Here is a 143,485-nt window from a genome sequence, read left to right as displayed (position 1 = left end):
GACACAAAGCTGTGGGGGCGGGGGTTGCAAACACTTTGGAAGATAGAGCAAAACTTCAAAGGGATCATGATTAATTGGTGAACTGGGCTATAGGCAACAATGAAATTCAGCAAAGACAAGTATAAAACCCAATGTACAAATACAGAATGGGGGATAACTGGCATGGCAGGGGCACCGCTGAGAAGGATCTGGAAGTTGTGGAGGATCACAACCTCAACATGAGGTCAACAGTGTGGTGATGATGCAAAAAGAAGCAAATGCATTAAGAGAAGCATAGCATGCAAATCACAGGTGATGATAGTACTGCTGTACTCAGCACTGGTTAGGCCTCAGGGGGAGTCCTAGGTCCAGTTTTGGTCCCCAGTGACTAGATAGGATGTAGAAAAACTGGACAGAATCCAGAGGCAAGTGACAAATATGATCAAAGGGATGGAACGCAAGCCAGTGAATAAAGGCTGATGGAACTGGGTATGTTTAGTTTGGAAAAAAGAGTTAATGGGAGGATATGACCGCGATCTTCAAATACTCGAAAGGCTGTGTAATCGTGCATGGCCATCCCCCCTGGTCTGTCTCTGAGGGAGGCCACACCTCCTTGCTGTTGGGCTCTTAGTACTGCAATCAATTAAGGGGGAATTAGGAGTCTTCAAAGCTCAGGGCACTTGATCCAGGCTGAGCAATAGTGAGTCTATGATGCCCGTCCCTCAGGCTGGACTGGGCACTGACAGTCAGTGCTCTGGCCTGAAATCAGGGCAGATTTGCAAAGTCTCCAATCCCAGGCCCTCAGTCAGGGTGGGACAGCAAACAATTAGGTGCTTTGCCCAGGGTGAGCACCAACAGTCTAGAGTTCAGGCAGGTGTGGGCACCAAACAGCCTAGCGTCCTAGCTCGGTGGAGGGTAGACCAACACAGGCCTCCTGGCCGAAACTGAGGAGGCTACCCCCCCACGGGCGGGGTGGCAGGAAGTAGGGGGACCCAGGCCCATCTGACTCCACCAGGTCCCAGCCCAGTGCCCTAACAGTGGCAGTGTAGTACGCCACTGGATCAGTGGGGATCCACCCACAACACACTGACTTAGTGTCAGGTGAACCCTCAACCAGATGATGGTCTAGTTTCCCTGAGCTACTTCCAACAATTCCCAGGTACCTCTGACCTCCGTCGGTGGTCTGTGGCAGCCCGATCATCGGCTCATTTGCCCCTCGACTGGCTGGTGACGCTGGGAGCTCTGGCCATTCCTCTGGCAGCAGCCCCTCAGTGTCCCACTCTGGCAGCTTGTGATAAGCATTTGTCTCCCTCAGCAGCTCCAGCCCAACTGAGCTGCAAGTCCCTCCTTTTGTATTTCTGCTTCCTTTCCCGCCCCTCATTCCGGAGGGGTGGAGGTGGCTTTCCTGACTCTGTAGCCCAATGGGCGGGTTGTGGTCCTTGCTGGTCTTCCTCATTACAGGCTGCTATACAAAGGATGGAGAACCTTTCTTCTCTCTTGCCACAGAGGGCAGGACAAGAATCAGTGGGTTCAAACTACAGCACAGCAGTTTTAGATTAAATCTCAGGAAAAACTTCCTAACTGGAAGAACAGTAGGACAATGGAACAGATGCCTAGGGAGGTGGTGGAAGATTATTCACTGGAGGTTTTCAAAAGGAGGCTGGAGCCATCTGTCTTGGGTGGTTTAGTTGCAGCAAATCCTGCACCTTGGCAGGGGGTTAGACTAGATGATCTTTGTGGTCCCTTTTAACTCTATGGTTCTAAGGGGAACAGGGGGTCAGCCTTGGAAAAAGCTAAACCTAGCGTGTCGCCCATTAAGGGTATGTCTGCACAGTGTCTGGAAACTGCCTCCCAGCCAGAGTCCATGCCTACTCACTACAAATAACGGTGTAGGCACTGTTGGTTGGGCTGTAGCTTGGGTTCTAAAGCCAGGACTTGAGGGGAGTGGGTGGGCTGGACGGTCTGAGCTCCAAGAAGAGACCTAACATCAAAGCAATGTCTCCACAGCCATTTTTAATGCACTAGTGTGAGACTCAGCCTGGAAGGCAGCTGACTCCCTGATGCACTGTAGACATACCCTAAAGAGAGGTTACCAAGGGAGACTGTATGAAGGTTGGGTCACCGAACTCCCTGTAAATACATGACCCAGCCCCCTCCCTTGGCACTCTGTCACCACGCCTTAGTGGGTCACAACTGAGGATGCCAAATTCAGGACAAATTGCTGAGAAATAGGGAAAAAACAACCCAAAACTTGTGGTTATTCTTTTATAAGATGGACCAAACCACCCACAAAAGTAAACTCCTGTTTCACCACTCTGGCTAACAAGAAAACATAAAGGCAGTTTTCTCAGGCATTCCAGTTCTTATAACACCAGCAAAAACACTGGATTCAGAGATGAGTGGTTCTTTACAACCAGTGTCATTAAATAATAGGTTCTTCTGATCCCAAAGGGCCAGCCACTCCCGGGTCAAAATACAACTTAGATCTTACCCAAAAATCAGGCTGGTGCCAATCCTTTAGTATCTAAAATCTAAAGTTTTATTCAGAAAAAGAAAGAAAGGTGAGAGTTAAAAACAGCTAAGGAAATCAATTACATACAGTAATAGCAAAGTTCTTGGTTCAGGCTTGTAACAGTGATGGAATAAACTGCTGGTTTAAGTCAAGTCTCTGGAGTACATCTACAGCTTGGATGGGTCACAGTCCTTTGTTCAGAGCTTCACTCTGTAGCAAAGTTCCTCCAGAGGTAAGAAGCAGGATTGAAGAGAAAATGGAGGTGTTTCCAGGGCCTTTTATAGCTTTTGTCATGTGGAGGGCATTTCATTGTTCTTACTGTGAAAAATTATAACAACAAACTGGAGTTTGGAGTCTTATGAGCATGTCACATGTTCATGGCCCAATTTCCCTCAGTCATTGCAGAAAGCCATTACCTAGATTCCAGACAACATACTTGCATGACAGTCCACTCAGTGTAGATGGGCTTCTCCCATGGTCCATTGTCAACCAAATGTTTCTTGATGAACTGCTTAGTTTGAACAGTCTCTCCAAATGTGCTAGCTAGCTACCTTGTGGGTGTTACCCTGTTATGCTTATAAGAAGCACACGGAATCTTTTTCAGGGGGAAAGGCAATATGCCGCATTGATTGAAGATACAGTTAGCATATGCATTGAATCACACACCACACACACACACTGTCCCGCCAGTCAATGTTATAGTTACCAATACAGAGTCCGGATCAACCTAGTGGCCAGCTAGGTTGATCATGGGTAGGAGGAGCCGGGTTCCTTCGGTCATGACATAATGCTCCGGGGAAGTCTTGGCAGGATGAACCCAAAGTTTCATGACAAAGCACCCTCTTTATATAGTGATTTTCCTTCATTGGGACCAATCAGTTTTGCACCGTCATGCTGTAATCAATTGTTGTTTGATGAGTGCTTGTTTTCTTAAATTGTCCTTCTCATCCTTTATCTTGTTCTTTCATCAAGTTCCTCAGGGAGTTATCACATTTTGGTTTTGATCAGAGCTATCTTGTCCCCACTGATAGGTGCCTATCTCATCTTTAGAGTCCTCAGTCTGCCCACCTCTGACATTTCAATAGGGGCGTGTTGCAGCCTCCTGGCACCCTTGCATCTGTCTCCAGTTCCTCCCTTGTACATCTCATTCAGCGATGGCCTTCACACTTATCTCTTAACACATACATTCCTCATTCACACACAAAACAGAACTAATTTACAAAGAACATTTTGAACAGGAACATCAAATTTCAATGCAAAAGAAAACAATCATGGCATTCTTTTACTTATTTAAAAATGCTAAACCTAGAACAGGGGTAGGCAACCTATGACACGCGTGCCGAAGGCAGATCACGAGATGATTTTCAGTGGCACTCACTTGCCCGGGTCCTGGCCACCAATCTGAGGAGCTCTGCGTTTTAATTTAATTTGAAATGAAGTTTCTTAAACATTTTAAAAACCTTATTTACTTTACATATAACAATAGTTTAGTTATATATTATAGATTTATAGAAGAAGACCTTCTAAAACATTAAAATGTATTACTGGCACACATTAAATTAGAGTGAATAAATGAAGACTCGGCACACCACTTCTGAAAGGTTGCTGACCCCTGACCTACAACAAATTGGTGACCCTAAAAAGGTCTGTTACTGCCTTGAAATCAGTCCAGACACAGATTCTGGCTGATGTATCTCTACCCATTGGCCCATTAGGCGATTCCTTTCTGTTATTCTAAAAGGGTGGCTGGCAGGATGTGATCAGATCATACACCAATACATTTAATACATGCTACATTCTTATTCTTTATCCTTCATTCTAAATTATATAAAATACCAACATAAAATCCTCCTACTACATTTGAGGGAAGAGTTTGGGGGAGTTCAGTTCCTGATTAGTATTTGACCTCTCTCCGGCACTTGGTTTGGTTTGGTTTGGCCTTCCCCTTTCCATCCCTGTTTGAAGTTTCTGTCTCTATCACAGCAGGTGATGCAACAGTATGTGACAAAGAGGAGCAGAATTCTCAGAAGGAAAACATTGAGCAAGTGGATAAACACAGAGCATCATTGCATAGATCAAAAAGGAATGTGTCCAGGAGTCATGAGCAGGGTAACTCCTGTGAGATTCAGCACAGACCAGAAAGAGAGCAGGGAAACCATCCAGGGGAGAAAATGGGTAAATGTATTTCCTGCCAGGGAACTCAGAAGGACCAGAAGGAAACCACAACACAGCAGAAAATTCTCAGGGAAAAGAGAAAAATGCGTGCACTGAGCATGGGAAAAATTTATGTGACTACTCAGTCCTTATAAAGCATCAGAGGCCCTATGAATGCCGTGAGTGTGGGAAATGCTTCACTAAGAGCTCAACCCTTTCTGAACTCAGCACTTTCTGAATATCAGAGAATCCACACGGGGCGAGGCCCTATGAATGCAGTGAGTGTGGAAAAAACTTCACTCACTGATCAGCCCTTTTTCACCATCAGAAAATCCACACAGGGGAGAGGCCCTATGAATGCAGTGAGAGTGGGAAAAGGTGCACTCAAAAATCAGCTCTTTTTCACCATCAGAGAATCCACACAGGTGAGAGGCCCTATGAATGCAGTGAGTGTGGAAAAAGCTTCAATCGCATCTCGAACCTTATTAGGCATCAGAGAATCCACACAGGGAGAGGACCTATGAATACCGTGAGTGTGGGAAATGCTTCACTAAGAGCTCAGCCCTTTCTAAACATCAGAGAATCCACTCAGGAGAGAGGCCCTATGAATGCTGCAAGTGTGGAAATACCTACTCTTGGCATTTAGCCCATGTTAGCCATCAGAGATGAACACCATAAAAACCTCTAGGGCTATCCATCCTTTTCCTTCCTTAGTACTTTTCCTGATTCCCACATAGTAACTTTTAAAGCTCTTTGAACTGTTTGCAGCACCGTTATCCCTCAGATTGTCCGATGAGGGGCCCATTTTTGCCTTTTGCCATTCACTGTGTTTTGAAGTTGACCTATTTGTTCTTTCTATCAATTCCATTGTCCCATGACTATTTCAAGTGTGCCTTTCCTATCCGGAACCAGGGAGCATCACATGTATACCATTCTTCCTATTCCAAAGTTATTGTTAGAGTCACCAGTGATACAGTTTGTATCATTGCCAGTTGTTCTCATGTTGCACTGGGTTTTGCTGAAGAGCAGTTATATTGGGAACTTTTCAAATTATATTTAAATGAAGAGGAGGAGGGGCAGGGGGAAAAGTGTCATTTCAGCCTCTGTGACACTGGATGGAGATGGGGAGACTCAGAGATTCCCTCCTTCCCCATCACTGCAGAACTGTTACCTTTTGTCTGAGCCATGCAGAGTTTATCTTCGTCACATTCTACCCATCCACTTCTCAAAGTGTCATGTGAGGAAGAGTTCTCAGCTATCTGTGCTTGGAGATGATGCTTTGACTTCTTTAATCCTATATCAGAGTCGCTATGACTAGAGATGAAAGTGTCAAAGACCTGGAAGGGGAATTCAAATGGATCCCAAAGACAGTGTGATCATTGGGAGTTTAAATCCAAGGTTTCATCTATTGGTAAAGGCTTTCCTGGCAACAGGGCTGTTCTGCCCTCCCCCGGCCCCCATTATGGGGATGCTAGAATACTAAAAATGTTGTAAATAACATAAATGACTATTGAGACAGTGCTGAGTGAATCAGGTTTGAATGGATCAAAGGAGAATGTGATGGGAGAATCTCTTGTCCTGATTCTGAATAATCAGATGTAACCTGCTCTGGAATTTTACTTGAGACGTCCATTGTCATGTATTCTATCTCTCTTTGATGTGGATTTCTATCTTTCCTGAAGACTGTTTGGTCACCCAGTTGGATATTAGTTCAATTTGATAGGATGTACCTCAGATTTATTGGAGAACTTAAGACATATGACCATTTGCTAAAGTCATCATTCCTCACTTCAGCTTTACTTTTCCCCAACCCTCCATGATGACATGGAGAAAGTTGAAATGCAGTTCTGTCAACAGGAGAGAACTCTCCAATTTACTGGACATGCTAACAAAGAAACAGCAGTGATTTAAAATCTCCATTCAGAAATGGTGAACAACAGCAGAACCCCAACTAACTGAAGGAAGTGCATATGATCACAGTGTAGTTCAATTGTTGAATTCAATATCGTCTCACATGATCTGGGGAGGGAATTCCATGATAAATGATTTTGAAGTAGGCAAAATGCCCATGTATTTGGTTCCCAAAAGATCTCTCCTAGCTAATCCTATGTTATGGGGAATGCTGCCCTTCATGATGCAGATGTTGAGGAAATAGAAGTGGTTTTTTTGTTGAATTAATCCATTGTAGGTGTTAAAAAATGTGTATAAAATTAAGTTGGAAATATAATAGCTGCAGAAAATAGGTATTTTTGAATAGAATCTTCAGCTCTGATAACAAAGCTGCAATCGTCAACCATCAATAAGAAGAAAAAGTTTGAAGTCCATTACCTTTCAGGTCAATAAGACATCTAAAGGCTGGTCTATGCTGAAAAGCTATGCTGGCATAGCCACATCTCTCAGGGGTGTGAAAAGTCCACTCCACTGAGAGAAGTAGTTAATGTGACCTGAGCCCCAGTGTAGACAGTGTTATGTTGTCAGAAGTATATTTCCAGTGTTTGAAGTGTAGACATAGCCTTAGACAGATTGATTCCCTATGGGAAGCGAGTCATGACATCAATTCCAAATTTGACCCATCTCCCTGTATGTGAGAAAGGTGCTAGTATGGAGGGCTGAGCCAGCTGTCCTATCGCCTGGTTCCTCAACTGTACCTACAGCTTTTAGTACCCATGAATGCAAAGACTGAGAGAAATGGAGAGTTCCAACCATTGTTATTTTGGTATCTTATTGTTCCTTTTTCTATTTTTTGTGCTGACCTTTCTATTATATCAGGGTGTGACTGTATAGCTCATTGCATGCGTGACAAAAGCTTATGGGTGCCAATTGTCAAAGGGGTCACTGTTATTCACAAGCAACTCCTGTCTCAGACCTGACAAATTCGCCACACCTAATTCAGTGCTTTTATATTATTTATCCAGGAAGCATAGCAGTGAGATCTCTACTGAATACTTGTAAATTATTGATAGTCCTACGCACTACGAGAGGTGTGTACATGTCATATTTAAGGAGTAATGTAAGTACATAGAAAATTATGTCTATGTGGTATTGTCATGAGAGTGAGTCACCTCAGTCATAGGTCTTGGTGGGGATGGTCCATTCAAATGGGAGGGAATGGTCTTCCGTCCCTTGCTAACCAGTTATGCGATGTATTGCTAAATTGTCAACCTTTGCACCAACCCAGAAAAACCAATGGAAAACCATCAAAGACAAACTATAGACATTGAAACCCTGTGGAAGTTAAAAGGACAATATGACAATGAGGAGAAAGTCCTTTCTGTGAATAAAGACAAAAGACTGATTCAGTTTATAACAGGGTGGAGAAAAACACTCCGGGTCCATTCACCAAGGAGATCCCTACTGACCAGTGGTGCTTCATGAAAGGCAGGGCCCTGGCTTCTAGGACTGACGTGTGAGGTGAGAATCTACTTAGATAGGAAAGGTAACTATTAAAAAGTGTAGGTTGCATTTTATGATTTTGTTTTGTTGGTTATGGTTCGTTTCCATCGCTCACATTTGTTTCTGTTTAAATCTCTATCCCTTGTTAAATACATTTCCATTTTTTCGATGACTGTACTCAAGTGCTGTGTGTGATACAATAGCCATGGTCTATAGTAAAACTGGTAACCTGAGATATACCATTGTTTCGGAAAGGGAGGATCTGTGATTTATCTGAGTATCTGGTGATTGGGGCTGGACCCCAGAGGGGGACACATTGAAGGAAGTCAGGACTAGGGTGCCTCTAAAGTCAACTGGCAGGGTTGCTGTAGCTCAGAGGCGGGTGCTTGAGTGCCTGACAGGCTGGTTGAGTTTGGTCACTAACATCCAGCTGCCAAATGCAAAAGTCCCTCTTCCTAATGGCAGGTGGCAACAAGGAAACTCACAGCCCTCAGCTCCTTGAGAAGGGTCACAATGTGCATCTATGTTGATCCACCTGTCAAATTCACACCGGGAAGGCATCCTATAGTATGGCTACCTGAATCACAATAGCCCTAAAACTCTCCCCTATAAAAAAGCACAAAGTCCTGTACTTAGGATGGAAGAATCCCGTGCACTGCTACAGGTTGCAGACCGACTGGCTAAGCAGTAGTTCTTCAGAAAAGGACCTGGATGAGAAGCTGGATATGAGTCAACAGTGTGCGCTTGTTGCTAGAAGAAGCCTAATGGCAAATTGGCTGCATTAGTAGGAGCATTGCCAGCAGATCGAGGGAAGTGATTATTCCCCTCTATTCGGCACTGGTGAGGTCACATCTGGAGTACTGCATTAAGTTTTGGGCCCTCGACTACAGAAAGGATGTGAACAAATTAGAACGAGTCCAGTGGAGGGCAATGAAAATGATTAGGGGACTGGGGTACATGGCTTATGAGGAGAGGCTGAGAGAACTGGGGTTATTTAGTCTGCAGAAGAGAAGAGTGGGGGCTTTAAACTACCTGAACAGGAGTTCCAAAGAGGATGGGTCTCAGATGGTTCTCAGTGGTGGCATTTGACAGAACAAGGAGCAATGGTCTCAAGTTGCAGTGGGGGAGAACTTAATTAACTCCACTCACCTGGGTTAGAAACATTTGTTTCTTTCAAGTAGATAGTGGGAAATGAGACATTAATTCAGACCCAAGAGGCAAGGAAGAGGCTTCATGACTTTGATCCCCAGGAAGGGAAAGAGGAAAAGCCCACAGCTGCCTTTAGTCCCAAGCTGAGGTCTCCTGGAAGGTGGAAAAGTCTCTTGATCACTGAGGATTCCATGGGATCTTCCTGCTCCAGATTCTCCGAAGTCCTGGGTGCAGGGAGGGCGCCACTGCAGAATGTGAAATGCAAGGGAGGACCATGGAAGGGAAGGGAGGAACAGAAAATGGAGAGGAATGAAACAGGGGGGAAATGCCTCTTCTCTCTCCTGTTCCCCTCCCAGCAAGAAATGTGATCAGTGGGGAAACTCCATGATGTGCAGAAATCACAGAGATATTCGCCACACTGAGCAGTGATAGACTTGTTGCCTCCTATCCCAGGGAGAGCAAAGAGCCACCAGAGCTGGAGCTGTGGGCTGCTGTGCTTTCCTTCCCAGATGCTGGAACAATTTGCAGCACGGAGGCCTGGCTCAGGGCTGATGAGGTGGAAGATCTGCTTACCACAGTGGCGGGTGGGTGTCCTCAGGGGAAGAGGCTGAGCGGAGGCAGGACATGGGGGAAGAGCGGAGGCAGGGCCATGGTGAGAGTACCGGTGGTTTCCCCACTCCTCAGGAGGTTCTTTTGGTGGCATTCCAAAGGCGGTGGCCCAGTACTCCTCCAAAGAGAGGTGTGTCACATCCAGCATTTCTTGAATGTTTGGGGATTCTCAGCCTCCCCGAGCCCCTTATAGCCGCCGCCCACGCGCAGTGTCACTGGTAAATTCAGTCAAATGAGACTCTGGGGGCCTAGGGGGTGAAACACCTGGATGAAACTGGCTGCCTGAGCACAGCCCCTCTGCACTCAGGGGAGCGGTAAGAGGGGGAGGGGACTCAGTGAGTAAATCCTCAGAAATCTCACACCTGGGTTTGTAATGTCAGGCTCCAGCAAACAAGTACCTTTATGTGTGAAGGGAGGGGCTCTGAAGGGGAGGGTCCATGGGGGAGTAAGTGTGAAGAGGAGGGGCTGTGAGGGGGAGAGTCTGTGGGGGTGTCAGTGTGAGGCGGAGAATCCATGTGGGTGTCAGTGTGAGGTGGAAGGGCTGTAAGGGGGAGAGTCCATGTGGGTTTCAGTATGAGGTGGAGGGGCTGTGAGAATATGGTCACCTCCGGGCAGCAGGAGCCTGTTGACATAGGAGATGAACTGCCCCCTCTCCCCAGGTGGCCTAGAGACGAGCTGCGGCCCCTGCAGTGTCCTTGGGAGTCACAAAGGGGTGATGTGAGGTTACTGCCCCATCAATCCTGGGGTGGGGGACTGGAGCCCCTGGAACAGCCCTGTGGGGAATTCACTGTCTGTGGAAAAGCAAGTCTAGGAATTGGGATTCCCAGCTGCATTAAAGTGCCATGAAGGAGAAGAAAGAGTTAATGCTTTAGAAAAGTCTGGGTGCGCTGGATGTGAAGGAGAGTACCCAGCTCTCAGTCTGCAAAATGGCCAACCCCAAAGGTTCAAAATCCCTGAGTCATGCTCACCAAAAATCATGAGATTGGCTTTAAAATAATGACATTATGTAATATTAATAGATTTGGGGATCTTTTTATTTGCCTTCTGCTTGATGAGCCTTTGGGGTGACATTTTGAATCTTTCTCCACAGCCACAAGGGCTAGAAAGGTACTTGTTCTTTAGGAGCAAAGGCTGAAATCATCACATCTCCACTTGACTCCAGGAGCTGGGGCTTTAAGGAAAACAATAACTCTCATGAGACTCAAGGCAAAACCATTGGAGTTGGCTGCACTGAGTCGGATTGAGTTTTTATTCTCTGGGATTCCCTGGAGCAGGGATTCCCAACCTTTTTCTTTCTGTAGCTCCTGCCCAACGTGGTATAAAACCTCCACAGCCTACCCGTGGATCTTGATGGCCCACTTAATGATCTTTTCAAAAATTGTAAAAGAAACATTGGGATGCAGGGTCTGGCCAGGAGCTAGGGTGGGGGAAGGGTCTCAGGGTTGGTGCACGAGGTTGGCTTGTGGAGCGCTTACCTGGGGCATCTCCTCTTTGGTAAGAGAGGTGCAGGTGGGAATGAGTGGCGGTGCAGAAGCTCCCGTTTGGTGCTCTGGATGGGGGTGGGGATGTGGGGAGGTGCAGGAGTCAGGGCAGGAGTCTGGGGAGGTGTAAGGGGGAGTAGGGGTCAGGGCTGGAGACTGGGGAGGTGTGAGGGGGTGCATGGGTCAGGGCACGGGGCTGGGGAGGTGTGGCGGGTGCAGAGGTCAGGGCAGGGGGCTGGTAGTGTGTGAGGTGGGTTCAGGGGTCAGGGTGGGCACAGAGCTGGGGGTGTGGGCTGTTGTTGTCGGGGTGTTTTCAGCAGGGGGCTGGAGGGCCTATGCCCTGATTCCAGCCCCTTCCCCAAGACTCTGCCCCCACCTTGTCTCCTCCTCCTCCCTGGAGTGGGGAGTGCACTGAGGCTCCACTCTTCCCCTTCCCTCCTGCCGGCAAACAGCTGATCGGTGGCAGGGAGAGGGGCAAGAACGGAGCACACTGGGAGAAGAGGCGAGAGAGGAGCCTGGCTGCTGGCGGAGGTTGCCCTGCTGCAGCAGGAGCCAGCAGCATCAAGCTTCTGCCCCCACAGGAGAGAGCGGGTGTGGAGAAGAGTGGGCTGGGGCCCCTTTGGACCATGGGCCTGGTGCCATGGTGCCAGTTGAACCATGGTAAATCCGGTACTGGTGGGAGGGGAGGCAGCTCTGTGCACTGCCCCTACCACAGGCAGTGCATGGAGACCCTCTGCTCCCCTCCCCAATGGGTGTGCAGAGATGTGCCAGCAGCATTAAGGGGGCTCCCTGCCCACTCTACCTCTGTCCCTCCGTGCTGCTCCCAGAAGTTGCTGACATGTCCCGGCATCCCCTGGGGCGGGGATGTCTCCATGCGCTGCCCCTGCCCCGAGTACCAACGCCTCAGCTCCCATTGGCCAGGAACTTTAGCCAATGGGAGCTCTGGGGGCAGTGCCTGCAGGCAGCGGCACATGGAAACCCCCTGACCCCGCCCACCTAGGAGCTGCTGCCAAAGGACTGTGTGTACCGGTCACTTCGGGAGCTGCACTGCCCGGGGTAAGTGCCACCCCTCCTGCACCCCAACCCCCTCCCCCAGTACGGAATCTGTACCCCACACCCAAATTTCCTTCCATAGCTTTGCTTGTCTTCCTTTCACCCAGAACCATCCTTCAACTCCTGGTGTGCAAGTAGCCATCCCTGGGATGCAAAGAGAGAGTCACAGGATTCACACGACTCAAAGAATACTTTCATGATAACACTGAACAGCGCACTGATACACAGATACCCTCCCACCAACAACACAGGAAGAAGAACTCCACATGGACTCCTCCTGAGGGTCGAAATGACAGTCTGGACCTATACATAGAATGCTTCCGCCGACGTGCACAGGCAGAAATTGTGGAAAAACAACATTGCTTGCCTCATAACCTAAGTCGTGCAGAACGCAATGCCATCCACAGCCTCAGAAACCACCCTGACATTATCATCAAAGAGGCTGATAAAGGAGGTGCTGTTGTCATCATGAACAGGTCTGACTACTAGAAGGAGGCTGCCAGACAACTCTACAATACCAAATTCTACAGGCCGCTTTCCTCAGATCCCACTGAGGAATACACTAAGAAACTGCACCATTTACTCAGTACACTCCCTACACTAACACAGGAACAAATCAACATACCCTTAGAGCCCCAACCGGGGTTATTCTATCTACTACCTAAGATCCACAAACCTGGAAATCCTGGATGCCCCATCATTTCGGGCATTGGCACTCTCACTGAAGGACTGTCTGGATATGTCGACTCCCTACTCAGACCCTACGCCACCAGCACTCCCAGCTATCTCCGTGACACCACAGATTTCCTGAGAAAACTACAATGCATTGGTGACCTCCCAGAAAACACCATCCTAGCCACCATGGATGTAGAGGCTCTCTACACAAACATCCCACATACAGATGGAATACAAGCTGTCAGGAACAGTATCCCTGATGATGACACAGCACAACTTATTGCTGAGCTCTGTGACTTTATCTTCACGCACAATTATTTCAAATTTGGTGACAATATATACCTTCAGACCAGTGGCACCGCTATAGGCACCCACATGGCCCCACAATATGCCAACATTTTTATGGCTGACATGGAACAACGCTTCCTCAGCTCTCATCCACTCATGCCCCTTCTCTACCTACACTACATTGATGACATCTTCATCATCTGGACCCATGGGAAGGAGACCCTGGAAGAATTCCACCATGATTTCAACAGCTTCCACCCCACCATCAACCTCAGCCTGGACCAATCTACATGGGAGGTCCATTTCCTAGACACCACCGTACAAATAAGCGAAGGCCACATTAACACCACCCTATACCGAAAACCCACCGACCGCTATGCCTACCTTCATGCCTCCAGCTTCCAACCCGGTCACACCACACGATCCATCATCTACAGCCAAGCACTGAAGTACAATCGCATCTGCTTCAACCCCTCAGACAGAGACCAACACCTACAACATCTTCACCAAGCATTCTCAAAACTACGATACCCACACAAGGAAATAAAGAAACAAATCAAGAGAGCCAGACATGTACCCAGAAGCCTCCTGCTACACGACAGGCCCAAAAAAGAAACCAGCAGAACTCCACTGGCCATCACCTACAGTCCTCAGCTTAAACCTCTCCAATGAATCATCAGTGATCTACAAGACATCCTGGACAATGATCCCTCACTTTCACAGACCTTGGGAGGCAGGCCAGTCCTCACCCACAGACAACCCGCCAACCTTAAGCATATTCTCACCAGCAACCACGCACCGCACCATAACAACTCTAACTCAGGAACCAACCCATGCAACAAACCTCGATGCCATCTCTGCCCACATATCTACACCAGCAACACCATCACTGGACCTAACCAGATCAGCTACAACATCACCGGCTCATTCACCTGCATGTCCACCAATGTTATATATGCCATCATATGCCAGCAATGCCCCTCTGCTATGTACACTGGCCAAACTGGACAGTCACTACGCAAGAGGATAAATGGACACAAGTCAGATATCAGGAATGGCAATATACAAAAACCTGTAGGAGAACATTTCAACCTCCTTGGCCACACAATAGCAGATGTTAAGGTAGCCATCTTGCAGCAAAAAAACTTCAGGACTAGACTCCAAAGAGAAACTGCTGAGCTCCAGTTCATTTGCAAATTTGACACCATCAGATCAGGATTAAACAAAGACTGTGAATGGCTTTCCAACTACAGAAGCAGTTTCTCCTCCCTTGGTGTTCACACCTCAACTGCTAGCAGAGCACCTCACCGTCCATGATTGAACTAACCTCGTTATCTCAAAATTAAATAGAAGGGTTAAATCAAAAAGCAGATACTTGTTTGGAATACAAAGTGTTTGGATAAATCAGGAAAATGTGATATACTAAAGTCTAATACATTTGCTTAAGTAAGAAAAAGAAACTTCATTGGCCAGATTTTTTTTAATTGTAAAATTATTGTTAAAATTTGCATACCAACAGTCTTTGGAAGCAAGGATATGGAAGGTTAACCCACTCCCCATATTGCACATGGGATCCTTCTGGCTACCTCAGATTTCTAGCCAGGGGGCTGGGGAGGGAGGAAAGCTATTGGACACCATAGGTTGTACCAAGTGGACTCCTTAAAAGTGGGTGTGCTTGTCCTGGTTTGTTGCTCCAAAGCTCTGTATAGAACTTATTTTACTGGAAGGGTGTATATGGCATACATTGAATAATAAGACTAATGTACTGTATAATGGCAATGTGTATGTGTTCATTGTTGGGAAAAGGTGTATGAGTGAAGAGTGGAAGTTTCCTTTGTAGGTTAAAAGAAGCCAAACAGGGGAGAAGGAAAAAGAACAGAATGAGTTAATTGAAAAAAATAGCTAGCAAGCTCAGTCTAAAGATAAGACGCTGGCCTCATTCAAGGACACTGCTACAGCTAAGACTTGGCTGACAACCAAGAAAAGGGGGGGCCTGAATGTGCCCAAGCAACTATGAGATCTGCAAAACACTGCCAGGCATTAATAAAATGTGTTAGGTTTATTTTCTCACAGATAAAAGAAGTGCTACCCAAAAACCCTAGTAGCCCTGCCATTCATTGAAACAAGAAGACTGAGTCTACGTAAAGTCCATCAACGAAAGACTGCTTTGGGTCCACACTGCAAAGGCCCTGTTCAAGTCCTGTTAACCACCAACACCGCTGTGAAGTGCCAAGGACTACCTGTCTGGACCCATGTTTCTCACTGGAAAAAGACCCCTCCACCTAGGGAGGACTCTCGGACTGATAAGCCTATTTCTCCTTCTAGCTCTGCTGTGCCTTCCGGACAGCAGGAAAATGGAAAAAAAGACAAGTTGAAGTGCTAGTAACCTCTCCCTTGTCCACTGAAGAAGCAAAACCATTACAGGGTGATGTGCTAGTAACCTCTCCTCTGAATGATGCTGAACCAGATTGTTTCAGGAAAAGAGAAGAAGGAACACTTGCTTCATTGAAACCACGAAGTCCAGGGATTCCTGACTACAAAAGACATTAAGAACTGACCCTAGTGAAGAAACAAAGCATTATACACTGGCAGGAAGAAACGTGTTGGACCCATGCTTGGGAACGTGGTATTGATTGGATTTTGGGGTTTATTCTACAGGCTGCGCCCTGTTTTTTTGGATAAGTCTTTCAGCATTTATAGCCCTCCCTAATTGGATTTTAAATTATGAGTACCAAAGGCACCTTGTTGCCATTGCCCCTGCCATCTCCTCCATTACACTATTACCCCTGTAACACATCCAAATATAGACAATGCCATATATTTGATAAAACCAATGGCCAAGGCCTTCACACTTTAGTGATTCATTTAAATAGTGTTTGAAAATTTTTTTTAAGGTTCAGGATATCCCATATAAACGCATAATTGAATGGAAAAGAATGGATCAGTGGAGATGAAAGTATATGATATCACTACTAGTGAATCCCAAGAATCTGTAATTGCAATTGATGGGTTCTATAGCGAAGTAGATATGATGGCTGTTCCTGGAATTTGCACTGTGTTAAATGAGAGAGGCCCTTATTGTTATTTGGTCACCCAATTAGTGAACAATTAAATTAATACCCAAAGAGTTTGTTTTGCCACTGGAAATTTTACCTGCATAGAAATTATTCCAGTGACTAATAATGTTACTTCCGCCCTTAGTTCTATGACCCAGAAGTTGCTGACAGAGATGGTATTGAATATCGCTGAGGCTGGGAAGGCATTGAAGTGGGATCTAGCATGTTCAGAAATTCAGGATTTCCTGAATGACCAGCTAATGGCCATTCAGAATGATCTAGAGCATAAGGCTTGGCCCACTGCCCTTACAGACACATCAGGAATACCATCTGATCTGTGGCCATGGAGACATACTTGGAGACTTTGTGGATGGAAGTGCAGATGTTCTCAGTGCTCCTTCCAAGCATATGGACCGGTTGGGGGGGTTGTGGGCTCCCACATACCGAATCCTGCCGGGTCCATGGGGAGGATGCATGTGGGATTGGGTAATTCACCGAGACATCTGGGAAATTAGACCTCCTGATATGCCCAATCGATTTTTAGTTCAGTGCTCCTGGGATTACATCTGACATTTGGATGAGGTTAGGGAGACAATGGACATTTTGGCCGTTAGAACCCCCACAGCTTCAGTGTATCCGTAAACTGAAGCCAGGAGCAGTTGTTACTTTTCATGACTACATTTGCTGGGAGGATAGGGGACAAGGAACTACCGTGACATGATCAAGCTAATGATAGCTGTGTGTATGTTAAAGCCACCACATTGCAAGACATACATTTTAATCTCATTACCACTGCAGGCAATCATATTATTTACTGGCCTGCAGATAGAATTTTGCAAGTAGCCCTTAGGTTCCAGATACCCTTTAATTGGACTAGTTTGGTATCTGATCGATTTCAAAATTTGCTTTCACTTTTACCAAAGGTTCAGAAAATCTCTGAAATACAAGGGCAAATTCACATGCTTCAATATATATATTAAGTTGAAAAGTATGCCTTTCATACAGCTTATAGAGTGTCCACTTTATGTACTAAGTATGATGTATTGTGTTTTATGACTAAGACTGTACAACAACCCCATCATATTATTGCTATGGGAATATTATTGTTTGTGTTGGTGTTAATTAGTGTAGGAATATGTTATTGTTGTTGTAAAGGATGTAATAATAGTAATACCTTTCATGTCCATGCTCATCATGCATTGTCATTACATCCAATCAAAACCCCTAAGGTTGAAGCATCTGAAGTAGAATCTGAATTCAAAGACTTAATGCAAATAGAGGTTTGAAAACGTTTGTTGTACTAATAGTATAAAAGGGGGGATTGTGGAAGCAGAGAAAGAACTGACAGGAAGGGGATGCAATATATGACAGTTCGTTAGCAAGAGTCAGGCTAACTGTAACCCTAATAACATGAGATTTGTAGAGCGAGGAATGTGTGAGGGAGAGAACTGTGTGAGAAGTTGTTGCGACCTTGTGTAGATAACGTGTAGATAATTTCGAATGTAGACTAAAAGTCTACATTGGTGAGCAAAACAAGATATCAGAATGACCTATGTATAAGCAAAATGCAGCTGTTGCTCATTATTGTCTATAACAAAAGGTATAAATGCTTGCTGTAATTGTTTACCTGTTGAGAGACCTGTTTAGCTCTCTCCCTCTACGCAATTGCTTGAGAAAATAAAGTATCTGACTTGCTGTCCCCAAACAAAAAGTGAGAACTCTGTTATTCTCCGACAGCCTGCTCCCCCCACCGCCAGCTCACCTTGTAGAACTGATGAATGAAATTGTTTTTAATTGTTCACTTTATTAATGTAACTTTATAAGTAAAGTTTTATGAATGAAACAATATTCATTCCTAAAACCGGTTACCCCAATAACTGGCTAATTAACCGTTAAGATGCTTGTTAAGAGCCATAGCTGTTCAGTCAGCTGCCTTTGTAAGTTTCACTATCAATCCAATTTCTGCTTAAATCACTGAGACTTGCACTGTTTCAGTATTGTAACTTCTGTTCACCATTTATTACACTTGCCTACAGTGTAACTTCTGTTCACTGTTTGCCATCCATTATACTTGTCTATATTGTAACTTCTGTTCACTGTTTGCCATATTGTAATTCAAACCCCATTTTAAAACGCTTACTCCATTTTGTAAGGGCTTGCTGCAACCTTCATTTTTGCAAACCCTGCTGTAATCTTATTAGTTTAGTTTAGATGTGTGAATGAGGTATGTATGGATGATGGAATCAACCTCCAGCCCCAGCCTGTCCTGATTAAATAGAGTTGAAACACCAACAGCTGAAGATGCAGACAAGAGCCCTAACAAAGTAAGAAGAATCCACCCTAAAAAGAAAAGGTACCCTGTTTCCCCGAAAATAAGACAGTGTCTTATATTAATTTTTGCTCCCAAAGATGTGCTAGGTCTTATTTTCAGGGGATGTCTTATTTTTCAGAAATGAAAACTGCCTTATTATCGGTGGATGCCTTATTATCGGGGAGGTCTTATTATCGGGGGGTGCCTTATATTACAACGAGAGGCAAAACTGTAAGTAGGCCTTATTTTCGGAGGATGTCTTATTTTTGGGGAAACAGGGTACTATAGAAGGAAGATCAAAGCCCGGTCCCAGGCTGAAAGTCACGTCTGCAATTGACGGGTGATCAATCACCAAACCCAGAGGCAGTGTGACACAGCAAGACCTATAGACTCTGGATTCAAACTAAAGCCTACAAAAAGGATGGGTGAGATGGAAAACTTTGGAGAAGGGTAACATTCTGCTGCCAACATGAAAGGGCATCGATGCATGCCCAACAGAGACCCAGCTCATCCTTGTGCCTGGCTTTCCTGGCCAGTTAGCCACCACAAGCTACGAACCCAAGCTGCAAACTCAAGCCACAGACTCAAGCAGGACTGGTAACTGCAGCAGCTGCAGAACATCTGATGGATGTGTGTGTGTGTGTGTGAATGTGTGTGTATGTATATAGGTATTAGGTATAATGTGTGTGTATTAGGATTAAGATATTAGTTATTGGTCATAAATCAAATTGTTATCATAATAAATGTGGCATCTTTATCTTGACCCCTAAAATGATCCTGTACAAGTTTGTGGGACAACAACCTACCTGCCCACCTTCTGCCACTGCCCCTATCCCCACCGCTGGCTCATCCTCACTCCCCAGCCTGCCCCTGGCCTCTTCACCATCCTGCCCAGCTGCCGGCTGGCCGGCCAGCCAGCCAGCCGTTGGCTTGTCCCATCCCGTCGCTTGTCTACTTACCCACCCCGGGCCGCACAGTGAGCCCATGTGGGCCACATGAGACCCGCGGTCCATATGTCGTGCAGGCCTGAGCTAGATCAAATCACTACAACTGTCCCTGCTCTAGGTGGGCAACTATTCTCCACACTTCTAGTGAATTCTCTTCTGACAAGAGAGAGGGCATGTGTTAGGACTATTAAGCATTACTGCTGGCTACGTAGGGAGAAGAGAAGACCCCCGAATGAAGAAAACAAATTCTGCAGACTATAGAATCTATGATGTGACTGGGCTGTGAGTGGGAATCTACAAATGCCTGTCTCGTTGCTCTGCCGGGGTTTTGGACAGAAGACAGAGCAGATGATAGGCAAATAGCCTGGAGGCCCTGCAGTGCACCTGTTAGTATACTAGAATTTAGCATCCCATTAATCAGTCACAAGGTGGGGCTGTGTGTAAAATACTCATTTAAACGAATTTCAGCCAGGCCTGGCAGAGCATTAAAAGACCTAATGCTGAACGCATCTGGTGTGTATAAGCAAGCTCTGTAGCCAGTCCCTGTCTAGTACAGAGGAACATCATTATCTTCAACTCAATGGCATTTCTCTTATTGTCCGTGGTTGGGTCAATCAGATGTGCTGATGCATTTGTTTTTGAATATGATAGTCTATAATTTTCATTCACAAACACAGTGCACAAAACAGAGATCAAATCTCATGGAGCATAAATGAAGGTACCTCACATTCAGCAGAATGTGCCATATTAGAGATGAGATTTGCACTTCCGAAGACAGACAATGTCAGCTGGGAGGGGAGTGTAACATTGACCAACCAGCTTTACACTCCCATACATTCTGGAACTTTGTCACTAGTGCTTGTGTAATTTAAACCATCCCACACCCGACTCCCTACCAGCCTCCACCTATGCCTGACAAGCTCAGCTTGTGTTAGGATTCTATCAAACAGAGCAGTGAGCTCCAGCAAGCATTTTTGACTTCTTGCAAGGATTTTCTTGAAAAGTGTGTGTTTGTGTGTGTGTGTGTGTGTGTGAGAGAGAAAGAGGATGTTTGTGAGTAACATGTTTGGTCACTAATATTACAGCACTAAAAACAAAAGTAACAGGAAGTTTCATAGCAGCATTTCCACCTGAGTGGAGACACCCCAATGAATATCTGTTCCATCGCATTAAGCACTCAGCCAAAATTACCTAACGTCCAACTTCTTCACAAACCTTCAGTTGAGTTCTCTATAGGAGGGAGCTTCTAGGAATTGGTATTCCTGGCTGCAGGTTAGGTCTGGCTTCCCCCAGCCTTCAGGTCCATGTAATACATGATCCCACGGGGAGCCATCTCCTAGAGCTTCCCCATGTCCCGTGGAACTCAGGACAGTGAGAAACATGTAAGTTATCTGTAAGGTGAAAATTTATGTAAACCATGAAAACATTTCTCGTTTAGTTGCAGTAGAGGGAAGACTCATAATTCCTATAAGGCCAAATGCTGATATTTCTGTGGATGTCTGCTTATAGAGGGAAATTGACAGTTTATATTGATATCAGCAATTTCTGGGTATCATTTATATAAAGATGTGCTCTTTAATAGTCTATCAAATTTATCATTCAGCAATGTACTATCTGCTCACTTTTATCAATGTGTATGTAGAGAGGATATCAATTATTCTCTGAATTCACACATGGGCATGGTCTTCCCCTCCTCTTGCCCTGCCCTCGGTTGCTCTGTGGCATTTAAGCCTTTCCTTAGAGCTGTAAGCAACAGCTGTCTCTGCTCTAGGGCCCAGAGGAGGAAAGATGTGCTGGCTCCAGCCTCGGACTCTCTCTCCCTCCTGCCTTTCCCTGACTATTAAGCCTGGCCCTGGTACTGCTTCCCTTAAGTGCCGTGTAGGGAAGAGGGAGAGCATGGCAGCTGCAGGTACAAGGACCAAATTGTGGGCATCAGGTGAAGCACCAAGAAACACAACCATCAGGTCAACCCGCAGGAATCTCACACCAGACTTAAATTCTAGGGCCCCAACCTATTGAACCAGCCAGACCAAAGACCTAGCTCTAGTGGGCATCAGTCACCCAGCAGGAAGGAAAAAAAACCTCACTTTGGTGCACCTAGGAACAGGGAAGTCAAGCATTTTGAGCTCGAAGGCTCATAGCACCAGAAGGTCCCACTGAGATTTGAACTCAGATTGCAGGATTTAGAGGCCTGAGTGATCATCATTACACCATGGGACCTATAGCCATTGTTTCTTCAGGACTCCTGTGACCCTCAGATGGTCAGTTTGCAATCTGCATTCATTGCTTCCCTCCACCTGCCTCCTCTCTTGGGACTCTTTCTCCTACCCTTGACATTGAATCCAGCCCTTGTTGCTGCTAACACCAACTGGCAGAAGGCCCTATAAGTGCCCTGCCTGAGGGGAGGCCAATGCATGTGGTGGGCCATAGGCACCACAGGTTTTAACGCTGTTTGCTTCCTTCCCCATGCCTCTTACTTAGCCTATATGGAAGTACACCTATGGCTGCGGATATGAATTTGTGGACACAGCATTGTGCAGTGGGCTTCCAAGACAGCCTGTAATTCAGCAAGGAGTTTGCAGCTGGGCCTGGCCTGGAGGCAATCTTCTCTTCACACAGCGGGTGGGGGATGCACTGGGACCAGCTCCTGGCTCTTTTTTGTGAACTGGTTCCCCATGAGGACACACCAGAGATCACTGCAATCTACATAGGGAACAACCACCTGGAAATATTCTCCAGGCCCCAGCTGATTTGGAAAGTTAAACATGATATTGCACGACACAGAACGATGGGGCCAGGTCCCATAAGAAACAAATGGGAGCAGGGGAAGAGAGCACAGAGAAGAGAAGGAGAGATGGGATAGAAAAAAGTCTCTAGAGAGGGAGCAGCTGGAGAGAACCAAGGAGTGCAGTGGACAACAGGGGCAGCAGGTTTGTAGAAATTTTGGTGGTGCCCAGAATGCACAGAGCCTGCCCCCCCAAACTCTACCCCACATGCCTAAGGCTCTGGGATGAATATTGGTTGGGGGGGTCATCTGGGGTGCAGGGGATTTGGGTGCAAGCACTGGGAGTTTGGGTGCAGAAGGGGTGAGAGGGTGGGCTCTGGGAGGGCGTTTGGGTGGGGGAAGGGGTCTGGGCTGCAGGCTCTGGGATGGAGATTGGGTGCTGGGTGCAGGGTTTGGGCTGGGACAGGGGGTGGGGGTACAGGGGGGTGGGGTTGCAGGCTCGAGCAGGGAGTGTGGATGCAGGCTCTGGGAGGGAATTTGGTGGCAGGAGGCAGTGTGTGGGAGGGGGTGGGGTGCAGGCTCTGGGCGTTGTTTGGGAGCTGGAGGAGGTGTGTGGGAAGGGGGTGAGAGTGAAGGCTCTGGGATGGAGTTTGGGTGCAGGCTTGGGGAGGGAGTTTGGGGACAGGAAGGGGTGCAGAGGGAGGAGGTGCAGGCTCTGGGAGGGAGTTTGGGTGCAGGCTTGGGGAGGGAGTTTGGGGACAGGAAGGGGTGCAGAGGGAGGAGGTGCAGGCTCTGGGAGGGAGTTTGGGTGCAGGCTCCAGGAGGGATTTTGGGTGAAGGCCCCTGGCTAAGGCAGGGGGTGCAGAAGGGGTGAGGAGCATGTAGTCAGTCATTTCATAGGGCAGAATTTTAAGGCTATTAAGATTTGGGGAACTATTCTTCCTAGCATCTTCCCTTTGTAGATTTCAGAGGCGTTCACACACTCACACCCACTGAGCCACCCTGTTACACCCCAATCTAATAGAAAGGCTGGGAGGTCTTGAAGTTCATAAAAAGAAACAGGGACAAAAAATAGAAAAAGGAACAAAACGTTTCTAAGATTATAAGGGGTTGGATCTCTGCACCTCTCGGTCTTTGGATTCACCTGGAGTAGGAACTGTAGCTGCAGTTGAGGAACCAGGTAATCGCAGAGATGGTCCAGCACTTCGGGCTAGCAGGCTTTTCAGGTACATGGAGACGACTGAAGGCTGCATAGTCTGTAGACACTGTGCTTCATTCCTCAGAGGGGATCAGTCCTGAGATCCTGGCAGTCAGTCTCTCTGAGGCTATGTCTACACTGGCAGAGGTACAGTGCCGGGAGATACAGTGCTGTTCAGAGAGCGCTGAAGGGAAACCGTTATTGTGTTCGCACTGTCAGCTGCCTGCGCAATAGCGTGTTCACACTTGTGGCTCTTGCAGCGGTGTTCAGAACGGTGCACTCGGGGCAGCCATCCCACTGAGCATCACTTCCTCTTCTGCCGCTAAATGTCGGGAGAGGGCAGAGGGGGTTACGGGGCATCCTGGGTCCTGTCCCAATGCCCCGAGATGCATTGCTTCGCATCCCAGAAATCCCTGTGCTTCCATCCGCATTTGGCCCCATCGTTCAATGGTTGGTGTACTGCGCATTCTACCTCTTCGTGCTGCAGGAATGGATCCAACACAGGTGACCAATATACTACGTGTCACGAGTGGCACTGGAGTTGTTCCTTAAAGTACAAAAGCGGAGGAGTTCAACATTGATCTCACCACATATAGTAGCTATGACATGAGATTGCTTGTGGCATTCACGGAGGTGCTGACCACAAGGGAACGCCGCTTTTGAGCTCGGGAAACAAGCACTGAATGGTGGGATCACATTGTCATGCACATCTGGGATGACGAGCAGTGACTGTAGAGCTTTCGGATGAGGAAAGCCACAGTCATCCATCTAGCACAGTGAGCTGCCTGAGAGTGACCAGTGCCAGATGCGTCAGAGGGAATGAACAAAACAGGCTTGTTGACCTGCAAGGTGAGAGTCTTTCACCCTTACCTTTAACTTTATTGTTGTCAATTCCTACTTATCCTATCTTACCACACCTCCCCCGAGATCTCTGGGCAAATCAGGTGTGAACCACTCCTTTGATACAGATGTATCCCAATCCAGCGGAATAGAGGCAGACTTTGGGCCAATGTCAGTTTGGAAAAGGCCCGCTTAACCCAGCAGGTTTCTCAAAGTAGCTGTTGCTGTGAACCGCATGTAGTGTGGATGTGTGAACCGCAAAGATATCAAACATGACAGAAACACAAGGCCAGTTCTGAGGAGATTTCCAGAGCCAGGCCTGGGGGTTAAACAGCTGTGCTCAAAAGAAAAAGGGGCCTCAGCACCTATAAAATTAACTGGTTGCAAAAACAAAACAAAAATTACATTAAAAAAACAAACAAACAAAAAACTCAGAAAAGCTACCATCACACATCCATCACCATTGCAGATTTTGACATCTGCCTGCCTGCTGAGAAATCTTTGCTTTGCAAACAAGAGACACGGAGAACTCTGTGGCTGTTACCCTCTAACTGGGTCACTCACTCACTCACGCCCATCACCCCAATCGGGGTATGGGCCGCCAACCACAGATCTCCAGAGTCCTCTATCCTGGGCCATTTGCTCTAGCTGGTTCCAGGTATAGCCCATTTTTATGTTATTAGCCTGAAGGTCACGTCGCCAGGAAGATCCAGACGTTCATAAAGAGTTGCCTTAGAAGGATTCTCCAGATCCGCTGGCAAGACACAATCAGCAGCAACAGCAGCAGCAGCAACATCTAACTGGGTAAAAGGTTCCAAATCTTGTCTCAAATAATTTTCCTCTTAACAGAAGATTTAAAATTTATCAAAATAAATTCCATTTGAAATAGAAATAATTACAATCTATACTAGGTCTCTATTCCCGTGCATGCTATTTCTCTCACATATTCCCCCACTCTAATTCCTTTTGGAGTGAGGTTTTAATTTCAGGATTAGCCACTATTTCCTATATAGTAGGAGGGGCAGGGAAAGAACTAGAAGAAAACCTGAATTATATTGTAACACTGAAAGTTATCACAGATCAGCCTCTTACGTTACACTAATTAACTTCATGTTTAATTTCATTGTCACTGGTACCAACTTATTCAAAGGTTACAAAATATAAATTCATAGGGTAGTTTTCTCTTAATTCCCATTTCCACCCAGTCAGCTTTGTGTGAAGTCACATTCTACAATAACCTAGAAGCCTTCCATTTCTGTGAGTTCATTTCATAGATTCATGGATTCTAGGAGTGGAAGGGACCTCGAGAGGTCATCGAGTCCAGTCCCCTGTCCACATGGCAGGACCAAATACTGTCTAGACTGTCTAATTTCTTCCTGGGTCTTCTCCCAGAAGTGTGGGTGGAAGGGGTCTCACACTACGTGGGAAAGCTGCATTATGAGAAAAACCACCTGTGCTCTATTTTCACATTTTCTAATTTTTCAGAGTAGCAGGAGGTGGAGAAGTGATACAAATGCATTAGACATAGTTTTGCTATTAAGAGAGCAAACCACAGACTCTGGACTCAGCACTCACATTTCCTGCAATCTGAACTTGGAATCTGATACAGTCCCTCACTGGCTACCACCATTTGCCCAGCATGGAAGTGCTTCTTGTCCAACAAGGAAGCCAGACTGGGACCCATAGGCATGGGATGGCTCTGAAGGAATCAATTGTTGCCTGGGAGTTTGCCTGTGGGGAGTTCCCACAGAGTGTTTTTGCCTTTCAGGCTTCTGTGAGAAGTAAATACAATATCTGAAGACACTTTTAGGCCTGGTCTACACTACGAGTTTAGGTCGAATTTAGCAGCGTTAAATCAAATTAAGCCTGGACATGTTCACACAATGAAGCCCTTTTTTTCGACTTAAAGGGCCCTTTAAACCAGTTTCTTTACTCCACCTCCAAATAGGGGATTAGCGCTAAAATCAGCCTTTGTGGGTCGGATTTGGGGTAGTGTGGACGGAATTCGATGGTATTGGCCTCCGGGAGCCGTCCCACAGTGCTTCATTGTGACCGCTCTGGACAGCACTCTAAACTCAGATGCACTGACCAGGTAGACAGGAAAAGCCCCGTGAACTTTTGAATTTCATTTCCTGTTTGCCCAGCGTGGAGAGTACAGGTGACCATGCAGAGCTCATCAGCACAGATAACCATGATGGAGTCCCAGGATCGCAAAAGAGCTCCAGCATGGACAGAACAGGAGGAATGGGATCTCCTCGCCATATGGGGAGACGAATCAATGCTAGCTGAACTCCGTAGCAATAAACGAAATGGCAAAATATTAGAAAAAGTCTCAAAGGCCATGAAGGACAGAGGCCATAACAGGGACGCACAGCAGTGCCGCGTGAAAATTAAGGAGCTAAGGCAAGCCTACCACAAAGCCAGAGAGGCAAACGGAAGGTCCGGGGCAGAGCCGCAAACATGCTGCTTCTACGCGGAGCTGCATGCCATCCTAGGGGGTGCAGCCACCACTACCCCAACCATGTGCTTTGACTCCATCAATGGAGAAACACACAACAGGGAAGAGGGTTCGGGGTAGGAGGAAGATGATAATGATGAAGACAATGAAGATAACTCACAGCAAGGAAGCGGAGAAACCGTTTTCCCCAACAGCCAGGATCTGTTTATCACTCTGGCCCTGGAACGAGTAACCCCCGAACTCACCCAAGGTGTGCTCCCAGACCCTGAAGGCACACAAGGGAACTCTGGTGAGTGTACCTTGGTAAAGATTACACATGATTTAAAAGCAAGTGTGTTTAATGATTAATTTACCCTGGCAATCGCGGCCAGTACAGCTACTGGAAAAGTCTGTTAACGGGTATGGGGGATGGAGCAGAAATCCTCCAGGGACATCTCCAGAAAGCTCTCTTTCATGTACTTCCAAAGCCTTTGCAAAATGTTTCTGGGGTGGGGGAGGCTGCCTTATCCCATCCGCCATGGTAGGACACTTTACCACACCAGGCCAGTAGCACATAGTCTGGAATCATTGCATAAGAAAACATGGCAGCGTATGATCCCAGTGTTTGCTGGCATACAGACAACATCCATTCCTTATCTCTCTTTGTTATCCTCAGGAGAGTGATATCATTCATGGTCACCTGGTTGAAATGGGGTGATTTTATTAAGGGGACATTTAGAGGTGCCCGTACCTGCTCGGCTGAACAGAAATGTTCCCCGCTGTTGGCCACGCAGTAGGGAGGAGGGATGAAGTGATCATCCCAGAGAATTGGGTACGTGTGTGTGTGTGTGGGGGGGGCAGGTAGTTGGGTTTGTGCTGCATGTTAACGTGGAAACCGCAGCCCCTCCTTTTACATTGCAAACCCATTTTAAATGGCTAACCCAATGGGTGTTCGGTATGAGAAATGAGGGCGCTACTGTTTGAAACCATTCCCACATGTTAAGAAGGTTAAAAAATCCAAAAGACTGTGGCCTACCCTGGCTGCCTGCAAGCCGAAATCTGTTGCCTGGCACTGCTTGAGTGATCTCTCACACCAAACCGGCAGGCCCTCAATATAAGAGGAAAAATGCGACCTTTTAACCAAAGCACATGTGCTGTGTAATGTGAACAACAAAACTTAACATGGAAGAGTGTACCCAGTGCTCTCTAAAATGTGTCTTTTTTAACCACCTCTCCCTTCTCCTCCACCAGCTGCAAATGTTTCTCCTTCACAGAGGCTAGTGAAGATTAGAAGGAGAAAACGGTGGACTCGGGATGATATGTTCCCAGAACTCCAGGTGTCCTCCCATGCTGACAGAGCACAGCAGAATGCATGGAGGCAGTCAATGTCAGAATGCAAAAAAGCACAATATGAACGGGAGGAGAAGTGGCGGACTGAATCGCGGGCTAAAGAGAGCAAGTGATGGGCTGAAGAGGATAGGTGGCGTCAGCTTGCTGACAGAAGGCAAGAGTCGGTGCTCCGGATGCTGGAGCATCAAACTGATATGCTCCAGCATATGGCTGAGCTGCAGGAAAGGCAGCAGGAGCAGAGACCGCCGCTACAGCCCATGTATAACCAACAGCCCTCCTCCCCAAGTTCCATAGCCTTCTCACCCAGACGCCCAAGAACACGGTGGGGGGGCCTCCAGCCACCCAGTCACTCCACCCCAGATGATTGCCTTCAATAAGTGTTAAAGTTTTAAACTGCAGTGTGTCCTTTTCCTTCCCTCCTCCCCCACCCCTTCCGGGCTACCTTGGCAGTTTTCCCCCTAGGAGTGTGACGAATTAATAAAGAATGCATGAATGTGAAGTAACAATGACTTTATTGCCTCTGCAAGCGGTGTTCGAAGGGGAAAGGGGAGGGTGGTTAGTTTACAGGGAAGTAGAGTAAACTGGGGGGGGGGGGGGCGCGTGGAGGGTTCATCAAGGAGAAACAAACAAAAGTTTCACACCGTAGCCTGACCAGTCACAAAACTGTTTTTCAAAGCTACTGGAGGAAGGGACTTTCTTCCCGGACCAGAAAATAACCATTGGCGATGTTGAAATGCCAATAGTTATCCTTGGGGACGCAGCCTACCCCTTAATGCCATGGCTCATGAAGCCATACACAGGCAGCATGATCAGGAGTCAGGAGCTGTTCCACTACAGGCTGAGCAAGTGCAGAATGGTGGTAGAATATTCATTTGGACCTTTAAAAGGTCGCTGGCGATCGTTACTGACTTGGTCAGATCTCAGCCAAACCAATATCTCCATTGTTGTTGCTGCTTGCTGTGTGCTCTACGATCTCTGTGAAAGTAAGAGGGAGACCTTTATGGCGGGGTGGGAGGCTGAGGCAAATTGCCTGGCTGCTGATTACGCGCAGCCAGACACCAGGGCGATTAGAAGAGCACACCAGGAAGCGCTGCGCATCAGAGAAACTTTGAAAACCAGTTTCATGACTGGCCAGGCTACAGTGTGAAATTTGTGTTTGTTTATCCTTGATGAAAACCTGCCTCCGCTGATCTTCCTGCCGCCACCTCTCATCTCGAGCGTCTCTCCTCTCCTCACGTTGGTCAATCATGTCCTCACGTTCACTGGCATCTTTCCAATACTTTGAAACCGTGTCCTTCCACTCATTCAGATGAGCTCTTTCACTGCGGGTGGATTCTATGATTTCCGCGAACATCTTGTCTCGCGTCCTCTTTTTCCAACACCTTATCTGAGATAGCCTTTGGGACGGAGGAGGGAGGCATTAAAAATTTGCAGCTTCTGGAGGGAGGGGAAAAAAGGAGAGAATTTTTTAAAAAGATACATTTTACAAAACAATGCTTATACTCTTCCATGGTGTACAACCCTATTCACATTACATAGCACATGTGATTTCTGTGCAAGGTCGCATTTTGCCTCTTAATATTGAGTGCCTGTGGCTTTGCTGCTAGAGATCACAGACGCAGGTCTGGGCAACAGAATTCAGCTTGCATGCGGCCATGGTAAGCCATTGTCTTCGGCTTCTGCGCCCTCCTTTCCCACATACCAAGCAAAGCCAGTTGACTGCTGTGGTTTTCCTGTTAACCTTCAGCAGCAGCAAAAAAAACTAACCCCCCCCGTCCAATTCTCTGGATGACAGCTTTACCCCTCCCGCCACCGAGTCGCTAGTATCACGGAAGATCCCTGCTAGCCAAAAGTGAAAAGCTCAGGGCCAATTCCCCCCCGCCCATGCTTGGCTAACTGCAGGGAAGGATTTCTTTTCAGCCACAGGCAAACAGCCCAGTAGGAACGGCCACCTCTGTCCCCTTAATTAAGTTCCCGTATTTCAACCAGGTTACCATGAGCGATATCACTCTCCTGAGGATTACACAGCAAGATAAAGAACAGATGTTGCTTGAATGCCAGCAAACACCTGGACCATACGCTGCCAGGCTTTGTCATGCAATGACACCAGATTACTTGCTACTAGCATGGCGTGGTCAAGTGTCCTACCATGGAGGACAGAATAAGGCTGCACTGCCCAGAAACCTTGTGGCAAGGCTTTTGGAGTACCTCCAGGAGAGCTTCATGGAGATGTCCCTGGAGGATTTCTGCTCCATCCCCAGACACGTTAACAGACTTTTCCAGTAGCTGTACTGGCCGCGAATGCATCCCAAGTCCTCAGGGAAAAGTAATCATTAAAAAACGCTTGCTTTTAAACCATGTTTTATATTTTAAAAGGTAAACTCACCTGAGGTCTCTTCCATGGGGTCATGGTCTTGGATACTGGGTTGGGAGGGTACTTCAGTCAGGCTGAGAAAAAGATCCTGGCTGTTGGGGAGAATGGAGTGCTGTGTCCGCTCCACAAGCTCGTCCTCCTCTTCCCCGTCCGCAGAATCCTCAGGTGAGGCTGATGAGATTACCCCCACCTCGGAATCCACGGTCAGAGGTGGGGTAGTGGTGGCAACCCCCCCCCCCCAGGAATTGCATGCAGCTCGGTGTAGAAGCGGCATTTCCGCGGCTCTGACCCGGAGTGACCGTTTGCCTCCTTTGTCTTTTGATAGGCTTCTCTGAGCTCCTTTACTTTCATGCAGCACCCATCCGAGTCCCTATTGTGGCCTCTCTCCATCATGCCCTTGGAGATTTTTTCAAAAGTTTTGGCATTTCGTCTTTTCGAACGAAGTTCTGCTAGCACTGAATCCTCTCCGCATATAGCCATCAGATCCAGTACCTCCCATATGGTCCATGCTGGTGCTCTTTTTCGATTATCAGGCTCCATGGTTATCTGTGCTGATGAGCTCTCTGTGGTCACCTGTGCTCTCCACGCTGGGCAAACAGGAAATAAAATTCAAATGTTCACGGGGCTTTTCCTGTCTACCTGGCTAGTGCATCCGAATTCAGATTGCTGTGCAGAGCGGTCACAATGGTGCACTGTGGGATAGCTCCCGGAGGTGAATACCATCGTATTGCGGCCACAGTAACCCTAATTCAAAATGGCAATATCGATTTCGGTGCTACTCTGCTCGTCGGGAAGGAGTACAGAAATCGATTTTAAGAGCCCTTTATTTCAGAAAAAATGGCTTCGTTGTGTGGATGGGTGCAGGGTGAATTCAATTTAACGCTTCTAAATTCGAATTAAACTCATAGTGTAGACCAGGCCAAAGTCAGCTCCCACACTGCTGTCCTGGGCAACAAAGTATGGGGAGGAGGTGAGCAGCCCTCAGCAGTGAAAGAACAGGTTAAGGACTATTTAGAAAAACTGGACATGCATAAGTCCATGGGTCCATATCTAATGCATCTGAGGATGCTGAGGGAATTGGCTGATGTGATTGCAGAGCCATTGGCCATTATCTTTGAAAACTCATGGCGATCGGAGGAGGTGCAGGATGACTGGAAAAAGGCAAATATAATGCCCATCTTTAAAAAAGGGAAGGAGAACCCAGGGAACTACAGACCAGTCAGCCTCACCTCAGTCCCTGGAAAAATCACGGAGCAGGTCCTCAAGGAAACCATTTTGAAGCCCTTGAAGTAGAGGAAGGTGATCAGGAACAGTCAACATGGATTCACCAAGGGCAAGTCATGCCTGACCAACCTCATTGCCTACTATGGTGAGATAACTGGCTCTGGGGATATAGGGAAAGCAGTGGATGTGATATATCTTGAGTTTAGCAAAGCTTCTGATATGGTCTCCCACAGCATTTTTGTCAGCAGGTTAAAGTACAGATTGGATGAATGGACTATAAGGTGGATAGAAAGCTGGCTAGATTGTCAGGCTTAACACGTAGCAATTAACAGCTCAATGTCTAGTTGGCAGCCAGTATTAAGCGGAGTGCCCCAGGAGTCAGTCCTGGGGCCAGTTTTGTTCAACATATTTATTAATGAATTGGATGATGGGATAGATTGCACCCTCAGCAAGTTCACAGATGACACTAAGCTCGGGTGAGAGGCAGATACGCAGAAGGGTAGGCATAGGGTCCAGAGTGAGCTAGACAAATTAGTGGAATGGGCCAAAAGAAATCTGATGAGGTTCAACAAGGACAAGTGCAGAGTCCTGCACTTAGGACGGAAGAATCCCATGCACTGCTACAGGATGGGGACCGACTGGCTAAGCAGCAGTTCTTCAGAAAAGGACCTGGGGATTATAGTGGATGAGAAGCTGGATATGAGTCAGCAGTGTGCCCTTGTTCCCAAGAAGGCTAAGAGCATATTGGGTTGCATTAGTAGGAGCATTGCTAGCAGATCGAGGGAAATTATTATTCCCCTTTATTCGGCACTAGTGAAGCCACATCTGGAGTATTGCATCCAGTTTTAGGCCCCCCATTAGAGAAAGGAGGGCCACAAAAATGATTAGGGGGCTGGCACATGACTGAGGAGGAGAGGCTGAAGGAACAGGGCTTGTTTAGTCTGCAGAAGAGAAGAGTGAGGGGGGATTTGATAGCAGCCCTCAACTGCCTGAAGGGGGGGGGATTCCAGAGAGGTTGGAGCTCAGCTGTTCTCAGTGGTGGCAGATGACAGAACAACGGACAATAGTCTCAAGTTGCAGGGGGGGAGGTCTAGGTTGGATATTAGGAAAAACTTTTTCATTAGGAGGGTGGTGATGCACTGGAATGGGTTCCCTAGGAAGGTTTGGAATCTCCATCCTCAGAGGTTTTTAAGGCCCAGCTTGACAAAGCCCTGGTTGGGATGATTTAGTTGGTGTTGGTCCTGCTTTGAGCAGGGGGTTGGACTAAATGACCTCCTGAGGTCTCTTCCAACACTAATCTTCTGATTCTCTCTGTGCTTCATGAAATTTTGGTAAAGACAGTTTTTCCCAATTTAATCATGGCATCCTTTAGGAGTGTGATCAATGCCACTTAACTAGGGAGCAGTGTTCTAAAAATACTTTACCTGGGCCACAGGTCACCATAGCTTCCATCTCTGGGATGAAAATCAACCACCAGTACCTGCAATTTCTACCTGAGTTCTTGTCAAATCTTTGACCTTCCTTGGAGTAATTTTACACTTCTCTGGTGTAGAATACTTCACCAACCACACAACATATCAGTAGTGATAGTGAGGTATATAATAAATAATAATAATATATGGAGATATCCGATCTCCTAGAACTGGAAGGGACCCTGAAAGGTCCTCGAGTCCAGCCCCCTGCCTTCACTAGCAGGACCAAGTACTGATTTTTACCCCAGATCCCTAAGTGGCCCCCTCAAGGATTGAACTCACAACCCTGGGTTTAGCAGGCCAATGCTCAAACCACTGAGCTATCCCTCCCCCGCAAAAAACCTGTCTGTAAGCAAAGACTGGCCTGCTTCCCAAGATTGGTGAGAGGCCTTGGCTACACTTGAGGATTCACAGCTCCGAGGGGAGTAGCTTGCAGCGCTGCAGGCGCTGATTACACTGGAGCTTTACAGCGCTGCACTCGCTGTGCTCAGGGGGGTGTTTTTTCACACCCCTGAGCGCAGCAAGTTGCAGCGCTGTACAGCACCAGTGTAGCCAAGGCCAGAGTGAGGGATCATTTTCCAGGATAGGTTGTAGATCGTTGATAATGCGCGGAAGAGGTTTTACTTGAGGGCTGTATGTGATGGCCAGTGGTGTTCTGTTATTGTCCTTGTTGGGCCTGTCCTGTAGTAGGTGATTTCTGGGTATCCGTCTTGCTCTGTCAATCTGTTTCCTCACTTCCCCAGGTGGGTATTGTAGTTTTACGAATGCTTGATAAAGATCTTGTAGGTGTTGGTCTCTGTCTGAGGGGTTGGAGCAAATTCGGTTGTATCTTAGGGCTTGGCTATAGACAATGGACAGTTTGATGTGTCCTGGATGGAAGCTGGAGGCATGTAGGTAAGTATAGTGGTCAGTAGGTTTCTGGTATAGGGTGGTGTTTATGTGACCATCACTTATTTTTACTGTAGTGTCCAGGAAGTGTCTCTCTTGTGTGGACTGGTCGAAGCTGAAGGTTGATGGTGGGGTGGAAATTGTTGAAATCCAGGTGGAATTCTTCAAGGGCTTCCTTTCTGTGGGTCCATATGATGATGTCATCAATGTAGCGCAAGTAGAGGAGGGGCACTAGGGGATAAGAGCTGAGGAAGCGTTGTTCTAAGTCAGCCATAAAAATGTTGGCAGACTGTGGGGCCATGCGGGTACCCATAGCAATGCCACTGACTTGAAGGTATAAGTTGTCCCCAAATCTGAAATGGTTGTGGGTGAGGACAAAGTCACAAAGCTCAGCCACCAGGCATGCTTTGGCCTCATCAGGGATACTGTTCCTGACAGCTTGTAGTCCATCCTCATGTGGAATATTGGCGTAAAGCGCTTCTACATCCATGGTGGCCCCGATGGTGTTTTCAGGAAGAACAGCAATGCATTGTAGTTTCCTCGGAAGTCGGTGGTGTCTCGAAGATAGCTGGGAGTCCTGGTGGCGTAGGGTCTGAGGAGAGAGTCCAAATAGCCAGATAATGCTGCTGTAAGAGTGCCAATGCCTGGGATGATGGAACGTCCAAGGTTTCCAGGTTTATGGATCTTGGGTAGCAGATAGAATAGCCCTGGTCGGGGCTCTGGGGATGTCCCCGTGTAGATTTGTTCCCATACCGTAGCCGGGAGTTTTTTGAGCAGATGGTGTAGTTTCTTTTAGTATTCCTCAGTGGGATCAGCGGATAGTGGCCTGTCGAATGTGGTCTTGGAGAGTTGCCTTGCAGCCTCCTGCTCATAATCTGACCTGTTCATTATGACTAGAGCACCTCCTTTGTCAGCCCCCTTGATTATAATGTCAGAGTTGTTTCTGAGGCTGTGGATGGCATTGCGTTCTGTATGGCTGAGGTTCTGGGGCAAGCGATGTTGTTTGTTCACAATTTCAGCCTGTGTACATCTGCGGAAGCACTCTATGTAGAGGTCCAGTCTGTCATTTCGACCGTCAGGAGGAGTCTACACAGAGTTCTTGTTCTTGTAGTGTTGGTAGGAGGGTTCCTGTGGGCTAGTACTCTGTTGAGTGGTGCATTGAAAATATTGGAGTCAAGAGACGACGAAAGTAGGCTTCCAGTTCACCGCAAAACTGTATCATGTTTGTGGGGATGGTGGGACAGAAAGAGTCCCCGAGATAGCCCGGTAGAAGACTCTGTCCTAAGTGTGTGGTTGGATGGACTAACAATATTGTTAGGTGAGTTGAGGGTGCCATTGTAGCCCCCTGTGGCAGGTAGGAGTTCAGTCTTACTTTTTCCTCTGTAGAGAAATGAAGTGTGCATTGTAAATGGCTTATCTCATTTTTGTCAAGTCCAGCCATGTGGAAGTTTGTGTGGAAGGTTGGATTTGTGTGAGAGTCTCCAGTTTTGAGAGCTCATGCTTGATCTTCTCCTGTCTGCTGTACAAGATGCTGATCAGGTGGTTCCTCAGGCCTCTCCCCTGTGTGGATTCTCTGATGTTTAGAAAGGCCTGAGCTGCTAATGAAGGTTTTCCCACACTCACTGCATTCATAGGGCTTCTCCCCTGTGTGAATTCTCTGATGGTAAGAAAGGGCTGAGCTGTGAGTGAAGCTTTTCCCACACTCACAGCATTCATAGGGCCTCTCCCCTGTGTGGATTCTCTGATGGCTGGAAAGGGCTGAGCTGGTAATGAAGTTTTTCCCACACTCATGGCATTCGTAGGGCCTCTCCCCTGTGTGGATTCTCTGATGTTTAGAAAGGCCTGATCTTTGAGTGAAGGTTTTCCCACACTCACGGCATTCATAGGGCTTCTCCCCTGTGTGCATTCTCTGATGCCCAATAAGATGAGAGCTGTGAGTGAAGCTTTTCCCACACGCACGGCATTCATAGGGCCTCTCCCCTGTGTGGATTCTCTGATGTTTAGAAAGGGCTGAGCTATGAGTGAAGCTTTTCCCACACTCACAGCATTCATAGGGCCTCTCCCCTGTGTGGATTCTCTGATGTGCAGAAAGGCCTGATCTTTGAGTGAAGGTTTTCCCACACTCATGGCATTCATACGGCCTCTCCCCTGTGTGGATTCTCTGATGTTTAGAAAGGGCTGAGCTGTGAGTGAAGCTTTTCCCACACTCACGGCATTCATAGGGCCTCTCCCCTGTGTGGATTCTCTGATGTTTAGAAAGGGCTGAGCTGTGAGTGAAGCTTTTCCCACATTCACTGCATACATAGGGCCTCTCTCCTGTGTGGATTCTCTGATGCCCAGTAAGGTGAGAGCTGCGAGTGAAGCTTTTCCCACACTCACAGCATTCATAGGGCCTCTCCCCTGTGTGGATTCTCTGATGGCTGGAAAGGGCTGAGCTGTGAGTGAAGCTTTTCCCACACTCACAGCATTCATAGGGCCTCTCCCCTGTGTGGATTCTCTGATGGTTAAAAAGGACTGATCTGTAAGTGAAGTTTTTCCCACACTCACGGCATTCATAGGGCCTCTCCCCTGTGTGGATTCTCTGATGTACAGAAAGGGCTGATCTTTGAGTGAAGCATTTTCCACACTCGCTGCATGTATTTTTCCTCTTTCCCATGAGGATTTCCTGCTGTGTTGTGGTTTCCTTGACACTCTTCTGAGTTCCCCAACAGGAAATAAATTTACCCATTTTCTCCCCTGGCTGGTGTCCTTGCTCTCTTTCTGGTCTGTGCTGTATCTCACAGGATTTTTCCTTCTCATAACTCCTGGACACATTCCTTTTTGATCTTTGCGACAATGCTCTGTGTTTATCCACTTGCTCAACATTTTCCTGCTGAGAATTCTGCTCCTCTTTCTCATATACCATTGCATCACCTGCTGTGATAGAGACAGAAACCTCAAACAGGGATGGAAAGGGGAAGGCCAAACCAAAACAAGTGCTGGAGAGAGGTTAAATAAAAACAGGAAATGAACTCTTCCAAATTCTTCCCCTAAATAGGAGAGAGGAGGGGATCATTTTGGCTTTCACATCCCATTCAACTTCACAGGGGGAAGGGAGGAAGCTTCCTGGTGTCTGCTAGGATCTACAGGAAGCCATGAGCTATATTTACCCTGAGGATACAATCCCGCTAGGGACAATAATGAACTGAGAGAAGTCCCAAAGGCTTTGTAGGACATCCCAGATGTTTCTTTCAGGCACTTACAGATTCTGAGTTGGTTTAATGTTTCCTCATCTGTGCAGGGAGCTCTCAGGATCTCTCTTTCCTCTGAACCCTGGAGGTCTGGGACCCAGGGCTCTTCCCCTTGTTCCAGCTGGGAGATCACATCAGATTTGGAAACTAGAAACCCTGCTCAGAAAGAAAACAAAGGAGTTCAGTTGATTTCATACGACTGTGTCATAAAAAACACTATTAATTTAACTCTAGTACTTAGTGTGACCTGGTGTGCCTGGGGCAGTCCTCACTGAAAATGCCAAGATCAGGGTAGGCTGAAAAAGGCAGAGCAGATGCTCCCAAAACTGGGGGTTAACACTGAAGTTAAATTCACCGACCACTCAAAAACTGTGCTTCTGATCCCCCACGCTGGTTATTGAGAAACTGAAAAAAAAAAAAATCAAAGCCCCCTTTATTGCATTGCACTTCTCTGACTCCCAATCAGCACCTAGGTCCAGTACAGTGAGAGGTTATTTAAAAACTCTGCTCATATAAACACAGTGTTCTTCTGACCTCAGAGTCAGCCACATTACCAGGTCACTATAGGTTTGGATCTTACCCAAAATACTATGATGCCAGCCAATCCTTTAGAATCTAAACTAAAGGTTTATAAGACAGAAAGCAAGAAAGCATCCAAACTAAAGGTTTATTATAAAAGAAAAGAAAAGAAAGAAAGAAAAAGGGAGTTGTTCAATGGGAAAGCAGTCAGATACATTCAGAAATCTACATATCTGGTTCTTAGCAGTATTGATAAGTTCCTGGCTTGAAAGCCTGTCTGGAACACATCCACATTATTCAGTTCTTTGTTCAAGGCTTCAGTTTGTAGAGAAGTTAAACCAGAGGTAGGAAGAGGGATTGAAGACAAAATGGAGATGATGCAACTGCCCTTTATATTCCTTTTGCCGTTTGGCTTCTACTTCCTTTGTCCCAAACACAAGCTTCACAGCACATGGCATGGAAAAGCCTTGGAGTTCTCACTACACAGGCATACCCCTGCATGTCTTGCTGACTCAATAGGTGTATCCTCTTAGTTCTTTCCAGGGGCTCATTGTACAGCTGATGACCCTGGATGGGCCATCGAACAGGCTAGGCAGCGCTGATGCCAATATGTCTGGGGATGTCACCCAGAAACACTGCACAAGTCTGGAAATACAGATATACCCTACATATCTATCTATAACTCACAGTACAAAGGTGATACAAAGATAGAAACAAAATTATCATACTTGGAAAATCATAATATTTTCATTGACACCTTACATGGCACATCTAGCTCTGATGTTATTGATATAATCTGGGACCATATAGATCATTGTTGCAACCAAGGTCCTGTAGTGGCACGCAAATCTTGCATAAAGGGGGTCAAATGGGGTGTCTAAGACAAGGTTATGGTTTACTGGTTATGATTATGCTGTCTATATGTGTGTATCAATTTTGTAGTTGAAGTTATGAATATTGGCTCTATACTGTCTGTATTTCAAACTTATGCTATGCTGCTGGGTGACATCCCAGACAAACTGGTGTTAGCTCTGCCTAGCCTCCTTGATGGCCCATTAAGGACCATCAGCTATACAATGGACCCATTGAGAGAAGACAAATATGCCTTGAGACTCAACAAAGTATGCAGGAACTTGCCCATGTGACTCCAGATTCCATTTTGCTGTAATTTTCCACAGTAAGAACAAAGAGGTGTTCTTACACCTGGAAAAGACTATATAAGGCTGATGCCTCATCTCCATCTGGTCTTCAATCCTGCTTCATACCGCTGGAGGAACTTTGCTACAAGCTGAAGCTTTGAACAAAGGACTGAGGATCCATCCCAGCAGGGGGATGTATTCTAGAGACTTGATTTGAATCTGCAGTTTATTCTATCGCTGCTGCAAGCCTGAACCAAGAACTTTGCCATTACTGTATGTAATTGATTCCATTTAACCGATTCTAACTCTCATCTCTATCTTTTTCCTTTTATGAATAAACCTTTAGATTTTAGATTCTAAAGGATTGGCAACAGCGTGATTTGTGGGTAAGATCTGATTTGTATATTGACCTGGGTCTGGGGCTCGGTCCTTTGGGATCAGGAGAACCTTTTTCTTTTACTGGGGTATTGGTTTTCATAACCATCTGTCCCCATAACGAGTGGCACTGGTGGTAATACTGAGAAACTGGAGTGTCTAAAGAGATTGCTTGTGAGACTTGCGGTTAGCCAGTGGGGTGAGACCGAAGTCCTCTTAGTCTGGCTGGTTTGGTTTGCCTTAGAGGTGGAAAAAACCCAGCCTTGGGCTGTAACTGCCCTGTTTCAGCAATTTGTCCTGAGTTGGCATTCTCAGTTGGGTTCTGCCAGAACCTCATTGTCACACTAGCAGAATTCATTGCAATTTTATCATATTGGTATTCATAATAAAATAATAATAATATAAAGTGTCTCTCAATTCCATACAGAGTCACTTAATAAACCAGTGAATTCCCAGGACAGGCTCCCCTGGTCTTTGAAGATGCCAAACACCTTGCTTGTGAGGGATTGAAATACCCACATATATGTTGGGAAAACACATAGACACTGTGCAAGTCTGGACCCCTATGTTCACTCTTCTACAAAATAATGATCAATTTTGTACATAGTATGTGTCAGGGCTGAATCCCCACTCTATCACAGAAAGTGGGGGCCCGCAAGGATTCTAAAATTAATTTGTGCCACTCTAGGCTTGTAGTAAACCTCCAAGGTTTCAGCTTTTCTCTGACCTTGGCTTGGTAAATGTTGCCACGACCCAAATGCAAAAAACCCCCTCTGGGGCACCCTCAAGCCCTTTCATCTCCCCTCCAGAAAAGAGGGGAGAAAGAAAACAAAGGAAATTAGCTGTGGCTACCAGATAATCAAACAACATGCAAAAACCTCTTAGGACACCAAAAATCCAATCCCATTCTTAAAAAGAGGTAAATTTTATTAAAATTAAAAAGGAAAGGAATACATCTGGAACTTAGGCTTTTGCTATCTCTTAAAAGAAAATTAATTTTTGTAAGCACCCCAAATAGCTTTCTTGGGGGTTCAGCTTAAAGCTTACAAGCAAACAAAAGCATCTAGGATAGCACAGAGGAAATCCAAAAGCCAAAATAAAAAATAAACCTGATTGTGTCTGTCTAAACATTCCCTACTCAAATAATTTATTCCAGGTAGGGAAGATGAATTTTCATACCTGGTTCAAGCCATGCACAGCATTGCTACTCCATGTCTCCTTCTAAGGAGAAGGACAGACAAAGGGAAAGTTACTTTCCCATTTAAAAAAGTTTAGCCTTTCCATTGGCTCTTTTGGTCAGGTGCCCACTCCTTTTCTTTTACCTGTGGCTTGTTAATCCTTTACAGGTAAAGCAAGCAGAGAACTCACACCAACAGGGATTTTACAGCAAACTGGCTGGCTAGGTGTTACAAAAGGGAGATCTCTCCCCTCCCCTTCAGTATGTTTGGATTAAAGTGTATTGGAAACTCCATTTGGGATAACAAGGCTGGGGCATATCATTTTCCACTGATGAAATAACAGACTTCATATGAGCTTGCATTGTTCAGTAGTGTTCTGGACAGGGCAAGATGCACATTTCTGGTGGAAAGTCTGGGACCAGAGATTTTTCTGCAGTTCTCCTGTGGTGTACTGCAATTCCTGAGTCGCTGACTAGCAGCACTCAAAACTGTGTAGCTGAGAGCGAGTTACATGCTGCAGACTGTGTGTTAACTGCCCAGGAGTGGCTGCTCTCGCAGTAAAGCAGTGTAAAAGGCACCCCAGCCTGGGGAACTGAGGGGACACAGCTGTTCAACAGTCCAGATTGCACTGTGGTGAGTGTCTGTGACATTAAATTTCAAAGAGGCTCTAAAACACCAAGAAACAAAATCCACGTCCCAGAAATCGAATTTAACACCATTAATCTGGGCTTGAATAGGGACTGGCTGGCTCATTACAGAAGCAGCTTTTCCACTCCTGGAATTGACACCTCCTCATCTATTATTGGGAGTGGACTACATCCACCCTGATTGAATTGGCCCTGTCAACACTGGTTCTCCACTTGCGAAGAAACTCCCTGCACTCCATATGTCAGTATATAATGCCTGCATCTGTAACTTTCACTCTCTGCATCTGAAGAAGTGAGGTTTTTACCCACGAAAGCTTATGCCCAAATAAATCTGTTAGTCTTTAAGGTGTGTGAAAGTGAAATGAATTATACTAAAGAAATAGAATGAATTAAAGAATGCTGTATGTAACTTTAAGTAGAAATGAGAAATGCTGCAAGCCAGGTGTGCAGGAAAGCAGACATTAACTGCTTAACTTGCCACTTAAGGGCAATTGGTGAAGCATTAGTCTTAGATCTATAAGAGTTAACAAGGAAGCAGGATATGCAGATTGTGCTCCATGCATATTTTACAATTTTGCTCTCTGTCCTTTTGTTTAGTTTGCACCCTTTTATCTGTATAAATAAGACTGTTTGAATCTTGCATGGAGGCTCACATTATCTGATTGAATTAGCAGAGCGCTGTGCTTATAAACAGAGTGGTCTTGACAAAATTGTGAGTCCTGATTCTAACTTTGACAGGTGCCACCAGACTCCTTGTTGTTTTTCCAGAAATCAAAGTCTCCAGAGAGAGGGCAAGTCTCCCTGGCATTGCTTCTTGCTGACAGACAGGTCCAGTGACAGAGAGAGAGTCCTGGGGAAGCTGGAAACAGTAAGCATGGGCTGGTGGGGTTCAGTGGAGAAAGGGAATAGGAAGGGCAGGGATATTACTGAATGCAGGATCTCCGCAGTACTAAATGTCAGGATAGCACATACTGCAGCCCATTGGAAAACATAATGCCAAATATACATATAAAATGAAGGGGTCTAAATTAGTTGTTTGCATTGATTTATATAAGGGCAATAAGATACTCTCTGTATTATTGTCTATCCCTTTTTAAATAATTCCTAACATCCTGTTTGCTTTTTTGACCTCTGCTGCACATTGCGTGGATGTCTTCAGAGAACTATCCACAATGACTCCAAGATCTTTTTCCCCCGATTAGTTGTAGCTAAATTTCCCCCCATCATATTGTACATATAGTTAGGGTTATTTTTTTCAATGTGCATTACTTTATATTTATCCACATTAAATTTCATTTGCCATTTTGTTGCCCATTCACTTAGTTTTGTGAGATCTTTTTGAAGTTCTTCACAGTCTGGTTTGGTCTTAACTATCTTGAGCAGTTTAGTATTATCTGCAAACTTTGCCATCTCACTGTTTACCCCTTTCTCCAGATCATTTATGAATAAGTTGAATAGGATTGATCCTAGGACTGACCCTTGGGGAACACCACTAGTTACTCCTGTCCATTCTGGAAATTTACCATTTATTACTACCCTTTGTTCCCTGTCTTTTAACTAGTTCTCAATCCATGAAAAGATCTTCCCTTTTATCCCATGACAGCTTAATTTATGTAAGAGACTTTGGTGAGGGACCTTGTCAAAGGCTTTCTGGACACTGTGTCCATTGGATCCCCATTGTCCACATGTTTGTTGACACCTTCAAAGAACTCTAATAGATTAGTAAGACATGATTTCCCTTTACAGAAACCATGTTGACTTTTGCCCAACAATTTTTGTTCTACTATGTGCCTAACAATTTTATTCTTTACTATTGTTTCAACTAATTTGCCCCAAGAGTACAGACGTTGGACTTCCTGGTCTGTAATTGCCAGCATCGCCTCTAGAGCCCTTTTTAAATATTGGTGTTACATTAGCATCTTCCAGTCATTTTGTACAGAAGATGATTTAAAGGACAGGATACAAACCATAGCTAATAGTTCCTCAATTTCACATTTGAGTTCTTTCAGAACTCTTGGGTAAATACCATCTGGTTCCATTGACTTGTTACAGTAAAGTTTATCAATTAGTTCCAAAACTTCCTCTAGTGACACTTCAATTTGTGCCAGTTCCTCAGACTTGTCACCCATAAAAGGTTTGGGAATCTCCCTAACATCCTCAGCCATGAAGACTGAAGCAAAGAATGCATTTAGTTTCTCTGCAATGACTTCATCGTCTTTAAGCATTCCTTTTGTATCTCGATCGTTCAGGGGCCCCACTGGTTGTTTAGCAGGCTTCCTGCTTCTGATGTACTTAAACATTTTGTGGTTACCTTCTGAATTTTTGGCTAGCTGTTCCTCAAACTCCTTTTTGGCTTTTCTTATTACATTTTTACACTTAATTTGGCAGTGCTTATGCTCCCTTCTATATACCTCACTAGGATTTGACTTCCACTTTTAAAAAGATGCCTTTTAATCTCTCACTGCTTCTTTTACATGGTTAAGCCAAGCCACAGTGGCTCTTTTTTAGTTCTTCTGCTGTGTTTTTTTAATTTGGGGTATACATTGAAGTTGGGCCTCTAATATTGTGTTTTTGAAAAGTGTCCATGCAGCTTGCAGAGATTTCACTCTAGTCATTGTACCTTTGAATTTCTGTTTAACTAACCCCCTCATTTTTGCATAGTTCCCCTTTCTGAAATTAAATGTCACAGTGTTGAGCTGTTGAGGTGTTCTTCCCACCACAGGGATTTTAAATGTTGTTATATTATGGTCACTAATTCCAAGCCGTCCTGTTATAGTTACCTCTTGGACCAGCTCCTGCGCTCCACTTAGGACTAAATCGAGAGTTGCTTCTCCCCTTGCGGGTTCTTGTACCAGCTGCTCCAAGAAGCAGTCATTTAAAGTATCAACAAATTTTGTCTCTGCATTTTGTCCTGAGGTGACATGTCAATATGGGGATAATTGAAATCCCCCACTATTATGGAGTTCTTTATTTTGATAGCCTCTCTAAACTCCCTTAGCATTTCATCGTCACGATCACTGTCTTTGACAGGTGGTCGATAATCGATCCCTATTGTTGTATTCTCATTAGAGCATGGAATTACTATCCATAGAGTCTCTATGGAACATGCAGTTTCATTTAAGATTTTTACATCATTTCAGTCTACATTTTCTTTAATATACAGTGCCATTCCCCCTCCGCCCCCCAAAAAAGTACGACCTGCTCTGTCCTTCCAATATATTTTGTACCCTGGAATGATTGTGTCCTATTGACTATCCTCACTCCACCAGGTTTCTGTGATGCCTATTATGTCAATATCCTCTTTTAACACGAGGCACTCTAATTCACACATATTATTTAGACTTCTAGCATTTGTGTACAAGCACTTTAAAAACTTATCACTGTTTATTTGTCTGGCTTTTTCTGATGTGTCAGATTCTTTTGTGTGTGAATGCTTCTCCTCTGATCTGGCCCCTACTTTATCCTCTTCCAGCCTCTCTTCCTGACTAAAACTATAAAATCTCTATCACTAGACTCTCCTCTAAGAGAAGTCTCTGTCCAATCCACCTGCTCCTCTGCAGCCATCGGCTTTCTCCCATCTCTTAGTTTAAAAACTGCTCTGCAACCTTTTTAATGTTAAGTGCCAGCAGTCTGGTTCCATTTTGGTTTAGGAGGAGCCCATCACTCCCGTATAGGCTCCCCCCCATCCCAAAAGTTTCCCCAGTTCCTAATAAATCTAAACCCTTCCTCTCTACACCATCATCTCATCCACTCATTGAGACTCTGAAGCTCTGCCTGCATACCTGGCCCTGCACGTGGAACTGGAAGCATTTCTGAGAATGCCACCATAGAGGTCCTGGATTTCAATCTCTTTCCTAGCAGCCTAAATTTGGCCTCCAGGACATCTTGCCTACCCTTCCTTATGTCATTGGTAACTACATGTACCACGACCACCGGCTCCTCCCCAGCACTATACATAAGTCTGTCTAGATGCCTCGAGAGATCCGCAATCTTTGCACCAGGCAGGCAAGTCACCATATGGTTCTCCCGGTCTTCACAAACCCAGCTATCCTTGTTTCTAATGATCAAATCTCCCATTACTAACAGCTGCCTTTTCTTAATGACTGGAGTTCCCTCCCCCCGGCGAGGTAACATCAGAGCAAGCGGTTACCCCAACACCATCTGGAAAGAGGGTCCCAACTACAGGAAGGTTTCCCTCTGCTCCCGTTGACTGCTCTGCTTCCCTGGGCCTTTCATCCTCCTCAAGAGTGCAAGGGCTGTCTGACCGGAGGTGGGAGAAATCTACAGTGTCCCGGAAAGCCTCATCAGCGTACTTCTCTGCCTCCCTTAGCGTCTCCAGTTCCACCACCCTGGCCTCCAAAGGCTCCACGCTGTCTCTGAGGGCCAGGAGCTCCTTGCACCCAACGCACACATACGCCACCCACCCACAGGGCAGGTAATCATACATGCTACATTGAGTGAAATAAACAGGATAGCCCCCACTCTACTGCTGGGCTTCTGGCTGCATTCTCTCTTACAGCTACCTAGGTAAACAATAGGGGTTTTGTTTAAATCAAGATGTTTGTATTATAGCTTAAATGTTTTAAAGAATGGCAAGAGTACCTTGCCCCCTTCCCACTCCCCTTCCAAACTCCCTCACGAAACTCCCTGTTAGCAGCCCTGATCGCAAAGCTCCCTGGTCGCTTGTTCACTGCTTTACTAAGGACTCCCCTATGACATAACCCCCCTCACCCCCAGCCCCTGTTGTGATCCACTCAGGGTAGGGTGCTGGGAGCACCCCCACGACCACAGCCCACACCCCCAGTCCTCAGACTGGACTCCTGCACCCCCCCACACACACCCAGCCAGCCCCCTGCTCTCCCCACACATACCCAGCCCTTGCACCCCATGCCCTGATTCCTGGACCTGACCCCACCCCCATCCTCACCCCAACCCTGAACACCAAATGGGAACTACTGCACCTCCTCCCACATTGCCATCTGCACCCCTCGCACCAAATGGGAGATGACCCAGGTAAGTACTCCACACCCCAACCTCCTGCCCCAACCCTGAGCCCCCTCCTGCATCCTAAAACGTGGCCAGACCCTGCACCCCAATCTCCAACCTGCTCCTGCACCCTAACTCCCTCCCAGACCCTGCACTCCCAGCCCTGACCCTTCACCTTGAACACCCTGGCCTCCTGCACCCCCTCACACCCCCCAGCCATGACTCCTTAACTCCTCTCACACACACCCCAGTCCCCTGCCTTCCCTGATTCCAGCAACCCCCCCATACCTCCTGCCGCCACACACCCCACCCGTCTGACTCCTGCACCCCTCACACATCCCCAGCCCATTCTGACTCCTGCACCCCCTCGCCCCCTAGCCCTTATTCCTTCACCCCCTCAAACACACCCCAGTTCCCTGCCCTCCCTGATTCCTGCAACCACCCATAACCCCTCCCCCACACTCAGCCCCAGCCCCTGCACCCCTCACACCTCCAGCCCCCTGACTTCTGCACCCCACTCATATACCCCCAGTCCCCTCTGACTTCTGTACCCCCTCACACACCCAGTCCTGACTCCTGTACCCCCCTACACACAGCCTCCTGCCCTCCCACAACTCCACCTACATTCCTCGCATGAAACGGGAGCTGCCCCAGGTAAGTGCTCCACACCCCAACCCCCTGCCCCAGCCCTGAGCCCCCTCCCACACCCTAACTCCTGGACAGACCCTGGACACCAACCTCCAGCCTGCTCCTGCACCCGAATTCCCTCCTAGACCCTGCACCCCCAGCCCCCTCACACCCCCTAAATCCTGGCCAGTCCACGCACCCCAATGTTTTTTACATTTTTTTTTTATAAAGGGCTCTTATCCAAAGTGCTTTACAATAGTTAGCTAATGGTACAAACAATATCTGGAAAGATCCTTAAGTGGTGCACCGAGACCCTCAGCGATTTTCAACTGGTCTGTGGAAAAATCAGTTGGACTACCAGAACATTCAAGGTACCTCACTTTATTTTCATTTACTTCCTATTACTTATAGGAGGAGGAGGAAAAAAAAAAAGAATGAAAAATCAGGGTGGGAGAATGTTCTTTTTTTTGCCTAGGTCCCAAGGAGGAGCCCCAAAAATGCAGCTGAGCACAGTGCCCCACTAACGCTAAAACCGCCACTGAGCTTCCCTCTCTGGATGCCCCAAGCCAGCATTCAAGGACACACAGAGCGTCTGTGTGATACTCAAGCCTAGACCAGCAGCTCTGACTCCAGCAGCCTGCTCGTTACACCCCAAGCACATTCAGGTTTGGGTGGAGAAGGGTTTGAGAGGTCAGGGGTAGGAAGCTTCTGTTGATTATGCCGCACCTAACGCTCAGTTTTACTTGAGCAAACAGGAGATATTTGACAGTGCGCGATACTGCTCCTGTGCTCTGTTCCCAAAGTGTTCTGCAGCAGGGGAGGGTCTCTGGTAGTGTGTGTGTCACTGGCATATTGGGGTGATGTTGAAACTGGGCAGAGTAGAAGTGGCATTGTGGGGCTGGCTTGAACCTTATCTCTTCTTTTCCCCTTCCAAGAACTGAGGGGACGGGAATCCTTACCCAGCAAGGTCACTTTCTCATAGTTCTCCTGCATGACATCCCAATAGAGGGCTCTCTGAGTGGGGTCCAGCAGAGCCCATTCTTCCCTGGTGAAATACACAGCCACCTCCTCGAAGGTTACCGGCCCCTGGAAGACCAAGAGTCCAACACTCAGTACCCTGCTGCCCCACTCACAGTCTGAGTGTTTGTGAGGGAGAGGAACCCATCAAAGGGAAGCCCTGGGTGGATTGCAGTCAGAGTCCCACTCCCACCCTGCTCAGAGCATCCAGGAAACACCAGGGTGAGGGAACCAAGAGAGAGCCCCTCAGCTCTCCCAGCAGATCAATCACACACCTACTACCCACAGACTGATAAAGGAGATGGAGCCACTAGCAGGGTCCAGGAAGAGCTCCCTGTTAGGGAGCCCAACACCCGCCCCATTCTGAAGAGCTGGATATGAAGGGAGGGGAATCTCCCCTAAGCCAGACTGGTGGGTGCCCCCTTCATATCTCACATCAGCCACTGGTTAGTCAGATCAGCCTTCAGTACTACAAGTCTGGTCAGTTTTCTAGCCCCATGTAGCTGGGTTATTTTCCACCACCAAAGCTCATGGGTCTGTTCCTAGAATCTAGGCCACTTATTAAACAACTCCCAGCAGGTTTGCCAGATGCACAGGGTGGAGAAATGGAGGAGGACAGCATTTCCTGCCCCACTCCAACTTCCAAACCAAACTGTGAAAACCTTCCCATCTCTGGTGTATTTGCTGCCCCTCTCCCTCCTGCAGGAACCCATCAGCAACCCCCTGATAATACCTACCTGGACTGACCCCTCTGCAGCCATTTCTCTCCCCTGTCCCATGGGAGGCTGGGATGAACTGGAGTGAAACATGGACATCATTCTGCAGCCTGGCAGGGTGAGAAGGCAGTTGTGGAGGTTTCAAAACAGACTGTGAAATTAATTAAAGCATGATTCCCCCAGGCTTTTCCCCTGCAGACAGACACCCTAGAGTCTGCCATGCTGAGAAAAGGCTTGATCTCTTTATACAATGTAGACCTAGCCCCTCCTGCTAGGCTAAGCCAAAAGAGACATTTTTATCCTCCCTTCTCCCTCCCCCCATCCCATAACAAAGTCTTTGAACCCAATGCTAGAAAAGAGGAGAACGAAAGGATTCACTGTGGGGGATTCCCTCAGACACTGACCCCAGCAGGAGGGAAATGGAGTCAGGAACTGGATTTTCCTCTGTCTGATTCTCATTTTCTCCACAGGAAAGTGACTCTATCCAGGGTGCAGTAATACATCAGTCTGGGCAGATTAGAGATCTGGAAATCTCTCTCAAAACTCTTCTCTCCCACAGCCCCTTTCAGTCTCTCTTTCTCCTTCTCTCTCTTTTTCCCTGTCCTCTCTCCCTGCCCGTCTGGTAGGAAAGTCCAATTCCTGGGTAGTTTGCTCCCCCATGGCTGGATTTGCTCCTGTAATTGCTAGTGGGATGAGAAATGAAGGGGGTCTGTTTGTGTAGAGTCATTTTAAGGCCAGACCCCCAGCATTTTCCCTTCCTTTCTTTCAGTTACTTGGAATGTTTGGCTCAGAATTTAGTATTAACAGGGCTCAGGGCTGCCCTATGGGGCTAGTACCAGCTGGAGAAAGTCATCCCCTGGGCCAGGCAGAGAAGAAGCTTTAATTAAGGTCACTTCCCAGCACAGAACCCCCACTGGGGGAGCAGCAGCTGCTAAGCCTGGTCTCCCAGATCACAATGGAGGCTGCAGCATGTGACCCAGGAAGCTGAACCCCAATATGCTGAGCAGAGAGGGACAGAGCATTTGAGCAGCTTCCCTCCTTTAGCTCTCTGGGGAGAGCAGCTAATGAGAGCCCCGCCTCACAGGGATCCCCTGATGCTTTACAGTGGGACCCCTCACACTGCTTGCCTAGCACTGAGGATTCTTCCCCTGCCCCACTGTGTGCACTGGGCATGACAGCGATCCCAGGAATCTGCAGGGGAAGCTCAGACAGAGTCGCTGGCACAGCACCAGGCAATTAACTCATCTCCCCCCCCCCCCCCCGGAATTTCCTGGCTGCACAGAGACAGTTCAACCCCCGCCCCCCATGACCGTCCCCTCCCTTCCTGACACCTCCCCCCAAACCAAAGGGGACACCCTCTGCCAGCGCCTCACTAGGAGCTTATTAATTATTATTATTATTTAATTAATGGAGATATCCCCATCTCCTAGAACTGGAAGGGACCTTGAAAGGTCATTGAGTCCAGCCCCCTGCCTTCACTAGCAGGACCAAGTACTGATTTAGCCTCAGATTCCCCAAGTGGCCCCCTCAAGGATTGAACTCACAACCTTGTGTTTAGCAGGCCAATGCTCAAACCACTGAGCTATCCCTCCCCCCCAAACTGAACTCCTGCTCCTCCCCCAGCCCTTTAGCCCCCTCCTAATCCTGTGTCCAACTGCTTGACCCCCCCCGACCACTCAATTTTCACCCCCTGATCAGACCCTGGCCACCCCCCTCCCCATGCCTCCCTTTTGCGCACGTTGCCATCTGCAAAGTCAGCAGAATGTTATGGCTAATAAGGGCAGTGGCTTCAGCAGAGGTACTGAGCATACTCAGGACAGGGTAAATTGCACATTCCAATTGGGAGCAATTTAATACACTACCCCCCCCCCCGCCGGGCCCCAGTCTCTCCCCCCCCCCAATCCCAGCGGTGCCGGGGGCAGATCCTGCTGCAGCTCCACTGGGGCTGAGGCAGCTCCGAGGCTTCTCCCAGGTTCCCCGGGTCAGAGAGTCACTTTCCTGCCCAGCCCCACGGCTCCCCCCACCGCCTCGGGGTCTCTCACTCACCGAGGAGGCTCCGGCGGGCAGAGGGTGACCTTTGAGGCTGGTCCCAGCTGGAGAAAGCCCCCCGGCCGGGCACGGAGGGGTTAATGCCGGGCTCTCCCCCCCCCGCACAGACCCGGGGGAGCAGCAGCAGCTTAGCCCGGGATCCCGGAGGCAGCAGCAGCGTCTGGTCTGTGCCAGAGCCCCGCCGCTTGCAGCAGCTCCAGCGTGTGTCGGGGGGCCGGCCCCAGCGGGAGCAGGGCGCGGGCCGGGCACGGGAGGTTAATGGGTCTCCCCGGCACAGACCCTCCTGCTCCGCCCGGCCCCGCAGCGCCAGGGAGCAGCAGCGGGTGAGCGCTGCCTCTGCGCATGCGGGACTCTCCCTCCCTCCCGATCTGCGCATGCCCAGAGCCGAGAGACACAAAACTCTTCTCCAGCTCCGGGGGAGGCTCCCAGGGCCCCGCACGAGCCGGGCAGAACCGCAGGGTCCCGTTCGTGTTCGCAGCCCAGCTCCTCCTCCCACCCCGAGCCGAACGTCACTTCCGCTCCCTGCAGAGTCAGGAACTACATCTTTCCGCCTGCTTCGGGGCGTCCTTCCGCCCTCTCCAGCCCAGGTGAGCTGAAATTGCGCATGCTCCGTGCGAGTCTACGTGGGGGCGGGAGAACAAAGCTGCTGCCTCCGTGTAACCCGGGGCTCCGAGCTGAGCAGGTGCTGCTCCCCGGGGTCCGTGCGGGGGGAGCCCGGCATTAACTCCTCCCTGCCCGGCCGGGGGGGGGCTTTCTCCAGCTGGGACCCGCCCCCTGGGCAGCCCCGGGCCGGAGCCCCCCGGTGAGTGAAAGACCCCGGGGGGCGCTGGGGCCGGGCAGGAAAGTGACTCTCCGCCCCGGGAACCTGGGAGAAGCCTCGGAGCTGCCTCAGCCCCAGTGGAGCTGCAGCAGGATCTGCCCCCGGCCCCGCAGTGGGGCGCACTCAGAGACTGGGGCCCGATGGGGTTGGGGGGCGGGAGAGAAGGTCAGTGGGATGTGGGGGAGGAGGGGTATTGAACTGTCTCTGTGCAGCCTGGAAATCCCCGGGGGGAGAAGTGGTTGGTGGGTGGGTGGGGTGGTTAATTGGATCCTGTCCCTGTTTGTGCCACTTGCCTCTCACCCCTTGATACAAATTTTCTCTAATTCTTCCTCTTTTCTCTTTCATCAACTCACACGTGCCTATAAAATGCGGGGAGATTCCCCACCTTTCTCCTCAAATGATCACCTCTCTCATCTCTCCTGATTTCCCCCTGGTCTCTCCATAATTCTGATTTTTCACCTTCAATTGCATAGTTCGTAACACGTTTTCTCTGCAAGTCTCAAATATTGATGTAAAATACCCTAAACATTTGCCCCACTTCTCTCTAGTTGTCTATTTCTAATTGAATATGCCCTGAGATTTTTGCCTGTCTTTCTAATTATAAAATACAAAGAAAATCTCAGATTTACACCTTTTCTCAGATTCTTGAACACGGATATAAAATGGTGCCCATTTCTTCTGTATTCATTTAACAAATATTGATGGGAAACACTCAGATTTTACCTCATATCAACAACTGATATAAAATCCCTCTGATTTTCCGCTTTCCTCTCTATTATTTGCAAAATTGATCCAAAATCTCTCAGATTTCCAGCCTTTCTCTTTTGTTTCTACGTTATTATCAAATGTCAATTAAAAATCCTTTCATGTTTGGGGCTGTTCCCCATGTTTCTCAATCCCAGCAACTTCTCCTTTCTTGGAGGGAACCTGTTGCCCTGAGTCGTTCTCCATCCTGAAGGTTGCAGGGGATTAAATTGCCCAGTGATTATCTTTCCCCTCTCCTTTGAGAATCATTTCTTCCCCCCTTTATCTCTGTTAAAATCTTTGCTGATAAAAGAGACAAGCCACATATTTAATACACATCAAAGCCAGAGGCCTCCCCCTGTTTGGGGATCAGTGGCCCCCACCTGGAAACAGGGGAGTTGGCTGGACCCTTTTCTTTTCTCCAGCTGGCATGGGATGAGGAGGTTCCTCTGAGTGCAGCGTGGGTCCAGAAGTATCCCAAACCGCATTACAAATGATCTCCATGAGGGGTTGATTCCCGCAGTGCTAAGATGTAGCCACATCTGGGGTGGATCCATGGTCATTATTTGCCAGTGACAGGCCATGGACATTTCTTACCTTTCTTGCCCTCCAGGCCTTCCATTCTCCTGTTCAAGAGGCATCCCCCAGTGCTCCCTCTGCCTATGTGACTGGCCAGCAGGGGGTGGTGATAACTTTCTATCCACTTCTCAGACACTGTGAGGTAACACTGTTGCTCTGGGGGCAAGGGATGTCTGTGTGGGGAGATTGCAGCAGAAGGGGCATTATGGTAGGGGAAGTGTTTGGGTGACTGGGCAGAGGGTACCCTGATCAAGTTGGTGGGTTCTGGAAGTTTGGGGGGGTGGTTCTGATGTGCCCAGCCCTGAGGCTATGGGTCCTGGAGGTCGGTGTGGCTGGGGGCCTCTTGGCTGCAGAACAGCGGGGGTGGGCGTCTCTTGGGGAGGCGGGACGGGGTTAGAGGGAGCCTGGTGCTGTGCCAGGGGCTGAGTCTGGGCTTCCCCCGCTGGCTCCTGCGATCGTTGCCATGTCCAGTGCACAGAGCTGGCGGGGGGTGGGGAGGCGGAGCTCTGTCACTAGGTCACGGAATGCCAGGGAAGCAGAGTGAGGGGTCCCACTGGGCGGAGGAGGGGGTCCCAGACAAACAGCATGGCAGATCCTGCTGGAGGGTGGGGGGGGGGTCCTAGGCAGGCAGTGAGGGACTGAGTTCCCAGTGGGGGGTTCCCTTGCGGGGGTCCCTGGCTGCTAGGGGCTCTTGGTGGGGGGAACCCTTTGGGATTCCCAACCTGGCAGTCATGGTGTGGTGGGGATTCCCTGGCCGGTGGGGCTTTGAGGGATATCTGGGGTCCCTGGCCAGGGACTCTGGGGGCTGCGTCCCAGGGAATATCTGGTGGGACCCTGGCTGGGGGCTGTCTGGGGCCCCTGCCTGTGGGCTCTGGCAACTGCTACTAACCATGATTCTTCTTTCTGATCAACTTGTGCCAGAGTCCTGGCTACAAGCACTGCCCGGCATTCCCCAGTCACATGCCCTGTCACTGTGATAACTTTCTATCCACCTATCAAACACTGTTAGTGTGAAATCACAGGTTTTCCTTTTCTTCTCTTTTGAAAAGGTAAGGAACTTTTGGTTCCGTTTGGAAAATTTGTGCCCCCCAGTCCTTGTTCTCGATCTGGGGGGATAAGGGAGGTGGGAAGTGGGATGTCTCTCTGCAGGGAAAGGGCCTGGGGGAATTCTGCTGTGAAATTAACTAAAACCTGTTCTGAAACCCCCACAACTGCCCTTCTCATCCAGATAGTCTGCAGAATGACATCCATGTTCCGCTCCAGCTCATCCCATCCTCCCATCGAACAGGGGAGAGAAATGGCTGCAAAGGAGACAGCTCAGGTAGAGATTATTGGGGAGTTTTTGGTGGGTTCTGTGACGTTGTGCAGTCTATATGGTTTTATAAAAACTTGATAATAAGTCAATATAATGTAACTGAGATAGTTTTAGAGAAAATATGGTAATAAGTGAATGTAAGTAGCTGGGATATGCCTCATGCAAAAGGTCTCTTGTAAGGTATCATTACAAAGCTTATAATCTACTGAGTATGATCATCTGATTTGTATAAATGTACCACTCTTGTATCTAAAACTAGAAATATAAAATGTAACTCTGAGGGCCTATTGTAATTGTGTAAAGTGTGGACCATTAATGATGGTTTGGAATCTTGATGACTCCCATTGTCTGCAGATGGCTGTATTTACCTGTGAGTCTTCCTGTATATGTGTGTGCTGGCAAGTGAGTAATGAAGTCTTGCAGTGACATGTGATCATGTCACCTGAACTGGAATCCATCTTTAACCTGGTGCTTTTCCAGTGAGGGGGGGTGGAAACCCAGAGAGACAAAGAGTTCCCGCCTTATGCAAAAGATATATAAAGGGGGGAAGAGAACAGAGAGGGAGAGGAGCCATCATGAAGAATCCCCTAGCTATCACCTGAGCTGCAACAAGAGCTGCACCAGGGGAAAGAATTGTGCCCAGGCCTGGAAGGTGTCCAGTCTGAGAAAAACTTACTGAAGCATCTCTGAGGGTGAGATTATCTGTATTCAGTTTGATTAGGCATAGATTAGCGCATTTTATTTTATTTTGCTTGTCACTTACTTTGTTCTGTCTGTTACTACTTTGAACCACTTAAATCCTACTGTCTGTATTTAATAAAATCGCTTTCTATTTAGTAATTCACTCAGAGTATGTATTAATACCTGGGGGAGCAAACAACTGTGCATATCTCTCTATCAGTGTTATAGAGGGCGAACAATTTATGAGTTTGCCCTGCATAAGCTTTATGCAGGGTAAAACGGATTTATCTGGGTTTAGACCCCATTGGGAGTTGGGCATCTGAGTGCTAAAGACAAGCACGCTACTGCGAGCTGTTTTCAGGTAAACTTGCAGCTTTGGGACAAGTGATTCAGACCCTGGGTCTGTGTTGGAGCAGATGAGAGTGTCTGGCTCAGCAAGACAGGGTGCTGGAGTCCTGAGCTGGCAGGGAAAACAGAAGCAGGGGTAGTCTTTGCACATCGGGTGGCAGCTCCCAAGGGGGTTTCTGTGATCCAACCCGTCACAGGTTCCTGCTGGAGGATAGGGACAGCAAATACATCGGAGATGGGAAGGTTTGCACAGTCTGGTTTGGAGGTTGGAGCAGGGCAGGAAATTCACAGGGTGGAGAAAGGGAGGAGCACAGGGGTGTGCTAAACCTGCTGGCAGTTATTTAATAAGTGGCCTAGATTCTAGGAACAGATCCATGAGGTTTGGCGGTGGAAATGTTCTAGTTTGTGGAGCAGAAAATAACCCAGCTACATGGGGCTTGGAAAACTGACCATACTCATAGTGCTGGAGCCTGATCCGACTAACCAGTGGCTGCTGTGAGATATGAAGGGGGCACCCACGAGTCAGGCTTAAGGGAGATTCCCCTCCCTTCATATCCAGCTCTTCACAATGAGGAGGGTGTTGGGCTTCCTACCAGGGAGCTCTCTCTGGACCCTACTAGGGGCTCCATCTCCATCAGTCAGTGGCTAGTAGGTGTGTGATGGATCTGCTGGGAGAGACAAAGGACTCTCTCTTCATCCCCTCTCCCTGGTGTTTCCTGGATACCCTGAAAGGGGTGAGGGTGCGACTCTGTTGAGTGGGATCCACCTAGAGCTTCCATTTGATTGGCTCCTCTCCCCACGAATAGTGGGGCTGTGAGTGGGGAAACGGGTACCGAATGTTGGACTCTTCCTCTTTCAGGGGCTGGTGACCTTCGAGGAGGTGGCTGTGTATTTCACCAGGGAAGAGTGGGCTCTGCTGGACCCCACTCAGAGAGCCCTCTACAGGGAAGTCATGCAGGAGAACTATGAGAATGTGAGCTCGCTGGGTAAGGATTGCTGTCCCCTCGGTTCTTGGAAGGGGAAATGAAGAGATAAGGTTCATGCCAGCCCCACAATGCCACCTCTACTCTGTCCTGTTTCAGCATCACCCCAATATGCCAGTGACACACAGACTACCGGAGACCCTCCCCTGCTGCATAACACTGTGGGAACAGAGCAGAGGAGCCGTATCGCACAGTGTCAAATATTTCCTGTTTCCTCAAGTGAAACTGGGAGTTAAGTCTGGCACAAAGCAACAGAGGGTCCTGTGGCACCTTTAAGACTAACAGAAGTATTGGGAGCATAAGCTTTCGTGGGTAAGAACCTCACTTCTTCAGATGCAAGTAATGGAAATTTCCAGAGGCAGGTATAAATCAATATGGAGATAATGAGGTTAGTTCAATCACGGAGGGTGAGGTGCTCTGCTAGCAGTTGAGGTGTGAACACCAAGGGAGGAGAAACTGCTTCTGTAGTTGGATAGCCATTCACAGTCTTTGTTTAATCCTGATCTGATGGTGTCAAATTTGCAAATGAACTGGAGCTCAGCAGTTTCTCTTTGGAGTCTGGTCCTGAAGTTTTTTTGCTGTAAGATGGCTACCTTTACATCTGCTATTGTGCAGCCAGGGAGGTTGAAGTGTTCTCCTACAGGTTTTTGTATATTGCCATTCCTGATATCTGACTTGTGTCCATTTCTCCTCTTGCGTAGTGACTGTCCAGTTTGGCCAATGTACATAGCAGAGGGGCATTGCTGGCATATGATGGCATATATAACATTGGTGGACGTGCAGGTGAATGAGCTGGTGATGTTGTAGCTGATCTGGTTAGGTCCTGTGATGGTGTTGCTGGTGTAGATATGTAGATGCAGAGTTGGCATCAAGGTTTGTGGCATGGGTTGGTTCCTGAGTTAGAGTTGTTATGGTGCGGTGCGTGGTTGCTGGTGAGAATATGCTTAAGGTTGGCGGGTTGTCTGTGGATGAGGACTGGCCTGCCTCCCAAGGTCTGTGAAAGTGAGGGATCATTGTCCAGGATGGGTTGTAGATCACTGATGATGCATTGGAGAGGTTTAAGCTGAGGACTGTAGGGGTATGTCTACACTATGGGATTAATCCGAATTTATATAATTCAAATTTGGAAAACAGGTTGTATAAATTCGATTGTATGCAACCACACTAAGCACATTAATTCGGCGGTGTGCGTCCATGTACCAGGGCTAGTGTCGATTTCCGGAGCGTTGCACTGTGGGTAGCTTTCCCATAGCTATCCCATAGTTCCCGCAGTCTCCTCCGCCCATTGGAATTCTGGGTTGAGATCGCAATGCCTGATGGGGCTAAAAACATTGTTGCGGGTGGTTCTGGGTATATCCTCCCCCCCTCCAGGAAGCAACGGCAAACAACGGCGTTTCGCGCCTTTTTCCTGGGTGAACAGTGCAGACGCCATACCATGGCAAGCATGTAGCCCGCTCAGCTCAAGACAGCAGTCATGAACATTGTAAATACCTCGCGCCTTATCGTGCAGTTTATGCTGAACAAGAACCTGGAAAATCGGGCGGCGAGGAGCAGGCTACGGCAGCGCGGCGAGGACAGTGATGAGGATATGGACATGGAATTCTATCGAATTGTGGTACCCGGTGCTTTGGAGATCATGCTGTTAATGGGGCAGGTTATAGCCGTGGAACGCCAATTCTGGGCCCGGGAAACAAGCACAGACTGGTGGGACCGCATAGTGTTGCAGGTGTGGGACGATTCCCAGTGGCTGCGAACCTTTCAAATGCGTAAGGGCACTTTCTTGGAACTTTGTGACTTGCTTTCCTCTGCCCTGAAGCGCCAGAATACGAAGATGAGAGCAGCCCTCACAGTTGAGAAGCGAGTGGCGATAGCCCTGTGGAAGCTTGCAACACCAGACAGCTACCGGTCAGTCGGGAATCAATTTGGAGTGGGCAAATCTACTGTGGGGGCTGCAGTCATGCAAGTAGCCAAAGCAATCACTGAGGTGCTGCTACGAAAGCTAGTGACTCTGGGAGATGTGCAGGTCATAGTGGATGGCTTTGCTGCAATGGGATTCCCTAACTGTGGTGGGGCGATAGATGGAACCCACATCCCTATCTTGGCACCGGAGCACCAGGGTAGCCAGTACATAAACCGCAAGGGGTACTTTTCAATGGTGCTGCGGATCACAAGGGACGTTTCACCAACATCAACGCGGGCTGGCCGGGAAGGGTTCATGATGCTCGTGTCTTCAGGAACACTATTCTGTTTAAAGGGCTGCAGCAAGGGACTTACTTCCTGGACCAGAAAATAACCGTTGGGGATGTTGAAATGCCAATAGTTATTCTTGGGGACCCAGCCTACCCCTTAATGCCATGGCTCATGAAGCCATACACAGGCAGCCTGGACAGGAGTCAGGAGCTGTTTAACTACAGGCTGAGCAAGTGCAGAATGGTTGTAGAATGTGCATTTGGCCGTTTAAAAGGTCGCTGGAGATCGCTATTGACTCGCTCTGACCTCAGCCAAAGAAATCTCCCCATTGTTATTTCTGCTTGCTGTGTGCTCCACAATCTATGTGAAAGTAAGGGGGAGACCTTTATGTCGGGGTGGGAGGCTGAGGCAAATTGCCTGGCTGCTGAGTGCGCACAGCCAGACACCAGGGCGATTAGAAGAGCACACCAGAAAGCGCTATGCATCAGAGAGGCTTTGAAAACCAGTTTCATGACTAGCCAGGCTACAGTGTGAAATTTCTGTTTGTTTCTCCTTCATGAAAACCCGCCCCCTTTATTGACTCATTCATTCTCTGTAAGGAACCCACCCTCCCCATTCCCCCAGCTTTCTTTCAAAGGAAATAGTCAATATCATTTAAAAATCATGTATTCTTTATTAACTGGTAATAAACGTAGGGAGAGAACCAACAAGATAATCTGGGTGAGGTTTGGGAGGAGGATAGGAGGGAAGTAAAAGGCCACTGAACAAATTCAATGTAATGACAGCCTTTTGGTTGGGCTGTCCACTGGCGTGGAGTGGGAAGGTGCACGTAGCCTACCCCCCTGCGTTCTTACATGTCTGGGTGAGGAGGACATGAAACATGGTGAGGGGGGAGGGAGGTTATACAGGGGCTGTAGCGGCACTCTGTCATCCTGCTGCCGTTCCTGAAGCTCCACCAGACGCCGGAGCATGTCCGTTTGCTCACGCAGCAGCCCCAGTGTTGCAGCCTGCCACCTCTCATCTCGAGCGTCCCTCAGGACCTCGCGTTCACTGGCATCTTTCCTAAATTTAGTTACAGTGTCCTTCCACTCATTCAAATGAGCTCTTTGATTTCGGGTGCATTCCGTTATTTCAGTGAACATGTCGTCTCTTGTCCTCTTTCTACGCTGCCTTATCTGAGATAGCCTTCGTGACGGAGGAGGGAGGCTTGATAAATTTGCAGCTGCTGGAGGGAGGGTTGAGAAAAAGGAGAGAAGTTTTTAAAATGATACATTTTACAGAACAATGCTTATACCCTTTCTTGGTGAAAAACACTATTCACAGTACATAGCATATGTGATTTCAGTACAAGGTCGCAATTTCCATCTTAATATTGAGTGCCTGTGGCTTTGGTGTTAGAGATCACAGACGCAGGTCCGGGCAATAGAATTCAGCTTGCATGCAGCCATGGTAAGCCATTGTCTTTCGGCTTCTGCGCCCTCCTTTCCCACATACCAAGCAAAGTCCATTGACTGCTGCGGTTTTCCTGTTACCTTCAGCAGCAGAAAACAAACTAACCCCCCCCCCCCATCCAATTTTCTGGGATGATCGCTTTATCCCTCCCCCCACCGCGTGGAAGGTATCAGGGAAGATCCCTGCAGAAACCAAACTAACCCCCGTTCTCCCCCCTCCGGCCATGAATTCTCTGGGATGATCGCTGTACCCCTCCCCCCACCGCGTGGCAGGTATCAGGGAAGATCCCTGCTAGCCAAACGCGAAAAGCTCAGGGCCAATTACGGCCCCCCACCTCAGCGCTTGGCTAACTGCAGGGAAGGATTTCTTTTCAGCCACAGGCAAACAGCCCAGTAGGAACGGCCACCTCTGTCCCCTTAATTAAGTTGCCATATTTCAACCAGGTTACCATGAGCGATATCACTCTCCTGAGGATCACACAGCAAGATAAAGAACGGATGTTGCTTGAATGCCAGCAAACACCGGGACCATACACTGCCAGGCTTTGTCAGGCAATGATACCAGATTACTTGCTGCAGGCATGGCGTGGTCAAGTGTCCTACCATGGAGGACGGAATAAGGCTGCACTGCCCAGAAACCTTGTGGCAAGGCTTTTGGAGTACCTCCAGGAGAGCTTCATGGAGATGTCCCTGGAGGATTTCCGCTCCATCCCCAGACACGTTAACAGACTTTTCCAGTAGCTGTACTGGCTGCGAATGCATCCCAAGTCCTCAGGGCAAAGTAATCATTAAAAATGCTTTCTTTTAAAACAAGTTTTATATTTTAAAAGGTAAACTCACCTGAGGTCCCTTCCATGGGGTCATGGTCTTGGATACTGGCTTGGGAGGGTTGGGAGGGTACTTCAGTCAGGCTGAGAAAAAGATCCTGGCTGTTGGGGAGAACGGAGTGCTGGGTGCTCTCTGCAAGCTTGTCCTCCTCCTCTTCCCCATCCGCAGAATCCTCAGGTGTAGCTGATGAGACTATCCCCGACCCGGAATCCACGGTCACAGGTGGGGTAGTGGTGGCAGCCCCCCCTAGAATTGCATGCAGCTCGGCGTAGAAGCGGCATGTCCGTGGCTCTGACCCGGAGCGACCGTTTGCCTCCTTTGTTTTTTGATAGGCTTGTCTGAGCTCCTTGACTTTCACGCGGCACTGATCTGAGTCCCTATTGTGGCCTCTCTCCATCATGCCCTTGCAGATTTTTTCAAAAGTTTTGGCATTTCGTCTTTTAGAACGAAGTTCTGCTAGCACTGAATCCTCTCCCCATATAGCGATCAGATCCAGTACCTCCTGTACGCTCTATGCTGGTGCTCTTTTTCGATTCTCGGACTGCATGGTTACCTGTGCTGATGAGCTCTGCGTGGTCACCTGTGCTCTCCATGCTGGGCAAACAGGAAATGAAATTCAAAAGTTCACGGGACTTTTCCTGTCTACCTGGCCAGTGCATCCGAGTTCAGATTGCTGTCCAGAGCGGTCAGAATGGTGCACTGTGGGATAGCTCCCGGAGGCGAATAGCATCAAATAGTGGCCACATTAACCCTAATTCAAAAGTCGATTTTGGCGCTACTCCCCTCGTCGGGGAGGAGTACAGAAATCGATTTTAAGAGCCCTTTATGTCAAAGTAACTGGCTTCATTGTGCAGATGGGTGCAGGGTTAATTCGATTTAACGCTGCTAATTTCGACCTAAACTCATAGTGTAGACCAGGCCTAACAGGTAATGATCAAGTCTCCTGCCATCCATCTCCACCCTCTATCAAACAGAGGCTAGGGACACCATTCCTTACCCATCCTGGCTAATAGCCATTTATGGACTTAACCTCCATGAATTTATCAATTTCTCTTTTAAACCCTGTTATAGTCCTACCCTTCACAACCTCTTCAAGCAAGGAGATCCACAGGTTGACTGTGCACTGTGTGAAAAAGAACTTCCCTTTATTTGTTTTAAATCTGCTGCCCATTATTTTCATTTGGTGGCCCCTAGTTCTTATATTATGGGAACCAGTAAATAACTTTTCCTTATTCACTTTCTCTACACCACTCATGATTTTATATAGCTCTATCACAAGGGTCGGCAATGTTTGGCACGTGGCTCGCCGGGGTAAGCACCCTAGCGGGCCGGGCCAGTTTATTTACCTGCTGACGTGGCAGGTTCGGCCGATTGCGGCCCCCACTCGCCGCGGTTTGCTGTCCCGGGCCAATGGGGGCATTGAGAAGCGGTGCGGGCGAGGGATGTGCTGGCCGCAGCTTCCCAACACCCCCATTGGCCCGGGACGGCGAACCGTGGCCAGTGGGGACCGCGATCGGCCGAACCTGCCACGTCAGTAGGTAAATAAACTGGCCCGGCCCGCTAGGGTGCTTACCCCAGCGAGCCACGTGCCAAACATTGCTGACCCCTGCTCTATCATATCCCCCCTTAGTCTCCTCTTTCCCAAGCTGAAAAGTCCTAGCCTCTTTAATCTCTCCTCATATGGAACCCATTCCAAACCCCTAATCATTTTAGTTGCCCTTCTCTGAATCTTTTCTAATGCCAGTATCTTTTCTGAGATGAGGAGACCACATCTGTATACGGTATTCAAGATGTGGGTGTACCATGGATTTATATAAGGGCAATAAGATATTCTCTGACTTATTCTCCATCCCTTTTTTAATGATTCCTACCATCCTTTTTGCTTTTTTGACTTCCGCTGCGCACTCCATGGACGTCTTCAGAGATGACTCCAAGATCTCTTTCCTGATTAGTTCTAGCTTAATTAGCCCCCATCATATTGTATGTGTAGTTTGGGTTATTATTTCCAATGTGCACTACTTTACATTTATCCACATTAAATTTCATTTGCCATTTTGTTGCCCAATCATTTAGTTTTGTGAGATCTTTTTGACGTTCCTCACAGTCTGCTTTGGTCTTAACTATCTTGAGTAGTTTAGTGTTGTTTGCAAACTTTGCCACCTCACTGTTTACCCCTTTCTCCAGATTATTTATGAATAAGTTGAATAGGATTGGTCCTAGGACTGACCCTTGGGGAACACAACTAGTTACTCCTCTCCATTCTGAAAATTTACCATTTATTCCTATCCTTTGGTCCCTGTCTTTTAACCAGTTATCAATCCATGAAAGGATCTTCCCTCTTATCGCATTACAACTTAATTTACATAAGAGCCTTTGGTGAGGGACCTTGTCAAAGACTTTCTGGAAATCTAAATACACTATGTCCATTGGATCCCCCTTGTCCACATGTTTGTTGACACCTTCAAAGAACTCTTATAGACAAGTAAGGCATGATTTCCATTTACAGAAACCATGTTGACTTTTGCCCAACCATTTATGTTCTTCTATGTGTCTGACAATTTTATTCTTTACTATTGTTTTAACTAATTTGCCCCATACTGACATTAGACTTACCTGTCTGTAATTGCTGGGAGCACATATAGAGCCCTTTTAAAATATTTACGTTATATTAGCTATCTTCCAGTTATTTGTTACAGAAGCTGATTTCAAGGGCAGGTTACAAACCATAGTTAATAGTTCCCCAATTTCACATTTGAGTTATTTCAGAACATTTGGGTGAATGCCATCTGGTCCCGGTGACTTGTTACTGTTAAGTTTATCAATTAATTCCAAAACCTCCTCTAATGACACTTCAATCTGTGACAATTCCTCAGATTTGTCACCTACACAGAACGGCTCAGGTTTGGGAATCTCCCTAACATCCTCAGCCATGAAGACTGAAGCAAAGAATTAATTTAGTGTCTCCGCAATGACTTTATCGTCTTTAAGGGCTCCTTTTTTTATCTCGATCGTCCAGGAGCCCCACTGATGTATTTAACAAAACATTTTGTTATTACCTTTTGAGTTTTTGGTTAGTTGTTTTTCAAACTTCTTTTTGGCTTTTCTTATTACATTTTTACACTTTATTTGGCAGTGTTTATGCTCCTTTCTACTTCACTAGGATTTGACTTCCACTTTTTAAAAGATGCCTTTTTATCTCTCACTGCTTCTTTTACATGGCTGTCAAGTCACAGTGGCTCTTTGTTATTCCTTTTAGTGTGTTTTTTAATTTGGGGTATAGGTTTAAGTTGGGCCTCTATTATGGGGTCTTTGAAAAGTGTCCATGCAGCTTGCAGAGATTTCACTCTAGTCACTGTACTTTTTAATTTCTGTTTAACTAACCTCATTTTTGCATAGTTCCCCTTTCTGAAATTAAATGCCACAGTGTTGGGCTGCTGAGGTGTTCTTCCCACCACAGGAATGTTAAATGTTATATATTATGGTCACTATTTCCAAGTGGTCCTGTTATAGTTACCTCTTGGACCGGATCCTGCGCTCCACTCAGGACTAAACAGAGAATTGCCTCTCCCCTTGTGGGTTACTGTACCAGCTGCTCCAAGAGAGGGATTTTTAATTGGTTCTAAAAGAAATTACGTCACCCATCTTGTTTCTCCAAGAGATCTCAAAGTGGCAGGAGACATAAACAGGAAGACAGGGCTCAGGACTCTAAACCAACCATTTTGAAGCCGCTAGAAGAAACTACATTTCCCATCTGCCCATGGGTGTGTTTGTGTCCTATATGAGGGACCATCCCATTCCTCTCACAGTAGCAAGGGGAGACTGCAGCCAGCCCCAGATGGTCCTTTCCCAGCCTGGGATATGTGTTGTGAGGAAATTTGTGTGGGGTGAGTGCACAGGCTGGGTCCCCAGACAGCTAGATCCATCTTCAGACTGGAAAGCCCAGGCAACTCCAGCACAGCATGGGGACTGTGGGCAGGGGTAGCAGTTCTGGAGCTGGGCCTCTGCCCCCTATAGGTCCATTGGCAGATGGCTCTGGCAGCATCAAGTGGGTCCATCACTGCAGGGGAAGGTTGGGGTAGTGTCTGAGGTTGGGGTGAGGATTGTGTGTGTGGGGTCGATGCCCAAGAATGGGGGATGGAATTCACCTCCCCCCCCCCTCTGCAGAGCCCAGCAACTAGGGATTTATCCAGTGAAGTGAATTTCACTCTGGGTGACTTTGAGCCAGCCATGGGAAGATCCTTGTGCCTTCGGTTCCACACTGGCCAAAGGAGTTTACTAGTACTCCCTCCCGAGACTCCCAGGGGCAGCCAGGGATAATTAGTGGGTTATGGGAATTAGAAAATGAAAATTCATTAAGAACGATGATATTTGTGTGTTTATTATTAAATCCCCAGACACCCACCAATCCCCGTCCTTCTTCTGATGAGCTATAAATATCGAAGGGACTCAGCTACTGATCCTGCAGTGAGTTCCTGCCCCTCCCGCCTCTCTCTAGCAGCACTTTTAAGAACAGGCCAGGGAAACATGGAAATACTTTGAACCAAATTCCGGAAGCTGCTGAGCATGCACAAGTTAAAAGGTTCCATCTCTTCAAGGACCTGGCCCCTAGTGCAAAATTATAGACAGATTCCCAGAAATCTGAAACGGCCACTTCATAACGGATAGAATGTTATTTATCTATTGACTTCTGGGAATTACCAATAAAAGAAACAACCCAGTGAAGGCGATTCCCTGACAGAAAGATCTCATCTGTCTTAACAAATTGGTATAATCTAATCTAGAACTTTATACACTAAAATGCCTTATTCGTAGCCCCATGGCGATTGGCTGGTGTCACTACAGGGCAGAATTAAGGTTGGGTGCCTTAGCTGTGAACTTCCATCTCCTAGCATACTGTGATTGCTGTTAAGTGGGTTTGGCAAAATTCATTTTGTCTATTTCTTTTTTTTTATTTCAATAGATATCAATATTTATTTTAAGCTCTTTTCTCAATGTTTACAATTTCAATGTTCAGAGCTGTGGGAAGTTATCGGGCTTGTCAGACAACAATTATTCAATTACAGTAAATGTTGAGATTCCCAAAGCCAAATTTTTTTAACTGTTCAAACAGAAATTGTCAATGTCACACACAAAATAAACAGTGTAAATATCCTTAAATCAAACTCGGCTTTCTCCAGAAACATTTCTGTATATTACCTATATAAATATTTTTTCATCTCTGTGTGTGTGTACAGTGAAATCAACATTACAGCAATTTATTAAAAACAATCCAATCCTTGAAAGCTGGAGTAATAGAAATGGGATGAAAATTAATAGTCCAAAATTATGCATTTAGGGACTAATGACAAGAATTTTTGCAATAACCTGGGTACTTATCAGTTGGAAGTGACAGAGGAGGAAAAAGACCTAGGTGTATTGGTTGATCACGGGATAATTATGAGCTGCCAATGTGATGCGGCCATGAAATAGGTTAATGCAGTCTTAGAATGCATGAGGCAAGGTATTTCCAGTAGACACAGGGAAGGGTTAGTACTGTAATACAAAGCACTGATGAGACCTCATCTGAAATACTGTGGGCCATTCTGGTCTCCCATGTTTAAGAAGGATGAATTCAAACTGGAACAGGAGCAGAGAAGGGCTACTAGGATGATCCGAGGTATGGAAAATCTGCCATATTAGAGGAGACTCAAAGAGCTTGGCTTGTTTAGCCTAACCAAAAGAAGGCTGAGGGGAGATATGATCGCTCTCTATAAATACATCAGAAGGGTAAATACCAGGGAAGGAGAGGAGTTATTTAGGTTAAGCACCAATCTTGGCACTAGAACAAATGGATATTGGCCATCAACAAGTTCTGGATTGACGTTAGGCGAAGGTTTCTAACTATCAGAGTGAAGTTTTGGAACAGCCTCCCAAGGGAAGTAGTGGGGACAAAAAAACTAATTGGCTTCAAGACTGAGCTCGATACCTTCATGGAGGAGATGGTATGATGGGACTGCCTACAGTGGCATGTAGCCCATCTGCAACTGCTAGCAGCATATATCTCCAAAGGCTGGTGATGGGACACTAGATGGGGAGGGCTCTGAGTTACTACAGAGAATTCTTTCCCAGGTGTCTGGCTGTTGGGTCTTGCCCACGTGCTCAGGGTCTAATTGATTGCCATATTTGGAGATAACCAGGTTAGTTCAATCAGGGAGGGTGAGATGCTCTGCTAGCAGTTAAGGTGTGAACACCAAGGGAGGAGAAACTGCTTCTGTAGTTGGATAGCCATTCACGGTGTTTGTTTAATCCTGATCTGATGGTATCAAATTTGCAAATGAACTGGAGCTCAGCAGCTTCTCTTTGGAGTCTGGTCCTGAAGTTTTTTTGCTGTAAGATGGCTACCTTTACATCTGCTATTGTGTGGCCAGGGAGGTTGAAGTGTTCTCCTACAGGTTTTTCCAGGTCAGCCATAAAAATGTTGGCATATTGTGGGGCCATGCGGGTGTCCATGGCGGTGCCACTGGTCTGGAGGTATATATTGTCACCAAATTTGAAATAACTGTGCGTGAGGATAAAGTCACAGAGCTCAGCAGCAAGCTGTGCTGTGTCATCATCAGGGATACTGTTCCTGACAGCTTGTATTCCATCTGTGTGTGGGATGTTTGTGTAGAGAGCCTCCAACATTTTTATGGCAGTTCAAATCAACAGAGCCAGACGTGTACCCAGAAGCCTCCTGCTACAAGACAGGCCCAAAAAAGAAATCAACAGAACTCCCCTGGTCATCATCTAGACCTGGTCTACACTATGACTTTAAATCGGATTTAGCAGCGTTAATTCGAATTAACCCTTCACCCGTCCACACAACGACGCAATTTAATTCGAAATAAAGGGCTCATTAAATCGATTTCTGTACTTCACCCCAACGAGTGGAATAGCGCCAAAATCGATTTTAGTATTTCGAATTAGGGTTAGTGTGGCCGCAATGCGATGGTATTGGCCTCCGGGAGCTATCCCACAGTGCACCATTCTGACCGCTCTGGACAGCAATCTGAACTCGGATGCACTGGCCAGGTAGGCAGGAAAAGCCCCGGGAACATTTGAATTTCATTTCCTGTTTGCCCAGTGTGGAGAGCACAGGTGACCACAGATTGCTCATCAGCACAGGTAACCATGCAGTCCGAGAATCAAAAAAGAGCACCAGCATGGACTATACGGGAGGTACTGGATCTGATCGCTATATGGGGAGAGGATTCTGTGCTAGCAGAACTACGTTCCAAAAGACGAAATGCCAAAACATTTGAAAAAATCTGCAAGGGCATGATGGAGAGAGGCCACAATAGGGACTCATATCAGTGCCGTGTGAAAGTTAAGGAGCTCAGACAAGCCTACCAGAAAACCAAAGAAGCAAATGGAAGGTCGGGGGCAGAGCCGCAGACATGCCGCTTTTACACTGAGCTGCATGCAATTCTAGGGGGGCCCGCCACCACTACACCACTTCTGACTGTGGATTCCGAGGAGGGGGTAATCTCAGCCATGGATCTTTCTCTCAACCTGACTGAAGTACCCTCCCAACCCTCCCAAGGCTTTATCCCAGACAATGAGGCCATAGAAGGGACCTCTGGTGAGTGTACCTTTGTAAATATAAAACATGGTTTAAATGCAAGCATGTTTTAATGATTAATTTGCCCTGAGGACTTGGGATGCATTCGCGGCCAGTACAGCTACTGGAAAAGTCTGTTAACGTGTCTGGGCATGGCCGGAAATCCTCCAGGGACATCTCCCTGAAGCTCTCCTGGAGGTACTCCAAAAACCTTTGCAGAAGGTTTCTGGGCAGTGCAGCCTTATTCCGGTCCTCCATGGTAGGACAGTTTACCACGCCATGCTAGTAGCAAGTAATCTGGTATCGTTGCACGACAAAGCCTGGCAGCATATGGTCCCGGTGTTTGCTGGCATTCCAGCAACATCCGTTCTTTAAATCGCTGTGTTATCCTCAGGAAAGTGATATCGTTCATGGTAACCTAGTAGAAATATGGGAATTTAATTAAGGGGACAGAGGTGGCCATTCCTACTGGGCTGTTTGCCTGTGGCTGAAAAGAAATCCTTCCCTGTAGTTAGCCAAGTTGGCGGGGGAGGGTGGATCATTGGCGCCGAGCTTTTTGCATTTGGCTAGCAGGATCTTCCCTGTTACCAGCCACTCGGTGGGGGGAGGGGTAAAGCGATCATCCCAGAGAATTGGATGCGGGGGTTTAGTTTGGTTTCTAATGCTGCACGTTAACAGGAAAACCGCAGCACTCTTTTAGGAAGGCTGCAGAAGCCAAAAGACAATGGCTTACCATGGCCGCATGCAAGCTGAATTCTGTTGCCTGGACCTGCGTCTGTGATCTCTAACATCAAAGCCGCAGACACTCAATATTAAGATGGAAAATGCGACCTTGTACTGAAATTAATGTGCTATGTAATGTGAATAGTGTTGTTCACCGTGAAAGAGTATAAGCACTGTTCTATAAAATGCTTTTTAAATACTTCTCTCCCTTTTTTCCCTTCCTCCCACAGCTGCAAATTTTTCAAGCCTCCCTCCTCCGTCCCGAAGGCTATCTCAGATAAGGCGGCGGAAAAAAAGGACGCGAGATGAAATGTTCTCTGAAATCATGGAATCGACCCGCAATGAAAGAGCTCATCTGAATGAGTGGAAGGACATGATATCAAAGTACAGGAAAGATGCCAGTGACCGTGAGGCCATGAGGGACGCTCGAGATGAGAGGTGGCAGGCTGCAATGCTTGGGCTGCTGCGTGATCAAATGGACATGCTCCAGCGTCTGGTGGAGCTTCATCAACGGCAGCAGGATCACAGACTGCCGCTGCAGCTGCTGTATAACCTCCCTCCCCTCTCACATGTTCCATAGCCTACTCACCCAGATGTGTAAGAACACGGGGAAGGAGGCTCCATGCAGCTGCCCACTCCACCCCAGTGGACAGCCCAAGCAAAAGCTGTCATTATTTTGAACTTTTTTAATGGCCTTTTCTTTCCCTCCTATCCTCCTCCCAGACCCCACCCGGGCTATCTTGTCAGTTCTCTTCCTCTGTTTATAAACAATTAATAAAGCATACACGATTTTTAAATGATAGTGACTTTATTTCCTTTGAAAGCAAGCTATGATCGAAGGGGGGAGGGTGATTTGCTTACAGGGAATGAGTCAATCAAGGGGGTGGGTTTTCATCAAGGAGAAACAAACAGAACTTTCACACCATAACCTGGCCAGTCATGAAACTGGTTTTCAAAGCTTCTCTGATGTGCAGCGCTTCCTGGTGTGCTCTTCTAATCGCCCTGGTGTCTGGCTGCATGTAATCAGTGGCTAGGCGATTTGCCTCAGCCTCCCACCCCGCCATAAAGATCTCCACCTTACTCTCACAGAGATTGTGGAGCACACAGCAAGCAGCAATAACAATGGGAATATTGTTTTGGCTGAGGTCTGAGAGAGTCAGTAACGTGCGCCAGCGACCCTTTAAACATACAAATGCACATTCTACCACCATTCTGCACTTGCTCAGCCTATAGTTGAACAGGTCCTGACTACTGTCCAGGTTGCCTGTGTATGGCTTCCTGAGCCATGGCATTAAAGGGGTAGGCTGGGTTCCCAAGGATAACTATTGGCATTTCAACATCCCCCAACGGTTATTTTCTGGTCCGGGAAGAAAGTCCCTTCCTCCAGCTTTTGAAACAGACCTAAGTTCCTGAAGACGCGAGCATCATGTATCTTTCCCGGCCATCCCACATTGATGTTAGTGAAACGTCCCTTGTGATCCACCAGGGCTTGCAGCAGCATCGAGAAGTACCCTTTTCAGTTTATGTACTCGGTGGCTTGGTGCGCCGGTGCCAAGGTAGGGATATGGGTTCCGTCTATCGCCCCACCACAGTTAGGGAATCCCATTCCACCAAAGCCATCCACTGTGACCTGCACATTTCCTAGAGTCACTACCCTTGATATCAGCAGGTCTTTGATTGTGTTGGCTACTTGGATCACAGCAGCCCCCACCGTAGATTTGCCCACTCCAAATTGATTCCCGACTGACCGGTAGCTGTCTGGCGTTGCAAGCTTCCACAGGGCTATCGCCACTCGCTTCTCAACTGTGAGGGTTGCTCTCATCCTGGTATTCTGGTGCTTCAGGGCAGGGGAAAGCAAGTCAGAAAGTTCCATGAAAGTGCCCTTACGCATGCGAAAGTTTCACAGCCATTGGGAATCGTCCCACACCTGCAACACGATGCGGTCCCACCAGTCTGTGCTTGTTTCCCGGGCCCAGAATCGGCATTCGATGGCATGAACGTGCCCCAGTAACACCATGATTTGCACATTGCTGGGCCCGTACTTTGAGAGGTCTATGTCCATGTCAATTTCTTCATCACTCTCATCTCCGCTCTGCAATCGCCTATTCACCTGGTTTTGCTTTGGAATGTTCTGGCTCTGCATATACTCCAGGACAATGCGCGTGGTGTTCATAGTGCTCATAATTGCCGCGCTGATCTGAGCGGGCTCCATGATCCCAGTGCTATGGCGTCTGGGCTGAAAAAAGGAGCGAAACTATTGTCTGACAGAGGGAGGGGGGGCGAGTGATGACATGGCTTACAGGGAATTAAAATCAACAAAGGTGGCTGTGCATCAGGGAGAAACACAAACAACTGTCACACAGAATGGTCCCCCCAAAGATTGAACTCAAAACCCTGGGTTTAACAGGCCGTTGATTTCATGGAGGGAAGGGGACGCAAATGAATACAGAACAAATCTGGTCCATCTATCTTTTACATCGTAGGCTGGCATCAGACGGTGCAGCATGACTGATAGCCATCGGCATCTTCTGGGTGCTTAGCAGAAGATGCTGTATTACGATTGCTAGCCATCATTGTAAAGACGGTGCAACAGGACTGCCGGCAGGACTGAGTCTCCAGAAGACAAAACATGTCTGCCCAGCTGCCTCTAACCGAACTCACTGAGGAGTACGACAATGATGGATACCAATCGTAATACACCATCTGCTGCCAAAAGGCAAGGAGCTGCTGCTGTATAGCAATGCAGTCCCACATCTGCCGGCACCCAGATGACATATGGTGATTGTGAGCTGAGCTGAGCTGGCTCCATGCTTGCCGTGGTATGTTGCCTGCACAGGTAATCCAGGAAAAAAGGCGCAAAATGATTGTCTGCCATTGCTCTCATGGGGGGGGGGGGGAGGCCTGATGACATGTACCCAGAACCCCCTGCTACACTGTTTTTGCCTCATTAGGCATTGGGATCTCAACCCAGAATTCCAATGGGCGGCGGAGACTGCGGGAACTGTGGGATAGCTACCCACAGTGCAACGCTCCAGAAGTTGACGCTAGCCTTGGTACTGTGGACGCGGTCTGCCGACTTAATGCAGTTAGAGCATTTTATGTGGGGACACACACAATTGACTGTATAAAAATGATTTTTATAAAACCGGCTTCCATTAATTCAACCTAATTTCATAGTGTAGACATACCCTCAGTATTATCCAGACCATCCCTGACAGGTGTTTGTCCAGCCTGCTCTTAAAAATCCCCAATGATGGAGATTCCACAGTCTCCCGTAGGCAATTTATTCCTGTGCTTAAACACTCTGACAATTAGGATGTTTTTCCTAATGCTCAAGGGCAACCAAATGCCCTTGCTGCAATTTAAGCCCATTGCTTCTTGTCTTTTATGTATTTGAAATCTGTGATCATGTCTCATCTCAGTCTTCTCTTCTCCAGACTAAACAAACCCATTTTTTTTCAATCTTCCCTCATAGGTCATGTTTTCTAGACCTTTAATCATTTTTGTTGCTCTTCTCTGGACTTTGTCCAATTTGTCCGCATCTTTCCTGAAACGTGGCACCCAGAACTGGACACGGTACTCCAGTTCAGGTGTAACCAGCGAGGAGAAGAGCGGAAGAATTACTTCTTTTGTCTTGCTTACAATACTCCCCGTAATACATCCCAGAATATTTGCTTGTTTTTGCAACAGTGTTACACTGTTGACTTATATTTAGCTTGTGATCCACTATGACCCCCAGATCCTTTGCCGAAGTACTCCTTCCAGGCAGTCATTTCCCATTTTGTATGTCTGCAACTGATTGTTCCTTCTAAAGTGGAGTACTTCGCATTTGGTCCTTATTGAATTTCATCCTATTTACTTCAGACCATTTCTCTAGTTTGTCCAGATCATTTTGAATTTTAATCCTATCCTCCAAAGCACTTGCAACCCTTCCCAGCTTGGTATCATCCGTAAACTTGATAAGTGTAACAGAGAGACTGTTACTGGGAGAGTTTCACCATGTCTCAGAGGGTACACCTTGGTGGGAGGGAGCTAGGCCTGTACTGGAATACGGTCACTCTGTACTTCACAGTGTAGCAGAACCTAGAATGTCCATTACCAGGGAAAAATCTTGGTGGTGGGGGGGAATCAGCTTGTGGAATGGACAAAAACCCCATCTGAATGCTCTCACATTGCCCTTCTCTCTCTGGCAGGCTACAGAGTAATGTCCACGTTTCTCTCCACATCATCCCATCCTCCCACGGGGAAGGAAATGGCTGCAATGGAGCTGGCTCAGGTAAGGGATTATCAGGGAGGTGGTGGTGGGTTGTGCTTGGATGGAGAGGAGCAATAAATGCAAAGGAGGGTGGGAGATACTAGAGGTGGTAGGAGGCAGAAAATATCTAGGGTGGAGAAAGGGAGGGGACAGGATGTGACAAACCTGCTGAGATTTGTGTAATCTAGGGTGTGATGGGTTGTCACCCCTGAGGTGCATTGTGAGGGGCTTCTGGGAACTGCTGTGCCGTCTAAACATCAAGCTGGGCTGGCCCTTCTCACACTGCTTTGCTGGAGATTCAGCCAGCCTCTACAGGCCCTGTTATCACCCAAAACGACAGCAGGTGGCACCATACACCCAACTAAGCTATCTGAGTGCTTTACCTAAGCCACTCAAGGACAGAGAGAAGATGACAGCCAATTTCCCAGCTCCCCAACCTTGCACACCTGCTGTAGTATGAATCCAGAATTATACCATCTTATAGTGCACACTGATACGTATAATGTAAGCTCATTAATATAGTTCGCCTTCCCCTCAATATGGGAAAGATATCCATAACAAGCTTGTGCTAACCAAGCTGAGATTTTCCCCAGACACTTCACCCAAAATATACTGGTTAAAATAAAACATGAAACAAGTTTATTAACTACAGAAAGATAGATTTTAAGTGATTATAAGTGATAGCAAACAGATCAACTAAGCCTTAAATACTAGCTGGATAGAATTTGAATTAGCAATTTCTCACTGTGATTGATGATACAAGCAGTCCACCAAGTTTCCATACACAAGCCAGAAATCCCTTTACCCTGGGACCAGCATTTCCCCCAGTTTAGTCTTTGTTCCTCAGTTGTTTCCAGGAGTTCTCTTGTGTGGGGAATGAAGCCAAGATATGATGTCACACCCCACCTTATGGAGCTTTTCCATATGGCAAGAACCCTTTGTTCCAAAGTCAGTTCTCAGTCCAGTTTGTGGGAAAATACAGGTACCAAAATGGAGTTCAGTGTCATGTGGTCTGGTCACATGCCCTAGCATGCCCTGCTGAGTCATAGTAGCCATGACTCACAGGCTGGCTGAAATATTTACAGAAAGGCTAAGCTCTTCCACGGTCCATTGTCTTTGTTGATGAGCCATCAGCACTGTCTGGCTTCTTCATTGTTGTACCTGAAAGGCTAGTTGTGGGTGTTACCCAGAATAAGCACATTTGAAATGCAGATACATAGTCAATATCTATAACTTCAGATACAAACATGAAACATGCACACAGATACGATAATCATATTCAGCAAATCATAACTCTTCCAATGCCACCACACATGATGCATCTTGCACAAAATGCATCATAATTATGTCCTAATCATATTATAATCATACCACTATGCTGAATATGGGGTGTAGTGTCAGATAGGGCCTAATTTCAAGGCACAGGAGTTGGGAATGGAACTTCCCCTCTTTGTGGAACAGGAAATAAACCTCCAGCCAGGACTGGGAAATCTTCGCAGACTTCCAGTGCTGTAGCCTGAATCTACTGACACTTCATTAGTTATGATCACCCCCAATCTTTGTGGCAACTGCAAACTTTATCAGTGATGATTTTATATTCTCTTCTAGGTCCTTGATAAGAATGTTAAATAGTACAGGGCCAAGAACCAATCCTTGTGGGAACCGGCTAGAAATAAATCCACTCGACCGTGGTTCCCCGTTTACAATCACCGTTTTTAATCTATTTAAAGTATGCAATGTTTATTTTGTATCATTCTAGCTTTCTAGTCAAAATATTGTTCTTAATCAAGTCATATGCCTTACAGAAGTCTAGGTATATTACATGAATACCAACCAAACTTTTGATCCCATCCAATAAGGATATCCAGTTAGTTTGATAGGATCTATTTTCTCTAAACCTTTGTTAGTGGGCACTAATTATATTAACATAAGAACATAAGAGTGGCCATACTGGGTCACACCAAAGGTCCATCCAGCCCAGTATCCTGTCTGCCGACAGTGGCCAATGCCAGGTGCCCCAGAGGGAAGTGGCTGGTGAGTCTTGCCCAAATGCTCAGGGTTTAGCTGATCGCCATATTTGGGATTGGGAAGGAATTTTCCTCCAGGGCAGATTGGCAGAGGCCCTGTTTTTTTTTTGCTTTCCTCTGCAGCGTGAGACATGGGTCACTTGCTGGAGGATTCTCTGCACCTTGAAGTCTTTAAGACATGATTTGAGGACTTCAAGAGCTCAGACATAGGTTAGAGGTTTATTACAGAAGTGGGTGGGTGAGATTCTGTGGCCTGTGTTGTGCAGGAGGTCAGACTAGATGATCATAATGGTCCCTTCTGACCTTAAAGTCTATGAGAGGGATTGAACCTAACAGGTACTGAGCAAGTGATCTCTCTCCTGCCATCCATCTCCACCATCTGACAAACAGAGGCTAGAGTCACCATTCCTAACCCATCCTGGCTAATAGCCATTAATGGACTTACCCTCCATGAATTTATCTAGTTGTCTTTTAAACCCTTTTATAGTCTTAGCCTTCACAACCTCCTCAGGCAAGGAGTTCCACATGTTAACTGTGCACTGTGTGAAGAAGAAATTCCTTTTATTTGTTTTAAACCTGCTGCCCATTAATTTCATTTGGTGGCCCCTATTGTTATATTGTGGGAACAAGTAAATAACTTTTCCTTATTCACTTTCTCCACACTACTCATGATTTTACATACCTCTATCATATCTAAATATCCCCCCTTAGTCTCTTTTCCAAATTGAAAAATCCTAGTCTCTTTAATCTCTCCTCATATGGGACCTGTTCCAAACCCCTAATCATTTTAGTTGCCCTTCTCTGAACCTTTTCTAATGCCAGTATATCTTTTTTGAGATGAGGAGACCACATCTGTACGCAGTATGCAGTTATTACCCTCCATTCTTTATTAATGAAATCCAGTATCGGCTGCTACGTTATCTTGTCCAGTATCGATGTCAGACTGACACTTTTGTAATTAGCTGGATCATCTCTTTTACACTTTTTAAATATTGGCACAGCATTAGCTTTATTCCAGTCTTCTGGAATTTCCCCAGTATTCCAAGTCCTAATTAAAATCAACATTAACAGTCCACCACACTCCACCAACAAGTCTTTTAAGGACATGTCTACACTATGAAATTAGGTTGATTTTTATAGAAGTCAATTTTTAGGAAGCGATTTTATACAGTCTATTGTGTGTGTCCCCACTAAGCACATTAAGTCGGCGGAGTGCATCCTCAATAGCCGTGGCTAGCATCGACTCGCAGAGCAGTGCACTGTGGGTAGCTATCCCACAGTTCCCACAGTTTCTGCTGCCCATTGGAATTCAGGGTTAAGCTCTCAATGCCTGATGGGGCAAAAACATTGTTGCGGGTTGTTTTGGGTACATGTCATCAGTCTCCCCTCCCCCCCTTCCGTGAAAGCAACGGCAGGCAATCATTTTGTGCCTTTTTTCCTGGGTTACCCATGCAGATGCCATAGCACTGCAAGCATGGAGCACGCTCAGCTCACCGCTGCTGTTGTGAGCATTGTAAACACCTCGCGCATTATCCTGCAGTATGTGCAGAACCAGGCTAGGAGTCGTCATCAGGAGGATGATAGTGAGAAGGACATGGACACAGACTTCCCTGAAAGCATGGGATGTGGCAGTTGTGACATCATGGTGGCAATGGGGCAGGTTTATACTGTGGAACACTGATTCTGGGCGTGGCAAACAAGCACAGACTGGTGGGACCACATAGTGTTGCAGGTATGGGATGATTCCCAGTTGCTGCAAAACATTTGCATGCGTAAGGCCACTTTCATGGACCTTTGTGACTTGCTTTCCCCTACCCTGAAGTGCCAGAATATCAAGATGAGAGCTGCCCTGACATTTGAGAAGTGAGTGGCGATAGCCCTGTGGAAGCTTGCAATGCCTGACTGCTACCGGTCAGTCGGGAATCAATTTGGAGTGGGCAAATCTACTGTGGGGGCTGCTGTGATCCAAGTAGCCAACACAATCACTAATCTTCAGCTATCAAAGGTAGTGACTCTGGGAAATGTGCAGGTCATAGTGGATGGCTTTGGTGCAATGGGATTCCCTAACTGTGGTGGGGCGATAGACGGAACCCATATCCCTATCTTGGCACCAGAACACCTTGGCAACCAGTATGTAAACTGCAAGGGGTACTTCTCAATGGTGCTACAAGCAATGGTGGATCACAAGGGACATTTCACCAACATCAACGCTCGCATTTTCAGGAACTCCAGGGTGTTTAAACAGCTGCAGGAAGGGACTTACTTCCCAGATCAGAAAATTACTGTTGGGGATGTTGAAATCCCAATAGTTATCCTTGGAGACCCAGCCTACCCCTTGCTCCCATGGCTCATGAAGCCATACACAGGCAGCTTGGACACTAGTAAGGAGCATTTCAACTATAGGCTGAGCAAGTGCACAATGGTGGTAGAATGTGCATTTGGATGTTTAAAAGCTCCTTGGTGCTGTTTGTTAACTAGGTTAGACCTCAGTGAAACCAATATTCCCATTGTTATTGCTACTTGCTGTGTGCTCCATAATATCTGTGAGAGTAAGGGGGAGATGTTTATGTCAAGGTGGGAGGTTAAGGCAAATCACCTAGCAGCTGATTTTGAGCAGACAGACACCAGGGTGATTAGAAGAGCACAGCAGGGCACGCTGCACATCAGAGAAGCTTTGAATACCAGTTTCATGTCTGGCCAGGGTACGGTGTGACAGTTGTTTGTGTTTCTCCTTGATGAAAACCCACCCCCTTTGTTGATTTTAATTCCCTGTAACCCAACCATCCTGCCCCCTTTGATCACAGCTGGCAAAGGAAATGAAGTCACTATTGTTTTAAAACCATGCATTCTTTATTAATTGATTAAGAAAAAAGGGAGATAACTGACAAGGTAGCCTGGGTGGGTTCGGGGAGGAGGGAAGGACAAGGCCACATTGCTTATTGTAGTCACACTAGAAATCAAAGCTTATTGAATGACAGCCTTCTGTTGCTTGGGTCATCCTCTGGAGTGGAATGGCTGGGTGCCTGGAGCCTCCCCCCGGCGTTCCTGGGTGTCTGGGTGAGGAGGATATGGAACTTGGGGAGGAGGGCAGGCGGTTATACAGGGGATGCAGCAGTAGTCTGTGCTCTTCCTGCCTTTCCTGCAGCTCCACCAGACGCATGAGCATGTCCATTTGCTTCCCCATTAGCCTTACCATCGCATCCTGCCTCTTCTCATCACAATCACTTAATGCTTTCCTGGACTCTGCCACTGTATCCCCCATGCATTCAGCTGTGCCCTATCAGTGCGGGAGGACTGCATGAGCTCAGAAAACATGTCATCGTGAGCATTATTTTCCCTTCTAATCTGCGATAACTTCTGGGACGGAGATAATAGGGGAAGTGTAGAAACATTTGCACCTATGGGGGGGGAAGGGAAAGTAGAATTTAAGAAGATACACTTCTGAGAACAAAAGGGAGACTCTTTCACAGTGAATCAAGCAATTCACAGCAGACAGCACATGTGCTTTAGGTACAAGGTGGCATTTTGCCTTTTATATTGAGTGCCTGCCGGTATGGTGTGAGCACACACGGCTGGGCAACAGAATTCGGTTTGCAGGCAGCCATAGTAAGCCAAAGGGTACACGGGGTTGGCTTCTTCCGCCTTCATAACGTGTTGGAATGGTTTCAAACTGCGATGCCCTCCTTTCCCATACCAAGCAATGCCTGTTGGGTTGGCCATTTAAAAGGAGGGGCTGTGGTTTTCGGGTGGATGTGCAGCACTATCCTTCCCCCACCCACTGCATAGCAATTCTCTGGGATGATCCCTTCACCTCTCCCCCCACTGCGTGGCTATTATCAGGGATGACCACTTTTAGCCTGCCAAACAGAAACAGCTCAGCATGAATGGCCTCCTCTGACTGTTCCCTTAAAAAAATTCCCCTATTTCAGCCAAGTGACCATGAATGATATCACACTCCTGAGGCTAACACAGAGAGATAAAGACTGATGTTGCTTGAATACGACCAAAATCCAGAACCATTCGCTGCCATGCTTTATGCTGCAATGATTCCAGACCACTTGCTACTGGCTTGGTGTGATAAAGTGTCCTACCATGGAGGACAGAATAAGGCAGCCCTCCCCAGAAACCTTCTGCAAAGGGTTTCAGAGTACCTCCAGGAGAGCTTCATGGAGATGTCCCTGGAGGATTCCCGCTCCATCCCCAGTCCCGCTAACAGACTTTTCCAGTAGCTGTACTGGCCATGAATGCATCCCAAGTCTTCATGGCAAATCAAACATTAAACACAATTGCTTTTAAACCCTGTAGTGTATTTACAAAGGTGCACACGCCAGAGGTGCCTTCTCTGGCTTCAGGGTCTGGAAACCTGCCTTGGGAGGGTATTGGCTCTAGGGTGATGAAAAGTTCCTGGCTGCCGGGGAAAATGGATTCTCCACTTGCCTGCTGTGCATTCTCCTCCTCCTCCTCTTCCTCATCCACAAAATCCTCTTCCCTGTTGCGTGAGACTCTCCCCTTGCAGGTGTCCACTGACAGTGGTGGGGTACTGGTAGGGTCCCCCCTGGAATTTCATGCAGCTCATCATAGTAGCAGCATGTATGGGGCTCTGACCCAGAGCGACCGTTTGCCTCCTTTGTCTTTTGATAGGCTTGCCTGAGATGGTTAATTTTCACATGGCACTGCTGTGTGTCCCTGGTGTAGCCTCTGTCCAACATCCCCTGTGAAATTTTGGCATATATATTGACATTCCTTCTTTTTGATCAGAGTTCTGCCTGCACAGATTCTTTTCTCCATACAGCAATCAGATCGAGTGGCTTCCATTCGGTCCATGCTGGAGTTTGTTTGCGATTCTGGGACTGCATGGTCACCTATGCTGCTGAGCTCGCCACGCTGACCAAACAGGAAATAAAATGCAAAAGTTCCCAGGGCTTTTCCTGTGTACCTGACTAGTGCATCGGAGTTGTGCTGTCCAGAGCAGTCACATTGGAGCACTCTGGGATAGCTATCGGAGGCCAATACCGTTGAATTGTGTCTATACTAACCCAAATTTGACCCAGCAAGGTCAATTTTAGCACTAATCCCCTAGCCGGGGAGGAGTACATGAGTTGTTTTAAAAGCCCTTTCAGTTGACAGAACGGGGTTGGTTGTGTAAACGCATTGAGTATAAAATCGACCTACCGCGGCTAAATTTGACCTAACCTCATAGTGTAGACCAGGGCTTAAACTCTTAGATACAAGTTATCTGGACCTGCTAATTTAAACATGTCTAAGTTTAATAACTGTTGTTTAACGTCCTCATAAATTCTTATTGGAATGGAAAGAGTGTCATTGTCAACATCTTAGGATATGTGTTACATCATCTGTTTTTCCCCAAATCTAGGAGAGAAATATTTATTGAACACTTTTACCTCTTCTGCATTATTTTTGATACTTCTGCCATTTCCATCTAGTAATTTACCACTATCATTGCTAGGATTAATTTTCTACTTCCTTCTTATTTTCATTGATTGGTTATTGATTTCTGATAGCTTCCCCTACCAATTTTCTACAATTCTGACCTTCTAACTTATATTCTTTACTATTGACTTCCCCTTTCTTCCATATATTTCATTTGGAGAGTGTTGGGATTCCTACCAGGGAGCCACCAACAGGGTCCAGAGATAGCCCTATATCCTATATGAAGCTTTGGCTAGTAAGTATGTGATAAATGTGAGGACCCTGCCTCCATCTGTCAGCTGGGAGACAAAGGTTCTCTCTTTCTACCCTCTGATGCCTCCTGGCTGCTCTAAGCAAGGTTGGGGTGGGACTCTGTTAACATGTGCCTCCCAGAGCTTCCCCCGGTGCTGCTGTTCTGTGAATAGTGGGGTTTTGACTGGGGCAGCAGGTACTGAGTGTTGGACTCTTGCTCTTTCAGAGACTGGTGACTTTCGAGGAGGTGGCTGTGTATTTCACCAGGGAAGAGGGGGCTCTCCTGGATGCCACTCAAAGAGCCCTCTACAGGGATGTCATGCAGGAGAACTATGAGACGGTGGTCTTGCTGGGTAAGGAGTCCTGTCCCCTGGATTATTAGTAGCTGTGGGGTCTCTGAAGAACCTGAGTAGTAATAACTTTATAACTTTATTCACCATACAAGTTTCTTTGCCCCCTCCTTTTTTGCCTTATCTCCCACCCACTAGAATCATTTTTGGACATGTGCCTTTTTGGTGCCGTCAGTCATTTTAAAATTGCATTTAATGTCTCCTTATTGGAGACATTAATAACTACATTAATAACTAGATCTTTCATGCCTTTTCTTCACTGAAGAGGAAAATATGCTGCCTGTAGAATTCTAAATTAAGTAAATAGTGTGACTTATGCATGGCTTGTGTGACAGTCAGATGAGCTCCTCTTTTAATAGGAGAGCATATAATGTTGCCATTCAGGACCTCATGGATGAACGGAGAACAGAGCCATGGGAGGGGAGGAGAAGGGGGGAGTACCTAATTCTGAGGTGCCAGGAGATGGGGAGCGCATGTGCAGGATTAGAGGTAAGAAACAGCAGGGAGGGATGAGGTCATGAGAGATGAGGAGGGAATACAAGAAGCTCCCAAGGTGCCGGGAGGTAGTGACGGCTGAGAGTAGTGGGAAGAAGGGGTGGAGAATATGGAGGAAGGGCACCCAGGAAGTGGGCTAGGTGGGTCAGTGGGAGGGAGGAGAGGTTTGGGGATCTAGAGCTGTGGGGGATCCCAGACCTTTAATCCTGAATCCCTACCCAAGCCTTGTTGCTTTAGAGCCTACACTCCAGTTTTATTTCTGTTCAGTTTCACTTCATTATACATTTTCCCCAAAATATTATTATTTTAACTCTTGACCTCCCTCTCCCACTCATTACCCCCCTCCCCATATAACTTCCCCATCTCTATGCACAGTGACCCTGGCCACCGATCCTGAGTCCTTTCTGCATTCCTCCTTCCCATAGCAGGGCCACTACCCAGGCACAAATGGGCATTTTGTTGATGATGTCATAGGGTGGTAGTGTAGCCTGTATAATTTTTACACTTATAAGATTACGTATTGGGGTACAGCTTGCCCCAATAGTTCATGGCTACTCGAAGTTAATTGAGGAGATGAAATTTGGTGAAACACACAGAAACTTGATTTAATACAGACAGTTCTAATTGAAACCATAGCAAGGATCAATACATGTAATGATTAGACTAAGATAAGTATAGTAAAGAGTGTCTTGCACTGTGTATGCTTACAAGTTATGGACACCATTGGAAACAAAGATTAAGGGGCAAGATAGACCATCAGAAGGGAGGTCCTGCTTCAGGTCACAGTCTCGGGGACCCAACAAAATGAAAAAATGGTAACTAGGAGAGGTATTTTATCCACTTCCTTATGGTAATAGGATGGCTCTATACCATATCTGCTACTTTACTCTGATTACAGTAATGTCAATAGCTGCCCCAACCCACGTGTGGCCTTTGGGAAGTCCATAATTAAGCATTAAACATTAATACTCATGATTTACATCACTTATTTATTATTAATTCCAATGTATGAATACGGTCCAACTGCTGAGATACTGCATAGCAACCTAATTGCTAAAGCCCCCAAAACTTACTTTTTTTAGAATCCTGTGCTGTATTGCACTTGTTTATGGTTCCTCGTTAGTCTCTTAAAATGAGGGTTCAAAATATCTGACCTGGGATTCTCTCCTTAGGCCTATTTAGGTAAATCCCAGACTTCAGCATAACTACTCCCACAGAGCCTCAACCTAATATAAGCCCCTTAACTGTAGCAAGCTTAATAACTCATTTATTTAGGTTCACCTCCTTGCCCCACCATGCATGTTCCAAGCTAATAAACAATATTCTGGTAATGTCATTTTACCTCTAGTGAGTATAAAATTGCTCACAACACATGAGACTAGGTCATAGATCATAAAATCAGGTCAGTATCAAGAGGAGTGAGAGTTTGGAGAGAGTCTTGTCTTACCTCTCCCTGTCTGCAGCAGCCACAAGCTGTGTTCCCTCCAGGCTCCTTTGATCTTTGAGCCTGTCCCTGCTGAGCTCGTGTGGCCCAGGTCTTGTTTCTTACATTCTCCTTTTCTGGAAGAATTAGAGGCTGTTGCTCCTGAATTTTAGTGTTTAATTCCCCAGCCTTCTCCACACACTGGGGGAGTTTAATTAATTAATTAATTAAGGACTGGCTGGAACCAACCTACATCAATGGAATACCCGACAGAGACAAGGGAATAATTGTCACCTGTCCATGGGAGGATCCCTGCTTGGCTGAGCAAAGCATACGTGGACTCATTATGTTTTTGGGACCAGGAAGAACTGGGCTCGCAGACGCAGGAAGCTCTACTGGAGCAAAGACAAATGGATAGGCACAGTGAAAAGAAAAGAAAATGTTTTCTACAGCAGCTTCTCCGCGCTAATTTAAGGACTTTCCAATGCTGTGTTTTGGTTCACTAATAAACCCAGCTAAGTTTTAAAAGTCTTCCCAGTGTCACAGCAAAAACTTGCTGAGGTGCATTGAAGCATGGATGAGGAACAGTCTCTGAACAGCAGTGTCGTTCAGCTGGACCTGCTGGCAGAGCTCACAGGTTGAAATAGGAGGGTTGAAGCCAGAGGCTCAGTCTCAGGTGTTGAAGCTACATGGCCTATCCTTGTGGAAGAGTGGGATCCCTTGGGGGTCTAGTGCACTCAAGGGGCACCTCCCAAGGACTGTTTAAAAACCAGGGCATTGCACAGATCCTATGGATCCATGACAGTGTGCCAGTGCGCCTTATGGGGAAAAGATATAAAACAAGCAAAGGATCTAAATGTGTATTTACCATCGCCCCCTCATCAGTCCTTGTGGGAATCCCTGATCAGTTCCAAAGCGTATTAAAACCTTCCCTAAGGGGTTATCTCTTGGTTACCAGGCCATGTCAGTTTGTAGCCCAAAGAGACCCTCCTCAGTCAGCTCAAACTTAGCTGTTTCTCCCCAAAGAGTCTGTCTGTCTTCTTCAGTCTCCTGAAAGAGGTAAAATAAGTCACTGCCCCTTTCTGCATGGGGGGCATAGCTTCAAAAGATGGAGATCTGCATAACCAGCCTTGAGATCCAGCCTTAGTGACACCAGATTGCACAGGAAACCCATCCCTCAGCCTCCCCGGTATCATCTGGCCCATCTCAGCATCATAGTCTGTGAAATATTCATGCTTTCAAGGGCTGGCTCAAATATACAGAGGACAGAGTAATTGACAAACATGAGAAATATATAATCCTTTACAGCATGAAAGTGCATTGGGGGGAGGGGACAGGAGCCAGCTGTGTGGGGGAGGTAGGAACGAGACTGGATGTTGAGCGCCTAAAGCCAGCTATGTGCTGGGGAGATGGGACATGAAGCAGCTGTGTGCAGGGGAGAGGTGCTGTGGATGCAGCCAAGATTTGTGACCCTGCATGCCCCACCCACCCTCTGTTCAGCAATTCCGGACAGGAAGGGTGATTCCAGAAGTAAAGAGTAATTTCAGACAAAAATTCAGTAATAGCAATTTCCAGAAAACACTGACCCGCTGATGGGTTCTACCCGTTTCCCCATTCTGTGTCTGTCTTGTCTATTTAGATTGTAAAGCTTCAGGGCATGGGTCATCTACTATTCTGGGTTTGTCCTGTGCCTAGCACAACGGGGACCCACTGTTAGTTGGCTCTTATGCATTAAGGTAATGAATATGATTTATAATAATAACTCTCCTGCCACTTTGAGCCAAGGAAGATGGCCTTGGGATGTTACTACTTAAAAATGAGCTGGGATTAAAACCAAGGAATATTCCTTGTGACAAGTCTCCCACAAATTCCACTGATCTCCCTTGTTTTCTTTGCCTGGAATAGGGTTTCCAGTTTCCAAACCTGATGTGATCTCGCATTTGGAACAAGGGGAAGAGCCCTGGGTCCCGGACCTCCTGGGCTCTGAGAAAGAAGTGTTCCCAAGAGCTGCTTGCACAGGTGAGGAATTGGTTAAACCCCAACTCAAAAATTGTCCATGAATACAGGAAACAGCTGGGATGCCCTACAAAGACCTTGTGAGCACTCCAAGTTCAGGATTGTTCCCTGCAGATGTGGAATCATTATGCAGATGTCACTCATGGCTTCCCACCTATCCTGACTGACAACTGACAGCAGGTCCCGCCCCAGTCTCGCTTTCCCCTGATAGTTCTGGTGAGATGCGGACCCGGAACTGATCCCTTCCTCTCTCTGCTCTGAGGAAGGTTTTGGGAAAAATCAGCTCCTGATAGATTTAATCTCTCCTGCACATATTTTGGTTTGTTCACCCACTTTTCCATTCCTCTCATTGAGATTTCCTTTCTCTCTGGTGCAGTAAGTGACATATGCCTGGATTCTCTCTGTCTCCCATCAGGTGTTGGGATGGTGAGTGAGAACAAGGAGAAACCCCAGCAGGAAGATGCTGAGCAAGTAGAACCACATGGGACGTTATCAATAAGATCCAAAGGGAATGTTTCCAGGAGTTGTGCACTCCCAGAAAAAGAAAAAGCCTCTGAGAGTCAGCACAGGCCAGAGGAAAACTTCAATAGCCACTCAGACCTTATTACAAGCGAAAGAATCAACTTGGAAGGAACACACTACACATGCCATGAGTGTGGGAAAAGCTTCAATGGGAGCTCTGACCTTCTCAAACATCAGAAAATCCACAGAGGAGAGAGACTCTACATATGTCCTGAATGTGGGAAAAGGTTCAATTGGAGCTCAGCCCTTATCACACATAGGAGAATCCACACGGGTGAGAAACCTTATGGATGCTCTGTGTGTGGGAAATGCTTCAATCGGAGCTCACACCTTATCAGACATAGGACAGTCCACATGGGTGAGAAACCTTATGAATGCCCAGAGTGTGGGAAATGCTTCATTGATAGTTCAGCCCTCATCTCACATCAGCGAATCCACACAGGAGAGAGGCCCTACATATGCGCTGAGTGTGGGAAAAGCTTTAGTCAGAACTCATACCTTATCACACATCGTAGAATTCACACAGGAGAGAAACCCTACACATGCTCTGAGTGTGGGAAACGCTTCATTGGTAGTTCAGCCCTTACCAAACATAAGAGAATCCACACTGGTGAGAGACCTTACACATGCTCTGAGTGCGGGGAAAGCTTTAATCAGAGCTCTGTCCTGATCACACATAGGAGAATCCACACAGGTGAGAAACCTTATGGATGCTCTGAGTGTGGGAAATGCTTCAGTCGGAGCTCACATCTTATCACACATAGGAGAATCCACACAGGTGAGAAACCTTATGGATGCTCTGAGTGTGGGAAATGCTTCAGTCGGAGCTCACAACTTACCACACATAGGAGAATCCACACTGGATAGAAACCCTACACATACTCTGAATAAGGGTAACGCTTCAGTAATAGCTCATCCCTTACCACAGATCAGAGAATCCACCCAGAAGAGATGCTGTACACATGCTCTGAGTGTGGAAAATGCTTCAATCAGAGCTCAAGCCTTATTAGACATCAGAAAATCCACATGAGAGAGAACTGTAACAAATGCCTTGACTAGGGCTGGCCAAAGATTTTTTTTTTAAAACACATTTGCTAATTCCCACATAGCAATATTTGCACTATCATCACCGTGGTCTCTCAGCTCCCCCCATATGAGTTGCCTGGTTCTGCCTTTTGCAGCTCATCCTTCTTTGGGGTCAGTCATCTGATCTTTTCTATCAACTCCTTTTGAGTCATAGGAGTGTGTGTCCCTCCAGCCAGGAATGTTCATCAACTCCAGGTGGGAGACAGAGAATTGATCCCAATAAGCTACACTGCAGCAAAAAGTACCTGTGCCTTAAATCCACTAGGACTGTACATGGCATTGGCTGCTCATTTAAGTGATCTTGGTGTAAAAAGACAATTATAGTTGTAGTGCAGATGTAGCCCAGGTGCAGTGGGTTGGCATTAGCTTTCCCCTTGACCTGACCTAAACTCCATCACTTTTCCTAGTCTAAACAAATCCTGAGCATCAGGGTTATACTGTTCCCCCATTTCAAAGCAATTGTTAGTCATCAAGTTCCCCCTTCGGGAACAAATTATTTCATTCCCAGTTGCTTTGATGTTGCTTCAGGTTGTGCTGGAGAGCAGATATTTTTACTACCATTTTCCTCACTTAAAATATATTGAACTATAACAAAGAGCAGGAATAGGGCAGGGATAGGGGAAAATGTCATTTCCCCTCTGTAACAACAGAAGAAGATAGGATCAGTAAGTCAGAGGGATTCCCTTATTCCCCATCACCATCCCAATCCCCCTGTTTTTCAATTGGTTAGGCAAATATTTTCTCTAAAGGGCTGGGAAGAGGATTCATGCATTGCGTTCCCAAAGCAGTTGTGAGCCAGGCCCTGCAGGAAGTTGCTCCTGAAGATATCTCCTTCCTGATCAGGTGCATGTTGCCTTTTATTTGGGAAATGCAATCCCTATCTAGGTAGAGATGGGAAAAATGGAAGTGACATTTCTGTTCAGCTCACCCCTGGGAGATGCTGCAAATGTGTAGAAAATGAAGTCCATGTTGAATGTGATATAGCTGCAGAAAGATACCTATTTTTAATAGATACCTGACATTTGGTGTCTTACAGGGATTCTAAGACGCACCTGAATTTAGTCCCTATTTAAATCTGTGCCATCAGATTAAAGAAATAAAAGCGCATATTTGGGGGAGTTATACCTCACTATTGCTACTGATATGTTGTGTGTTTTGGTGAAGAATTCTACACCAGAGAAGTGTAAAATTACTCCAAGTAAAGTCAAAGATTTGACAAGAACTCAGATAGAAATTGCAGGTACTAATGGTTGATTATCACTCCAGAGATGGAAGCTATGGTAACCTTTGGTCCAGGTAAACTATTTTTAGAATGCTGCTCCCCAGTTAAGTGGTATTGATCATGGTCCTAAAGGATGCATTGATTAAATTGTGAATAATTGTCCTTTACCATTTGGATCCAAAGTTTCATGAAGCACAGCAAGAAACAGCTGATTCCTTCAGAGCCATTCCATGCCTATGGGTCCCCGTCTGGCTGCCTTGTTGGACAAGAAGCACTTCCATGCTGTGCAAATGATGGTAGCCAATGGGTGTGTGTGTGTGCGTATCAGATTCCATGTTCTGACTGCAGGATACATGAATGCTGAGTCCATTGTCTGTGATTTGGTCTCTTAGTTTTGCTCTTGAATCTAACGCATTTGTATCACTTCTCCACCTCCTGATACTTTGAAAGATTAGAAAGTGTGAAAGTAGAGCAGAGGTGGTTTTTCTTATAATGCAACCTTCCCATGTAGTGTGAGACCCCTTCCACTCACACTTATGGGAGAAGACCCAGGGATAAATGAACTCACAGAAATGGAAGGCTCCTAGGTTATTGTAGAATTTGACTTCACACAAAGCTCACTGGATGGAAATGGGAAGTAAGAGAAAACTGCCCTATAGGTTTATATTTTGTAATATTTGAATAAATTGTTATCAGCGACAATGTAATTAAATAGTTAATTAGTGTAAAGTAAGAGGCTGATTATGTGATAACTTTCAGTGTTACAATATAATTCAGGTTTTCTTCTAGTTCTCTCCCTGCCCCCTCCTACTATATAGGAAATGGTGGCTAATCCTGAAATTAAAACCTCACTCCAAAGGAATTAGAGTGGGGGAATATGTGAGAGAAATAGCGTGTATGAGAATAGAGACCCAGTATAGACTGTAATTATTTCTATTTCAAATGGAATTTATTTTGATAAACTTTAAAATAAATTTTCTGTTAAGATGAAAATTTCTTGAGACAAGATATGTAACCTTTTACCCAGTTAGAGGGTAAAAGCAACAGAGTTCCAGTTCACTTGTTTGCTTAACAAAGACACATCGGGCAAGAGAAGTCAGAATTTAAAATGGTGATGGATGCATGATGATTTATTTTTGCAACCAGTTATTTTTATGGGTGCTGATACCCCTTTTCCTTTTGAGGAGGCCAGCTGTTAGAGCCCAGCTGTTTAACTCTCAGGCCTGGCCATGGAAACCTCCCTATAACTGGCCTTATGTTTCTTTCATGTTTGATACCTTTGGGGTTTGCATGTCTACACTACATGTGGTTTATGACAGCAGATACTTTGAGAAAACTGCTGGGTTAAGCGGGACTTTTTAAAACTGACATTGGCCCAAATTCTGTCTCACTTCATCTGGAGTGGGACATGTCTGTATCGGAGGATTTGTTCACACCTGATTTGCCCAGAGACCTTGGGGGAAGTGGGGTAAGCTGGAATCTACAACAATAAAGTTAAAGGTAAGGGTGGAGGTCCTTCAGCTTTCAGATCAAGAAACCTGTTCTGTTCATTCCCTCTGAAGCATCTGGTGCTGGTCACTCTCAAGCAGCATACTGGGCTAGATGGACCATTGATCTGACCCAGTATGACCAGTCTTGCATTCTATGTTAATTAAGTCATCTAAGAGAGGCTGACTGCCAGGAACCCAGGACTGATCCCTCTGGGGAATGAAGCACAACGTCAACTGGTTATGCAGCCTTCACAAGTCTTGTACCTGAAAAGCCTACTACCCCAAAGTGCTGGACCATATATGCCATTACCTGGTTCCTCAATTGCATCTGCAGTTCCTACTCCATGTGAATCCAAAGATGAAGAGCTGCAGAGATCCAACCCTTTGTAATCTTTGAAATGTATTTCCATTTTTCAATTTTTGTCTATTGTTTTTTTATGGATGTGGAGCCGTCACAGCCTTTCTATTCGATTGGGGTGTAACAGTGAGGCTCAGTGGGGGTGAGTGTGTGAACACCTCTGAAATCTACACAGAGAAGTTGCTAAGAAGAATAGTTCCCCAAATCTTAATACCTTAACACTCTGCCCTATGAAATGACTGCATGCATGTCAGAGAAGGGAATGACTGTTTGCCTTAGGAAATGTTGGGGGGAAACCTGAAGGTACTTAGGACACTCCAGTCCGGCTTCTGACAAAATCTTTTTTGGGAAAGGACCTGGGATTGCTTAGGAGGACAAGGAGAGGAAGCAAGGCAGCCAGTGAGAAGGGGGGCCCAGCAGTTTAGCTGCTTCCTAAGCATGCAGAGTTGATAAACTCTGATTAGGGGGCGGAGCTTGGCTGAGGAGAGGGCCTATAAAAGCGGCCACCCAGCCAGGCAGCGGAACAGCTGTGAGCAGCGGCACAGGAGCTGGTGAACAGGGCTGCTAACGGGAGTTTGAGTGGGAGTTTACAGGGGGAAGTGGAAGGAGAGACAGGAGGGCGCAGTGCCCCGTGTGCTGTGTTACCCCAGGGGCGGAGGGCACAGGTGAGCAGGCGGGCACAGACAACAGCAGCCATGAGCCAAACAGCAGGGGACACAATGCAGATGATTGCATGTGGCAGCTGTGGTATGTACATGGTCCTAGCAGGGGTGCCTGAACAGAGGTATGTCTGCATGAAGTGCCGCCTAATAGAGCTTCTGGAAGAAAAGATCCAAGGTTTGGAGATGCAGGTGGATACCCTGGTAGAGTTTAGAAGGGGGTTCGAGCAGCTGATGGAGCAAAGACAAGGAGTGGCTGAAGGGGAATGCTCAGGGGTACAGGTGGAAGCAGGGGCAAAGACCTGTGAGGAAGGAATGCTGGGGGGAGAACAAGGGCAGTGGAAGCATGTGACCGTGAGAAGCAGGCCAAGGAAAAGGAGGGCCAGTGAAGGAGAAATAGAGCTCAGGAACAGGTTTGGGTGTTTGGAAAACGAGGAAGGGGTGCAGCAGGTGGTAACTGAAGGTGGGAGGGTGAGGAAGAAGAGAAGAGCAGCTAGTCCCATAGAAAGAGGGGAGGAGTTGATGGAGACAGCACCAAATCTGGGCCCCGGGAGGATACAGGATGGCATAAGGGGGGATTAGAAGGGAAAATAGGAATGGACAGGAGTTGCAACTAGAGGGAACAGGGGATAGATTAGTAGGTCGCACTGTCACCAGGCAAAGGCAGGTTTACGTGACTGGGGACTCCTTACTGAGGAGGTTAGACTGGTCTTTGACCAGGGCGGACCCAGAGAACAGAACAGTTTGCTGTCTACCGGGCGTTAAGATACTGGATGTGGATCTGCGGTTGAAAAGGATCCTAAAAGGAGCAGGTAAGAACCCCTTGATCATCCTTCACATAGGAATGAATGACACGGCTAGGTTCTCACTGGAGAGAATCAAGGGAGATTATGCCAGGCTGGGGAAGATGCTTAAGGAAATCGAGGCTCAGATCATCTTCAGTGGGATTCTGCCTGTTCCTAGAGAAGGGCAGCAAAGGGGTGACAGGATTGTGATGATAAATAGTTGGCTAAGGAAGTGGTGCTATAAAGAGGGCTTGGGATGTATGGCCACTGGGAGGCTTTCGGGGACAGAAAACTGTTCTCACGGGATGGACTTCACCTAAGTAGGGAAGGAAATAGATTTCTGGGAGGGAGGCTGGCTCATCTTATCAAAAGAGCTTTAAACTAGGAATTTGGGGGAGATGGTTGGGAGATGTCCAGTTAATCTCCACACCAGATTATAACATTGAGAGGGAGGACAATGAGATAAGAACGGATATAGCCGGGGGGAAGAGATTGGACATAAGGAGGAGGGGGAGGATGGATACTAGAGTAATAGGTCATACTGGCAGTACGGTGTCCGTACCAAATTGGATAACAAATGTGAGAGAGGCCAAATGGCATAAATTAAGATGTTTATACACCAATGCGAGAAGCCTAGGTAACAAAATGGAGGAATTGGAGCTCCTGGTCTGAGAAATGAAACCAGATATCGTAGGAATAACCGAAACGTGGTGGAACGGTAGTCATGACTGGAGTACAGGTATGGAAGGGTATGTGCTGTTTAGGAAAGACCGGAACAAAGGCAAAGGTGGGGGAGTAGCATTGTATGTCAATAATGAGGTAAACTGTAAAGAAATAATAAGTGATGGAATGGATAAGACGGAGTTTGTCTGGGCAATACTCACACTGGGTTAAAGAACTACTAGAGCCTCCCCTGGGATAGTGCTTGGGGTGTGCTATAGACCGCCAGGATCTAGCCTGGATATGGACAGAAAACTCTTTAATGTTTTTAGGGGGGTAAATACTAATAGGAACTGTGTAATCATGGGAGACTTTAACTTCCTGGATATAGATTGGGGAACAAATGCTAGTAACAATAATAGGGCTCAGATTTTCCTAGACGTGATAGCTGATGAATTCCTTCATCAAGTAGTTGCTGAACTGACGAGGGGGGATGCCATTTTAGATTTGGTTTTGGTGAGTAGTGAGGACCTCGTTGAGGAAATGGTTGTAGGGGACAACCTTGGCTCAAGTGATCATGAGCTAATTCGGTTTAAACTAAATGGAAGGATTAACAGAATTAAATCAGAGACTAAGGTTTACGATTTCAAAAGGGCTAACTTTAATAAATTAAAGTGACTAGTTAGGGAAGTGGATTGGACTAACATATTTATGGATCTAAAGGCAGATGATGCCTGGGATTATTTTAAGTTAAAGTTGCAGGAGCTGTCGGAGGCCTGTATCCCGAGAAAGGGAAAACGGTAGTAGGCAAGAGATTTAGACCGAGCTGGATGAGCGAGCATCTCAAAGGGGCGATTAAGAAAAAACAGAAAGTGTACAAAGAGTGGAAGAGGGGAGGGATCAGTAAGGAAACTTACCTTATTGAGGTCAGAGCATGTAGAGATGGAGTGAGAAAGGCCAAAAGCCGTGTAGAGTTGGACCTTGCGAGGGGAATTAAAACCAATAGTAAGAGGTTTAATAGCCATATAAATAGGAAGAAAACAAAGAAAGAAGAAGTGGGACTGCTTAAAACTGTAGACGGAGTGTAGATTAAGGATAATCTAGGCATGGCACAATATCTAAATGAATATTTTGCATCGGTCTTTAATGAGGCTAATGAAGGGCTTAGGAATAGTGGCAGCGTGACAGGGGGAATAAAGGAGGGGGGGTTGACATTACCGTATCCGAGGTAGAAGCCAAACTCGAATAGCTTAATGGGACTAAATCGGGCGGACCGGATGATCTTCATCCGAGAATATTAAAGGAACTGGCGCGAGAAATTGCAAGCCCGTTAGCGATAATTTTTAATGAATCTGTAAACTCGGGGGTGGTACCGTTTGACTGGAGAATAGCTAATGTGGTTTCTATTTTCAAGAAGGGGAAAAAAAGTGACCCGGGTAACTACAGGCCTGTTAGTTTAACATCTGTAATATGCAAGGTCTTGGAAAAAATTTTGAAGGAGAAAGTAGTTAAGGACCTTGAGGTTAATGGCAACTGGGACAAATTACAACACGGTTTTACGAAAGGTAGATCATGCCAAACCAACCTGATCTCCTTCTTTGAGAAAGTAACAGATTTTTTAGATAAAGGAAATGCGGTGGATCTAATATACCTCGATTTCAGTAAAGCGTTTGATACGGTACCGCATGAGGAATTATTGGTTAAACTGGAAAAGATGGGGATCGATATGAAAATCCAGAGGTGGATAAAGAACTGGTTAATGGGGAGACTGCAGCGGGTCGTACTGAAAGGTGAACTGTCAGGTTGGAGGGAGGTTACCAGTGGAGTTCCTCAAGGTTCGGTTTTGGATCCGATTTTATTTAATCTATTTATTACTGACCTCGGAACCAAATGTAGGAGTGGGCTGATAAAGTTTGCGGATGACACAAAGTTGGGAGGTATTGCCAGTTCAGAGAAGGATCGGGATATCCTGCAGGGAGATTTGGATGACCTTGTAAACTGGAGTAATAGTAATAAGATGAAATTTAATAGTGAGAAGTGTAAGGTTATGCATTTAGGGATGACTAACAAGAATTTTAGTTATAAGCTGGGGACGCATCGGTTGGAAGTAATGGAAGAGGAGAAGGACCTCGGAGTCCTGGTTGATCGCAGGATGACTATGAGTCAGCAATGTGATGTGGCCGTGAAAAAAGCTAATGCGGTCTTGGGATGCTTTAGGCGAGGTATTTCTAGTAGGGATAAGGAGGTGCTGGTTCCGTTATACAAGGCACTGGTGAGACCTCATTTGGAGTACTGTGTGCAGTTCTGGTCTCCCATGTTTAAAAAGGATGAATTCAAACTAGAACGGGTACAGAGAAGGGCCACTAGGATGATCCGAGGAATGGAAAACCTGTCGTATGAAAGGAGACTCGAGGAGCTCGGTTTGTTTACCTTAACCAAAAGAAGGCTGAGGGGGGATATGATTGCTCTCTTTAAATATATCAGAGGGATAAATACCAGGGAGGGAGAGGAATTATTTCAGCTCAGTACTAATGTGGACACAAGAACAAATGGATATAAACTGGCCGTTGGGAAGTTTAGGCTTGAAATTAGACAAAGGTTTCTAACCATCAGAGGGGTGAAGTTCTGGAACAGCCTTCCGAGAGAAACAGTGGAGGCGAAAGACCTCTCTGGCTTTAAGATTAAGCTTGATAAGTTTATGGAGGGGATGGTTTGATGGGATAACGTGATTTTAGTCAATAGGTCAATAACGTGCCATCGCTGGTAATTAGTAACAATGGTCAATGATGGGATATTAAAAGTTACTACAGAGAACTTTTTCTGGAGGGTCTGGCTGGAGAATCTTGCCCGCATGCTCAGGGTTCAGCTGATTGCCATATTTGGGGTTGGGAAGGAATTTTCCTCCAGGGTAGATTGGCAGAGGCCCTGGAGGTTTTTCGTCTTCCCCTGCAGCATGGGGCAGGGGTCGCTTGTTGGAGGATTCTCTGTGACTTAAAGTCTTTAAATTATGATTTGGGGACTTCAACAGCTGAGTCAAGGGAGAGAATTATTCCAGGAGTGGGTGGGTCAGCTTTTGTGGCCTGCATCATGCGGGAGGTCAGACTAGATGATCATAGTGGTCCCTTCTGACCTTAAAGTCTATGAGTCTAAAGGGGGCACAGCAGTTTAGCTGCTTCCTAAGCATGCAGAGTTGATAAACCAGGAGCAGCACTAGGGGGCAGGCAAAGCTAAAAGGCCTGTCATTGTGAAACATAGCAGCTCAAATGAGGTGGTGTCAAAACCCCTGGCTTGGGTTCTAGGACAGAATTGCTCTCTGCTCAGTGGGCTCTCCTGTAAGAGCTACTAGGTAGGCAGAAGAAGCAGAGAAGGTTGTGCTGTGGTAAATCAAGGCACAGGAAGATTGTTCCTCTTGGGATTTGTGTTGCTCTTGTGAACCTGCTGGAGGAAGCTGAAGCATCATTTGAATTTGTGTCAATGCATTGGCCTGGGCTCTGGTATTGACAGTGAGCACAGGGGGGGTCCTTCAGCCTCTTTTCCCAAGGTATAATCATAGGTGGTTTCTGTGGTGTAGTGGTAATTATGGTGGTCTAACATGCAGAAGGTATCTGGTTCAAAATCAGCCAGGAGCATTGGTGCTTCTGGTTCTTTTAGGCCAAGTCCTTTCTCAAATACATCCATAATTCATATGCTTTCTTCTTCATTAGTTTTTCCTTCCATTAATCTTTTAAGGGCAAAAGGAGGGGGTTAGCCTGGGAGGAAAAGTGTTCAGCATCCACCACTTGTTGAATCAAGGAAGATTTTGTTACCACCCTTACACATCAAGCTGGGTCTGATGAAGAACTTTGTCAAGGCCATTGACAAAACACAAGCAGCTGTCAAGTACCTCCTTGGAAAATTTCCAAGGTTAAGTGAAGCTAAGATAAAGGAAGGTGTCTTTGTTGGTCCTCAGATTCGTGAACTTGTTCGAGATGATGCATTTGACCATGCACTGCGTGGCAAGGAAAAGACGGCATGGAAAGCCTTCCAGTTAGTGGCAATAAATTTTCTCGGAAACAACAAGGCAGACAACTACAGGTTGTTGGTGGAAAATCTCCTCAAGGCATACAAAAGCCTTGGTTGCAACATGTCACTAAAGATACATTTTTTGCACTCTCATCTAGATTTTTTTCCACCGAACTGCGGAGCAGTGAGCGACGAGCACAGCAAGCGATTTCACCAGGACATTGCAACAATGGAGAAACGCTATCAGGGCAAATGGAGCCCATCAATGCTTGAAAAAAAACAGGAGTACTTGTGGCACCTTAGAAACTAACAAATTTATTAGAGCATAAGCTTTCGTGGACTACAGCCCACTTCTTCAGATGCATACCAAAGTGGGCTGTAGTCCACGAAAGCTTATGCTCTAATAAATTTGTTAGTCTCTAAGGTGCCACAAGTACTCCTGTTCTTTTTATGGATACAGACTAACACAGCTGCTACTCTGAAACCATCAATGCTTGCAGACTATTGCTGGACAGTGACAAGAGATGCTCCATTTAATGAATACAAGAGACAAGCCAAGAAGCGCCGAGTAGACACTGAATAGGACTAAACTATGTACATAATAGTTTTTTGCCTTTTGTTTCATAATACATTTTATTTATATAACCCTTTTGCTGATTTTTAAAGTGTTACATAAACAGGACAGGTGAAATATTATCATGTAAAGCAACCATAAACACATGAAAAGACCTAGGTTTACAATTCATGATTAAAACTCTACTATCTACACAATATACATAGACATAAAATGTAAAAACTTATGTATCTTAGAAACAGTAGCCAATCAGTTGTTTTAATTGTCATATTTGAATTCAGCACATCAAAATACATAATAAATAGCACATTTTATTTCTGAAGCAGACGACTTCTCAAAAATTGTAGACCAGTGCTGTTATTATATAGGTTAGGCTAGCTAGCAAGCAAGGATATAAATGATTTGCCCAGCTCTACCTGTATGAAAGGTCCCCAATGGGAACATACCTATGCTTAGTGATGAGCTGCTAAAATCTTAACAACCGATTCCCTATAAAAAGTTATGATTTAAGGGATGTGCCACAGGATGTATTTTTTGTACCAATAGGGTTACCATACATCCGTATATTCCCGGGAGGAATTTTTAAATTTTAAAAATTCCGCCCAGATGGCGATTTAAGAACCAAAAAGTCCGACATCTCCAGGAAAATATGGATGTATGTTAAAGCCTAAAGTTATTTTTTAAGAAGATGGGCCTGAACTAGAAATGAGCTCTGTTTCACATGTATGGGTCCCTACCACTCCCTGCGGGTGTGCTAGGGTGACCAGATGTCCCAATTTTATAGTGACACACTTGATTTTGGGGTCTTTTTCTAATATAGGCTCCTATTACCACCCCATCCCGATTTTTCACACTTGCTGTCTAGTCACCCCAGGGTGTGCACATGTGTGGGTCCCAGCTGCTCCCTACCCCCCTTATTGAAGCAGGTGTGCAGGGTTACTGCCCTGGGAACTGCAGAGCACCAGTGGACATGGGGCTGGCTGCAGACAGGCGTGTGGGACAGGTTTAGCTGGAGGCAGGGGGTGCAGCAGGGGCTGGCTGTGGGCAGCATGGTGGGTACTCACATGGGGATGGCAGCTTGAAGCAGCAGGACGCAGGCCATGCCCAGCAGACAAGCCAGGGACCCACCAAGCAGCAGCAGGAGCCCCAGGGCCAAAGGTCTGAGGAGCAGCAGCAACAACAGGGCCAGGAGGCAGCCCACGTGGCTCCCTCAGTGCAGCGCAGTGCCCCCCGGTGGCTGCAAGAAGGAATTACATGCCTCCCGGGCGGAGCCCATCAAAGCTTCCCTCGCAGAGAAGCCAGTTAACAAGCGGTTCTAAAACTGCTTCAAAATTTAACAACTGGTTCGTGCGAACCGGTGCGAACCAGCTCCAGCTCACCACTGCCTATGCTCTGTTATGAGGCCGTTTGATTTTCACATGGTCTCCAAAACCTATCTGAGCATGATGAAGTATACGTTGAGGAGACAATGAGTGAAGATATAGGTTGAAAAGCTTCTTTCCCTGACTGGAAATCAATTCCGGGTCGCAGTGGTGAAAACACTGAAATGTAATGAATAGACTAGACCACCAGAGAGGTAACAGCAGGGCCGGCTTTAGCAGGTGCGGGGCCCCATGCCGGGATGCGAATTGTCTGGCGCCCCCCTCTGCCCCAACCCTGCCCCGGCCCTGCCCATTGGATCCCTCCCCAAATCCCCGCCCTGGCCCCACCTCCTCCCCAAGCACACCGCATTCCTCCTCCTCACCCCTCCATCCCAAGCTTGCACTGATCAGCTGTATGGCAGCGCAAACACTGGAGGGAGGGGGGAGAAGCAGGACTCGGCTTTTTCTTTTTTTCCCCGCTCCGCCGGCAGCCCCTGACGTTGCGGAGCCCTCTTAGGCGCAGGGCCCCATTCCGGGGAATCAGCCGAAGTGGCTTAAAGCTGGCCCTGGGTAACAGTGGGTGTTTTTTAGCACCTGTACTAGGCTTTCTCTGGCTCCTCTGTCTAATTTTAGAACCTGGTACTTTCTCCATTGCCCTGAGGGGACAAGAACCAAGGGTTAAGGATCCTCTGTGCTCAGGGTCACAAACTGAGCCCAAACAAAGGCTTTGACACAAATTCAAATGATGCTTCAGTTTCCTCCACAAGGATCACAAGAGTAACACAAACAAACCACAAGAAGAACAATCCTCTTCTGCTTTCATTTAGGCCCATCACAACCCTCTCCACTTCTTCCTCCTCCTACCTAGAGGCTCTTCCAGGAAAACACATGGAGCCAATACCATCTCTTTCCTAGAAGCCCAGGGAGGGGTTTTGATACCACCTCACATGAGCTAACAGGAGTTACATTCCATGCAATGGGGCCCTTAGCTTTGCCTGCTCCCTAGCCTTGCTCTCTTGAGGCTCTGAGGCTGAAAATATCTCTTCCTGTCTCTGAGCTTTAGTAGAAGAGGAAGAGAGGTCAAATTGACATTTCCATTATCCTCTGAGAGTGAGAGAGAATTTTCTCCTCTTCCATTCTAGCCTAGCTAAGAGAGGGAAAAATAACCCTCCAGGAGCTGACTGTCCCCCTTCAGTGATCTTTCGCTTCTCTACTTCTTCCTACATTGGCTCCATCCCTGCATTGGGCATATAAGTACTTTTGTGTCATATCCTTCCCAGCTCTCTTTATTTTCATGGAGATTGTTTCAGGGTGCGTACGGAGTCAGCTTTCTGCCTATCGACTGGATCACACTGTATTCATTTCTTGTATATTTCTCTAACTCCTCGATACTGCATTTGTGGTGATTTATAAAAATCAGCCTGAGAGTAAAACAAGATGGCAATAAAAATGAATATACTGTGCTAAAAATACCAATGGAACAGTAAGAAAATTTGTAACTCAGAGCTTGCATTAACATCATTTGAAGACATGCAAGATGATGAGTGTTCAAAAATATTATGGGAAAAACATTATTTAAAAAGGGAAATGTGATGTTGTATGTTAAAAGGAGGGGGTTAGAGAGTTCCAATTATTATGTTCTGATTCCTCACACCCCCAACCCTGCTTAGCCAGGAAAGTAGTGGAAATGTGATCATCAGTCAATAGATTTCTCTGACATGAAAAGGATACATGAGGCTGTTTGTAGTTAGCTCAACATAAACAAAAGTGAGGGGAAAACTGTTGGCTGGGAGCTAAATACACAGGACAAAGGGTTCGGATTCTTCTACACTCAGATTTGTTATGTAGCTGGCAGTCTCCTAAATGATGGTCTGTTCCTTCCCTCAAAATGCAGGCTAACCCTCTCCTTTTGAACTTAAAGCTCCATGAAAGGAAAAAAATAATGAGTAAGAAAGCATAGAAGCTATGGATATAGTTGAAAAAGGACTTGGAGTGATAAAAGACCAAAAGAGAGAAAGCATAAATGTTTCTGTCTGGTTTTGAACCAGGGACCTTGTGTGTGTTAGGCAAATGTGATAGCCACTACACTACAGAAACCAGCTATTGTTGCTTTTGGGGGCCTTTTCTAAGGCTCTCTCAGTAGCCACTACACTAGCTGATTCCCTTTGAAGAACAGGGAAACAAAGGGCATCAAGAGCGTATGTGTTTTGGATAAGTCAAGAAAAGGGAGCAGCATTGTCCCCCTCAGATAGCCCCTGTTCATTTCCAGGTTAGAAAGCAAAACTCTTCCGCAAAAATATCAAAACAATGTTGTGTTTCACTTTACTTCATAAGTACAGTTGTGTGGCAATTAAATGATGATCCTAAAGTTTCATAAAAGCAAAGAACACTAAACAAAAATGTGTGGGAAATATGGATGTATTTGAGGAAATGGCTTGGAATGAATGAAGACAAAAATTGATTGGTAGAGAGAAAAGGCACTGTTTCCCCCTGGTTTGGAACTTCTCTCACAACTACTGTAATAGAAATGCTAAGCAAATGGAGTTCTATTGTTCCAAAGGAGATTGAAGTGAGGCCATTTTCTCCAGATAGAAGAAAATGGTCATGTCAGGAGTGGGATTTGAAACCACATCTCTATGCAGAGATCAGAATAGAACACGCAAGAGATAGGAAAAAAGAGTTTTAAAAATGGGACTTTAGACCACTCCACCATCCTAATAGTACAAAGAATATGACCTAACAACCCTAGTTTTCATTAATATTTGATGAACTCTTTAGGGAGGTTGAGATGATGCATCTCTTTCAACTCCTAAAAACCTTCTATGGCACAGCTGATTTTTAGACACACTCACCCAGACCTAAAGTTACAGGCTTCCTGGAGCTCCATGAATTCTGAGGTGTTGTAATCTCCCTGCTCACATTTTAAGTGAACCAAAGATGGTTGCTAGCATTCTGAGATAGTAATGGTGAACCTCAAAATGCTGCCATGTGGGCCAGTCAATTAAGCAACCACCCCCCACAACCTCTACCACTATAACATCCTGTCTGGCAAGAACTCACTTATCAATAGATGGGTGGATATTCCTCATTGCTTTGTTGTTCTATCACTATAGTCCCCACTTCCCAATTGTTTGTCTGTATTATCTCTGTCTGGTTTTGTGATTGTTTCTGTCTGCTGTATAATTAATTTATTGGGTGTAAACCAATTAAGGTGGTGTGATAATCATGTTACAATATGTTAGGATTGGTTAGTTAAATTTCAATAAAATGATTGGTTAAGGTATAGCTAAGCAGAATTCAAGTTTTACTATATAGCCTGCAGTCAAGAAGGAAGTGTGGGGGTGAATTGGAGTTATGTTTTGCTAAGGGGGTGGAATGGGAAGAGGGACACAGGCAAGGCTCTGTGGTGTCAGAGCTGGGAAGGGGGATACTGAGGAAGGAAATTGGAATCATTGCTTGCTGGAAGATTACCCCAAAAAACATTGAATTGTTTGCACCTTTGACTTGGGGTATTGCTGCTCTCTGTTCATGCGAGAAGGAACAGGGAATGGAAGGGTGAAGGGATAAACCCTCTAACAAGTATATCTTTCAGGGTGTGAAAAATCCATACACCCCAAACCAGTATAGTTAAGCTGACCTAAGCCCTGGTTAGATAGTGCTAAATGAAAGGAAAGATTTTTCAGTCAATGTAGCTATTAGAGGGATGGAAAATTCCTCCACTGACTGCAGCAACTGTCTACTCCAAAGTCCTATAGCAGTGTCACAACAGTATTTTAAGTATAGTCAGCCTAAGGGTATCTTCCTCCAGTTTAGCACCATGGAGCCCCAGCACTAAGACAACAGCAATTACAATACACTAACATTCCCATAGCTGGCAGGATTTGAACCTGTGTGTGGAAGACTACAATGGATTTCTAGTCTATTACCTTAACCACTCAGCCACAGCTACTCAATATATAGCTGCTTTACTATACAATGATTCTGTTCTCACAGAATTGTCACTTTAAATTGCTTGCTCAGACCAACTCCCCCAGCACACTCACAGCTGTGCATTAGTGTAAGTGTGTCCATGGCTGAACAGCAAGAATTCCTGCCCATTTCCCTTCTGGCTGGAGCATGATTAGAGTGTATTTGTGGGTAACGACATTGCTATATATTGTCGTTCACTCCCCACGTTGACAATTCAGACAGTCCCTTTCCTATTCAAATCTTTAGCATATCATTCCAATAGCAGGGGGCAGGATTTCTATGGGGCACTGAAATTTTTCAGGGGATTGGTGCATGAACTCAGCCTTGCATTCCACCCTTTATGTTTCATGGACTAACAACAGTAGCAGAAAGAAAGAGCTGAGCCAATATCTCACTGTCAGAGGTGAAGGTGGCCAGATCCCCTCTGTCTGACCATTGCCATTGCAGGAGAGAAGGTTACAATACAATTGAAAGCCCTGGCTCAGACAAGAGACACAGGGAGGTTTTGCTGTTCATGGATCTGTGCAAAGGAAATTGTGTCTCTGTGTGAAATTGAGGAGGGAAATGAAATGTCCACATGGTGACCCAGTGCCATAAGGAATGTGGGTGAAGGACTCAGGCTGAGAAATGATTTTACAGGGGTTCGTATAAATTTATTGGACTTATTAAAAACCATGGCTAAAAGGCAGCCACTGTTGTTAGTACTTGAAACTGGGTGGGGACACTCAAGTGGGTGTCAAGTCCATTGCCTTAACCAGGGGTAGTCAATTATTTTATCAAGATCCACATTTCTTGGTCAAGGTATAGTCAATGTCTAGACTCCAGAGAAAATAGTACATTCATGATAATAAGAAGAATATAGAAAGATTTTTCTGTCAATATGGGCATAATTATGATGATTGTTTCATGTTTCACTCTTTATATCTTGCACCACCATCTTTCCCTTTAGTCTCGTAGTTTACCAAGGGTAAAACTAAACATCTCTTCAGATACAAGGCAGTGTTTGTGTTCATTCCTGCTAGCTACACAGGGGTTTGATGTATCTGCTTTCAGTCCTCCACCTCTGCTGGGATAAGTAACATTTCAGGCTGTCACTGAACTGAAGAAGGGAGATGATTTTTTGACAGGTTACACCTCCTCTTAAAGGCGTTTGTCTAGCTTGCAGCCCTGGTTCCCAGGTCTCTCCGGAGGAAAGAAAGTTTCTGTGCAAAATACCAAAAGCAATGGCCACATGATGGGGCCAGTATGTATCACAACATGGTTCTTTTATGTGGGATGACTCTGAACACTGACTAATCTCCATTCCCTTGTATTTGAAGAGATGTTTAGTTTTGCACTTGGGAACCTATCAGGCTGAAGCAATTTTATGGATGGTGACACTATGATTGAAGGGTTATTTAATGTTGTAAAAATTATTAAAAACACTTAGCTTAAACTTGAACTGCCTGTTGTTAAAGGCTGGTATTCCCATGTCAGTTCCATAAGCTCTGCTAGAAATGCCCTGGGTTCTCTCATGCCTCAGTGGGAACTAAAGGGAATTGTCCCATGCTGCCCTTGGCTCCAGGCTGATTTTTCTGGGGAGGGGACATGGAATTGATTTGTGTGCTGTTGAGAAGGCAGCCAGACCTGTTCTCAGTGAACGAGAACTCCCAGCAACTTCCCAGCCCAACCCAGGCTGCTGCCCCTGTCCCAGCCTCTGTTCCCCTGGTGTCCCTGCATGTTTGACTCTAGAGCATGCAGGGAGCAGCAGCTGAGGCAGAGGACAACCTGGGCTGGGCAGATGCTAGGAGCACAGCACCAGAGGCCTATACTGGCTCCCTCCTCAGCAGAAAACAATAAGTCCCCACACACACCCTGGGACAGCAGCCTGGAGGCAAGGGCAGTGCCGAGTGGGGGTTTTTCTTTTCCTCTTCCTGGGGTGAGTAGGCACCTGGGGGTGTTTCTAGCACAGCAGTTGGAACTGAATTGGGGAACCAGCTTTTAATAACAGGCAGCTCAAATTCAGACTAATTTTGTTACAATTTTCTTTATAATGTAAAATAATTCAAAAGTAAATGGGCAGGAATTATTGGAACTCTTTTCTCCTAGTATACTCGGTCATAGAAAGGAATGGCTTTTTGGCTTTTCATGATACGGGAGTCAGGTTTGTTCACTATTCAGAATCAATGTGCACAGAAGCCTATTGTGTTTCATTTCTTAGCTTCTGATGCCATCGTGTAACCATTTTCTTCCCCTCCTTTCTTTCCAAAGCGCAGAGCCCAATTCCTCCAGGGAGAGAAGGACATCTTTCTTCTTTCCTTCCTAAGGAGCCCCCTTCCTTGGAGAGCCCTTTGCTGGGATCTGGGTGGGGAACAGCCGTGTCAAATGTAGGGGCCTGCATGAAAACTTCTAAGCTTAACTACCAGCTTAGCTCTGGTCCGCTGCCACCATTTCCCAATTGGATTCCCTCCCTGGGAAGCCTTGAGAAACCTTTCACCAATTCCCTGGTGAATACAGATCCAAACCCCTTGGATCTTAAAACAAGGAAAAATTAACCATTCCCCTCCTTCCTCTTACCAACTCCTGGTGAATCAAGATCCAAACCCCTTGGATCTTAAAACAAGGAGAAATTAACCATTCCCCCTCCTTCCTCCCACCAACTCCTGGTGAATACAGATCCAACCCCCTTGGATCTAAAACAAGGAAAAATTAACCATTCCCCTCCTTCCTCCCACCAACTCCTGGTGAATACAGATCCAACCCCCTTGGATCTAAAACAAGGAAAAATTAACCATTCCCCTCCTTCCTCTTACCAACTCCTGGTGAATCAAGATCCAAACCCCTTGGATCTTAAAACAAGGAGAAATTAACCATTCCCCCTCCTTCCTCCCACCAACTCCTGGTGAATACAGATCCAACCCCCTTGGATCTAAAACAAGGAAAAATTAACCATTCCCCTCCTTCCTCTCACCAACTCCTGGTGAATCAAGATCCAAACCCCTTGGATCTTAAAACAAGGAAAAATCAATCAGGTTCTTAAAAAGAAGGTTTTTAATTAAAGAAAAAAGGTAAAAATCATCTCTGTAAAATCAGTATGGAAATTAACCTTACAGGGTAATCAAACTTAAAGAGCTCAGAGGACTCCCCTCTAATCTTAGGTTCAAAGTACAGCAAACAAAGATAAACACTCTAGTAAAAGGTACATTTAGAAGTTGAGAAAACAAAGGAAAACTAAGATGCCTTGCCTGGCTATTTACTTACAAGTTTGAAATAGGAGAGACTTGTTTAGAAAGATGTGGAGAACCTGGATTGATGTCTGGTCCCTCTCAGTCCCGAGAGCGAACGCACTCCCAAACAAAGAACACAAACAAAAGCCTTCCCCACCTCAAGATCTGAAAATATCTTGTCCCCTTATTGGTCCTTTGGGTCAGATGCCAGCCAGGTTACCTGAGCTTCTTAACCCTTTACAGGAAAAGGATTTTGGAGTCTCTGGCCAGGAGGGATTTTATAGTACTGTACACAGGAGAGCTGTTACCCTTCCCTTTATAGTTATGACAAGCCGTTTCTGAGGATTAATTTAACATCATATTTGGTATTGATATATAGATTTTACAGCCAGACTAGATCACTATGTATCTCTGCTCTCACCTGATTCATAACAGAGTCCAGAGAATTTTATGCAGTGACTCCTACATTCACCCCAAAATCTTCTGGCTGAAGGAGGAGGGTTCATTCAGAAAGTCATCGTGTTTGGATGTAAAGGTGTGAAATGATGGGAAAATTGGCCCCTCTTTCAAGTTTAAATTTTGTAACTTCTACATCTAGACCGGGGTGTCCAACCTGAGCCTGAGAAGGAGCCAGAATTTACCAATGTACACTGCCAAATGTACACCTTTGTATGCAACTACTGAGACAATTGTGAACCTTCCTATCATTATCATTATCACTTTGAAATAATGATGATGATGTACACTTGGCTCTATATCCCAGTGTGCCCTGGACTTCTACAGGTTGCATTCGCCAATCCAAACAGTTGGCACTTGCAGATGGGTACCTCTGTATTGTGCCTGATTCTTGTACAGCTATGAAAGGCTGACACATGTTGATATTTCCCCCTCTTTTTAACAAGCACTAATACCAAGCCTGGCTAAGGCTGGGAAGAGAAAGAGAGAGCAGCAAGTTTCCCCTATTGTTTCCTGCTCACTTTTTCTTGACTAGTTTCTCCTCTGCACCAACTTGCCTTTTTTTTACTTTGTGAGATTGGCTAGCTCAGTTGGTAGACCATCAGACTTTTAATCTGAGGGTCCAGGGTTCAAGTCCCTAGTCAGGTGATAAATTACTCTTCAAGATCTTAAAAATCTGTCTTCCTGGAGTCCTCTTCAATGTTACTTTTTCTCTTCAGGATTTTGCCTTTCCTAAGAAGGGCCTTTGTGTGTGCGGGATTGAAGGGGCAACTTCCTGACATCCCGTATGTCCTTGCAGGCTGGAGGAATAAAGGCCTCTGGGCATATAGCATGTTCCTCCCCTGAACACACACACAAACACACAGAATATCCTTAAGGAATTAGAATCACCTGCTGCCTTCCCCTGTCCTGCTGGATCCACAAATGACGATGCTCTTCAGCCCAAACCCATGTCCCCTCTATTCGCAGTGCCCCTTAGTCCCAACCCACAGGCCCTCCTATGCACACTGCTCCCCACTCCCAACCAGAGCCTACTCCTCTTCACCCTTCTTCTCTGTCCCAACCCACAGCCTCCTCCTATTCCAAGTGCCCCTCAATCCTAATCTACAGCCCCCTCTTCCTCACACTGCTCCTCAATCCCAACCCACAGCCCTTCCTATTCCCAGTGCCCCTCAATCCCAACCCGCAGCCCCCCCATGCTGCTCTTCAATCCCAACCCACAGCCCCCTCCTTTTTATAGTGCTCCTCAATCCCAACCCACAGCTCCCTCCTTTCCTCCAGCAGCAGGTGCTGCACACACTCTCAGGAAATTTTTCTTTCAAGGTTTTGTATATGAGTCTGCATGTGGATTTTACAGTATGTTGGAAATTTCTATATTAAATATGTAAGCAGGGTCTGAATGAGCTCTCCCCTGACATCTAGTGATGAACTGTGGAAGAGGACTTCAGGAGCAGATCTCATTTGCATGGGCACACACACCCTGTGAATGACTAGCCAAGTACAAAAGCAGTTTCTCCTCCCTTGGTGTTCACACCTCAACTGCTAGAAGAGGGCCTCATCCTCCCTGATTGAACTAACCTCATTATCTCTAGACTGATTCTTGCCTGCATATTTATACCTCCCTCTGGAAAATTCCACTACATTCATGTGACGAAGAGGATATTCACCCATGAAAGCTTATGCTCTTATACGTCTGTAAGTCTATAAGGTTCCACAGGACTCTTTGTCACTTTTTACAGATCCAGGCTAACAAGGCTAAGCCTCTGATACTTGGCATCCTGTCTATGTGCTCAGCATGATGGGATTGCTTGCTGAAATGATCACTTTGGGCTGGTGTTGGATTCCCCATTTCCTTATTATTGGGGCAGGAGAAATAAAGGGTTTTTCTCATTGTTGTATGAATCGAGGGCAGCAGAACTGTGCTTGGCAGACCCCGACTGAGGAACTCACCCTCAACTGAATAGCACTTGCTAGGCAGAGGACATGGGTTCCAAAGCCAAGTGGGCTGGGGTTTGGGTTCTAATACTAAAATTTAGGTGGTAGATCAAGTTTAGGATAGTGGTGGTTGTGGAGGGATGAGTGAGTTTCTAGACAACATGATGAGTATGTAAAAAGCAACAGAGGGTCCTGTAGTACCTTTAAGATTAACAGAAGTATTGGAGCATAAGCTTTCATGCGTGAATACCCACTTCATCAGATGCAAGTATGGTGCCTTCTTATTTTCCCCCTTTTCCACCCAGGATGGGAGGTGAACTCTACAGATGTACTTCTGGGCTTGCACTGACTAAGGACAACAACTGTGAGTGGGGTGCAGAAAGGGGATGACTCATGTTAAAGGACTTTTGGTTGCTGGACTTAAGAACCTGAGGGAAAAGGACACTGCCCAGCTTATTTGGGAATGGGTCTTTTCCTCGTGGTTAATGTTTATGTGTTGGGGCTGCTGACATGACTTCTACTAACCCTGGGCTTACATTGCAATGGAGACATCCCTGATAGTGAATCTATGCTGTGATAAAAGCCCTGTGGCCCGGCTGGCCTGGATTATCTGACTTCAGCTCCTGGGGCTCAGGTTGTGAGGCTAAAAACTGCAGTGTAGACATTTGGGCTCAGACTGGAGCCCAGGCTCGGAGACCCTCACCCCTCGTGGGGTCTCAGAGGCTGGGCTGAAGCCTAAGGGTCTACACTGTAATTTTATAACCCTGCAGCACAAGCCCCACAATCCTGAATCAACTGACCCAGGGTTTCAGAATAGTGACTTGGGTGTGTTTATGACACGGTAGACATAATGTTAGAGTATGTCCACACTGCAGTGAAACACCCAGGGCTGCCCCCTGCCAGATCAGGCTCCCAGGGCTTGGGCTGTGCGGTGGTAAATTTGCAGTGTAGAGATCTTGGCTCAGGCTCAATACCGGTCTCTGGGACCCCACAATGTTGGGAGGGAGGTTAGCAAGCAAAAAAGGTAAAATGGCAGTGGAGTATTACCGTGGACTCAATGGAATTTCTCCACTGATCTGTCTGCTTTGGGGCAGGGACAATAACTCGTCCTGCTGCATTTATTTCAAAGGGTGGTTTACAATTTTCATTCTCAGACATGGTGCACAAAGCAGGACTCAACCCTTGACATAAACTAAATGAACTGCCCACAGATTCTGGCAGCCACAATGAGCCATTTGGTGTGAGAGCCCAGACCTGCCCCTGTCCCAGAAGGAGGGAGTCATCGACGATGGGCTTGGAACACTGACCTATCAGCTCTTAACTCCCAAACTTTCAGTAACTCTATTATCAGTGCCCATAAGTGTAATTTAAACCATAAGAACAACTACACTGGGCTAGACCAAAGGTCCATCTAGCTCTGTATTTTGTTCTCCGACAGTAGCCAATATCAGGTGCCCCAAAAGCCACACAACAAGGCACCATTGAACCCAGGAACTCCCATTTACTAAACAGGTGCTTTAGCCAGCTAAGCCATGGTGCCTGCTAATGGCTAAAGTATGGTGTCTGCCCACACCTGACTTCTTGCCAGACCCCACCTGGGCCTGACAAGCTTTGCTTGTGTTTGGATTCTGGAAAGCAGAGGTGCAGGTGAAGTTCTCCTTGCAATCTGTGTGTGTGTGAATCTTTGGCCAGGTCTGCACTACAAAGTTATTTCAGTAGAATTATTTTGCTCAGGTGTGTGAAAATCACACTATGCTCCCTTGGTCACCAGCTTTTGGCTGGTGTACACACTGCAATACCACGTCTGGTGACAAAACTGCCCTGTTTTGGTGACAAAATAAAACCACCTCAATGAGAGGCCTAGAGCTTTTTGCAACAGACCTAAATCGACAAAGTGTCAGTGTAAATGCTGCTGGTCATTATATCACCATAACTGGCCTCCACCAGTATCCCACAATGGCTGCCATCAACTCGGCTGGCCTGCATTCCTGCTACAGAGGCATGGGCCCCTCCCCTTGCATAGATCCAAGAAGTTCTGACAGCTGAGCAGAACTGAGCTGCTCTGCTCCAGCGTCAAGGAGCAAATCACTACCGTGGAATGCTGCTTTCTCCCACACAGCGAACGCAGAGCAGGAGGCGGGAGCTTCCTCATAGTGTGGGGGGCATCGGTGTCTGAACTGTGGTGCCCCCATGATGCCCCTTCCCGAGAGCCCCTCACTCACTCCACCCCTTCTCCCTGAAGCCCCAACCCCACACCACCCCTTCTCCCTGATGCCTCGTCCTACCCCTTCCCCTGAGGCCACACCCACAGAACACCTTTTCCCCCCAAGACTCCACCTTATCCCCCCCCGTTGTTCGTCCTTATGGCAGGTAAAAAGTGGTGCGGCCATGGCCCTCTAAACCCCCTTGTTCCGGCACCCCTGACACAGAGCTAGGCAAGCAGCAGTGTGTGTGTGTATGTGTGAGAGAGAGACCGCTGTGCTGTGCTGTGCTGAGCTAGTGAGGAAAGTGGGGGCTGAGGTCGGGGCTGTACCCCTCCCCCTGACTCAGGACTCCTTGCTTCCCGCAGCTGTCTGAACTTAGAGACAGTGTGCCCACACACTCACTCTTCCGCAACACACACACTCCCGTAACACACACACTGTCTCCCCCCCCACACACACACACACTTTCTGCCCGCCAAACGTACTGCAGTTCAAAAGCAGATGGCAATCTAGTAGGATGCCCAAGGAGAAACCTGCATCATGTGCTGCTGTACCGGCCCATGAGGCATTGCAAACCCTTCCCAAAGCACCCTGTGGCCGGCTGCACAGTGGGATAGCTACCCACAGTGCACTGCCCTCTGTGGCGATCAAAGAGCCACTAGTGTGGATATGCTGTGGTGACCTAGTGACATGCAACTGCCGTTTAATTAAAATGCTTTAACAAAAGCAGCATAACTCTGTAGTGTAGACATAGCCTGAGACAGAGACAAGACCCTCCTCCCATTGGCACCAAGGATGCTCAGGCTTTGAAAGTAAAGAGCCACAAGTTCCTCCATAGCTGGCAGATTTCAAACCTGCACAGGGAGACCCCCATGGATTGTTAGCCCATCACCTTAACCACTCAGCCACAACTACTTGTTTTATGCAGCTTTCTAACTACACTCTAGTTCTGTTCTCACTGAAGGGTCATTTCCAATAGTTTCCTCAGACCAGCTTCCACAGCACACTCACTGCTGTGCCATTGTGTAAGTGTGTCTGTGGCTGAACAGCAAGAATTCCTGCTCTTTTCCCTACCAGCTGGAGCATGATGAGAGTGTGTTTGTGGTTAATCATGTTGCTGTAGATTGTTGTCCGTTTCCTGCCTTGATAATTCAGACAGTCCCTTTCCCATCATATCCCCAGTGCATCAGTGATTGCAATGGCAGGGGGCAGGTTGTCTATGGGGCACTGAGCTTTGCCAGGGGGTTGTTGGCTCCTTTCTTTCCTCACCTTGGAGTAAACTCAGCTTTTTATTCCATCCTTGATGTTTCATGGAATAACAACAGCAGCATGAAGAAAGTGGTGGGCAGGGCTGGGCAGGGCAGGGCAGGTCTCAGGGGAGGGGCAGAGAGGTGTGGGTGATGGGTAGACCTTGGGGTAGGGGGTGGAGTGGCACAAGCAGCAGGCAAGTAGGCCTCGGGGGAGGAGAGGAGTAAGCGAAAGGCAGACCAGCAGCCCTCAGACAAGAGGCAGAGTGGGGTGGAAAGAAGTCCTCCTGTTGACACAGTGCTATTTACAACAGGATTAGGTTGATATAACTGCATTGCTTGGGGTGGTGGTAATTTTTTTACACCACTAAGTAATGTAGTTACACCAACCTATTTTTGTAGCATAGACCTGTGCAAAGAATCACACACACCTTGGGAGTAAATCTTCACCTGCTCCTCTGCTTTACAGAATCCAAACACAAGCAACACTTGTCAGGGCCTAGTGGGGGTTGGTAGGAAGTCAGGTGTGGGCAGACACCATGGCTTAGCTGGCTAAAGCACCTGCCTTGTAAACAGGAGATCCTGGGTTCCACTCCCTGGGGTGCTGTGTTCAGTGGCTTTTGAGGCTCCTGGTACTGGTTGCTGTCAGAAAACAAAATACAGAGTTAGATTCACCTTTGGTTTAGCCCAGTATGTCTATTCTTGTGGTTTAAATTACACTCACTGGCACTGATAATAGAGTTACTGCAAGTTTGTGTGTTAAGAGCTGATAGATGAGTGGTCCAGTCCCCTCACAGATGACTCCCTCCCTCTGGGACAGGGGCAGGTGTGAACTCTCACACCAAATGGCTGCCAGAATCTGTGGGCTGCTTGTTTAGTTTATGTTGAGGGGTGAGTCCTGCTTTGTGCACCGTGTCTGAGAATGAAAATCAAAAATCACCCTTTGAAATAACTAGTGCAGGAGGACGTGTTTTCGCCACTGCCCCAAAGCAAACAGACCAATGGAGAAATGCCATTGAGTCCAGGGTAATACTTCACTACAGTTTTAACATTTCCACTGACTAAACTCTCTCCCAACCTTCTGGGCTCCTATAGTAAGGTTCTGAACCTGAGCCAAGACACGTACACTGCAGCTTTACAGCCCAAGCCACTGTCCTGGAATAAAGTCACACAGGCCAGCCGTGGGTGTTTCATTGCACTGTAGACGTATCCTAACATTATGTCTACCCTGTGATTAAAACACCCAGGGCACTTGTCTCAAAGCCCGGGTCAGCTGACTCAGGCTTATGGGGCTTGGGCTGCAAGACTATAAAATGACAGTGCAAACATATGGGCTTAAGCCACTGAGACCCCAGGAGGGGTGAGGGTTTCCGAACCCAGGCTTCAGTGTGAACACAAATATCTCCACCACAGTTTTTAGTCCCACAGCTTTAGCTCCATGAGCCCAAGTCAGATCACCCAGGCCAGCCATGCTGCAATCTTTATCACAAGAGAAATGTATTCTAAGGGTACATCTATACTATCCGCCGGATCGGCGGGTAATGTTCGATGTATCGGGGATTGATTTATCATGTCTTGTCTAGACATGATAAATCGATCCCCGAATCGATGCCTGTACTCCACCTTAGCAGGAGGAGTAAGCAGAGTCAACAGGGGAGCCTCAGCGGTCGACTCGTCACCGTCAGGACGGCCAGGTAAGTCGAACTAGCGAATAGCGTAGCTGAAGTTGAGTATCTTAGTTCAAACCCCCCGGCTAGTGTAGCCCAGGCCTAAGTGTACCTGGCTAATGCATCGGAGTTCAAATGCTGTCCAGAGCGGTCACATTGGAGCACTCTGGGATAGCTCCCGGAGGCCAATACCATCGATTTGCAGCCAAACTACCCCAAATTCGACCCAGCAAGGTCAATTTTAGTGCTCCTCCCCGGTGAGAGGAGGAGTACAGAAGTCGATTTTAAGAGCCCTTTAAGTTGATGGAATGGGGTTGGTTATGTGGATGCATTCATTTGAAAATCGACCTAACTTGGCTAAATTCGACCAAACCCTGTAGTGTAGACCAGGCCTAAGTGTAAGGAGGGCCTGAATGACCTCCCCCTTCACATCTAGTGATGAGCTGGGGGAAAGACTTCAGAAACAGATCGTGTTTGCATAGACATGCCTACTCTGCCTAGATATGCAGCAAGTATCCTTTGTATAAAACAAAAAAAAATAAAGGCGATTCTTCTGTTTTCCTACAGTCAGCAAAAAAAGTAAAAAGAAAGGGGTATTTTTAAGCAAAATCTGTCCCCACCAAGGGGCTGGGAAATGTTTATTTTGTTTTTCAGACACTTTATGGGAAGCTGGCGCCAGTGGAAGAACAACCCAGAACACCATGGGTCTACTGTCGCAACAAAAAATTGTGTTCTGTTTTTGTTGTTTATCTTGTTATTACTGTTATTTTGGTGGATATTGTAAATTCTTCAGGCATGACACCCTCTTTTAATTGGACATTTCATGCTGCCCCTTTTGGGACAAAGGGGAAATGTACCCTAATTAAACCTCTTCCACCCCCTACTCTGCCACCTCCTTCCAAATTGTCTGTGACACACTCATCCCCATGGTGGTCTACCCTCATCCAGAGACCTGTGGTTCTTAATGCAATTGGTTTACAAATGATTATCACTCTGTTCCCCACTGACTGGTATCTCAGTACAACATTTGCTAACTGTTCTCAGTTTACCAAAGTAGGTAAAAGAATGTTGCTATGAGTAATTTCACACTCATTTGAATTGGATGGATGGGAATTAAACAAGAACATCTGAAAATGGTGAGCCCCTCACAAATTTTACCTCTGGGAAGGCGGAAACTCATTGCAGGAAGCTGACTCAGCGGCTCGAATCCAACGTTTGGAACATGCCCTAGGGCTACTGGACAGGGGGAATTATAAAAGGGATTTGCACTTAGCTCAACCTACCGTTTGTTGGGAAATGTTATTCTAACCCTCAATCAGGGTTGGAAGAGACCTCAGGATGTCATCTAGTCCAAACCCCCTGCTCAAAGCAGGACCAACACCAACTAAATCATCCCAGCCAGGGCTTTGTTGAGCCGGGCCTTATAACCCTCTAAGGATGGAGATTCCACCACCTCCCTAGGTAACCCATTCCAGTGCTTCACCACCCTTCTGGGGAAATAGTGTTTCCTAATATCCAACCTACAACCCCCCCACTGCAACTCGAGACCATTACTCCTTATTCTGTCATCTGGTACCACTGACAACAGTCTAGATCCATCCTCTTTGGAAACCCCTTTCAGGTAGTTGAAAGGAGCTATCAAATCCCCCCTCATTCTTCTCTTCTGCAGACTAAATAATCCCAGTTCCCTCAACCTCTCCTCGTAAGTCATGTACCCCAGCCCCCTGATCATTTTCATTGCCCTCCCCTGGACTCTCTCCAATTTGCCTACATCCTTTCTGTAGTGGGCGGGGGGGGGTGGAGGCGAAAACGAGATGCAATACTCCAGATGTGGCCTCAGCAATGTTGAATAGAGGGGAATAATCACTTCCCTCAATCTGCTGGCAATGCTCCTACTAATACAGCCCAATATGCCGTTAGCCTTCTTGGCAACAAGGGCACACTGCTGACTCATATCCAGCTTCTCGTCCACTGTAAGCCTCAGGTCCTTTTCTGCAGATCTGCTGCTTAGCAAGTAGGTCCCCAGCCTGGAGTGGTGCATGGGAGTCTTCCATCCTAAGTGCAGGACTCTCACTTGTCCTTGTTGAACCTCATCAGATTTTTTTTTGGCCCAATCTTCTAATTTGTCTAGGTCACTCTGGACCCTATCCCTACCATTCAGCATATCAATCTCTCCCCACAGCTTAGTGTCATCTGCGAGCTTGCTGATGGTCAAATCTGTCCCTTCATTCAGATCATTAATAAAGAAAGATGTTGAACAAAGCTGGACCCAGGAGTGACATGTCATGCTTTGTACAAAGCATATCAGGGGCACTCCGCTTGATACTGGCTGCCAATTAGACATAGAGTCATTGATCAGTACTCATTGAGCCCGAGAATCTAGCCAGCTTTCTAACCACCTTATACTCCATTCATCCAATCTATACTTTTTTATAGGGGGCAAGAATACTGTGGGAGACCATATCAAAAGCTTTGCCAAAGTCAAGATATATCATGTCCAGTGCTTTCTCCATATCCACAGAGCCAGTTATCTCATCATAGAAGGGAATCAGGTTGGTCAGGCATGACTTGCCCTTGGTGAATCCACATTGACTGTTCCTGATCACCTTCTTCTTATCCAAGTGCTTCAAAATGGTTTCCCTGAGGACCTGCTCCATGATTTTTCCAGGGACTGAGGTGAGTCTAAACGGTCTGTAGTTCCCCAGGTTCTCCTTCTTCCCTTTTTAAAAGATGGGTACTATGTTTGCCTTTTTCCAAACATCTGGGACCTCCCCTGATTGCCACAAGTTTTCAAAGTTAATGGCCAATGGCTCTGCAATCACATCAGCCAATTCCCTCAGCACACTCGGATGCCTTAGACCTGGGCCCATGGACTTGTGCATGTCCAACTTTTCTAAATAGTCCTTAACCTGTTCTTTCACCACTGAGGGCTGCTCACCTCCTCCCCATACTGTGTTGCCCAGGACAGCAGTGTGCGAGCTGACCTTGTCTGTGAAGACCAAGGCAAAAAAAGCATTGAGCACGTCAGCTTTTTCCACATCATCTGTCACTAGGTTGCCTCCCCCATTCAGTAAGGGTCCCACACTTTCCCTGATACTTTTCTCATTGCTAACATACCTGTAGAAACCCTTTTTGTTACCCTTCACATCCCTTGCTAGCTGCAACTCCAGTTGTGTTTTGGCCTTCCTGATTACACCCCTGCATGCTTGAGCAATATTTTTATACTCCTCCCTAGTCATCTGTCCAAGTTTTCACTTTTTGTAAGCTTCCTTTTTGTGTTTAAGTTCACCAGGAAGTTATCCCCAACACTCTCCAAAAACTTCTTGTGCACTTGAGACTATGTACCACTTTCTGGTGACTTGTTTTTTTACCCAGCAGGTGTGGGGATTTCTGGCTACATGACGGCTTTTGCCAGACTTGGTTGGACAGGATTATTTATAGCTAGCCTGAGGTTTGTTCCTGGACGAACAAGGGCAAGCCATGGGGTGCCAGCAGAACCAGCTGCAGTTGAAGCAAGGGCGGCCTCAGCAGGGGCCGCTGTATGGTGGGCAGGTGTCACAGGGCACACTGCACCTAATCAATGCCTTAGCATTGGATCGTATTTGGCACAGCCGCTGTCAGGAGCATCTTCCTGACAGTTCCCCGCAGCAGTGGCTAACCGAGTTTATGTGGCTGTTGAATGGCTGACTGTGGTGGAAAAAAAGTGAGTCAATAGCAGAGTGGAGGTGGGTGTGGGCTGGGGTCTGGGAGCAGGATAAGCCTTGATTCCCTTCTGCTGGTCTTTGTTTCTAGGTAAGAAGGGGTTTTCCACCAGCAACTGGGAGCAGTTGAGTTTCATGTTAATGCACTGTATCAGTTCCTCCAGGTCTCTGGTAAGCACACAGGGCTTTTAACAGGTACTCAGTACACAGAATTGGCCCAGAAAGTGTGACTTACTAGCAATTGCATTATTCCCTTTTTTGTATTTACAGTGGTATTTCTGTCTGTGATTTCATTTTGCTTTGTATAATAGTATTTTCTACTGGATCTGATATTTTAATTAACAAAAAAGAAAAAGAAAAAAGACACAGGCTCTCATATCACAGCAATTACTGCCGAGGCAACCTCCTTGCCGATGCAATAGCCCTTTCATCAACTACAGGCTGATGATTTGAATCTTTTCAATGCTCCTCTGCCAAGAAGCCTTTTCCTTAACGAGCAATTACTTGGATTCCCTACATAGGTCTTTTCCATTTCCTAGAAAGACATTGGAAACGATGAGCAGAGGAGACAAAAGGTATACACTAAGGCACCACTGGGAGGTGAACCCAGGATCTCCTGTTTACGAGGGAGGTGCTTTAGCTAGCTTAGCCATGGTGCTTGCCTCCTGGAAGTGCTTAGCAACTGCTCCACTTGAAGCTCCAAGACAACACATCCAAATTCCAAATCATTTCCTGTGAGAAAGGCACTCTTTTCATGCTAGCAGACGTGATTGTATAGTGGTTAGTACACTGCCTTGTGGTCCCAGCAGCAACCTCTGTTTGACTCTGAGTAACAGTAACCTCTTTATCAGCTCCAGACTTGTCATTTGCTGCATTCCAAGACTTAGCCACAAGGAAGGCTCTCTCTGTCTTGAACAAGATTTCCCAGGAAAGTCTTTTCTGTTTAGAAGAAAGAGATACCAAAAAAGGAGCCCGACATATAAAGTCAGCTCAGCCAGGGAAAACTGGCAGGCCAAGCCAGGAGCTCCTGCTTCCTAAAAAGGCTCTTCAGCAAGCTCTTCTGAAAGGTCCCTCTCTAGAGGCCTTGCAAGAACCACTGCGGCTGCTCACTCAGAAAGACATGCTAAAATAGAGTTCTCCACTGCCTGCAGACATGCAGGTATTAGGAGTTCTGTGCACAGAGAGGCCCCTGCTAGCGGAAAAAGGCTTTGGTAGAGTGTGATACTCTGGACCTCAAAGTAGCACCCTGGGCCCCCATGTTCACAGCTGTGCTATGATTTGTACAAAGCATGATTTGTTAGGTATTGCTGAAAAAGTCTTGGTCCATTGAACATTATTCTCCTGTTGGATTGTATGTACTATCATTGTATGTGAAGTTACAAATTACTGCTATCTGTTCGTTACTAAAATATGGGGTGAGTGGGAAAGGCCCGCAGCTAGCTTTTCAGTATCAACAAAGGAGCAGCTGACATCGGGACCTATGAGACATGTGTTGGTGGACCATCAAGAAGAATCCACTCTCCCAGAGACTTCTCAGCGAGGGCACGCTACACCGTGGGAGCTACCTAACCCCCATGTCACAGCAAGGATCTTTCTAGCATCTGGAGAGAAAATATAAATATGGGTTGATGACACCACCACATGGCTGCTTGCCTCCCCCATCTCAACATGTGGAAGATCGTCCAGAAGTCAAAGACTTTGAATTGGGGCGATTGGTCCCAGGCTGAGAGGGAATTCAGCCTGAGTCAGAAGAAGTTGGGCAGCAGAGGCTTAGGGAAATTGATGGGTGTCCCAGTGTTGGCCAGGGTTTGTACAGCACCTAGCACAATAGGAGGTCCCGATCTCAGTCATGGTCTGTGCAGCATCTGGTAGCCCCGATCTCTGTTTCCTGAGCACAGGCACTGGGAATGGATAGAAGGAAAACTTTAGTTCCTCAAAGGTTAAAGCAGCCCTGTGCCAGTCCCTGCTGGGTGGCACTGCTGCTCTCATAAGAGATTGGCTTGGGGGGGCCCATTAGTACCTGTCCCATATGGTCTAGTGGTCAGAATTCCTGGTTTTTCACCTAGATACCCCAGGTTCAACTCCTGGTGTGGGAGCAGTACAGAGCTTTTGCTCAGAGGGGAGGCAGGCCCTGAAAGGAACGGGAAGGGATCCTGTCAGCAGGGGAGATGGACAGTGTGGTGAGGGGATCCCAGAAGCCTGAGGGGAGATCAGGGAAGGATCCCAGCAGAGTGGGAAGTGGGCAGCATGGAGAGCAGAGGTCTGGCATGGGGTCTGGGGAGAGCGAATGGGTCCTTCTAAGCTAGCCAATTGCAGGCTTGGAAGAATTACATATTTGTTGGTGAATGTCAATTTCTCTGTAAACACACAACACAATGACAAAATATTTCCATTGATAATAATCAAAATTGACAGATGGGCAAAGTAAGAAAGATGCTGCTTGAGAACTTATCCTACTCCAATCCTATAGGGTTCCCTTATGCCTTAGGCACCACCATGTGGGCGTTTCATTTCCTTTCTCATTTTCACACAGACACAATTTCCTTTGCACAGATCCGTGAACAGGAAAATCTTTCTGTCCCTCTTTTCTGAGCCAGGGCACTCAATTCCATTGAAACCTTGTCTCCTGCAATGGCAATTGTCAGACAGAGGGGACGTGGCCACCTTCACCCCTGACAGTGAGATATTGGCTCTCCTCTTTCTTCATGCTGATGTTGTTATTCCATGAATCATCAAGGATGGAATAAAAATCTGAGTTTACTTCAGTGTGAGGAAAGAAAGGCACCATCAACTTCCCAAAAACTCTCAGTGTCCCAGAGAAAACCTGCTATTGGAATCATAGAGGTGCTGAAAATATATTGGGGAAAGGGACTGTCTCAATTCTCATGGCAGGGAAGGAACAATCTACAGCAACCTCATTAACCACAAACACACTCTAATCATGCTTCAGCCAGAAGGGAAATGGGCAGGAATTCTTGCTGTTCAGCCATGGACACACTTACAGAACTGCACAGCAGTCCATGTGGTGTCTTACCATCCAAGGTGCAAAATGTAAGCCCAGAAGTCCACACTGGCTTCTCTTAGGCAAGTCTACATTCAAAATGCTGCAGTGGCACAGCTGCACTGATGCTGCTGCAGTATGTTAATGAAGAAGCTCTATACTGATGGGAGAAAGCTGTCCCATCTGTGTAGTTAATCCACCTCCCTGAGAGGCAGTAGATACATCAGTGGGAGAAACCATGACTGTGGGTATGCAAGCTGTGCTGTTTACCTGCATATATAAAGTTAAATCAAACCCCATTTTCAAAACCACCCATGGTCTGGGAATGGAACAGGAGCTCTCTGAAGCAGGGTCTGTCCTTCAAGGTCCTTAAGATCACTGACTGCAACATAATATTGTCATGGGGATATAGCACAGTGATAGAACATTCAACTGCAGGTCAAGTGGTCCTTGCTTCAAATCCAAGTACCCCCTTAGAAGCCTTTTTCTTAAACGAAAACATTTTCATATCCATTTCCAGTATGTTCATGAGTTCCACTGGATAGGGATACTTGGAATGAATTTTAACACTCAACATTTTCCTGTGTAAATGGAAATAAACCTAGCTAACCTGTCCGTCAGCTAAAATCAGTTCCAATCCTCTAAGTGTCTAGTTTATGTTTGCATCAATTAAACAATGGTATACCATGAATGCACATTTGCAGATCCCTGTTCTCCAGAGGCTATGCTGTGCAGAAGAAAAAGAACCACGTCCAGTTGGTGTTCAGGAGTCTGATGAGCAAAGACATCTTGGTGAGGGAAATGTCACCAGCATCTTGACTTCTTCACATTCAGCCAACATCTGGGCCCCCAGGACAAGGCATGAGAAGAAGCCAGTGGTTTTGAGAAGGAAAATAGCCACCTAGAAGCTGGCTAGAGCTCCCAGGATCCCTGGAAATGCCACCATCCCATGTCGAGGAATAGTCATTAGAAGGTTGTGTCTGCAGCAGGACCAAAAATGCAGGGGAAAGCCCTCAAAAGGTCTAAGATGCCAAGACCCAGATGGTGGTCAAGATCCCACATAAACAACAAGGAGTCTGAAGAAGTGAGGTTTTTACTCATGAAAGCTTATGCCCAAATAAATCTGTTAGTCTTTAAGGTGCCACCAGACTCCTTGTTGTTTTTGTAGATACAGACTAACACAGCTACCCCCTGATACAAGATCCCACCTAAAATCAAGAAGGGAGAGAAAAAGGATAAAGCCGCATCCAAAGCGGCCAAAGCCAGGGCTAAGAAGATGGCACCGAGAAAGAAGTGAAGAGATTTCCATTGGGATGACTCCTGCTCCCCAAATGGCTCTTTATGAATCACCGTGGACTAGCCAGAGAGATCAAGGTCCCTCAGGACAAACAGCCACATGGAAAGTACAGTGACCTGGGGGCAGGGGCGTGATTCTCTTACAGAGGGGAAGTGCTGTGTTTTGTGAAACACCTCCCAGGTGAGTGATGCACTGAGAAGGCAGCTGCCCATAGCTCCTAAATGGGCTCATTCTCTTTGATCTGCTTCTGCTGTTATTTCAGAGCCAGCACTAGTGGGGGAGGGGGGTGTCCCTGTGATCTCACCAGCTGTACAGTAGGCTGTGTCTCCATCTCAGCTTTGATTACCCAAGTTTTCAATTGATTCTTATTGTGATACTTTTACAGTACTCTGCCTCATTCTAATATTCTGGTCCTTGATTGAATACCGGGAGGAATGGTCTAATGAGGTAAGTATGTTACGTTGGTATGTGACTGAAAACAATACTGGAGTTTGGCAGGTGCCTGTTGCAAAAAGAAAATGGCAAAGCTGCTAACATCCACCATCTAATGATACTCTAGATAGTTATGCTTTTCAAAGGTATAGATCTATGTGTTTGTCATAACTATAAAGGGAAGGGTAACAGCCCTCCTGTGTACAATACTGTAAAATCCCTCCTGGCCAGAGACTCCAAAATCCTTTTACCTGTAAAGGGTTAAGAAGCTCAGGTAACCTGGCTGACACCTGACCCAAAGGACTAATAAGGGGACAAGATACTTTCAAATCCTGGTGGGGGGAAGGCTTTTGTTTGTGCTCTTTGTTTGGGCGGTTGTTCACTCTTGGGACTAAGAGGGACCAGACATCAATCCATGCTCTGCAAATCTTTCTGAACAAGTCTCTCATATTTCAAACTTGTAAGTAACAGCCAGGCAAGGCATGTTAGTTTTATCTTTGTTTTCTCAACTTGTAAATGTACCTTTTGCTAGAGTGTTTATCTCTGTTTGCTGTAGCTTTGAACTTAAGGCTACAGGGGGTTCCTCCTGGCTCTTTGAATTTGATTACCCTGTAAAGTTATTTTCGATCCTGATTTTGCAGAGATGATTTTTACCTTTCTTTCTTTAATTAAAAGCCTTCTTTTTAAGAACCTGATTGATTTTTCCTCATTTTAAGATCCAAGGGGTTTGGATCTGTGTTCACCAGGGAATTGGTGAAGGAGTCTCTCAAGCCTACTCAGGGAGGGAAAGGTTTTGGGGGGGAAGACAGAGTTTCCCAAATAACTCATGAATCATTTGGGTGGTGGCAGCAAAAGCAGACCTAAGCTGGTAGTTAAGCTTAGAAGTTTTCATGCAGGTCCCCACACCTGTACCCTAAAATTCAGAGGGGGAAGGAACCTTGACAGTGTTAATAAAACATCTTTGGTTCAATTAACAGACTGGGCTACTTTTGGGCTAGTTTTTAAGTGACTCTGGGTATTAATGCAGTAGCAATCCAGCAACAAATATCTCAAATGGGAAGTTTGCGCAGTTAAGTTTATTTGGCTGATTTTTCCCAGCCTGTTTCTACAAACCCTGTAATTCACCACCTCATTGCATTTTTCATTTCAGTGGGAAGTTTATTATCTTTTAGTGCTAGTTCTTGAGTTGAAACCATCCCGCATCTACATACACACTGCTGGGGTTTGAAAAAATTTCACTTTTCAGATGTGGGATTTGAACCCAAACCTCCATCCAGAGACCAGAACACCCAAGTGAGGAGATAATAAAGTTCTACATCTGGTGCGTTAGACCACTCAGACACTACGAAAGAGTGCTTTTAATATTCCTTGTTTTCTTTAGTGTTATGAGCTGTTCAGGGAGGCCAAGATGACATATTCATTTCAAATTCTAGGGCCCTTCTATAGCATAGTTCCTTTTTATACACAATCTCCCTGAGTGAAATTTGCAGATTTCCTGGAGTCCCTTGAGTGAGGTGTTGTTGTCTCACTGCTGACTTATTATGTGAAGAAAAGATGTACACCAGGACTGAGGCAGAATCCAGACATTCAGCTTTATGAGAAAGAAATGGTGAACGTGAAACTCCTGAACAGTGAACCATATAGTCAAGCACCCACAATCTATACCAGCTTTTTTTCAAAGTAGCTCAGCACTCAGTGTGTTGAGACCTTTTGAAAATGTGGCTCTAGAGGTGGGTTCCAGTGCCAGATCTTCTGAACATTCTGGCTGATATGTCTGGAAGTTCCAAGAACCATCAGAACTTTGAGCATTTGTTAGAAACTGATGAGAAAACCTTCCTTCTGTTGAACTCAGGAGAAATTTTCTCCTTTAGTTACAATCACAATGTTGTATTGTGATCGCAATTTTAGGTTTCAACATAATTAATTTTTGTTTTCTATGTAACGTGAAATAAACACATCTCTGGGGGCATTTGGACAGAGAGCTAGAAATAGATCTGCCACTAATCCACAATTAAGATGCTAATGATCCTTCTCTCCAGATGGTTAATTCCAAAGACTTGTCATTAGACCTGGGTGAAAGGTTTTCTGAATGAATATTTTATGTATTGAAATATTTTGGTTTGACCATATAGGATTTTTTTTTGTTTTCTTTCAACAAGAAAAATGGAAAAAAATCATCTGGAGTCTACCTCAATTATTATGATAATGATGATTATTATTTTATTGGTTTGGCTAGATAGCAAGCAAAACAACAAATTATTTGCATAGTTCTGTTTGTACAAATGGTCCACAGTGGGAACATGTCCAATTTCTGTTCTGAGGCTCTAGAAAAGTTTGGTTTGTGTTGATGAAAAGTTCTTTTTACTGACCAGGAATTGAACCACATACCTGCTCAGGGTACTTCTGATGTTCAGGAAGGGAGACAGAGAAGAAGAAAGCTCAGTCCACAGTGACACTAATGAGTATGAATAGCCAATAATATTTGTATGTAACTACTTAGTCAATTGTGACCCTTCCTATCATTATCCCTTTGAAATAATGATGATGATGTACACTTGACTTTATATCCCAGTGTACCATGGACTTCTACAGGTTGCATTAGCCAATCCAACCATTTGGCACTTGCAGATGGGTACCTCTGTATTGTGCCTGATTCTTGTACAGCTATAAAAGGTGGGTAGATGCAGATACTTCCCCCTCTCCTTAACCAGCAATAATACCAGGCCAGGCTAGGGCTGGGAAGAGAGAGAGAGAATAGCAAGTTTCCTCTATTATTTCCCACTCTTTTTTTCTTGACTAGTTTCTCCTCTGCTCCAACTTGCTTTTTCTTTTCATGAGCCTGCCCTAATACCAGGCCAGGCTAGGGCTGGGAAGAGAGAGAGAGGCAGCAGGTTTCCCCTATAGTTTCCCGCTCTCTTTTTCTTGACTAATTTCTCCTCTGCACCAAGGTACTCTCTTTTGTTGTGAGCCTGACTAGCTCAGTTGGCAGTGCCTCAGACTTTTAATTTGAGAGTCCAGGGTTCAAGTCCCCAGTCAGATGATGAGATATTCCCAAAGTTCTTAGATGTATGTCTCTTGGATGTTACTGTTTCTCCTAAGGATTTTGCCTTTCCAAAGAAGAGACTTTTTGTGTGTGGGATTGAAGGGACAACTTCCTGACATCTGCTCTGTCCTCGCAGGCTGGAGGAATAAAGGCCTCTGGGCATAAAGCACATTCCTCCCCTGCACACCTACACAAACACAGAAAATACCCCTAAGGAATTGGAATCACCTGCTGCCTTCCCCTGTGCTGCTGGATCCCTAAATGACTATGCTCTTCAGCCTAAATCCATGTCCCCTCTATTCCCAGTGCCCCTCAATCCCAACCCACAGCCCCCTCCTTTTTACAAGTTTCAGAGTAGCAGCCGTGTTATTCTGTATCCGCAAAAAGAACAGGAGTACTTGTTGCACCTTAGTGACAAACAAATTTATTAGAGCATAAGCTTTCATGGGCTATAACCCACTGCTTCGGATGCATAGAATGGAACATATATTGTGGAGATATATATACACACATACAGAGAGGATGAACAGGTGGGAGTTGTCTTACCAACTCTGAGAGGCCAATTAAAAAAGAGAAAATAAACTTTTGAAGTGATAATCAAGATAGCCCAGTACTGACAGTTTGATAAGAAGTAAGTTGTAGCTCATGAAATCTTATGCTCTAATAAATTTGTTAGGGTACGTCTACACTTACCGGAGGGTCCGGCGGCAGGCAATCGATGTTCTGGGATCGATTTATCACATCTGGTTAAGACGCGATAAATCGATCCTGGATCGATCCTGAAAGTGCTCGCCGTCGACGCCGGTACTCCAGCTCGGCCAGAGGAGTACAAGGCATCGACGGCGGAGCCTCCCTGCCGCATCTGGACCCGCGGTAAGTTCGGACTAAGGTACTATGAATTAGCTACGTTAATAAGGTAGCTGAATTTGCGTACCTTAGTCCGAAGTGGGGACTTAGTGGGGACCAGGCCAAAGTCTCTGTTTTACAGTGCTCCTCAATCCCAACTCATGGCTCCCTCCTTCCCTCCAGCAGCAGGTGCTTCTGACTACTTCAGGAAGTTTTTCTTGCAAGGTTTCGTGTATCAGTCTGCATGTGGATTTTACAGTATGTTGGAAATGTCTATATTAAATATGTAAGCAGGATCTGAATGAGCTCTCCCCTGACATCTAATGATGAGCTGTGGAAGAGGACTTCTGGAGCTGATCTCGTTTGCATGGGCACACCCATCCTGTCTAGGTGCTCAGCATGATGGGATTGCTTGCTGAAATGATTACTTTTGGCTGGTGTTGGATTCCCAGTCTCCTTGTTATTGGGGCAGGAAAAAAAAAAGCGTTGTTATTCTTGTTGTGTGTATCGAGGGTAGCAGAACAGTGCTTGGCATACCCCAATTGAGGGCCTCACACTCAACTGAATAGCACTTGCTAGGCAGGAGACATGGATTCCAAAGCCAACTGGGGTGGGGCTTGGGTCATAATACCACAATTTAGGTTTTAGAGCAACTTTAGTCCAGGCTGGTTGTGGAGGGATGAGTGAGTCCCTACATAATGAGTATGGTGCCTTCTTATTTTCCTCCCAGGATGTGAGGTGAACTCTACAGATGCACCTCTGAGCTTGCACTGACTAAGGACAACAACTGTGAGTGGGTTACAGGGAGGAGATGGCTCATGTTAAAGGATTTTGGTTGCTGGGCTTAAGAACCGGGGGGGGGGGGAAAGAACACTGCCCATCTTGTTTGGGGGTGGGTCTTTTGCTCATGGTTTATGTTTATGTGTTGGGGCTGCTGACATGATTTCTACTAATCCTGGGCTTATATTGCAATGTAGACATACCCTGAGAGTGCATCTATAATGTGATAAAAGTCCTGCAGCATGGCTGGCCTGGATTGTCTGACTTCGGCTCCTGGGGCTCAGGTTGTGGGACTAAAAACTGCAATGTAGACATTTCAGCTCAGACTGGAGCTGGGCTAGGCGACCCTCACCCCTCGTCGGGTCTCAGAGGCTGGGCTCAAGCCCAAGCATCTACACTGTAATTTTATAACCCTGCACCACAAGCCACACAAACCTGAATCAGCTGACTCAGGGTTTGAGAATTGTGACTTGGGTGTGTTAATGGCAGTGTAGACATAATGTTAGGGTACGTCCACACTGCAATGAAACATCCAGGGCTGTCCCATGCCAGCTCAGGCTCCTGGGGCTTGGGTTGTGGGGTGGTAAGTTTGCAGTGTAGTCATCTCAGCTCAGGCTCAGTACTGGGCTCTGGGACCCCACATGGTTGGGAAGGAGTTTAACAAGCAAAAAAGGTAAAATGGCAGTGGAGTATTACCGTGGACTCAATGGCATTTCTCCACTGATCTGTCTGCTTTGGGGCAAGGACAATAACACATCCTGCTGCTTTGTTATTTCAAAGGGTGATTTATGATTTTCATTCTTAGACACGGTGCACAAAGCAGGTCCCAACCTAGGGTGTAAAATAAATGAGCCGCCCACAGATTCTGACAGCCACAATGAGCCATTTGGTGTGAGAGTCCAGACCTGCCCCTGTCCCAGAGGGAGGGGGTCATCTGCGAGGGGACTGGACCACTGACCTATCAGCTCTTAACTCCCAAACTTTCAGTAACTCTATTATAAGTTTCAGAGTAGCAGCTGTGTTAGTCTGTATCCGCAAAAAGAACAGGAGTACTTGTGGCACCTTAGAGACTAACAAATTTATTAGAGCATAAGCTTTTGTGGACTACAGCCTACTTCTTCGGATGCATATAGAATGGAACATATATTGAGGAGATATATATACACACATACAGAGAGCATGAACAACTCCCACCTGTTCATGCTCTCTGTATGTGTGTATATATAGCTCCTCAATATATGTGTAAGAGGGGGAATGGTCCCGCTTTTGTGGGGAACTTTCCTGGCTTCTGCACTACCCCGGTGAAGTGGGCTAGCAAAAGGATCCGAGTCCTCGCTCCCACTTCCTTTACCCAGAGGCCTCCCTGCTCTTGAGGACTCCCCTTCCACTCTCCTGTCTGGCAGAGTCCTCTTAAACCCCGACAAGGCTGGACCCAGGATTCCTGGGGAGCTCGACCCCCAACCCTGCTGTGGTCACCCAGGACAGGGGCTAGGGTGTCCCCACTCCAGGGTACTCTCTCTGCACTGGGCACCTCCTTGACCCACTGATCATTTCATACAATTTAAAGCAAATACAAGTTGTTTAATTAACAATTAATTTTAAAAAAGAATAAGGAAAAATGGGAAAGGTTAAAGGAAAACACATCACCCTGCTCTGTGGCAGGGAACATCACAAACAGTGTCTCTGGAACGTCAGGGCAGTTCAGTCTGTTCCTTGTAGGTCCCAGGCCTGCTTCTCAGGCCCTGTCTGTGCTGCAGGGACGCTGTGGGTTGGACACTTGCTCTGGTGGTGGCCACACGCTCTCAGGCTCTAGGTGACAGGACCCTTTTTCCCAGCGTCGCCCCCACCCGGTCGGGGTTATGATCCCCCTGCAAGTCTGGCCTGCAAGGCCTCTTGGCTGAGGCGTCTCCCTGTGCTGGGCCCACTGCCCAGGGTCCCCCTCACTCTCCCCAGCTGCTCACCACACTCGGACTGCACACAGCTCCGGACTGCCCCAGACCCAGCTCCGGACTGCTCCAGGCCCGGCTCCAGCTCCACTCGGCCTCAGCACGGCTGCTGCTGCTGCTCTGCCTTCAGCTCCCTGGGCTGCTTCTCTGGCCTCTCTGGCTCTGGTTGCTGCAGCTCTGCCCCCAGGACAGGTCTGATCTGCAGGCTGCTTCTGTGACTCTGCTCCCAGCTCTGACCTGCTTCCTGGCTGCTTGTCTGGCCCCTCTGGCTCTGGTTGCTACAGCTCTGCTCCCAGGGCAGCTCTGCTCTCTCTGGGCTGTGCTCTGGCTTTGGGGCTGCAGCTCTGCTTCCAGCAGCTTAGCTCGGGCCCCTGCTCTCTCCTTAGCTCGGCCCCACTCTGTCTGACCCAGGCCATTCCAGTTCACACGGAGGACGGGACCCCCCCGGCCTCCTGACTCTCTGATTAGCCTGCCCGCCCTGTCAATAAGGCTCATCTGGAGCATTGGCCTCTCCCCATTGTTCCTGGGGACTGTCAGTCTCAGGCTCCTGATTTGCCATCGACCCTTCCCCTTTTAGTGCTGGGAGCTAGCCAAGCAAAACACCCCCACTGAATGTTAGTAAGGGGGCAACAGTCCCCTTACATATGTTCCATTCCATATGCATCCGAAGAAGTGGGCTGTAGTCCACGAAAGCTTATGCTCTAATAAATTTGTTAGTCTCTAAGGTGCCACAAGTACTCCTGTTCTATTATAAGTGACTGTGAGTGTAATTTAAACCATAAAAAAAATCACACTGGGCTAGACCAAAGGTCCATCTAGCTGTGAATCTTGACAGTAGCCAATATCAGGTGCCCTAAAAGGCTGCTTAAGAAGGCACCATTGGGAGTTGAACCCAGGATCTCCTGTTTACAAGGCAGGTGCTTTAGCTAGCTAAGCCATGGTGCCTACCTTAGCCTAATGTATTGTAACTACCCACACCTGACTCCCTGCCAACCACCTCCTCTCTGTTAAAAGTTTTGGTATTATGCACAGAAACTTTCTTCCCTCAGGAGAGACCTGGGAACCAGGGCTGCCAGCCAGCCAATCACCTTTAAGAGGAGGCGTTCCTCTCCCTGTCAAAAAATGATCTCCCTTCTTCAGTTCAGTGACAGCCTGAAATGTTACTTCTCCCGGCAGAGGTGGAGGATTGAAAGCAGATACATCAAACCCCTGTGTAGCTGGGAGGAATGAACACAAACACTCCCTTGTATCTGAAGAGATGTTTAGTTTTACCCTTGGTAAACTACAAGACTAAAGGGAAAGATGGTGGTCCCAGATATAAAGATTGAAACCTGAAACACTCATCATAGTTATGCCCATAGTGACTGCTAAATCTTTCTATAGTCTTCTTATTATCATCAGTGTATTATTTTCTCTGGAGTCTAGACATTGACTATACCTTGACCAAGAAATGTGGATCTTGATAAAATAATTGACTAGCCCTGGTTAAGGTAATGGACTTGATACCCACTTGGGTGCCTCCACGCAGCTTCAAGTACTAACAACAGTGGTTGACTTTTCGCCATAGCTTTTAATCAGGGCAATAAATTGATACGAACTCCTGTAAAATCATTTCTCACACCGAGACCTTCATCCACATTCATTAGGGCACTGGGCCACCATGTGGACGTTTCATTTCCCTCCTCAATTTCACACAGAGACACAATTTCCTTTGCACAGATCCATGAACAGCAAAACCTCCCTGTGTCTCTTGTCTGAGCCAGGGCATTCAATTCTATTGACACCTTCTCTCCTGCAATGGCAATAGTCAGACAGAGGGGACGTGGCCACCTTCACCTCTGACAGTGAGATATTGGCTCGGCTCTTTCTTTATGCTGCTGTTATAGTCCATGAAACATCAAGGATTGAATGCAAGGCTGAGTTCACGCACCAACCCCCGGAAAAATTTTTGAATTGTCAAAGGTGGGGAGTGAACAACAATGTATAGCAATGTCGTTAACCACAAACGCACACTAATCATGCTCCAGCCAGAAGAGAAATGGGCAGGAATTTTTGCTGTTCAGCCATGGACACACTTGCACTAATGCACAGCTGTGAGTGTTCTGGGGGAGGTGGTCTGAGCAAACAATTTGAAGTGACAATTCTGTGAGAACAGAATCATTGTGTAGTGAAGAAATTGGCCATCAAGTAGTTGTGGCTGAGTGGTTAAGGCCCTAGACCAGATATCTATTGGGGTCTCCCCACACAGGTTTGAATTCTGCCAATTATGGAAATGTTAGTGTATTGTCTTTGCTGTTGTCTTAGTGCCTGAGCATCCAAAATGCCAAACTGAAGCCAGATCTGGTCTCACTCTCAGGCTGGCTACACTTAAAATGCTGTTGTGACACTGCTATAGGACTTAAGAGTGGACAGTTGCTACAATAAGTGGAGGAGTTTTCCATCCCTCTAATAGTTACATTGACAGAACAATCTTTCCTTTCATTTAGCACTATCTAACCAGGGCTTAGGTCAGCTTAACTATACTGGTTTGGGGTGTGTGGATTTTTCACACCCTGAAAGATGTACTTCTTAGAGGGTTTATCCCTTCACCCTCCCATTCTCTGGTCCTTCTCGCATGAACAGAGAGCAGCAATACCCAAAGTTCAAAGGTGCAAACAATTCAATGTTTATTGGGGCAAACTTCCAGCAAGCAATGATTCCAGTTTCCTTCATCAGTATCCCCCTTCCCAGCTCTGACACCACAGAGCCTTGCCTGTGTCCCTGTTCCCATTCCCTGATCCCATCTCCCCCCTTAGCAAAACATAATTCCAATTTCCCCACACACTTCCTGATTGACTGCAGGCTATATAGTAAAACTTGAGTTCTGCTTAGCTATACCTTAACCAATCATTTTGCTGAAATTTAACTAACCAATCCTAACATATTATAACATGATTATCTAATCAATTATGTCCCACCACTTTAATTGGTTTACACCCAACACATTAATTATACAGCAGACAGAAACAATAACAGAACCAGACAGAGATTATACAGACAAGCAATAGGGAAGTGGGGACTACAGTGATAGAAAAACAAAGAAATGAGGATTTCACACCCTAGCTATTGATAAGTGAGTTCTTACCAGACAGGATGCTATCACAGTAGAGGTTGTGGGTGCTTGTTGCTTAACTGTCTGGCACACAGGGCAGGATTTTGAAGTTCACCATTACTTTCTCAGAATGCTAGCAACTATCTTTTGTTCACTTAAAACTTGAGCAGGGAGATTACAACACCTCAGAATTCATGGAGTTCCAGGAAACCTGTACTTTAGGTCTGGGTGAGTGTGTCTAAGGGTACGTCTTCACTACCCACCGTATCAGCGGGTAGCAATCCATTTATCCGGGATCTTAATGAGACGCGGTATATCAAACCCCGAACGCACTCACTGTCTACTCTGGAACTCCACCAGAGCGAGCGGCGGTAGCACAGTCGACGGGGGAGCCGCGGCCATGGATCCCACACTGTGTGGACCGCAGGTAATTCGATCCAAGATACTTCAACTTCAGCTACGCTATTTGCGTAGCTGAAGTTGCGTATCTTGGATCGACCCCCTCCCCCCCCAGTGTAGACCAGCCCTAAAAATCAGCTGTGCTATAGAAGGTCTTTTGGAGTTGAAAGAGATGTGCTATTTTGACCTCCCTAAAGAGTTCATCAAATATTAATGAAAACTAGGGTTGATAAGTCACATTCTTGGTAGCATCAGGATGGTGGACTGGTCTAAAGCACCAGCTTTATGACTCTTTTTTCCAATCTCTTGGGTGTTCTGTTCTCTGCATAGAGACGTGGTTTCAAATCCCACCTCTGATATGACCATTTTCTTCTATCTGGCGAAAATGGCCTCACTTCAATCTCTTTTGGAACAATAGAACACCATTTGCTTAGCATTTCTATTACAGTAGTTGTGAGAGAAGTTCCAAACCAGGGGGAAACACTGCCTTTTCTCTCCACCGATCAATTTTTGTCTTCGTTCATTCCAAGCCATTTCTCAAATACATCCATATTTCCCACACTTTTTTCTTTAGTGTTCTTTGCTTTTATGAAACTTCAGGGTCATCATTTAATTGCCACACAACTGTACTTATGAAGTAAAGTGAAACACAACATTTTAAAATATATTTTTGCAGAAAAGTTTTGCTTTCTGACCTGGAATTGAACAGGGGCTACCTGAGGGGGACAATGCTACTCCCTTTTTTTGTCTCATCCAAAAACCATCAGTTCTTGGTGCCCTTTGTTTCCCTGTTCTTCAAAGGGAATCAGCTAGTATAGTGGCTCCTGAGAGAGCCTTAGAAAAAGACCCAAAAGTCACAGTTGCTGGTTTCTGTAGTGTAGTGGTTATCACATTTGCCTAACATGCAAAAAGTTCTGGGTTTAAAACCACGGAGAAACACTGCTGCTTCCCCTTCTCTGGGCTTCTATCACTCCAAGTCCTTTTTCAACTATATCCATAGCTTCTATGCTTTCTTCCTCATTATTGTTTTTCCTTTCATGGAGCTTTAAGTTCCAAAGAAGAGGGTTAACCTGCATTTTGAGGGAAGGAACAGACCATCATTTGGGAGACTGCCAGCTACATAACAAATCTGAGCGTAGAAGAATCCTAACCCTTTGTCCGGCGTATTTAGCTCCCAGCCAGCAGTTTTTCCCTCACTTTTGTTTATGTTGAGCTAACTACAAACAGCCTTGTGTATCCTTTTCATGTCAGAGAAGTCTACTGACTGATGATCACATTTCCACTACTTTTCTGGCTAGGCAGGGTTGAGGGTGTGAGGAATCAGACCATAATAATTGGAACTCTCTAACCAATCCTTTTAACATACAACATCACATTCCCCTTTTTAAATAAAGTTTTCCCATAATATTTTTGAACTCTCATCATCTTGCATGTCTTTAAATTATGTTAACGCAAGCTCTGAGCTACAAATTTCCTTACTGTTCCATTGCTATTTTTAGCACAGCATATTGATTTTTATTACCATCTTGTTTTACTCCCACCCTGGTTTTTATAAATCATCACAAATGCAGCAACGAGGAGTTAGAGAAATATACAAGAAATGAATACAGTGTGATCCAGTCGATAGGCAGAGAGCTGACTCCGTACACAGCCTGAAACAATCTCCATGACAATAAAGAGGGCTGGGAAGGATATGACATGGAAGTATTTATATGCCCAATGCAGAGCTGGAGCCAATGTAGGAAGAAGTAGAGAAGCTAAAGATCGCTGAAGTGGGACAGTCAGCTCCTGAAGGGTTATTCTTCCCTCTCTTAGCTAGGCTAGAATAGAAGAAGAGAAAATTCTCTCCCACTCTCAGAGGATGATAGAAATGTCAATTTGACCTCTGTTCCTCTTCTACTAAAGCTCAGAGACAGGAAGAGACATTTCCTGCCTAAGAGCCTCGAGAGAGCAAGGTTAGGCAGCAGGCAATGCTAAAGGCCCCGTTGCATGGAATGTAACTCCAGTCAGCTTGTGTGAGGTGTTATCAAAACCCCTCCCTGGGCTTCTATGAAAGAGGTAGTATTGGCTCCAGGTGTTTTCCTGGAAGAGCCTCTATAGGAGGAAAAAGAAGTGGAGAGGGTTGCAATGGGCCTAAATGAAAGCAGAAGAGGATTGTTCTTCTTGTTGTTTGTTTGTGTTACTCTTGTGATCCTTGTGGAGGAAGCTGAGGCATCATTTGAGTTTCTGTCAAAGCCTTTGGTTGGGCTCAGTTTGTGACCCTGAGCACAGGGGATCCTTCACCCTCTGCTCTTGTCCCCTCAGGGCAATGGAGAATGGACCAGGTTCTAAAATTAGACAGAGGAGCCAGAGAAAGCCTAGTACAGATGATAAAAACACCCACTGTTACCTCTCTGGTGGTCTAGTCTATTCATTAGGTTTTAGCGTTTTCACCACCGTGACCTGGATTTGATTTCCAGTCAGGGAAAGACACTTTTCAACAAATAGCTTCACTTGTTGTCTCCTCACTTGATACTTCATCATGCTCAGATGGGTTTTGGAGACCATGTGAAAATCAAACAGCCTCATAACAGAACATAGGTATGTTCCCATTGTGGACCTTGCATACAAGTAGAGCTGGGCAAATCATTTATTTCCTCGCTTGCTAGCTAGTCTAACCTATCTAATAATAATAATAGTTCAGGTTGCTCCAAGATGAATTCTTTTCAGTTTTCTTGTTGAAACAAAACTTAAAAAAAAATAATCATTTTTGGGCACCAAATTATTTCAGTAAATAAAATATTCATACAAAAAACATTCACCCAGCTCTATAGACTAGTCTTCAGAATTAACCATCTGGAGAGAAGGATCATTAGCCTCTTCCATTCCTGAAGTCTAGCTGCTGAAGGGTTCTGGGGAGAACCAGATTTCATAGCCTTCCACCTGTATACCGCTGGTTGCCATCTTTCTTAAGGTGAAAGGCAATGTGGTTTAGTGGCAGCTCTACGTATAGCCCTCCATTCAAATATCTACAGAGGAGAATTTGTTTTGCATTGCATATAAAAAGAAAATAAATTGTGTTGAAACCTAAACCTGGGATCAAGGTGAAACCTGGTGATTTAAAATTAAGGATAAAATCTCTACTGAGTTGAACAGAAGGAAAGCTTTTTCATCAGGTCCTTTCAATGCTAAAAGTTGAGATGGTTCTTAGAGGTTCCAGACACATAATAGGCCGGAATTTTCAGAAGATCTCATACCCACCACTAGAGCCAGATTTTCAGAAGAACTCAGCTCCCAATTAGGCACCTAAATTTTTGCCCAGTTTTTCATCTTGGGTCAACCAGAATATCTATTATTGTTATTATAATGTTGGTTAGGCTAGCTAGCAAGGGGGGAAATAATTTGCACATGTCTAGTCCTGTAAAAGGGCATGCAACCTGGACTTTGAGGTGCACAGTGGAAACATGCCCACATTCTGCTACTAGTCAGTGGGAAACTTTCATTTTTACATGGTCTCCCAAACCCTTCCCAACATCATGTAGAAGATGGGTGAATCAGGAAAAAAACACATGGATTTGTTTAAATTGCAAGTGAAGATTTTTTCCACAAAGAGACACTTTTGCCCCTGATTGGGAATTGAACTCAGGCCATAGCAGTGAGAGTGCTGAATCCTAACCACTAGGCCACCACAGAGATGATAACATTGTTTTTCTTCTCAATTATGCTACACTTTCTGTCCAATTTCTGAAGCTGCTCCTTTATCCATTCCCTGATGGGCTAAGAGCAGAGAGTTCAGGAACATCTGTGCTCAGGGTCACAATGTGAGCCCAACCCAAGCCACTGAAACAAACTGAAATGATGCTTCAGCTTCCTCCAAGAGGATAACAGAGCAACACAGAGAAAACCCATGAGGAACAATCCTCCTCTGCCTTCATTTACCCCATCGCAACCTCTAAGCAGCTGACCTGGAAGCTCTTTCAAGAAGGACACTGCATTGATAACAGCTCTGGCATAGAGACCAAGGGAGGGGTGTTGCTCCCCCTCAGTGTGAGCTGATAGCATTCTGACCCTGTGTAATAGGGCTCTAAGCTTTTCCATCTTGTGAGTTCTGTGTCCTCAGCAAGCAGCCAAAGTGCTGAACCCCCCGGACCCTTCTGCTGGGAGCATGGTGATTGCACAAAAGCTACAAGCCCTTTTTCCCTTTTCTTGTCCTCCTTGGCTTCCCCAGACCTTCCCCACAAATGGTTATCTCAGACAATGGAGGGATCTAAGTACCTGCAAGTTTCCGTCACCCACCTCTTCAGGCAAACAGTGATTCCCTTCTCTGACACTCTTGGGCCCAGGCTTCTTTTGAGTTTTTCCCCCGGGGGACCTGATTCCCTGTGAAAATGTATGTGTGGCATGTGGGGAACCAGCTTGTCTGCTCCCTCTCTAGGACCTGAGAAGCTTTTTTTGATTCTCCCCCACTAAATGAGTCCAACAGCACCTCCCCCTGGTGGGAGAATCCTAAATTTCATCCTCCCACACTGGTTACTCTGACCAGCTGATGGCGACAGCATGCTAAATCAACCCCAGCTCTCTGGTCTAGAACGCAGCATCTAACCAGCCTTGTAACAGCTCTGGTTTGCTCACTGGAGACATAATGAACCAGGAAAGAAGGCAAATGTCAGAAAGGGACCCTCAGCTCACAAATACACACCCTCAGGGGTCCTTCTACACTGAGCTGGAGCAGTGGAATGGCTTTATCTCAGGCTACTTCAGCTAGGAGATCATAACATCCGTAATCACACAGTTGTGAGTTTGAGCCCCATGTTTGGTGGTAGTGACAGCCCTTAGGTGTCACTTTTTTTGCTTACAGTCACAGCCCAAAATGAAATAAACTCTCTGTCCTCGCTACGATCTTTGGCAGGTAATGTCTCTTCCTCTCTCTGAGCTTCAGTAAAACATGAAGAGAGAACAAACTGACATTTGCATCCTCCAATGAGAGTTGAGAGAGGATTTTCTCCTCTTCCATTCTACCCCAGGCAAGAGAGGGGATAATAACCATTTAACAGATGATTGCAGAGAGAAAAGTTTGGTCATTATAAATAGGACAATATCAGTTGTTCTCCATGTCCACTGAGGGTAGGACAAGAAGTAATGGGCTTAATCTGCAGCCAGGGAGATTCCCGTTAGATATTGGGAAAAGCTTTCTAACTCTAAGGGTAGTTAAGCTCTGGAATAGGCTCCCAAGGGTGTCTGTGGAGTCTCTGTCCTTGGAGGTTTTTAAGAACAGGTTGAACAAACCTCTGTCAAGGATAGTCTGCATATACTTGGTCCAATAGACAATCTGCTCTGGCTCTGGCTCCCACTTTGTGCTCTGTGCCTGGGCCGACTGCTGAGGGCACTTGATCCCACATGCCCCCCCGACACATCACCTCTGCTTGGCCCTGCCTCAGGAGAGAGGGCTGGAGTTGATGACCTCTCCAGGTCCCTTGCAGCCATCCATCTCTATAATTCTATGCCATAGGAATACAATACAAAAAACAACAAAAGTGAAAACACCACAATATAACATCTAACAATTCAGCATGAAATGACATTCCCCAGCAAAAAGTGACAATACTTAGGAGTGCAAAGCCCTACAATTCAGCACAATGCAAATGAACACACCATAGGGCAAAATGACGCACTGCAAAAGAGCTCAGCTCAAACTAACACAACACAAGGCAGTGCAAAAATGATACAACACGAAACAATGCATCAGAGTGCAAAGTGACACTATGCAAAACAGCGAGTCAGGACCAAGTATCCCTAGGCCAGACCTGACAGGTGTTTGCATACCCCCTTAGAATCCTCCAATGAAGGAGATTCTGCAACTTCCCATTGAGGCCTCTGCCATGCAATCGACAAAACTTGGCTTGTGGTTAAGGGCCAGGCTGTGACTCATAAAATTTGGATTCCGTTCCCAGTTTGTCCCCATTATTCTCTGTGCAAACATGGACAAATTACATCACATCTTTGGGCCTCAGTTTCCCCATCTGTAAAATGGGACCCACCCTCCCACACTTCGTCTATTTTGTCTGTGAGCTGTTGGCAGCAAGGACTCTCTTTCTCACTATGAGTTGTACCACACCTGGCAGAATCAGGGCCCTCACTGTTGGCCGGGGTCTCTGCAGAGCCCGGCACAATAATCTGGGAGCCCAATGATGATACAAAAAAACTCCCCTTTTATTTGTTTTTAAAAGGCTATTTATAGCCTTCAAGTTCAGGCAGGAAACATGACCCAAGAGGGACATAATACTCCAGCTGAGGCCTAATTAGTGTGGATTCCCTCCAGGAAAAAAGGGCTGCAATTAAAAATCCCAGGGAACACCTCAAACCTGAAAAGATTTAAAAAGAAGATTAGTATATGATAATTATACAGGAAAGAGCAAAATCTGAAATTTGATAGCTGCATTTAATAATTAAAAAGAAAAGGATGCAAATATGAGCCATTTGAGATCCACTCTCACAAATTAGAGGAAATGCCAGGTAGGCAGGTGGCATGGCCCCCAGTAGCTCCAGTGCCCAGAGCACCGGCCCCCACACCCTGGGTGCCGGGCGGGCATCACAGCCCCCAGAGCACCAGAGGCATGGCCCCCAGCATCCAGAGTACTGGGCATGGTGAGTACCTGCCCCTACCACCTGGAATCCTAGGCCATAAGCCGACCCCTACAAGTCCCATTGGTCTGACCCAGGATGGCCGTTCTTCTGTTCTTAGTGTGTGAGGGGTACTGAGGCCCAGATGGGGAATGTAGGAGAGGGAGAAGTGGTGGGAAGGAAGTCTTGGGGAATTTGAGCTGCAGCAGGAATCACACAGGGAGGACAAAGGGGCACAGGATGGGGTAGAGCTGAATGGGGAGTGAATCTGGGGTTCCAGCTCACAGAAATGTCCCAAGTTCCCTGTTAGGCGGCTTATTCCTTCACCCGTTCACTTCCCTAGGCCTTCTCGCATGAACAGAGAGAAACAATACCCAAAGTCCACAAGTGCAAACAATTCGATGTTTATTGGGGTGAACTTCCAGCAAGCATGATTCCAGTTTCCTTCCTCAGTGTCCCCCTTCCCAGCTCTGACACCACAGAGCCTTGCCTGTGTCCCTGTTCCCATTCCCCCCCTTAGTGAAACATGATTCCAATTCCCCCACCCCCATTCCCTGTTCCCATTCCCCCCTTACTTCCTGATTGACTGCAGACTATATAGTAAAACTGAGTTCTGCTTAGTTATACCTTAACCAATCATTTTACTGAAATTTAACTAACCAATCGTAAACACACTGTAACATAACATCCATTTACACCATTTTACACACCCCTCCATTGATTCCCAGTGAGCGCCTCCCCTTGTCATTATTTCCATAGGGCTTGTGGGGCCCACCTTAGTTGCCGTTCTATTTCCAGGCACCATGGTAGCTATTACACAGGTGCTGGCTTCCTAGTTGAGCATTTTGCATTCCCATACACATCTCCCCCTGCCCCCGGTCAGCCTTTTGAAGCCATCCCCCACCCACATCATGCTAGCAACAAGACAAACACCACAGACAAACAACACAAAACATAGATCCATGGTATTCTGGGTTATTCTTCCGCTGGTGCCAGCATGCTTGTAGAGTGTCTGAAAAACAAAAAAAACAATTTCCACCCCCTGGTAGGGACAGATTATTGCTTAATAATACCAATTTCTTTTACAAATGTCCTTGCTAATTGCAGGAAAAACAGAAGAATTACTTCCAGGCTATAATCAGGCTAGTGAATTACCCCACTCACTGAACCCCAGACCGTTCACCCAGGCCGGCAGCAGGCTGAGCGGAGCTGGCTGGGACCCCAGCGGGCTGAGCGGGGCTGGTGGCTGGGACCCCGGCTGGCAGGAGCCAGCCCACTACTGGCCCTGCTCAGCCCGCTGCCAGCTGAGTAAATAGAACCCCAGGTCGGCAGCAGGCTCAGCGGCAGCCGGGACCCGCAGCCTGCCATTAAAAAAAAAATCAACTTGCGTGCCACCTTAGGTTGAGGACCCCTGTTCTAGTGTATACTCAAAAAGAAGAACAGGAGTACTTGTGGCACCTTAGAGACTAACAAATTTATTAGAGCATAAGCTTTCGTGGACTACAGCCCACTTCTTCGGATGCTTATAGAATGGAACATATATTGAGGAGATATATATACACACATACAGAGAGCATAAACAGGTGGGAGTTGTCTTACCAACTCTGAGAGGCCAATTAATTAAGAGAAAAAAAAACTTTTGAAGTGATAATCAAGATAGCCCGGTACAGACAGTTTGATAAGAAGTGTGAGAATACTTACAAGGGGAGATAGAATCAATGTTTGTAATGGCTCAGTATACTGTACTTTACGGTAATTTTCCCTATATGCGATTTTCCTCTTATGTGGTGACTTTAGAACCTAACCCTCGTGTAAGATGTGATTCCACTGTAGTGTAAAAAAAAAATTGGGGCACCTCTTTTTGGCACCCCCAAATCTTGGTGCCCTAGGCAGTCACCTAGTTCGCCTAGTGGTTACACCGGCACTGACAGTATCCCCAGCCCAGGTGACGTGACAGCCAGTGGTGGATTTAGAGTTAGGGGGGCCCCCAGCCCTGTGCTCAGCTTCATTTTTGGGGCTCTTTCTTGGGACCCAGTCAAGAAAAAGACCATTCTCTCTTATCCCCCCCCTGCCCCCGTTTTTCATTCTTTTTTTCTTCATCCTCCTCCTATAAGTAATAGCAAGTAAATGAAAATAAAGTGAGGTACCTTAATTGTTCTTGTCGTCTAACTTATTTTTCCACAGACCACTTGAAAAATCACAGACGGTCTTGACGGACTTAATGATCTTTCCAAATATTGTAAAAAAATGTTCGGGTATGGGGTCTGGCCAAGAGCTAGGGTGAGGGAGGGGGCTCAGGATTGGGGCAGGAGGTTGGGGTGTGGAGCGCTTACCTGGGGCAGCTCCTGTTTGGTTCTCAGGATGGGGGTGGGGATGCAGAAGTCAGGGCACGGGGCTGGGTGTGTGTGAGGGGGTGCAGGTTTCAGGGCAGGGGCTGGAGGGCATGAGGGGGGATGCAGGAGTCAGGGCTGGGGAGGTGTGGGGGGTGCAGAGGTCAGGGCTGGGGGCTGGGGAGGTGTGAGGGGGTGAGGAGGGTGCAGGGGGCTGAGGAGGTGTGAGGGGGATTCAGGAGTCAGGGTACGGGGCTGGGGAGATGTGGAGGTGCAGGTGTCAGGGCTGGGGAGGTGTGGGGGGTGCAGAGGTCAGGGCTGGGGAGGGGTGAGGGGGTGAGGAGGGTGCAGGGGGCTGGGGAGTGTGAGGGGGTGAGGAGGGTGCAGGGGGCTGGGGAGGTGTGAGGGGGATTCAGGAGTCAGGGTAGGGGGCTGGGGAGATGTGGAGGTGCAGGTGTCAGGGCTGGGGAGGTGTGGGGGTGCAGAGGTCAGGGCTGGGGAGGTGTGAGGGGGTGAGGAGGGTGCAGGGGGCTGGGGAGGTGTGAGGGGGATTCAGGAGTCAGGGTAGGGGGCTGGGGAGGTGTGGGGGGTGCAGAGGTCAGGGCTGGGGAGGGGTGAGGGGGTGAGGAGGGTGCAGGGGGCTGGGGAGTGTGAGGGGGTGAGGAGGGTGCAGGGGGCTGGGGAGGTGTGAGGGGGATTCAGGAGTCAGGGTAGGGGGCTGGGGAGATGTGGAGGTGCAGGTGTCAGGGCTGGGGAGGTGTGGGGGTGCAGAGGTCAGGGCTGGGGGCTGGGGAGGTGTGAGGGGGTGAGGGGGGTGCAGGGGGCTGGGGAGGTGTGAGGGGGATTCAGGAGTCAGGGTAGGGGGCTGGGGAGGTGTGGGGGGTGCAGAGGTCAGGGCTGGGGGCTGGGGAGGTGTGAGGGGTGAGGGGGGTGCAGGGGACTGGGGAGGTGTGAGGGGGATTCAGGAGTCAGGGTAGGGGGCTGGGGAGGTGTGGGGGGTGTAGAGGTCAGGGCTGGGGGCTGGGGAGGTGTGAGGGGGTGAGGGGGGTGCAGGGGTCAGGGCTGGGGAGGTGTGGGGGAGTGAGAGGGGGTGCAGGGGGCTGGGGAGGTGTGAGGGGGATGCAGGAGTCAGGGTAGGGGGCTGGGGAGGTGTGGGGGGTGCAGAGGTCAGGGCTGGGGAGGGGTGAGGGGGTGCAGGGGGCTGGGGAGGTGTGAGGGGGATTCAGGAGTCAGGGTAGGGGGCTGGGGAGGTGTGGGGGGTGCAGAGGTCAGGGCTGGGGGCTGGGGAGGTGTGAGAGGGTGAGGGGGGTGCAGGGGTGAGGGCTGGGGAGGTGTGGGGGAGTGAGAGGGGGTGCAGGGGGCTGGGGAGGTGTGAGGGGGATGCAGGAGTCAGGGTAGGGGGCTGGGGAGGTGTGGGGGTGCAGGGGTTAGGGAAGGGGGTTGGGGGTGTGTGAGAGGGTGCTGAGGAGGTGTGGGGGGTGCAGAGGTCAGGGTAGGGGGCTCAGGGTGTGTGAGGGGGATGCAGGAGTCAGGGCAGGGGGCTGGATGTGTGTTAGTCAGTGCAGGGGGCTGGGTGTGGGGGCTGTAGGAGTCAGGGCAGGGGGCTGGGGGTATGTGAGGCAGTGCAAGGGGCTGCGGGGTGGGTTGGGGTCGTGAGGGTGCTCACGCAAGGGGCTGGAGGGGGTATGCCCCAATTCCAGCCGCTTCCCCAAGGCCTCACCCCGCCTCTTTTCCTCCTCCTCTCTGGAGCGTCGTGCTGAGTCTCCGTGCTATCTGCTCCTGCCGGCAAGGCTGATCCAGCTGACCGGCGGGGGGATGGGGGGAAAGGGAACGTAGCATGCTGGGGAAAGAGGCGATGGAGAGGCATCACCGCGCCTCTTCTTCTCTTCCTCCTCCTCCCCGGAGCGGTGTTCTGCGGCTGTCCCCTCCTGCAGGCAAGGCTGATCCACCTGATCGGTGGCAGGGAGGTGGGGGAGGGAAGGTAGAACGCTGGGGAAAGGGGCGGGGCAGGAGCCAGGCTGCAGGCAGAGGCTGCCACACAGCCCCAGCAGTGGCAGAGTCAAGCTTCTCTGACCCCACAGGAGAGAGTGGGGGGCAGAGAAGAGCACGCCGGGGCCCCTTTCGACCATGGGCCTGGCGCCATAGCACCAGTGGCACCATTGTAAATCTGGTATTGAGTAGGCGTGAATCATTTGACAAGCATAAGTGGCACATAGGAGAAACATTTTTCCTGATGCACTGGTGGTATAGTGGTGAGCAGAACTGCTTTCTAAGCAGTTGACCTGGGTTTGATTCCCAGCCAATGCAGTAATGTGACATTTTCTCTGCTGGGAATTGCTTTAATTTCAGTCACATTGTATCAGTTTATCAATGGAATGAGAGAATGTTCCAAATCCCAGCAGGACATTAAACACCCAGTGGAAGAAGAAAGGGGAAGGACTATACAGTGAGCTGTTGGAGTCATCCTGGTATTACAAAGTTTGGTTTATATTTAAAAAAAATTCCTTTACTTCCCTCTCCCTTTTAGGCTAGGTCTATACTACCCGCCTGAATTGGCGGGTAGAAATTGACCTCTCGGGGATCGATTTATCGCGTCCCGTCGGGACGCGACAATCGATCCCCGAATCGGCGCTCTAACTCCACCAGCGGAGGTGGTAGTAAGCGCCGCCGACAAAAAGTCGCAGAAGTCGATTTTGCCGCCGTCCTCACAACGGGGTAAGTCGGCTGCGATACGTCGAATTCAGCTACACTATTCACGTAGCTGAATTTGCGTATCTTAAATCGACTCCCCCCTGTAGTGTAGATGTACCCTTAGCGTCAGGACCTTTAAGGTCAGAAGGGACCAGTGTGATCATCTAGCCTGACCTGCTGCATCTTGCAAGCCAAAAGACCCCACCCACCCATCCACTCCTGTAATAGACCCGGGAGGGGAGTCAGTTCTGTGCACTGTCCCTACCCCAGGCAGTGCATGGAGGCCCTCTGCTCCCCTCCCCCAATGGGTGTGCAGAGATGTGCCATCAGCACTAAGGTGGCTCCCTGCCCACTCTACCTCCATCCCTCTGTGCTGCTCCCAGAAGTGGCTGGCATGTCACGGCATCCCCTGAGGTGGGGGGAGTGTCTCCATGTGCTGCCTCTGCCCCTACTACCAACTCTGCAGCTCCCATTGGCCAGGAACTGCAGCCAATGGGAGCTCTGGGGGCACTGCCTGCCGGCAGCGGCCCACGGAGACCCCCTGACCATGCCCACCTAGGAGCTGCTGCTAAAGGGTTGTGTGTACCGGTCACTTTGGGAGCTGCAGTGACCAGGGTGAGCGCCACCCCTCCTGCACCCCAACCCCCTCCCCAAGCACAGAGCCTGCACCACACACCCAAATTTCTTCCCATAGCTTTGCTTGTCTTCCTTTCACCCAGAACCATCCTTCTCCTCCTGGGCTGCAAGTTGCCATCCCTGGGAAGCCAAGAGGCAGGCACAGCATCTACCTCCCAGCAGCCAACTGCACCTCCCCAGGCTTTGCAGAACAAATGGTGGC

At 46.9% G+C, this 143,485-nt stretch overlaps 3 protein-coding genes and 1 non-coding gene across 6 annotated transcripts; 3 read left to right on the top strand and 1 right to left on the bottom strand.

Annotated features, from left to right (window-relative positions):
- Positions 1-35,522: 35,522 nt before the first annotated feature.
- Positions 35,523-48,746, bottom strand: LOC128823008 (zinc finger protein 883-like). The gene is made up of 4 exons (XM_054005007.1): positions 48,571-48,746; positions 47,776-47,902; positions 37,358-37,501; positions 35,523-37,031 (listed from the first exon to the last, which is right to left on the bottom strand). The coding sequence occupies exons 1-4, from the start codon at positions 48,649-48,651 to the stop codon at positions 35,611-35,613; spliced, it is 1,773 nt and encodes a 590-aa protein (XP_053860982.1). The 5' UTR covers positions 48,652-48,746; the 3' UTR covers positions 35,523-35,610.
- Positions 48,747-50,600: 1,854 nt separating this feature from the next.
- On the top strand, positions 50,601-53,055 carry LOC128823093 (uncharacterized). 3 transcript variants are annotated; one of them, XM_054005183.1, is made up of 2 exons: positions 50,601-51,185; positions 52,776-53,055. In XM_054005183.1, exons 1-2 carry the CDS (start codon positions 50,679-50,681, stop codon positions 52,968-52,970), a joined length of 702 nt encoding a protein of 233 aa, XP_053861158.1. In that variant the 5' UTR covers positions 50,601-50,678; the 3' UTR covers positions 52,971-53,055. The 3 variants fall into 3 exon arrangements, 1 of the variants encoding a protein (XP_053861158.1); XR_008441658.1 differs by lacking the exon at positions 50,601-51,185 and adding an exon at positions 51,191-51,280; XR_008441657.1 differs by lacking the exon at positions 50,601-51,185 and adding an exon at positions 51,240-51,400.
- An 895-nt stretch (positions 53,056-53,950) lies between these two features.
- On the top strand, positions 53,951-88,910 carry LOC128823054 (oocyte zinc finger protein XlCOF6.1-like). Its single transcript, XM_054005107.1, has 7 exons — positions 53,951-54,062; positions 55,945-56,071; positions 56,168-56,380; positions 73,033-73,115; positions 81,030-81,156; positions 84,977-85,090; positions 85,503-88,910. Exons 4-7 carry the CDS (start codon positions 73,044-73,046, stop codon positions 86,474-86,476), a joined length of 1,287 nt encoding a protein of 428 aa, XP_053861082.1. The 5' UTR covers positions 53,951-54,062; positions 55,945-56,071; positions 56,168-56,380; positions 73,033-73,043; the 3' UTR covers positions 86,477-88,910.
- Positions 88,911-142,191: 53,281 nt separating this feature from the next.
- Positions 142,192-142,263, top strand: TRNAR-UCU (transfer RNA arginine (anticodon UCU)). Its single transcript has one exon. It is a non-coding gene; the product is annotated as a tRNA-Arg (tRNA).
- Positions 142,264-143,485: the final 1,222 nt, after the last annotated feature.

This window comes from Malaclemys terrapin, chromosome 15 (genome assembly GCF_027887155.1).
Source record: "Malaclemys terrapin pileata isolate rMalTer1 chromosome 15, rMalTer1.hap1, whole genome shotgun sequence".
Lineage (NCBI taxonomy): Eukaryota > Metazoa > Chordata > Testudines > Emydidae > Malaclemys > Malaclemys terrapin.
The sequence above is the reverse complement of the archived record's forward strand: the minus strand, read 5'-3'. Positions and strand labels throughout refer to the sequence as shown.

What these genes read in the sequence shown, in the direction of transcription:
- LOC128823093 (XM_054005183.1), top strand. Translation starts at nt 50,679, where the DNA reads ATGCCGGGCTCTCCCCCCCCCGCACAGACCCGGGGGAGCAGCAGCAGC. An exon ending in TTCCGCCCTCTCCAGCCCAG is followed by an intron (nt 51,186 to 52,775) that starts GTGAGCTGAAAT and finishes CTTGCCCTCCAG; the next exon opens with GCCTTCCATTCTCCTGTTCA.
- LOC128823054 (XM_054005107.1), top strand. Translation starts at nt 73,044, where the DNA reads ATGTCCACGTTTCTCTCCACATCATCCCATCCTCCCACGGGGAAGGAA. An exon ending in CTGCAATGGAGCTGGCTCAG is followed by an intron (nt 73,116 to 81,029) that starts GTAAGGGATTAT and finishes TTGCTCTTTCAG; the next exon opens with AGACTGGTGACTTTCGAGGA. An exon ending in TGAGACGGTGGTCTTGCTGG is followed by an intron (nt 81,157 to 84,976) that starts GTAAGGAGTCCT and finishes TGCCTGGAATAG; the next exon opens with GGTTTCCAGTTTCCAAACCT.
- LOC128823008 (XM_054005007.1), bottom strand. Translation starts at nt 48,651, where the DNA reads ATGATGTCCATGTTTCACTCCAGTTCATCCCAGCCTCCCATGGGACAG. An exon ending in TGAGAAAGTGACCTTGCTGG is followed by an intron (nt 37,502 to 47,775) that starts GTAAGGATTCCC and finishes CTTTCTGAGCAG; the next exon opens with GGTTTCTAGTTTCCAAATCT. An exon ending in ATTAAACCAACTCAGAATCT is followed by an intron (nt 37,032 to 37,357) that starts GTAAGTGCCTGA and finishes TCTCTATCACAG; the next exon opens with CAGGTGATGCAATGGTATAT.